This window comes from Akebia trifoliata, chromosome 3 (genome assembly GCF_017979445.1).
Source record: "Akebia trifoliata isolate Shusen 1 chromosome 3, ASM1797944v1, whole genome shotgun sequence".
NCBI lineage: Eukaryota > Viridiplantae > Streptophyta > Magnoliopsida > Ranunculales > Lardizabalaceae > Akebia > Akebia trifoliata.
In genome coordinates this window covers 42,764,786-42,874,783 of record NC_141377.1, presented here as the reverse complement: position 1 = coordinate 42,874,783, position 109,998 = coordinate 42,764,786, and the positions used below count along the sequence as shown (strand labels likewise).

The window sequence follows — 109,998 nt, the reverse complement described above, 5'->3', positions numbered from 1 at the left end:
AATACATACATTTTGAGTACTTAGTTAAGATCTATCCAATATCAAGATTGAAAAAAATCCAAATTACGTTTACAATGTTGAGTTCTCCACTTTTTATTATTGAGTTCAACAATTTTAGCATCAAGTTCAACGTTTTTTTTCTAGTATGGCGTTCAACACTTTTTATTGTCAAGTTCAAAGTTTTTTTAATTGTCAATATCAACATAGTGTCAAGTTCAACATTTTTTATTGTCAAAATCAACATTTTTATTATTAAGATAAACAATTTTTTATTATTGAGTTCAACAATTTTATCGTTGAACTCAACCTTTAAAAAAAATGCTTATCTCAACAATAAAAATGTTGATCTCGACGATAGAATTGTCTAGCTCTACAATAAAAGCGTTGAACTCGACAATAAAAAAAAGTGGTGAACTTGAGTACTCGACAATAAAAAGATGGTGAACATGACACTCTAAATGTTATTCAATTTTTTATTTTTATTTTTTTTGTTTAAATTTTTTTCAACTCCAATATTTGATAAATCTTCTCAAAATACCTAAAATACAAATATTATAATTGTGTAGTGATCCTCAAATCACAAGTTATGATGAAATCTTAAAAAAAAATTAGAATTCCAACTTTGTTTATCCTTTTGTTATAAATCGAAAGAATACATCTAAATGTTAAAAATTAGGAGTATGTCCTTTTCCACTTCGTCATTCATGATGAAAAATCATTGAAAATGATTATATTTTCTATTGAAAAACTTATAGGTATGTGAAGAAGATAAAAAAATCGTTTGAGTGCTCCAAAAATATTATAACGAGAGATGAGGTTGACTGACCTTTTAGATATAAAAAAAAATTATTAAATGGATTATCAAACTATCCTCCGAAAGTTAAGGACTACTTTGAAAGAAACTCCTTTCACAAGGTCTATTAAGTAATTTTTTCATTATAAAATGTGGGAAATTACAGTTTTTTTTTATTATTATTATTTTAATTTCCTCCCATCCCAATCATGACTAGGTGTGCAACTTGGTCCAATTCAAACCGAGAACCGAACCAAACTGATGGCTTTGTGTTGGTATGGTTCAACTCATTACAAGTTGCGGTTTGATTCTGGATTAAGAAAATGGAAAACCGATCAATTTTGTTTGATTCCCGATCCAAGACTTGTATAGAACCAAACCAAATCAAGAACCCAACTCATAATGACTTAATATATTTGTAATGATTATTTAGCACATAGATTTATGACTTTATTTTATGAATAAATGAATGACATCTTTTTATGAATCACTTAACGATTTCTTATATAAAATTTCATATTCATTATTATTATTATTTATTTTCACTGAAAGTATGTTGTTTTCAATTATATTATAAGACATTGGCAACCCATAGAATCGATCTAAACCAACCCAACCTTGGATTGTTTGGGTTGGTTCGATTCTATGGGTATTTGATTCGTTTCTAGTTCTTTTTTAGTGAAACCGACTTGTAATGGTTCGATTCCAATTTTACCACAAATCGAGCCAAGTTACACCCCTAGTCGTGACTATTTAGTGAGTCGTCCAAGATTAGAAAAATCCAAATAAAAGCATAAGGTAATATAATATTGATTGCATGTGGACCAATAGCAAGCAAACAAAGAGAATTCTTGTCTCATTGCTTGACACGTCATGTTTGAGAAAAATATATTTGCTGTGATGAGAGGATTTCTTAGAAATCGAGGAATACTTCTCATAACAACCGTTGGATCCTAGAAAGGAGTTTTTATTTTGCAGAATCTTCATTCAATCATAAAAAGGTGTTCACTCGACGACAAAGTCTAATCATCGTCTTTGTCCCGTTCTTCTATTTAATATCGCATAAAGTATATTTTATCAGAAATTTAACTTTAAACATGTTTTCTTTATCTTAGCCTCGTCTTCTCTCGAGTCTTTACTTGTTTATTTAGTAAATTGGCCTCCCAAATTTTTATGATTTTTAACTCAATTTCTTAATTTTCCCATGAGATCAATTTCGTTTGTACCTACGCGCTATATATTTATAATAAGAAAAAATTACTTAATACATCCAAGGAAGTGTTGGTTTATGACCTAACTTGAGTTTTTTAGATGTACTTGTAGTCGGGGGTGTGGGGGTGGACAGACCCTGATCGTCGATACAATTTTTAGGGGTATTTTCATAATTAATAATATATGTTTTGTCTTACGATGGTATATATATTCTAAGTTCAGAAACTCTAAAAATATTATATTTTCGTAGTTTTCATTAATAAGGAATTATCATCATCGCCTATGGATATAAGTAATTTTATCAAATCACGTAAATCTCTTGTGTTTTTTGTTTTCTCCGTTTTAATTTTCATAGTGTATCAATCTTGATTGGTCGTTGGAAGTTTTTCCGCAACAGGAAGAGTTTTCTTTCTAAATCCCCTAATTTGTTACTAATTACTTGATGGTCTCTTTAGTGAATTTTTTTTTCTTTCTTAATGCTTCTTGACCCCCCTATCAATCGATGATTCAAATTATCAAGGTCATTGAGATTGACCTCTGTTCCAATCATTGAGATAACCTTTTACAACCGTCCTGATTAAAAGATGGTAAATCATCGATCACAAGGATTGAACATGAATCATCAAGATCAATATTCAAATTGTTAGGAAGATAAAAGAAAACTAAAAGAACACCACAAGAACATGGATCAAAACCGTTGAGGTTAATTCTGAGGCACTCTCTTGGTTTGGTGAAAATTAGAGTGCCTCACCATGTCTTCAACCTGATGATATAACCATTGTCTTCAGTTTTAATTTCCTAAGAGACCAACTTACTCATGGAAAGGGAATTCATATGTTCACTCACAATTCTAATCATGTTAACACGGAATCTAATGATTGGGATAAGAGATGTATCCCAATAATACATCCCACGTTTCTAAGTTTAATTCCAGCATTGGATTTCATATTTACACAGTCAAGATTATAAGTGAACATATGAGTTTCCCAACCCAGCCCTATGTAGGTTAAAACCTATGGAACATCTTCATGCTTGTTATCTTCAACCTCTTGGCAAAATCAAATGATTTTTCTTTCCAAAAACCTATCGTCTTCAATTTCCTCTAAAACCTTATTTTGTTCTTAAGGAGAGAATGTTTCAGTTGAAGACAGTAATGGTTACCTCTAAGGTCCACCAAAATCTCGAGGTGTTCTTCAAAATTACGGAAATGTGGAGTTATAAAAATCTTAAACAATAACAATTTCCACTTATGACATGTTTCTATAATACAATGATGTGTAGTCATTATTATAAGTTCGGGTGTAGTCATATTATAATGGTGTGGTAGCATCACAGCCATTAAATGTTATATAACTATGTGTGGAGGAGTGTGCAGTGGGAGTTATTAGGGGTGCACATGGTTCGGATTGGTTCGGATTTTGACAAAATTGGAATCGAATCAAACATGATCGGTTCTACAAATTTGAAACCGAACCAATCCAATTACCCTATAGAACCGAACCAATCTAAACCAACCTTAATTCGGATCGGTTCTCGATTCTCATACTTTCAAAATAGAAAAATTAGTATTTTTTCTTTCAAAAGAAGAATCCTTTGGATCAGATCATAAATAATGTCTATTTTTAAAATGAAAATGATTTTATGATTAAATTCTGACTGAAATCAGTAAAAATTGAAAATTAGAGGAAGCTCAATGAGACTATAAAAAAATTATAATTTTAAAATTGGTATTTTGGATGAGTTAGTGAGGAAACTAATCCATAAATGGTAAATTAACGTATCCAAGCCTAAGTTCGTATAGTATATTTTATCTAACAAATACAGCATAAAGATTATCGTAAAAAAACAAGGAATTAAACTCTTTGAAAAAGTTTTTTCATAAATGGGTTGATTCATTTGAGAGTTGAGAAAAAGATTTGTGTACATTTTTTATGAGTTTTTATTAGAAAAAAATAGAGGAGATAAAGTTGAAGACTTTGATGAGTTTTTATTATAATATATATATATATATATATATATATATATATATATATTATAATAGATACTTCGGATTAGTTCGGTTCTATTATACCCCTAATCTGGAACCGAACAAAATCAATCGGATTTTTTAATATACAATCCGTACCCGAACCAAGCCATACTCAATCCGAACCAAGCCAATCCAAAAGCTTCAGATTGGTTCGGTTCTCGGATTTACCCAATCCAATGTGCACCCCAAGGAGTTATACATAGTTAAGCTGGGATCCGACCCACTTCATCAAGTTTATAATATTAAAGCAATGTCCAATTGAGCTATATCTTTTACTCACTAAACAGGTAAGTAGATGTTTTTGGGTTCCTCGAATTTTTTGCTAGGAAGGAGGTATACCAGTGAGCAGACATCCGAGGGTACCTCTTCCTACTCTTGTCTTTGAAATCGACTCCATAAAGACCATAATGAGAAGAGTAACCAGATGTCAACTCAAAACAGTCAACGAATGACCACACGAAGTAACCTTTGGCATTTGATCCTTTCCTGCACGTTAATGTCATTCACAAGTAAGGCTTGGTGTCTTAGACAGAATATAGGTGGGTGAGTTGGCCCCATTCACTGGGCCACCCATCCCAGAAAAAAAACAAGGGCTAGGGGGGCATAACATTGCACTTAAAAGTAGGGTCATGTTCATAATTCTCAAACCCATAAAACCTGGGCCGCTTTGGAGCTCGCATCTCTCCCAGGAAAAAATATAGAGCCTAAACTTTCTCCGTATGGCTTATAAATATCATGTTAGACAATTCCGTGTAGCTTATATATATCATGACAATCCAACAGTAAAATGAATTGCAAAAACTTGGAACCAATCTCACAAATTTCAATAAATTATAGAATTCATATTTATTTGAAGTTTAAAATCATAGAATTGCAAAAACTTCGGGTTAACTCTTTTTATAAAAAAATAATATAAGAACGGACTTATATTTTACTTTCAAACGATCATGGTAAGAATGTTTTAATGTAAACTTAGATTGTCCAAAATGTTTCAGAATGGCCCGCTAAGTTTATTTCAAGCTCTATATTGACATAGATCTGGGCTGTACCCACAGTTGACAAACTCAACGATGGCCATCGTGGAAACAAAAAATATAAGAAGAAAAATGAAAAACATCCATAGCACACAAGATTTATGTGATACGTTGATGATCTTCAATTATATAAGCAAAGATTACCATATGGGCAAAGATTTCAAAATGCAATAAACAACCCAGCTCCTACTAGCTCTCCCCCCCCCCCCCCCCCCTCCCTCCCTCCCTCCTCCTCTTCTTAAGAACCGCACGTGCAAGTTCCCCCACATGGCTCAAGTGGCGAAGGCCCTTTCCTTCGCGCTTGGTAAGTGCTTCGCTGTAGCCAAGCTTACTGCTAGCCTATCGGCTAGAGCCAAGCTTCAACCGCAACTGCTTCTCACTTCTGACCGCCTTATTCCGTCACCCGAGATCTAAGTCAGCACCAGCCTCAATTACATTGATCCTCGCGGCTGGTACGCCTTGGAAGCAAGCTACCGAAAGCTTCTGGTGACTCACTTCTACGCCTGGCCCGGCACCTATCCTATCAGCTTGGAAGCAAGCTACTTTTTGCCTATCTCACCCAGCAAACTACAGAGCAAATGTAGGCCCCCCCTGACTACATGCAACTACAATATAAAGAAGTAGGCCCCCCAATCAAGGGGCCGAAGCGCGTCAGGTTGTTGTGCGTAGAGGGGGCCTACTGATATCCCCGAAGATTAATAAGAATAGCAATAACTCTAGCTGTCTTAGGAGATTATTAGCAAAAGGGTGAGAGTACCTTATGGATAGAAACAAGCTTTTAATGTAACTCTGTAAATACTCTATTCTTCTAGTGTCATTGCGAGCAGTGCCATTGGCTGAGTCGTCAATAGTCGTCAAATATCCTGATTTCAAGCATCAGCCAATACATGTCAAACTATAATCTATAATCTAAATTGCTTATTTCATGATTTATGAAAACTAAAGATTTTTGGGGCAGCAGAAATTATTGTTATTTATTTTTTTCAACAAAAAAACAAAAAACACAACTCTAGGAGTACCATTTTCATGGATGAAAACTGCAGGATTTTGGTATTTTAGTTTGACATATTCCAGCAATCTTTGTAGTCCCCAAGGAATTATGAGCATCCCGTCAGTTTTCAGCCTAGTAAACTCCTGGCCAGGAGTCCAATTCTTGTGTTAGTAAATTCCACTACATTGTAACAAGTGCTCCATTTTAATAACTTACCATTGCATTCAGCTCCATTGGATCTGCACCAAAAGCATGAAAACCACCGTTGATAAGCCATAAAAAATAAATACAAGTAACACAAGCAAATTACAATCACCAGTTCGCTGGGCTCATTAGAAGCATTCCAACAAATGTGATCGAACAATGTTTACTAGGTTTGTTTAGTCGAAATGTATCATTTCTAGATTGCTTTTTGTGGCAATTTTGAAACAAAGCTGAGAATGTGAAGAATGTGAGAATATACATTCCAAGGATGCACCATATGGCATGAGCCCAGTCAAGAAAAAAAAATTGTGATTTTGTCCGGAAATCTTACACGTATCACCTCAAGATAAGTGTTATCTGATCGAATCCCAAGATCCCAAGAAGAAAGATAGTATGTGCACAACAAGACCCATTTTAGAAGTCCGGATACTTATGGAAAGATTGTCGATGGAAATGTTGAGCAATCCTAAGTGACAATTTCGTTACGGATATAGAAAGAGATCAAAGAGAATTCCTCATAGATCATGGAAAACAATGTGATTAAGCTCAGTTAAGGAAGAATCCTACAATAAGGAACCTAGGATAACAATTGTAGAAGTTTATATATAACAGGGTATCAAATTTGTGCAAGAGTGACTACTAAATTGCTCCCTAACTTCAGCAATGGAATGTTCCTGACACCCAACTGCAAGAACAAAGTCATTATAAAAAAAAAATTAAGAGAAAAAGGAAAGAAAAGAATAAAACCAAGTGCAAATAAATAATTGCAACCAGGTGAAAGAAGCTGGCAAGGATGTGGTAGTAGAAAACAGTGGTAGAAAAAACAAAGCAGTTTGGGACCCCAAGATCAAGAATCACTAGTTCCCCAAGGAGGCCTTCCTCTCAAATGTTGATTTTATTGAGTATAAGCTTTCTACATTCGGGGCTGAAGGGCATTATGTTCATTGATTACTTCAGGCTTTATTTAAAGAATGGAAAAATTAGCATTGTATCCTAAGCTGTCCTTGGCCATTGGCTCTCAATCTTAATTTGAGAAGAAGTACTCCTCTCAAATTTTATTATTATTTTTTTTTTTTTTGTTGAAAAAACCAGCAAATTAGCTTACCTACTTTTGCCGAGATATCTCCCATGAAGTCTCTGTCATACATATCCAAGGTTCTAGGGAAGTCTTGCACATTCATCACGGTATAATGATTAAGGCCAATAAAATCAAATGAGCCCTTCAATTGCTTCAATTCATTCTCGGTAAAAACTGGCAATCGAGATCCGACAATCTTCCTCATAGTAGCAGGGTAGTTCCCATATACAATGGGGTCCAAGTACCTGGTTCAATGAAAATAGAACCATCCAAAGGCATTGGTTGTTGAATGTAATATTTGTCTTAACTTAAGATACAAAAATTTTAAAGGTACAAAGGAAACCTAAGCTGCTTCAGGATCAACATGCGTACCAACCAAGGTGAAAATCAAGCACTCTTTGTGTTGCAGAGACATCCTGGGGTGAATCAGTCATGGGTTCCAACCAAAATGCTAGAAGTGTTATTCCTATCTGCCCTCTTTGCTTTTCCTACAAATGAAACCATTTGTATCAGCAGCCACATGAATCAAACATCGAGTCTATTAATCAGACACAAAATTTTAGAATAAAGTTGAAGAAGAGATGAAGGTTTAGTCTTTAAAAGAAATGCAGACAAAACCAAAATTGCGGGTCATCCCTTTCTCATCCTGTAATAATAGAAATTACATGCCTACAAAAGAATCACGTCTAAGGCCTTCAACCTATAATTCAGTTTGTTGACATATTGCAATGCAACTGTGGGGTCATGGGTTCAATTCCAGCTTACGCACACACACAAACACAAAGGTTCAGGAGGTGAAGAGTGACAATGATGGAACCTGGTACTTTGTTCTGTATAGATGAGATGCTGCTGCATGTGACAATAAGATATTGTGAGTGGCAAGGTATGGTTCTGTTGTTGAGTCCCCGCCATTTAAACAATTGACGCCGAACGGATAAGAGCAACGCTCTGGTGGAATGATGCCAACATCGTTACCCATGACTGTTTGTACATTGGGTTCACTGAAAGTGGTCCAGAATTTCACCCGGTCACCATATTCTTTGAAACAGACATCTGCATATGCGGTGAAATCCCCACTGCAACAGAAACTACGTCACATATGAATATTTTTTTCAACCACGCTCAGAACTCAAGCAAATGTGGTTTACTAGGTGAGTACTTGAATAAATAATTACATGAACTTTCGGCTTATGTATCCTGCATATTCATCTTGCAACGCCTGGGGAATATCGAACTGGTTGAGAGTAACGTGAGGCTCGATTCCTGTTTTGCAAAATTGGTCAGTTTTCCTTAGTACCAACACGTAAATCATTATCTTTTGTTGGAAATGTCTCAAATAAAAATTTGTTTATGTTTATGTTTACATATTATTTTGGTTAAAAACATTTATATGAACCACTTCTGGAAAGGTGATTCAGATTCCTCCTCGAATAAAGGAGGTTGTGGATTCAAACCTTGTTACACAATTATGTGTATGAAGATCTATGACTCTCATAAAGTTGTGAATTTGAGATCAATGATATGATCATCATCACTATTCACAATCAAATCTTATCAAATCATGATGTCAAATCCAATGGGTCTGGCGGATCCACTTGTCTGCAAAAATAAAAAATCCTTTTTTTTTTTTTGGCCTTCAATTAGGCCTTTCAGAAAATTTATTACTCTTAAGGTTTTGCCATTGTGGCCCAAAAGTTAAAAGTTTTGCAATTGTTCATACCTCTTAAGAAAAGTTCAAAACATATCAAAAAGACATCGTTTTTCTATATCTATAGAAAAAAATCCTCCATTTTTCATTGAAATTTTTTTACACCTCCTCTGTTATCTCAAAAACTCAAGTTTCCCTTTGTTCTATATTTTTAGTATTTTATTTGTGTGGACATTCAAAACACTAGGATTATGCATCTTACTTCTCAATTGGCTATGCAAACCAATAAAGGACAACAGAATGAAAATATAGGCCCAATTGAATTCAGAGTTAATGTCGCCATGGACACTTCTATAATAGGATGCCATCCACCATCTTCAAGAAGAGGTATTTGTCGTGTGTCTTTGAATCATTGAAATATGCATAATTATAGTTTGATAACTAATTTCCAACATCTTTTGGGGTAAATTCTCTGTTTCCCAATAAGAAAAACAAATTGAAGCAAAACTATTAATTTCCCAAGAAAAGCTAGTAAGTTTCTGGAATGTGATTCCGATAAGAAAATAAGAAACAGAGTGAATGATCAAAAACCAAATAAATTACCGTAGCTGAGAAGCTCATTGATGAGATTATTATAGTAATCCAAGCCTTTTGGGTTGACAGCTCCATGCCCATCTGTAAGCAACAATGGAAGAATAATTCAAGTTTCTGATTGGAACACTAATGTGGATTAATAAACAATCACTTAATTTCAGGATGGGAAGGTTTATATAAAGAGGCATACCAGGAATGAGTCTAGGCCAGGAGATGGAGAATTTGTATGCATCTAGACCCATCTCGTGCATCAGCTTCACATCTTCCTGTCATGGACGTACAGTTTATGTTCTTTAAAGTTTACAACAAAAAAATAATAACAGTAGAAATGTCCTAAAATCAAAAAGAATTAGTCTAGATTTGGCTGAGATTGGATGAGAGATATGGCTTTTCTAGGGAGTTGGTGAGGCAGAAATCCTAAGTTAAAGTTCATAAATTTATTATAGCATTTCTTGAGATTTAAAAAAAATAAAATAAAATAAGTCTGATTTAGGCTATGAAATCTAATAGAGATAAGTTATCGAGGATAGAGATAAAGTGTATGCATTAAAAATCATCATGAATCTTGAATATTTATATTTGCATCAATTATGGAATTGATTGATTGTCTTTTCGTATAAGTAGATTATTTTAAATCTATATAAATCTGAATGATGCAATCATCATCCAAGAACTATCAATAAAGTTGTATTCGTCAAAATCTAAAGGGCCCAACATGGTAATCCAATGAAACTTCATTCAACAAGTTAGTATCAAATCATCCAACATTTATCATGTATGTATGATCCTACTGAATCTACGTAAAATGAGTTGGTAGGTTCATATAGTGTCCCAATCAGTTGGTTCTTACTGAGTCCTTTCAGGTAGATTCAATAAGATTCTATCGAGTCTCAATGAAAATTTTCAGAATCTTCCCACCCAACAAAAAATTAATCTTTTCTTAAGTGGTTGTGGCGAGTAATTTCATTATTTATTAGAAACTAAGGTTGGAAGTGAGTGAGGTAGGAAATTAAATGGGTGCAAATAGTCTGCCCCAAAAGTATATGATTCATGTGCATTTCTAGAAGTTCTCTAGGGATTGGTTTTACAGGGAATCTTAAAAAACGAACAGCAGAGATGGAAAGAAAATTACAGGTTTTCTAATGGATCAATGTAGATTTCTTGGGAAGGACTCATGATATCAGCCGTTCATTGGAGACAAATATTCATTAGTACGAAATCTCTGATTTTTCATGGATAATAATAACTAGTGAAAGAGATGGATATAAACCTTGTATTTGTGATATTGATCTGATGCGATGTCTCCCGTACTCTTATCTGCAATCTTTCCTGCAGATATATAAGTTTTGATCGATTTTATCACAATCGATCGAGTCGGAAATCAGAAAGGGAAAGTGGATTTGTGGGTGACTCACCAGCATGAGCGTAAGTATCCCAAATGCTGGGTTTTCTTCCATCCTCTGCAGCTGCTCCTTCGACCTGCAGTGCTACCAACAAACACATCTCATCAACACTTCTCTACTTCTACCAAACATTCATGGATGGATGGATGGATGAATCAGAAAGAGACGAGACCTGATAAGCAGAGGAACCAGCACCAAAAGCGAAGCCTGGAGGAAAATCAAGTCGATTCATACCAGTATCGGCATCATCACGTACAGAAGTAGCATCAGCTATGATTATAATTACTAGTGATGATAGATGGAAGAAAATGGCGGTGAGACTTGATGATCTCATCTTCTCTGGCTTTCAAGCTCTACGGTGGTGGTGTGAATGAGTGAGAGCGAGCTCGCACGCTGATGACATTATAAGGAGCTGTCGCTATTGCAATTCATGCCCGGTCAACGGTAGGTGAGAAAATAGCAAATAAACTATCAAAGAGAAATGCTAAATGGACGCTGTTTTTTCTGTTTTTTTTTTTCAACGTCATGCCATATGACTAGTTGGCTCACAGCCCAATAATCGTTGGCCCACATTGACAACCCAAAGAGTTGAAAATAGGCAATAATTGAACACCCAACTTTAAAAATAAAATTTAATGTTAAAAAATAATAATAATAATAATAAATTTTTTTTTTTTTTTTTTTTTTTTTTTTTTTATTAAAGGTTCATATAATTTTTGTCTTCTACAATTCCATTACATGGGATCGTGTTTTTAAATGTTGCAAGGTAATCAAATCAGAAAATTTGCTTTTTTATTATTATGGATAAGAGAGAGACAGGGGCATTTCGAGCGTTGGTCAAAAACATCCTTTTAACATCACTCAATGTCAAAATTAATCTCTTTTGACACCTATTTTCAAGTCCAACAAACAACTTGAGATTTGAAAACTATATATTCCACATGTCCTTGGAAATTGTGTCAGAGAATAAGACGTATTGTAAAATTGTATCATGTTATAGTATCTCATCACAAATGGAACATATTCTATCTGCTTGATAATCCAATTAGTAAACTAGTTTGTACATAAACTATTCCTTAACCCCATCTCTCTTTATAATATTTTTCGAGTACCCACCTAGCCTACCATTTTCTCAACTTCTTCACATACCTAACTTTTTCAATGATGTGATTGTAATCATTTTCGATTATCATGAATGACGAATGGAGAATTATACACTCTTAATTTTAAATATTTAGATGTATTTATCGATGATTTATAACAATAAATGACAAAAGCAAACTCGAGATTCTAAAATTGTTGAAGATTTTGTCATAACTTTTGTTTTACGTGTTTGGTTCGCCCTATAATACATGCATGTTGAGTACTTAGTTAAGATCTATCCAATACCAAAATCAGAAAAAATTTGAATTACATTTACAACGTTGAGTTCACCTCTTTTTATTATTGAGTTCAACAATTTTAGCATCAAGTTCAACATTTTTTTCTATTATGGCCCTGAACACTTTTTATTGTCAAGTTCAATGTTTTTTTTTAATTGTCAATATCAACGTAATGTCTAGTTCAACATTTTTATTATTAAAATAAACATTTTTTTATTATTGAGTTCAACAACTTTATCGTTGAACTCAACCTTTTAAAAAAAATGCTTATCTCAACAGTAAAAATGTTGATCTCGACGATAGAATTGTCTAACTCTACAATAAAAGTATTGAACTCGATAATAAAAAAAAGTGGTGAACTTGAGTACTCAACAATAAAAGGGTAGTGAACTGGATACTCTAGATGTGATTCAATTTTTATTCTTTTTGTTTAAATTTTTTTCAACTTCGATATTTGATAGATCTTCTCAAAATACCTAAAACACATATATTATAATTGTGTAGTGGATCCTCAAATTAAAAGTTATGATGAAATCTTTAAAAAAAATTAGACTTCCAATTTCGTTTATCCTTTTGTTATAAATTGAAAAAATACATCTAAATGTTAAAAATTAGGAGTCCTTTTCCAATCCGTCATTCATGATGAAAAATCATCGAAAATGATTATATTTTCTATTGAAAAACTTATAGGTATTTGAAGAAGATAAAAAAAATGTTTGAGTACTCCAAAAATATTATTAGGAGAGATGAGGTTGACAAACCTTTTAGATATAAAAAAAAAAAAAATACTAAATGGATTATCAAGCTATCCTCCGAAAGTTAAGGACTACTTTGAAAGAAACTCCTTCCACAAGGTTTATTAAGTAATTTTTTTCATTATAAAATGTGGGAAATTACAGTTTTTTTTATTATTTTAATTTCCTTCCATCTTAGTCGTGACTAGGGGTGCAACTTGGTCCAATTCAAACCAAGAACCGAATCAAACCGATGGCTTTGGGTTGGTAAGGTTCGGTTCATGACAAGTTGCGGTTTAATTCTGGATTAAGAAAATGGAGAACCAATCAATTTGATTCAATTCTTGATCCAAGGCTTGTATAGAACCAAACCAAATCAAGAACGCAACTTATAATGACTTACTACCTTTTTAATGATTATTTAGCACATAAATTTATTACTTTATTTTATAGATAAATGAATGACATTTATTTAAGAATCACTTAATGACTTATTATATAAAATTTCATATTCATTATTATTATTTATTTATTTTCACTAAATATGTGTTGTTTTCAAGCAGAATTATAAGACATTCGCAACCCATAGAACCGATCCGAACCAACACAACCTTAGATTGTTTAGGTTGGTTCGATTCTATGGGTATTTGGTTCAGTTTTGGTTCTTATTTAGTAGAACCGACCTATATTGGTTTGATTCCAATTTTCCCACAAATCGAACCAAGTTACACCCCTAGTCGTGACTATTTCGTGAGCCGACCAAGATTAGAAAAATCTAAATAAAAGCATAATTAAGGTAATATAATATTGATTGCATGTGGACCAATACCAAGCAAAGTAAGAGAATTCATGTTTGAGAAAAATATATTTGCTGTAATGAGATGGGATTCCTTAGAAATCGAGGAATACTTCTCATAACAACCGTTGGATCCTAGAAAGGAGTTTTTAATTTGCAGAATCTACATTCAATCATAAAAAGGTGTTCACTCGACGACAAAGTCTTATCATCGTCTTTGTCCCGTTCTTTTATTTAATTTCATATAAAGTATATTTTATCAGAAATTTAACTTTGAACATGTTTTCTTTATCTTAGCTTCGTCTTTTCTCGAGTCATTACTTGTTTGTTTAGTAAATTGGCCCCGCAAATTTTTTATGATTTTTAACTCAATTTCTTAATGTTGCCAAGTGATCAATTTCGTTTGTACCTACGCGCTATGTATTTATAATAAGAAAAAAATTACTTAATGCATCCAAGGAAGTGTTGGTTTATGACCTAACTTGAGTGTTTTGGATGTGTCTTGTAGTGGTGCAACTTAATTCGGTTCAAACCGAGAATTGATCCAATTCGTGAATTTTGAATTGGATTGGTTCAATTTTAATTAAGGGCAATTTAATTTCGGATTAAAAAAAATAAGAACCGATGAATTCGATTCGATTTTCGATTCAGGATTTGTACATAACCGAACTAAGTTACTATTTATAAAAATAAAAATGTAAATTTTTTTTCAAATCTAACCCTCGTCTCGTCTCGTCTCGTCTCTACGGTTGTGCCACCGGCCGATTGATCTCTCTCTCGTCTCTGCGAGCTGCGCCACCAGCTCATCTCTCTCTCGTCTCTACGACTGCGCCATCGGCTCATCTCTTTCTTTGCAGTTGCGACCTCTGTCTGCAATCTGTGACCTCCGACTACAACATGCGATTTGCGACTACGACCGACTGGTTCATATTTCTTTCTTTCTCTCTCTCTCTCTCTCTTGCAAAACAAGCTAACAGATGAGGGAATTTCTGCTCTTGGCAACCCATGGAACCTCTCTTGCAAAACAAACTAACAGATGAAGGAATTTCTGCTCTTGGTAACCCATGGAACCGAACCAAATCAAATTGAATTAAGGTCGGTTTGGATTGGTTCAGTTCTAGACCAATTCGGTTCGGTTTTGATTCTCATAAGATGAAACCGATCTTGGTCGGTTCGATTCTGGTTTTGCTCTAAATCGAACCAACCCGAACCAAGTTGCACCCCTAGTATCTTGTAGTCGGGGGTGTGGTGGTGGACAAACCCCCAATCATCCGTTTTAAGTGGCATTTTCATAATTAATAATATATGTTTTGTTTTATGATGTTATATATATTTCAAGTTCATAAACTCTAAAAATATTATATTTTCGTAATTTTCATTAATAAAGAATTATCATCATAGCCTATAGACACGACTAATTTTATCAAATCACGTAAATCTCGTGTTCTTTGTTTTCTCCATTTTAATCTTCATAATGTATAAATCTTGATCGGTCATTAGAAGTTTTTCCACAACAGGAAGAGTTTTCTTTCTAAATCCCCTAATTTGCTACAATAATTACTTGATGATCTATTTAGCGAATTTTTTTTCTTTCTTAATGCTTCCAGACCCCCCCTATCCATTGATGATTCAAATTATCAAAATCAAGAATTCAAATCATTGAGATTGACCTCTGTTCTAATCATTAAGATAACCTTTTACAACCGTCCTGATCATCGATCACAATGATTGAACATGAATCATCAAGATCAATATTCAAATTGTTAGAAAGATAAAAGAAAACTAACAGTACACCACAAGAACATGGATCAAAACCTTCAAGGGTAATTCTGAGGCATTCTCTTGGTTTGGTGAAAATTAGAGTACCTCACCGTTTCTTCAACCTGATGACATAACCGTTGTCTTCAGTTTTAATTACCTAAGAGACCAACTTAAAATGGCCATAACTGGTGGACAGGGAACTCATATGTTCACTCACAATTCCACTCGTGCTAACACGAAATCCAATGATTGGGATAAGAGATGTATCCCAATAATACATCACATTTCTAAGTTTAATTCAATCATTGGATTTCATGTTTACACAGTCAAAATTATAAGTGAACGTACGAGTTTCCCAACCTGGCCCTATGTAGGTTAAAACCTATGGAACATCTTCATGCTTGTTATCTTCAACCTCTTGGCAAAAACAAATGATTTTTTCTTTCCAAAAACCTACTGACTTCAATCTCCTCCAAAACCTTATCTTGCTCTTAAGGAGAGAATCTTTCTGTTGAAGACAGTAATGGTTACCTCTAAGCTCCACCAAAATCTGGAGGTGTTCTTCAAAATTACCGAAATGTGGGGTTACAAAAATCTTAAACAATAACAATTTCTACTTATGACGTGTTTCTATAATACAATGATGTGTAGTCATTATTATAAGTTCGGGTGTAGTCATATTATAAAGGTGTGGTAGCATTACACCCATTAAAATGTTATATAACTATGTGTGGAGGAGTGTGCAGTGGAAGTTATACATAGTTACAGCTCTAACTCATGATAAGATAATTTACATGTTAGTTCAGAGTTTCACTTCCAACATCAGGAACATCAAGTAAATCAAGTTGTTTTCATAGAAGTTCTACTATAGCATTTTAGAAGAGCTGCTCTACATGCCGAGGAAACCATTTTAGCTGAGTTAAAATAAAGAAAATAAAACCAAAGCGAATATGGTGGATCAATATATATATATATATATATATATATATATATATATATGGGTAGTGTTCAAGGGCAAACTTTTTAGCAAACTTTTTGGCAAAACATTTTTCAAAACATGGGTTAGAGGTTTTGGAATGGGCTGATTTTTTGGTGAGGATGATCTCTACGGTGAGGAGATCATTCTCACCAAAAATCAGCCCATTCCAAAACTTCTAACCCCATCAAAAACAGTTTACAAAACATGGACGGTCCACGATGTTTCAGCTTGTAAACATGGGTTAGAAGTTTTAGAATGGGCTGATTTTTGGTGATGATGATCTCCTCACCATAGAGATCATCCTCACAAAAAATCAGCCCAATCCAAAACCTCTAACTCATGTTTTGAAAAATGTTTTGCCAAAAAGTTGGCCATTGAACGCCCCCCTATATATATATGGTAAGCTGGGATCCGACCCACTTCATCAAGTTTATAATATTAAAGCAATGTCCAATTGAGCAATATCTTTTACTCACTAAACAGGTAAGTAGATGTTTTTGGTTTCCTCGAATTTTTTGCTAGGAAGGAGGTATACCAGTGAGCAGACATCCGAGGGTACCTCTTCCTACTCTTGTCTTTGAAATCGATTCCATAAAGACCATAATGAGAAGTGTAACCAGATATCAACTCAAAACAGTCAACGAATGACCACACGAAGTAACCTTTGGCATTTGATCCTTTCCTGCACGTTAATGTCATTCAAGTAAGGCTTGGTGTCTTAGACAGAATATAGTTGGGTGAGTTGGCCCCATTCACCTGGGGCCACCCATCCCAGAAAAAAGACAAGGGCTAGGGGCAGGGGGGCATAACATTGCACTTAAAAGTAGGGTCATGTTCATAATTCTCAAACCCATAAAACCTGGGCCAGGCTAGGGCTTTGTAGCTCGCATCTCTCCCAGGAAAATATAGAGCCTAAACTTTCTCCGTATGGCTTATAAATATCATGTTAGACAATTCCGTGTAGCTTATATATATCATGACAATCCAACAATAAAATGAATTGCAAAAACTTGGAACCAATCTCACAAATTTCAATAAATTATAGAATTCATATTTATTTGAAGTTTAAAATTATAGAATTGCAAAAACTTTGGGTTAACACTTTTTATAAAAAAATAATATAAGAACGGACTTATATTTTACTTTCAAACGATCATGGTAAGAATGTTTTAACGTGCAAGTTCCCCCACATGGCTCAAGTGGCGAAAGCCCTTTCCTTCGTGCTTGGTAAGTGCTTCGCTGTAGCCAAGCTTACTGCTAGCCTATCGGCTAGAACCAAGCTTCAACCGCAACTGCTTGTCACTTCTGACCGCCTTATTCCATCACCCAAGATCTAAGTCAGCACCAGCCTCAATTACATTGATCCTCGCGGCCAGGCCACTTTGGAAGCAAGCTACTTTTCGCCTATCTCACCCAGCAAACTACGGAACAAATGTAGGCCCCCCCTGACTACACTGCAACTACACTATAAAGAAGTAGGCCCCCCAATCAGGGGGCCGAAGCGCATCAGGTTGTTGTGTGTAGAGGGGCCCTACTGATATCCCCGAAGATTAATAGAAAAAAGCAAATAACTCTAGCTGTCTTAGGAGATTATTAGCAAAAGGATGAGAGTACCTTATGGATAGAAGCAAGCTTTTAATGTAACTCTGTAAATACTCCATTCTTCTTGTGTCATTGCGAGCTGTGCCATTGGATGAGTCATCAATAGTCGTCAAATATCCTGATTTCAAGCATCAGCCAATACATATCAAACTATAATCTATAATCTAAATTGCTTATTTCATGATTTATGAAAACTAAAGATTTTTGGGGCAGCAGAAATTATTGTTATTTATTTTTTTCAACAAAAAAACAAAAAACACGACTCTAGGAGTACCATTTTCATGGATGAAAACTGCAGGATTTTGGTATTTTAGTTTGACATATTCCAGCAATCTTTGTAGTCCCCAAGGAATTATGAGCATCCCGTCAGTTTTCAGCCTAGTAAACTCCTGACCAGGAGTCCAATTCTTGTGTTAGTAAATTCCACTACATTGTAACAAGTGCTCCATTTTAATAACTTACCATTGTATTCAGCTCCATTGGATCTGCACCAAAAGCATGAAAACCACCGTTGATAAGCCATAAAAAATAAATACAAGTAACACAAGCAAATTACAATCACCAGTTTGCTGGGCTCATTAGAAGCATTCTAACAAATGTGATCGAACAATGTTTACTAGGTTCGTTTAGTCTTTCTAGATTGCTTTTTGTGGAAATTTTGAAACAAAGCTGAGAATGTGAAGAATGCGAGAATATACATTCCGAGGATGCACCATATGGCATGAGCCCAGTCGAGAAAAAAAAATTGTGATTTTGTCCGGAAATCTTACACGTGTCACCTCAAGATAAGTGTTATCTGATCGAATCCCAAGATCCGAAGAAGAAAGATAGTATGTGCACAACAAGACCCATTTTAGAAGTCCGGATACTTATGGAAAGATTGTCAATGGAAATGTTGAGCGATCCTAAGTGACAATTTAGTTACTGATATAGAAAGAGATCAAAGAGAATTCCTCATAGATCATGGAAAACAATGTGATTAAGCTCAATTAAGGAAGAATCCTACAATAAGGAACCTAGGATAACAATTGTAGAAGTTTATATATAACAGGGTATCAAATTTGTGCAAGAGCAAGATCAAGAATCACTAGTTCCCCAACGAGGCCTTCCTCTCAAATGTTGATTTTATTGAGTATAAGCTTTCTACATTCAGGGCTGATGGGTATTATGTTCATTGATTACTTCAGTTTTTATTTAAAGAATGGAAAAATTAGTATTGTATCCTAAGCCGTCCTTGGCTATTGGCTCTCAATCTTAATTTGAGAGGAAGTATTCTTCTCAAATGTTTTTTTTTTTTTTTTTTTGAGAAAAAACCAGCAAATTAGCTTACCTACTTTTGCTGAGATATCTACCATGAAGTCTCTGTCATACTTATCCAAGGTTCTAGGGAAGTCTTGCACATTCATCACGCTATAATGATTAAGGCCAATAAAATCTAATGAGCCCTTCAATAGCTTCAATTCATTCTCGGTAAAAACTGGCAATCGAGATCCGACAATCTTCCTCATAGTAGCAGGGTAGTTCCCATATACAATGGGGTCCAAGTACCTGGTTCAATGAAAATAGAACCATCCAAAGGCATTGGTTGTTGAATGCAATATTTATCTTAACTTAAGATACAAAATTTTTAAAGGTACAAAGGAAACCTAAGCTGCTTCAGGATCAACATGCGTACCAACCAAGGTGAAAATCAAGCACTCTTTGTGTTGCAGAGACATCCCGGGGTGAATCAGTCATGGGTTCCAACCAAAATGCTAGAAGTGTTATTCCTATCTGCCCTCTTTGCTTTTCCTACAAATGAAACCATTTGTATCAGCAGCCACATGAATCAAACATCGAGTCTATTAATCAGACACAAAATTTTAGAATAAAGTTGAAGAGGAGATGAAGGTTTAGTCTTTAAAAGAAATGCAGACAAAACCAAAATTGCGGGTCATCCCTTTCTCATCCTGTAATAATAGAAATTACATGCATACAAAAGAATCACGTCTAGGGGCTTCAACCTAGAATTCAGTTTGTTGACATATTGCAATGCAACTCTGTGGTCATGGGTTCAATTCCAGCTTACACACACACACAAACACAAAGGTTCAGGAGGTGAAGAGTGACAGTGATGGAACCTGGTACTTTGTTCTGTATAGATGAGATGCTGCTGCATGTGACAATAAGATATTGTGAGTGGCAAGGTATGGTTCTGTTGTTGAGTCCCCGCCATTTGAACAATTGACGCCGAACGGATAAGAGCAACGCTCTGGTGGAATGATGCCAACATCGTTACCCATGATTGTTTGTACATTGGGTTCACTGAAAGTGGTCCAGTATTTCACCCGGTCACCATATTCTTTGAAACAGACATCTGCATATGCAGTGAAATCCCCACTGCAACAGAAATTACGTCACATATGAATATTTTTTTCAACCATACTCAGAACTCAAGCAAATGTGGTTTACTAGGAGTACTTGAATAAATAATTACATGAACTTTCGGCTTATGTATCCTGCATATTCATCTTGCAAAGCCTGGGGAATATCGAACTGGTTGAGAGTAACATGAGGCTCGATTCCTGTTTTGCAAAATTGGTTAGTTTTCCTTAGTACCAACATGTAAATCATTATCTTTTGTTGGAAATGTTTCAAATAAAAATTTGTTTATGTTTATGTTTACATATTATTTTGGTTAAAAACATTTATATGAACCACTTCTGGAAAGATGATTCAGATTCCTCCTCGAATAAAGGAGGCTGTGGATTCAAACCTTGTTACACAATTATGTGTATTAAGATCTCTGACTCTCATAAAGTTGTGAATTTGTGATCAATGATATGATCATCATCACTATTCACAATCAAATCTTATCAAATCATGATGTCAAATCCAATGGGTCTGGCGGATCCACTTGTCTGCAAAAATAAAAAATCCTTTTTTTTTTGGGGGGGGGGGGCTTCAATTAGGCCTTTCTGAAAATTTATTACTGTTAAGGTTTTGCCATTGTGGCTCAAAAGTTGAAAGTTCTTAAGAAAAGTCTCAAAACATATCGAAAAGACATCGTTTTTCTATATCTATAGAAAAAAATCCTCCATTTTTCATTACAACACCTCCTCTGTTATCTCAAAAACTCAAGTTTCCCTTTGTTCTACATTTTTAGTACTTTATTTGTGTGGACATTCAAAACACTAGGATTATGCATCTTACTTCTCAATTGGCTATGCAAACCAATAAAGGACAACAGAATGAAAATATAGGCCCAATTGAATTCAGAGTTAATGTCGCCATGGACACTTCTATAATAGGATGCCATCCACCATCTTCGAGAAGACGTATTTGTCGTGCGTCTTTGAATCATTGAAATATGCATAATTATAGTCTGATAACTAATTTCTAACATCTTTTGTGGTAAATTCTCTGTTTCCCGATAAGAAAAACAAATTGAAGCAAAACTATTAATTTCCCAAGAAAAGCTAGTAAATTTCTGGAATGTGATTCCGATAAGAAAATAAGAAACAGAGTGAATGATCAAAAAGCTGAGAAGCTCATTGATGAGATTATTATAGTAATCCAAGCCTTTTGGGTTGACGTCTCCATGCCCATCTGTAAGCAACAATGGAAGAACAATTCAAGTTTCTGATTGGAACACTAATGTGGATTAATAAACAATCACTTAATTTCAGGATGGGAAGGTTTATATAAAGAGGCATACCAGGAATGAGTCTAGGCCAGGAGATGGAGAATTTGTATGCATCTAGACCCATCTCGTACATCAGCTTCACATCTTCCTATCATGGACATACAGTTTATGTTCTTTAAAGTTTACAACAAAAAAATAATAACAGTAGAAATGTCCTAAAATAAAAAAGAATTAGTCTAGATTTGGCTGAGATTGGATGAGAAATATGGCTTTTCTAAGGAGTAGGTGAGGCTGAAATCCTAAGTTAAAGTTCATAAATTTATTATAGCATTTCTTGGAATTTAAAAAAAAATAAAATAAAATAAGTCTGATTTAGGCTATGAAATCTAATAGAGATAAGTTATCGAGGATAGAGATAAAGTGTATGCATTATAATAACATGAATCTTGAATATTTATATTTGGAATTGATCGTATAAGTAGATTATTTTAAATCTATATAAATCTGAATGATGCAATCATCATCCAAGAACTATCAATAAAGTTGTATTCGTCAAAATCTAAAGGGCCCAACATGGTAATCCAATGAAACTTCATTCAACAAGTTAGTATCAAATCATCCAACATTTATCATGTATGTATGATCCTACTGAATCTACGTAAAATGAGTTGGTAGGTTCATATAGTGTCCCAATCAGTTGGTTCTTACTGAGTCCTTTCAGGTAGATTCAATAAGATTCTATCGAGTCTCAATGAAAATTTTCAGAATCTTCCCACCCAACAAAAAATTAATCTTTTCTTAAGTTGTTGTGGCGAGTAATTTCACTATTTCTTAGAAACTAAGGTTGGAAGTGAGTGAGGTAGGAAATTAAATGGGTGCAAATAGTCTGCCCCAAGAGTATATGATTCATGTGCATTTCTAGAAGTTCTCTAGGGATTGGTTTTACAGGGAATCTTAAAAAACGAACAGCAGAGATGGAAAGAAAATTACAGGTTTTCTAATGGATCAATGTAGATTTCTTGGGAGGGACTCATGATATCAGCCGTTCATTGGAGACAAATATTCATTAGTACGAAATCTCTGATTTTTCATGGATAATAATAACTAGTGAAAGAGATGGATATAAACCTTGTATTTGTGATATTGATCTGATGCGATGTCTCCCGTACTCTTATCTGCAATCTTTCCTGCAGATATATAAGTTTTGATCGATTTTATCACAATCGATCGAGTCCGAAATCAGAAGGAGAAAGTGGATTTGTGGGTGACTCACCAGCATGAGCGTAAGTATCCCAAATGCTGGGTTTTCTTCCATCCTCTGCAGCTGCTCCTTCGACCTGCAGTGCTACCCAACAAACACATCTCATCAACACTTCTCTACTTCTACCAAACATTCATGGATGGATGGATGGATGAATCAGAAAGAGACGAGACCTGATAAGCAGAGGAACCAGCACCAAAAGCGAAGCCTGGAGGAAAATCAAGTCGATTCATACCAGAATTGGCATCATCACGTGCAGAAGTAGCATCAGCTATGATTGTAATTACTAGTGATGATAGATGGAAGAAAATGGCGGTGAGACTTGATGATCTCATCTTCTCTGGCTTTCAAGCTCTACGGTGGTGGTGTGAATGAGTGAGAGCGAGATTGCACGCTGATGACATTATAAGGAGCTGTCGCTATTGTAATTTCATGCCCGTTCAACGGTACGTGAGAAAATAGCAAATAAAATATCAAAGAGAAATGCTAAATGGACGCCGTTTTCTTTTTATTCAACGCCATGACATATGACGTGTTGGCTCACAGCCCAATAATCGTTTGGCATGTGGCGCAATGACATCAGCATGAGGGAGTGAGAGAAAGAACTTCCCTCTCTTGCCGGCTGCTTGCATACGGCTATAATTTTTTAGATTGGATCGTTGGCCCACATTGACAACCCAACAACCCAAGTGGTTAGATTTTACGAATATATACATATATAATCAAAACAAAAAAAAAAAAAATTCTAACTTATCCAAAGAGTTGAAAATGGACCGTACTTGACCACCCAATTTTAATGTTAAAAAATAATTTTTTTTTTTATTTTTATTAAATTCATATAATTTTATCCTCTTCAACTCCATTACATTGGATCGTGTTTTTAAATGTTGCAAGATAATCAAATCAGAAAATTTTCTTTTTTATTATTATGGGTAAGAGAGAGACAAGGGCATCTCGAGCATTGGTCAAAAACATCCTTTTAACATCACTCAATGTCAAAATTAATCTCTTTTGACACGTATTTTCAAGTCCAACCAACAACTTCAAATTTGAAAACTAAATAAAGAGATTCCACATGTCCTTGGAAATTGTGTTAGAGAATAAGACGCATTGTATTAAATTGTATCATGTTACAGTATCTCATCACAAATGGAAGGTTGCGATGGAAGATATTCTATCTGAAATATATATTAATATTTAAAATATAGGAAAAATTATAAATAAATAAAAAATTTACAAAAAGATAACAATTTTGTGAAAATTAGCAAAATGAATCTATTTCGGCCTTTTAAGGGCCAAAATATTTTTTTATTAAAAAAATAAGTTAACAATTGCAACCATTGAATTTTTTATTTTTATTTTTATTTTTTATGACATATTTATGAATGATTTTCAACTATTCTTAATGCTCCAGAATATTTTTGTTTTAATTTTTACAAAACATTTTTTTTATTTTATGATTTCTCCTTTTTTTAACCACGTGTTTGACCCCACATGTAAACGACAAAATAATAGGATAAAATTTACATTTTAATCGTTGATCTCGACTACAAAACAGGCATCTTTTAAAGATAAGACAACACCATACAACGATCATAAACTTTGAAGATTCATCGGAGAAGATGATCGAAATTATTTATTTATTATAATACGCATTCCAAGGAATAGTTAATCATTCTTTATAATACTTATTTTGATGAAGATTTGGTTATCTATTGTAATACGCATCTTGAGGAGTGCGAGATCTAAAATATCCCCCACAGTTTTGATTAGCAAAAACTTGGCCAATAATTTCTTTTTAATGACTTAAATATAGGTGATCTATACAAAATAAGATCTATTACATAACTTAGCATTTACTAATAAAAATATAATTAAAATATTTAAACAGTTTGATTTATCTCAAGCTAGATGACTCAGACAAATCACACCTCAGTTGGATTTTAAAACTATAACCCATGATCCAATGCAATTCTATGTGAGAATAAGATGGTTCAATATATTATGATTTACCTTGATACATATAATTAGAACTTAAAATTTATTATTATTTTTATTTTTTCCAAATTTTGGGGCTATTTGGTCCCTACGAAATGTTTATTTATGAACTAGAGGTCTCGGTAATATAAGGTTTACATAGGAGATCTATTTTATTATTGGTCGATGAATTATGTGATAGAATGCCATTTATTATTGCTCACTAACTTTTTCCTTACAGTGTCACAGGCTCTCCACTGTGCGACACGTGCAGCCTAATGAATGTAGTTTTGTAAATTTGGAGATGCCTTTGTACACACGGGCTAATGTGATTGGCAGATGCCGGATCATGTGAACCCACGTAATCGAATGTACCTGTACTAAGAAAAAGTATAACAATTGTGGGCCTTAAGCTAGGTTTAGGCTTGATCTAAGCCCAACACATTTCTCCTCCATACACAAATGGATTTGCTATGTGGTTTTGAAACTCATGGATGGGTCGATCCCATTTTGAATTAGAACCCTCCATTTGACTCGGCGAAATTTCACCTCAAGGACAAGAACAACAATGATTTTATCCTACAGATTTGAAGTTTGCTAAACAAATTCTAGTCTTTTGTTCCACTTTGTTTAAAGTCAAGTATTTTGTTATTTTCAAGTGATTTCAAAAATAGTTCTCTGTAATTAGCAGGTGAAGGTGGATTTGAGCCATTGTCACCAAAGTCTTTGACTTTATGAAAAAATCGCGCTACTAAATTGAGACTTTAAAAAAAAAAAAAATTAATTACAAATTTTTAATAAGTCGCGACTTTTACAAATATCACAATTAAATCATGAATTTCAAGATTAAATTATGAACTTTGTGATTAAATAAAAAAAAATGAAAGATGACACTGATGCACTAGTGAGAGAATATGACTTTGATGAAGACAATGGTGATCATATTTTACCAGTAAAACATAAGGTAACAAGGATGTAAATGAGGATGACATTGACTTTGACAAGTTGATGAATCCTAACATAGACTTATGATTGTTATCTTTATATATATATATCGAACAATATAAATGTTAACTACACTTTAGACCTATTGTTACTTCTTGTGCATACATAGATGAAATCAATATGGGGTTTGGTAATTGATTATTATAGTTCAATATGAAATTTAATGATATAATTGGTATGAACAATTACATAATCCTTAACCCTAACTTAATTTTTTCCAAATTGTTTTTCAATTTTTTTCCCAATGTTATCAATTTTTTCACTTGTTGACTTATTCCTAAACTCCGACTTGGTAACTTTGATTTGAACCCTAGTTGTGGTTGCAACACTCATAGACCTTAACCAACTTAAAAAATTGACATCTTGAAAGTGAACTAATATATGTACTTTTACTATCTCCATTAGCGATCTTCTAATACTCTTTCTACTTGAGTTCGTATGTATTTTCATGCATCCTCTCACTATCTTTTTTTTTTAATGTGTGTTTACACGGGAAAGTTGGATTCTTAATCCCAAATCTTTGATACTATTGCACACAAACTTCACCTCTCAAAATGCAACATGTTCCATAAGACTGATCAAACTTTGGCTAAACCCTTTTCGGCTCCCACCTTGTATCCAAGTTTGATTGGTCCTTGTGCAAACGTCGACTCGACCAATTTGTATCCTACAACATCAATGATGGTTGTAAATTAGACGGTCAATAATTTTGTTATTTATCACATCCTTTGTAGTTGAGATCAACAATCGAAATGTAAATTTTATCCCGTCATTTTGACGTCTACATGTGGGATCAAACACGTGGTTAAACAAAGAGGAAATCATAAAATTAAAAAAAATAAAAACCTAATAAATTTATTTTTTTTTTTTTTTTCAAAAATTAAAACAAACATATTCTGGAGAATTAAGAACTGTTGAATACAGTTCCTAAACATGTCAGAAAAAAAAAAAAAAAAATTTAATGGCCATTATTGTTAACTTCTTTTTTTAATAAAAAAAAAATAGTTAAAAAAATATTTCGGCCCCTAAAGGGTTGCAAATTACAATTTTTAATTAAAAAAAAAAAAACGGCCCTTAAAGGGTCGAAATAGGTTCGTTTTGCTAATTTTCACAAAATTGTTATCTTTTTGTGATTTTTTTTTTTTAGGTTTTTTTTTTTTATAATTTTCCCTAGAATATATCAATTAGGATGTTCTAATATACTTATATTAGATAATTTTCATGTATCTTGGTTGATGTAGTGTCTATAAATATTCTATTAGGGCTTTTGTAATATTCATCCAAGAATGCTAGATAAAATTTTAGAATTCTACATGATTTCAGAGACTACGTTCTAGTGAGAACTTGATCTTGGTGTGTCTTTCTTCGACGATGACACCATCGACATTGTTGCATCATCGTTAGACCTAGATATCATTTATTTTATTATTTGCTATTATTTTAGATTTTTAGTTTTTCCAATAAAAATCACAACTCCTTTTGTATCTCTACAAATCTCTCAATTCCATACATTCATATTACACAATCACATTTTTTTCTATCTAAAATATCTCAAACGAGAGTTCTTTCATTTAAATTACACAATCGTACTTTTATGCTTATGGGAGAGATCATGACAAATCTGGTCTAATAAATCATCGGCTCCGATAGACTAAAAAATAGTGGGATGCAACAATGATGGACTTCATAGACAAAATGTGACCACCAAGAAGCACGATTGATACTTCGACGATCAATGAACATATCTGTTAATGAGATCAAATAATTATTCAACAAAATCAATTGCACACCTTTTTCAAAGGATCATGCAATTGTGGGAGGATGTTAGAGAATAAGATGCACAAGATACATTGTATCATTTTTAGTGTATCTCATTACAAATGAAGGTTGTGATGGAGGGTATTCTATAATATATATTGATATTTAGAATGTATCAATTATGATATTCTAGAATATTTATATTAGGTAGTTTTCATATGTCTTGGTTGATGCAATATCTATAAATACCCTATTGAATTTTTGAAATATCCATCTAAGAATTCCTAATAAATAAGATTTCTACAAACTCATCATTGGAATGGGTTTTTTTTTTTGAAGATAGAGATACTTGAAATGTGTGGTTTGCTTTTTGTAGAATCTTCATTGATGTTGAATGATAAAAGAGGATTGTTCAACTTGACAACAAAGTCAATAATCTCATTGTTGGAGTGAGATCATGTTTTTCTCTTTTATTTATTTTATATAAATTATATTTTATTATTGTATACACCTCAATTTGAATGGACCCAACTCGAAAAGAATTTAAAAAGACATGTTTTTGTAAAAAAATCAGCAACAGACCTAAGGATCCAAATATTCAAAATTCGACATTTCATTTTTAATATAACCTCAAGTCCAAGTTCTCATTAAATCCAATCTCAACCCAACCTCTAAGCCCATTGGACCTAAACCAATCATAAATGCAACCCAACCTAAAGAATTGCCCAATCCTAAGTCCAAGCCCCAACTCTAACTCAAACCCATAGTTATGTCTATGATCATAACCATTCAAAATTCATACAACCCTTGATTAACAAGGTAGACACATGTCACCTCCACAACCAACCTTCCAAAAGAAATCATTCTCATCACCCTATTACTATTTCCCACATCATATCACATGTCACTACCTAACCCCATCACATTTTCCTCAAAACACTCCACAAGTCATCTTCATAACCCCACACCCCTTATCTTTAATCAACTCACCTAATGCATACAATTCCATACCATTTTGTCATGTGTCATCATATTATTCACCCTTTCAATATCAAATTATCTATTTCCCTACATAACCATTATTTCAACCAACACCCATACCCAATTCATACGGGTTGAGAGATCAAATAATCCATTTCAACCCCTTTTTACCAAGGTTACCCTCCACTAACCACAGACTTCCTACTTCTCATTCAAAAACCTCAAAGTCATTTACCATCATTTTTTTATTTTCACTCCATTCTACTTCTAAAAAATTTATAAAAGCCCATTCCTCTCATAAACCTACTAATGCTTAAACCCCTTATCAAGCTTCAATACTCTTAACCTTCTTAAAACCAATTTAAAACCCATACTCAACTCTCAAAAAGTTTAACAAAGATACATCATTAAAGACAATTTCACCAATAACTTAAGAAGAATAATAATAAGTAAGAATACAAGCTTCAAAGTAGGATGGAGTAGGATCATGTAATTCCCTCCTCTCTCCCATCTTCATCTCATTCATTCATCTCTCCTCCCCACTTCTTTTTTTTTTTAGGGGGGGGGGGGTTTGAAAGTATATTTTCATTAAAAAGTAAGTCTTATAAGCATAGACATAATGACTCTCTCATAATGAGGTGACAGTCTTGATTTATGCTCAAAATAAAATCCCTCTAAGTTTAAGGGTACAAATGTTCTTATCTGTTGATTTTGTCTTTTAAAATTTATAAAATAAAAAATGACTATTTTTAAAAGTTACTACTTATGGTGGAAGGAATAAGGTGCCTAACACCTTCTATATCCCTTAACATGGACCCGTTTACCTATATTTTAGATAGATCAACACCCTTATTCAGTACGAGAGTCATTACAACAAAAATAAAATTTTAAAAACTATTTTTCGGATACCCATTTATACAATTTTCTAAAAAAGAATAGTGATGACTCCAAATCTAACTAGTAGAGATCTTTGGAAATGAAAATCCCAAGTCTACAATTATAAATTCAATTTTAATTTATCTTTTTATTTAGATTGTTGTTGAATTTTCAATCCATACGAAAAATTCATCTTGATTCTTCTTATTTTTATTTAGATTATCATATGCTAAGACTACTCTTTCATTTCTACGGACACATTCAAGTATAATTATATCCTAGTTTTTGTTTGTTTGTTTGTTTGTTTTTTGCTTGCTAGGTATGCAAGGGGTAGTGATTAATGATGGTGAAAATGGGTTCAAAGGGATTTGAACTTAGGGTCATGTGATCAACTCTCTTCGAGCCTTTACCACTTAGCTAATTGGTACCTTCAAAAACATAGTAAGCCTATCCTAAAATATTTATCTACTCGTGGATGGCACTTGTGCCAGTTGGCGTCACACGGGACATACCACTTAGCTAGTTCCCATGACCAATGGCATCCTGCCACCTGTCAAAAATACCAAAGACTGGGCAATGGCTTGTCAAGCCGATGAAGCTATGCAAGTTGGTGCCAAGTGTCATGCACGCCTTCAAAGGGTAATGGGATCTTGCCATCTGGCACTAAATGACGTGCACACCTAGAGTAACGTTTGTAGACAATCGACAGTGAAAGAATGACGTGGGCAGTCCTGATAGGGACACGTGCGAAAATGATGTTTGACATGGAGAAAATATGTGGGAGTCCCAGGAGGCCTAAAAATACCCCTCAGGGTAATAAGGAAGGGGCAGCCAGAAAGGATTAAAGACGTTATCTGTGTAATTGAAACTTATGTATTTTGACCCAATACACTAACTCATAATAGAATCTTCATCGTTGTCATACATATTATGAACATGTAATTGATCATTTTTCTCCTCTTTAACTCTATAAATTCTATTCATTCTCAATGAGGAAATGTTAGGTTGTGAAATTTTTTGTTGGAAATGCAAACAAAACATGTTAATGACTCGAGAAGTCATCTCCTTTTTTGCAGATGATAGTCCTTTAGGAGTTTACAGCGACATCTCACATATATCTCTATAAATAAAAGCTTCTTGGACGGGCAAGAAGCAACTTTGGGCCTATGGTTTCTTTGATTTCTTACACTTGTTTTTTCTCTAGGGAAGTAATTAGTTGAAGATGAGATTCGTTCCACAGACTATTTTAACAGTGGTTGAATCAGATCCATTAATGATTGCAAATGCGTTTAAAGGGGACAACTATTGTTGGTCAATAGCATTCTTGCTTGAAGGGGTAATTCAATGTCTCGAGGGATTTAATTTGGTAGTTAAATCACGTTTCAAGTAAGCCAATAGAATGCAGCCATGATGTGAAAAGGCCCAAGGCCGTCGATTTTTTCATTGTCAGATTTTTTTCCGACAGATCGAAACCATCAAATCAATGGAGGATGGAAGAAATTCGACGGCTCTAAGCCGTCGAATATTGGGAACTTAAAAAATCTCAACAGCCTCGGGCTGTCAAAATTCAGTTTCTAAAATTTGTGGAAGGCCTGTCAAATTTTCCAGTTTTCACATAGTGATGATTTTGGGCAAATTGGACTCCATTTATGGTGACCTTGAAATTTATTGGGACCTTTGCAAAACGTTTATATGCCAAAGAGCAGAGTTTGTCACTATTTCAAGAGGTAACTAATGGGTCTCCCTAACTTTTGTTTGCCTTGAATGTGAATTTTAGGTGGTATAAGCCCTTTAAATGTATGTTTTTATCTTATAATTTAATACCAAAAATGTTGCTCGCTTACTTTAAAATAAAATAAAATTATATGCATTACAAAATGAACATTTATTTTAACCATTCAATTTTATTTCCATGGACAACATCCCCACAATTTACTTCCCACTTCATTCGTTACTCACTTTTGAGCTCAGTAATATTTGGCCATCCATCAGTCATTAGTGTACTTGAACACTAAAAATGGAATGGTTATTGATTGGGTTGAATCTATATTGAAATATTAAGATGAGAAGGTCATTGTAAGATATGGCTCCTTCAAGGGGTTTTGAAAGTGAATCGTATTCCATAAATATGATACTTATCTAGTGTGATGTATGGAATATATGACATGACAAGGTGTAGTGTTGGAGTATTTCTATCTATCCATCATGTTATATAGACCGCATTGAGTAAAGATGCGATATTTAGTACTCGTGAGAATCTTATGAGTAATACGACTATACTACGAAGTCAATCAATTACCAAGTCATTTTAAACATTTGATTCCCTAAAAAAAAAAAAACATGAGGTGACTACTTCAATTTACGTCGGGTTTCATTAACTATAAACTAAGGGTATCTATCTTCATCATCTTAGGAGCCCTCTCCTATAATACATTGTAGTTCTTAGTCAATTAGGAAATGGTTTTGAATCTTAGATTCTTATTTACCACATCTCGTTTGCAAGTGATACCGAGATGACTTGAACAAGTCATCTCATTATCTCATGTGAGACATAATTTTTTTTCAAAAAACAGATGAACCAAAAAAGAAAGAGAAGAGGATGAAGCAGAAGAATATTTGAAACATCAAAAATAAAAAATACAGATAAGGGTGGGAATACTCATCTAGAGGGGTTGGCTCAATGGTAATTTCAAACTGATAAGCAGTTAATGCTCATAGGTCGTGAGTTCGATACCCAGTATAGGCATTAATTCCTCAGGGGCCACCTGTGAGGGCGCACCCTCAATTACCTAGTGCATGTGATGTGTGGGCATTGCACGTGTGCCATTCAAACATTACAACAATTTGGTTCAGTTATTATGTCAATAGTACAAAGCATTACAACAAATAACACACTAGCAGGTGGCATGTGCAAACGCACATGTATCGAAAGGTTTTATCTGTAAATTAGAAACATTGATCAAAGTTTTATTTATTTATTTTTTGAATATCATACAGTAAAAAATATGTTTTTATAATTTTGAAAACCAACCACCACAATTCTTGTGTCGTGGGCTACAATTTTCTTGGGTTACGTCAATATCACAAAGTATTATAACAATTAACACACTAAAAGGTGGTATGTACAAAAGCACATGTATCAAAAGGTTTTATCTGTAAATTAGAAACATTGATCAAATTTTATTTATTTTTTGATTAATATATGATAAAAAAGGTGTTTTTATAATTTTGAAAACTAACAACCACGATCTTGTGTCATGGGCTACAATTTCCTTGGGTTTTGACCAAAACATCCCTCGTTATATTAAGTTTGAATGTGATGGTGGGGGCATTTATGGGATCCAAAAATTGGTGCCAGACCACTTCTACTCCTCCTTCTCTTGTTATATTTTGTAATAATGAAGATTCAAACTTAGAGGGGCGCAGTTTGGTTTGGTTTGAGGCCAAATCACAACTGAATCAACATAGGTTCCAATAAATAAGAATCATAACCGAAATGCCAATGGAATCAAACCAAACCGAACTAATTAAAATCGATATAGTTAGGTTCGGTTATGTGGATTGCCAAGATATATCCTATAATCCTGCTCGAAAGCAACTCATTTTTAATAATAATAAATAAATAAATAATAAACATGAAATTTCATATAATCTATCACTAATCTATATATAAAAAGTTACTACTTTTTATCCAAAAAATATCATTAATGGACGTCCTAACTCCTAAAATAAATCATAATAAATTGATACATATATTTATTTATTTTGTAAGGATTCACTTCTTGATTTGGTTGAGTTCTATGCAAACCTTGAACCAAGAATGGGATCGAACCAATCAATTATCCATTTTCTTAACCTAAAACCAAATCGCAACTTATTCCAATCAAACCAAACCGATTCAAAGCTATCAATTTGGTTTGAACCGTTTCAAGTTGCACTCCTACAAACAATTTCAACAATTGTGAACAATTAGGATTATGCTCATGAAATCCTAAATTTAACAAATAGAACTCCATGGAGAGAGAGAGAGAGAGTTTCTATTGGCACACCAACCTTTACTTATTTTTAATTATTGACTTATTTACTTTTAAGAGGTTTTTCCCAAAATGTACACAGCTTTTACAAAAAATCCAATTTTGGTCCATTGTTCGTTTTAATTCCCAAAACATGTTTTAGAGCAAGTTTGCTAGTAGGTATTCTAATATATCATCATTGATAAAAAGTGTGAAACTCGTTGATAAATTTCAAGAATAGCTTATCCTTGATTATAAAGTGACGATATCGTTGATAAAAAAATGGTGGTTTCATTTATAAATTTATAGAAAAATATCCTTATTTTTTAAGGACGAGATCATTTTTAATTATCAGTGAGATATCGTCACTTTAAATCAAATTACCTACCTGTGAACTCGCCCTAAGACAAGTTTTTGGGAATTAAAACGAGCAGTGTTCCGAAATTGGAAATTTTGCAAAAGTTGCCCACGTTTTAGAAAAAATAAAATAAAAATCTAGATTTTTTTTATTACAATTTTTATTGAAGTGTAATAAGTAAGAGTTGAGGTGCCAAGAGCAGAACTCTTATTTCGTGAGGAGTTTCCGCTGGCGCGAAAACTGAATGCATTTCCCGCCAATGTAGAAGTATATCGACTACTACAGTGAGATCGATCCAAAGACGCCGCACAGAGAGATATATAGAGAGAGAGAGAGAGAGAGAGAGAGAGAGAGATGTCGGAGCCCACTGTCGCAGGAAGACGGAGGAACAACAAGGGAGCCGATGCGACTGCACGTGCCGATGCGTTGGAGCGTCTGAAAGCTCTCCGTCGCGGCGGTCGGCGTTCCGAAGGTGGGTTCCAGATAAAGATGGAAGATCCAATCTACGACACCGTTGAAGAAGATGATTACGCAGCACTCGTTGCCAAACGCAAAGAAGAAGCTCAAGGATTCATCGTAGACGACGATGGCCTCGGATACGGAGACGAAGGCCAAGAAGAAGATTGGTCTCGATCTGGCCTCCCTCCTTCATCCGAGGAATCCGAAGGAGAATCTGAGAGACCCAAGAAGAAGAAATCAGAGAAAAAAGAACCACCCCCGAAAAAGCCCTCTTCACTCTCTGCTGCAGCTGCTCTCATGGGTAAGCAACGGCTCTCTTCGATGTTTACTTCTTCAGTTTTTAAGAAGAATAGGGAAGATAAGGTCAAAGGGTTGTCGTCAGATAGCATTGTTGACGAGGTTATTACCGAGTTTGCCCCTGATGAAGCCGATAGGGAAAGGCGGCGAAGGGGGAAATTAGGCTCATTTTCGATCTCAAAAAGTTTCGCATCAATTGCCCCAGTTAAGAGCGAGAACGAGTCCGTTAAACCTGAATTGACCATGGTTACAAATAATGTACCCCAGATGGAAATTCAAGAAAATGATGGTTTGGTTTGTGACAGAGCCATGCCCGAGGACTTGAAAGACAATGAGATTTTATGTTCTGATGTGGGTTCTGCTCCATTGCCCCAAAAGCATGATTCTTTGAGTAATGGAGCATTTGTTGAGGAGGACGCTCCAAAAGGTAGTGAAGTGGAAGTTGAATCGGTGAAGAGAGATGGGGTAGTTTCTCTTAATGCGAAAATTAACGGGGAATCTGATGCTGCGTTGAGTGCAACTACTGGATGGCAGGCTTTATGGAGTGGAGATAACGGGAATGCTGGTTGTGATAGAGGGAAAGCCAATTTTAATCTTAACTGCGAAGAGAAGTCTGAGTTTGATTTGGATGCAGATGGGTCGTTACCTTTCTATATCATTGATGCGTATGAGGAGTTCTATGGTTCCAATTCGGGGACTGTCTATCTCTTTGGAAAGGTACTTGATCGCCTCTTTTTTTCTTAATGAGTGTTCTCAGTTTCCAAAATTTCATGGGACATAGGACATGAATGACACTAGATTATGAACTGATGCATACATGCATTAGGCATGGTTTGTGAGGCTATGGAGCTTTGGGTGGATGGCCATCTGAACAGAATCAACACACTTACATATGTAATTATGTAACATGCTACATCTTATTTGTGGGAATTATACTCTAGGATCACTCCCTCACTCTTGTTCCACCATCCCTAAGAGAGAAGCTTAGTTTGGTTGCAATGTAGTGTACTCTCATATAAGTGGCCAAGGATCGCACTTAGGTGATTTAAGGTTGTATACTTATCCTATTTCCGGTCTCTGTTTCGCAGTGTGTTGAAAATTATCCTAAATAGGTGGCATGTTAATGATGCTTCAATTGAAGGTATATGTGTCACACCCATGTCATGTTGGTCGACACTCCTGGCGTGTTCGGGATTTCTCTATACTGAATATTCCTTTTCTTATCATTGTTCATGCTGCTGGGCAGAATAATGTATTAAGTTTTGGGTTCTGAATTGTAGGACTAAAACACTGCAGGTGCCTAAGATAATAATGGAAAAACTATGGTAATACAAGTAGTGCTTTTTCCCATGTTTAAACCCAAGTCTCGAATGGATTTGTAATCGACTGAGTCAAGTTTTGATTTTGTCTACTAGTCAACTTGGTGGGTCATAAAATATCTAAATTGTTAATGTTGTTGAGTAATCTGATTATAAAATAGGCAAAATATGGGGAAAACGAGTCTTAAAACTAATGAGAAAATATTACTTTGTTTTAACCTTCAAACCAAGTTGCTCTGGCTGATACACCAACGGCAAGCCAAGTTGGTGGTCAAGTCTACCTGAAATACCGCCAGATGAAGGCAGCTTTGCTGATTTCCAAGCTGACTTGTTGAGTTTGACAATCGTTAATAAAATTAGCATTGGGCCGCTATCTAATTACTTTGTGACAAACACTATTATCATGGGTTCATTACCACATCAGCATATCAGAAAGCAAATGCTATTCTCAATTACAACATATTGAGAACGAAATCTAAAATAACATATGCTTTGAAAAAAGAAAGAGTTAGTGGTGCTTTGGAGAGGCTGAATGGTTTGAATATTAAACCAATAGGATGTTATTTTCCCCCCTTTTTTTCCTTTTTCTTGGTTTCATATTGGCATGTTGACCATTCATGTATATGGTCATCCTTTTAGATCCTTGGTTTATTTATTTGATGCATTCTTGATGCAATTTTGGACAGTGAAAAAACATTTGATGATTTGGTGTCTTTGTCAATGTGGAAGGTTAAAGCAGGAAGTACGTATGACAGCTGCTGTGTGGTTGTCAAGAACATGCAGAGATGTGTCTATGCTATCCCAAATGGTTCTGTATTGCAAAATGATGTAATCATGGAGCATGAGAGGGATGTTGCGGACTCCCGGATTTCATCAACAGTTTTCCGGACAAAACTGCAAGTAAATTTTACCTTTTCTTGATAAGCGTTTTTTCTTCATACTCCACACAATAAACAAATACATTTATATAAAAAAGGTGCCAACTTAGCTAAATGGATAAGGTTTGTGAGTTTTGATAAAAACGACCTGTGTCCAAATCACGTTGCCTTCACTCACTAATTGCTGACCACTGATGCACTAACCTGCTTGCCTAGCAAAAAAAAGGTACATTTATGTTTATTCGATAGTATAAATAAATTTTCTGTTTTGGTGCATGTATTGTCTTTGTTAGGAGATGGCATCTGGATTGAAGAGTGAAATAACAGAGAAATTATTAGATCTCAATGTGTCAGCTTTTAGAATGGCTCCGGTTAAGGTATGTGCTTCTATTCGTAATCAGGCTTGATTCTTATTTTCATCATATGTTAATGTCTTGTCAACTCTTAATGTTCCTTTGTTCTTTATTTTTGTTTGAGTTTACAAAAAAGTCATGTTACTTGTGCATTTTGTAGAGGGGCTATGCATTCGAGCGATCTGACGTACCTATCGGGGAGAGTTATGTTCTTAAAATCAATTACCCATTTAAGGTATCCTAACCAATTATTGAATCACATTCAAATTCAGGGAAGTATACCTGCACTATCAAAGAATTGTGCTTATGGCTCCTTAATTAAATGCCTACCATTTTTGCTAGCCATCACATGTTGAGATTGGGACATACTTTGAAAATTTTAGTGTTTTTGGAAAAGATTTACATGGAACTTGCAACTTCTTGTTTGTTGTTCTACCTAGGATTCAACGCTTTTTTGCATGTATGAAAATCTTCTTTAACTTTGGCAGTGCTTTGTCTAATTTATTGCTACTATACCAATGCAGGACCCACCACTTCCCTCTGATCTTAAAGGAAAACTTTTTTCTGCCTTGCTGGGAACTCATTGCAGGTATAAGTAGTCACAAGTGGTTCCATAGACAGAGAATTTCAGATTCTTTTGGAGCTTGAACATCTCTCATTTTGGATACATTCAATTACATTTGTTTATTAGGTTTCTTCATTATGTCCAAAATTACCTTGTCGAACCCTCATGTTCAAATAATATATGTTAAATTACTCAGGCTTTTTGGCCGTTATTTGTATTCCCTGTTGGTCATCTCAACCTCCTTTCTTAATTGGAGAAGGTTTTCACAGTCAAGTTGTCAATAGCTTGTTCTTGGCTTTCCAAAGGTTCTCCCTGGTCTTAATCCTTTTCACGATATCCCAGTTTATCTAGTCTACTGTTTTGGTGGAAGTGTTAACAATGGGAGATCTCATGGCCCTAGGATTACTTTTGTTAATTGTTGTTCTCTTTGCAAATTTTACTTTTCTTTTGATGCAAATCCTTTAAGGAGTTTAAGATTTTTAATTTTTTTTTCACTAAAGATTTAATATTTAGATGGGGGATGGGGTGGTATTAGAGTGTAGGGGTTATGTATTGTGCTTTAGTATCCTTTTTCATGTTTTTTGTTTTTGTCCTTCTCTTTTTTTCTTTGTTGTAGGCTGGTTGGTCATCTGAACTTCCTTTCTTCTCTTTCTAATGAAATTTATACCAATAAAAAATATTCTACGCTTCACATTTTTTTGGTACATGCAAAAGCAATCGATTGTCTTTAAGGGTGTTTTCTTTGAAAAAAAATCTTTTTGATTGGGAGAGGGTTTGTAATGAGAGATCTTAGCCTTGGACCTTGTGCTCTTTGTTTTGCTAGTATAATATTTATATTTATCAGAAAAAAGAGTATGACCTAGGTTTTGCAAGTACCTGGACTGTTTAATTGCAAAGCTTATAACATGATTTACAACATGCTTGTCTTAACACAAAGGAATTAATGAAGAGACAATAAACTTTATAAATGTTTCTGCCATGCTTGAAGATCTCATACTGTTTGAAACAATATAATTTTTTTTTTTGATAGACGAAGTGAACTATATTAAAAGAATAAAATAAAGCGGTTGAGATGACCGACTACTAAGGAACAAAGCAAAACACCCAATTAGACCCCAACTTACGAACCTGGAAGGTGACAAACCCAATCCCATCTATACAAGAAATACTTGAAGAAAACACCCCTAAACTTCTTAAAAACCTTAACTCCCAAAAAACACTATAGACATAATGTACAAACTCAACTCCTGCTGTCTCACTAGAATCTTCAAACACCCGGTTATTGTGGGACGTCCAAGAAGTGATCAGTATATTTATATATTATAACTGAAATTATAGTTGAGCCTTTTCTCCGTTAATATTATTGTTTTGTCGGCGAGTATTTGCTGTATCTTCATTTAAGACTAGAAAAATTTAAAGGGAAAATGACCAAGGTCATCCTTATGCAGTGCTCTGGAGCTATTTTTGATCAAAAGGAAAATAAAAGGACCCTCCTGGTTATCTATTTCTAAATTTTCCAGCTGTCCAGCCTCTCAGCGGGTGAGGCATTTCAACTTTAATGCTTGTCATACTGTTTAAGAAGTTCTTGCTTGGTCATTCTCTGTTTTCTGTTAAGCAATGCTAGAAAGAAACTCGTTGTAATGAGTTGAACCAAATCCTGGGATAGGTAAGCTGGAGTAAATTTGAGGTTTCTGTTGATTGTCCCAAAGATATTCGGATTCCAACTTCCTCAAAAGTCACACCGGAGATTCCTCCAGTAACTGTTTCGGCAATAAATCTGAAGACAGTCATCAATGAAAAGCAGAATATTAATGAAATTGTATCCGCATCGATCATTTGCTGTCGCATGGTTAAGGTATGTAGTAGGTGCCCCATTTGTAGTACTAGTTTTACTATGTCCTTGATGTTTCCATTTTAGGATTCTCCAACTTGTTTGTGTTAACTCTTAGTTATTATTGGGTTGTGGTGTGTGGGGGTCCTGCTTCTATCAAAGGTTTGGAAAATTTTATCACAAAATAAATTTTGAATGATCATCAAAGCTTGACTCAAGTGAGTCAATTTGTTGATTTGGGCAACTCATGAATTTTGATTTAACAGTTTTTATTTATATTTAAAGTCTATGACTTAGCACCATTGTGGTTCTAAATCGAAGTGATGATTGTTATTCTTTTCTGATCCCAGGTGAGTTTGGCAAGTCTAAATTTTTTATTAACTAATTAATAAATGCTATTTTAATTGAATGTTCTAAGATATTGGTTTCAATGAAAGTATAATAACTACTAAGGAATATCTGAGGATGTTTTTCAGGGCATTCATTTTGTAAGAAGAAATCTAATCATTTGGCTATGTAACTATTGACTTGAGTTAGTCTTGAAAGCGTAGAAAACTTGGCAGTTTTGGGGCATTTTGATTGGCTCGAGTACTTTTTCTCATGAAAAATAGGTTTTCTTGTTCAAGTGACAAGTCTACTTGATTGAGTTTTCTGGTCATGGTTTGTACTTACGTAGTTGATATTGGTTATTTTTCTCTTTTAGACTTCAATTCTTAATCAAAACATGCAAATACTTGATTATGATTCATCACTTGCATGGTAGTGATACTGGTGTTTGCTCCATATTTTCAGATTGACACTCCCATGTTGTCATCAGAATGGAAGAGACCTGGGGTACTTAGCCATTTTACCGTTGTGCGCAAGCTTGAAGGAGGCATATTTCCAATGGGTTTCACAAAAGATGTTTCTGATAGAAATACCAAGGCTGGGTCAAATATTCTTGGGGTCGAAAGCAGGTATGCTGTTATTGCAAATTATTATTATTATTTATTGGTGTCAACTCCTCCATTTCTATTATCTCCAACAAAGTAAATCTGTTTTGATGGCAGAACTGTTTCTTCCCAGTTCCACTCGTTCAAATTATTTGTTTCCTTTTTGTGTCCTTCCTTGCAGTGAAAGAGCCTTGTTAAATCGTTTGATGCTTGAACTACACAAATTGGATAGTGATGTCCTTGTTGGGCACAATATTTCTGGATTTGATCTCGATGTTCTTCTCCACAGAGCTCAGGTTATTTCTTTAATAAATTATATGAGCTGTAACACTTTTGACCAAAGAACAGCCTAGATGTACCTCAGACAGGTGCACTGTTTGAAATAAAGAGTAATTACTGAAGGCAAATAATGGCAGAATATGTGGATAACAATAATTTGTTATAATCAAAGTTGTATCCAAAATGTTTGTGTAGCAAAAAAGGAAATCTGGGTAGTTTTTCTTCGTTTTGTTTTTTAATAAGTAGGTGTTGGAGTTTTTGTGTGATAGGTACTTTGTTAATTATGCAGGCTTGCAAGGTTCCAAGCAGTATGTGGTCCAAAATTGGGCGTCTTAAGCGTTCTATGATGCCTAAACTTACAAAGGGAAGCACTATTTTTGGGTCCGGAGCAAGTCCAGGGATCATGTCTTGTATTGCAGGTCGGCTCTTATGTGATACCTATTTGTGCTCCCGTGACCTATTGAAGGAGGTGTGAAGCCACACGTTTATTTCTTTTCTAAGTTTACCACGATTTTCAGTTTCTAACACAGTTAAAAGGCTTCATATACTCTATTACCTGTATTTCTTCCAGGTAAGTTATTCTTTGACACAACTTGCAAAGACCCAGCTGAATAAAGACAGGAAGGAGATTGCTCCAAATTATATCCCCAACATGTTCCAAACATCTGGATCGCTTATGGAACTTGTAGGTTCTTATGCTGAACCCTTTGTTGTTTTTTTTAAGGATAGTTATGTTAGCAGCTTAGAAGAAACTAAACCCTTAAAAGTTAACTTAGTAAGTTGACTCGGTCTTGAATGTGTCTTGGATTTTCTTGGGATATTAAGAAATACGATTAAATGTTTCTAATATGTATTTATCTATGTAGTGTACCTTTACACATTGCCAATCCCAAGCCCGGATAATAAAGGGTTTTATCAGATTTACAGCTGGTGTGAAAATCCATCTCCTCCAAACATAAATCCTGAATTCCTGATTAGATTTGTCTCTGGACAAAATTGAACGGAGGAACAGGACTTGTTTAGTCGACCCCAAATCTTTGGGATGAGGTTTGATGATGATGATGTGTATATGCATAGCAAGTGATGTTATAACCATAATAAAGTGCCATGGCGAGGTCTGAACACTTGTTAGAGCTATTCGTGCTTTGGGTGACCTTACAGTGCCATTTTGAAGCTCAGGAAACTTATCTGAATTAGCAAATCCTTTAGCCTTGGACATCTATATTTTTCGAGTGACAACAAATAGTTCAACTTGACTAACTATGATTAGAAATATTTAGTGCCTTATAGTTGCATTGCCACATTATGGTTCTCATTTAAACATTTGCAATGGATCAGGTAGAGTATGGTGAGACTGATGCATGGTTATCCTTGGAACTGATGTTTCATTTGAGTGTTCTTCCCCTTACACGTCAGCTGACTAACATCAGTGGTAATCTCTGGGGAAAAACTCTCCAGGTGAGTTCTTGTTTACTTTGTTTTCTGAACATCTGTGAGACTTCCATCAAGAAATCACTTTCTCTCCAATTTGATCACCTGTTTTTTCAGGGTGCGAGGGCACAGAGGGTTGAATATCTTTTGTTGCATGCATTCCATGCAAAGAAGTATATTGCACCAGATAAGATATCTGCACGAGAGAAAGAAAAAAACTCAACAAAACGGAGAATGGATTATAGTGCTGAGGGTGAAGATTTGAACGGGCTTCCTATTGAGAATGACCTTCAGCATTTTGATTCTGGAAAAGGAAAAAAGGGTCCTGCCTACTCTGGTGGATTAGTTTTGGAGCCTAAAAGAGGTCTATATGACAAGTATATATTACTTTTGGACTTCAATAGTCTTTACCCTTCAATCATTCAGGTTATTTAACATTTTTCTTTTTGTTTCTTAATATATATCAGTTCACTCACAATTTGTTTTTCTATCTTGCCCAGATGATATCAGATATAAACTGTTAATGTTTTTCTTTCTTTATTATTTTATGTTATTGATCCTTAATTGCTCTATAGGAATACAATATCTGCTTCACAACAGTCGAAAGATCTGCTGATGGATCAATCCCTCGTTTACCATCTTCTAAAACAACTGGAGTTTTGCCTGAGGTATTATTCCTTCAGAGATAATGCATTGTTGGTATTTACTATAAAAATGATGCATTTATGACAAATTTTGAAAAACTCATTCATAAAACACATTTTTGTGTTTTCTTAAGTTAATATGTGCTCGAATTCATTAAAAGGTAAGGGCTCTTATACTTCAAAGGCATACGTGCAGAATATTTTTAGTTGTTTTGTTGGTGCTTTAAACTTCTTTCCAAATTGATTCTTTGTCGGATGTTAACTATGCTCATTAGTCTGGGGGGCTAAACTTTAGGAACATTGGGTGATTAGTAAAAAGTGTGTTCTTACACTCTATTTTGGGTTTGGCTGTAAGCATGTTCCTTGTCTAGAAAAACTTCACCCGTCTAAGTGAAGAAAAAGAAGCACAAGACTTGCCACTTTCTTTGATTCTTCAAGTGCTCCATCTATTTCTACTATCATTTTTGTGCATTCAAAGAAGGAAGAAATTAAAGGTATATGTGGCTGGAAAGAAGAAACAATAAGCAGAAAAAATGTAATAAATAGCAGAGATACATTAATAAACTGCATTCCCTCCAAAAGCCATACCAAATTTCTGTTCCATGATTCCTTTTGCAATGTGATTCACATATGAATCATATATGAATCATATGATTCATTACTAATTAAGAAACACGCATTTGATGCCATTTGCTTTCAGAATTGTTTGATTCGAATCTTAAATCCTACAATTTTAACAACCATGGGATTTGGTTTGTTTTTGGTACCATCATGATCCATGATGATTTTTTTAAGAACAATGGATATAAAAATAGGTCTTTGAGTTCAATGGCACTTATGGTGTGATGTTCGTGCTTTTTGTCTCCACTTCTCTAAAATGAGGTTTGAAAATTTGAGATTTACTGGGATTCAAACTGTTCGTGAGTCATATTGATTCAATCTGAGAAAAAGATTTGACTTAATTCTGTGGGTTTGGCTAAGCAAATTTTGGAGTCTTGGTTTGTTTCAAGATGGTTTGTGTCAAGTCTTACGTTAGTTTTTGAGAACCTTTAAACTAATCAATAGGGTTTCTGGAGCTTTTGAATTCTGAGTTTTACATCAAGCTCTCTTAGTTATTTGGAAGTCAAGTATTCGGAGGTGTATGCGTCAAGGATGAAACCTCTATTCATCACAGTTATTTAAAGTCTTTATTATATCTTTTGCTTTAATGAAGTGTTCAGTTGACTAAAACTTTCACTATACACACTTTTGTAGTTGCTGAGGAACTTGGTTGAGAGGAGGCGAATGGTTAAGTCATGGCTTAAGAGTGCATCTGGTCTAAAGTTTCAGCAGCTTGACATACAGCAGCAAGCACTAAAGCTCACTGCAAACAGGTTTGTGCTCATTGTTCGGTGCAGACATATTTTACTCTCCTCAGTACTTACTAGTATGTTAAGTACTGAGTTTCAACTTAATTTCACTTTCTATCAGTATGTATGGATGTTTGGGGTTTTCCAATTCAAGGTTCTATGCAAAGCCACTTGCAGAGCTTATAACACTACAAGTAAGAAGATTCTTTGTTGTTTAAATGTGTATTGCAAAAAATGTACTAGTGTTTTCATGTACACATTGCTGACTGAACTGATCATATTGATAGTTATTATTAACTTAAACCAATTAATTCTTCTGCAGGGGAGGGAGATCCTACAAAGTACTGTTGATCTTGTCCAGAATAACTTGAAATTGGAGGTCATTTTCTTGAACTTCTTGATTCATGACTCATGAAATTAATATTTTGATCTTTGTGTCATGAGTTTATTGATTGAGTGGTTTAAGTCATTTAGTTGATGAGTGACATGTTTTACATCAAACAGGTGATCTATGGTGATACAGATTCAATCATGATCTATAGTGGTCTTGATGATATTGCACAATCCAAAGCAATTGCGGGAAGAGTCATCCAAGAGGTGAGTTTTTTTTTTTCTTCTATAGTGAATGGATGTCACTGATTGATGTGGGGAACAGTCATCAAGTCGGGGTTTGGGAATAAGTTGGCAAGGGAAAAAGTAAAAAAAAATGAAAAAATCAGGAAAAAATCGAAATAGTATTAAGACAATGTATTTTTTTTTTTTACTTTGTGGTGTTATCATTTATATGATCACATCCTATTTTAAACTATAAGAATAGATTGGTCTTTGAAAAAACCCTTTTAAAATAGCTTGCTCAACAAAAAAGAAAAAAAAGAAAAAGAAAATCACAATTTTTTGTGTTTAAATTGCGACTTTTGTTTAAATTGTGATTTTTTTTTCAAAAAAGTCGTGATTTAATCGTCAGTCTTTAAAATCGCGATTTAAACACAATTTTTTGAAAAAGTCAGAGACTTTGGTGACTATGACGTGGGGTAGTGTCGAGAAGATGGGAATTCCCATCTTCAATATTTTTTGTGATCTATACATGCTGTATACAGAAGGGACCCACCGATATGTACCATTCAATGGGTCAGACCTTGGCGATCTTGCTGCTAAAAAATTCAACCCAATCAGTTCAACATCTCCAGGAAAAAAGTCTATAGGTCAAGATGGTTATGTAGATCCAATGAAATCCAAGTTGCTTTATCTGCATGTTTTACAAGGTTTTCCCATTTTTCTACTTTGAACTATGGCCTGTCCTTTCTACATTTAGGTCAACAAGAAGTATCGCTGTTTAGAAATTGATCTTGATGGCTTGTACAAAAGAATGCTGCTACTCAAGAAAAAGAAATATGCAGCTGTCAAAGTGCAGTTTAAGGATGGGATGCCATACGAGGTTGGAGTTGAAATACTTTTTTTTTTTTTTTGCTTAGAAATTGGTCCAAAATGTGCCCGCTTTGATGTATGACTGCTTTATTTAACTTGCATGGTGAAGGTCATTGAACGCAAGGGTCTCGACATGGTTCGACGTGACTGGAGTTTGTTATCAAAGGAATTAGGCGATTTCTGCCTGACCCAAATATTATCTGGCGGGTACACATTTATTTTAAATTTAAGTCCAATCAAAGAAAAACTTCAGTAATTCTCTGCTTGCATATAATCAACTGTATGGTTCTCATGCTCTCAGGTCTTGCGAGGATGTCGTTGAATCGATACATAGCTCTTTAATGAAGGTAACATCATGTTTTCGTGTGAATTACTTGAGCTTGGAAGAGGCTTTCTGATTGTGCTGGTTCTCAGTGCTACATAATGGCAGCCAATTGCTTCTTAGAATTTCTGTCAGCCTTAGACATGATCTTAAGCTTCCCAGACTATCCTTTTTGTCAGTGTGAAGACACCCTTATTTTTTAATTGTATAAGAGAACATGTTGAACCGAGTGATGCAACCATGCTTTGTCATCATTCATGTTTATAAGAGACATAGTGATAAGAGGATGAGTTTTCAAATATTTGTCTTCATCAAACAGGTACAAGAGGAGATGAGGAATGGAGAAGTAGCACTTGAGAAATACGTCATCACAAAGACATTGACAAAATCACCTGAAGCCTATGCAGACGCCAAAAACCAACCACATGTACAGGTGAGCCAGGCAACAACTCTTGATCCACAAAATTGATTTGTTGTAGAACTCGTCAAATTCATCATTTGTATCTCACTAATTTTACGTGTCCGGTAAACCTTTAACTAGGTTGCGCTTAGATTGAAGGAAACTGGCTATTCTACTGGGTGCTCTGCCGGTGATACTGTCCCTTATATTATTTGCTGTGAGCAGGTATTGTCTTTTGCAATCATATAACAATTTATGACTCGCATTTATGAATTCCCTTTACGTTTAACAATATAATTATAAATAAATATATTAATGTTACAATGGTGATTAAGAAGTACTAAATTTGTTTGCATTTGCCATGAATAGGGGACTAGTTCAGGCTCGTCTGCAGGAATTGCTCAGCGGGCTAGGCATCCTGATGAGCTAAAAAAGGACAACGGAAACTGGATAATAGACATTGACTACTATTTGGCCCAGCAGGTTTGCAACCTACTTGATTTGGATATTGTGTCAAATGTAGTGGAGTGTGTTTATTTGCTCAGTGTTGTTAATTGGTTTGTCCATGCAGATTCATCCTGTGGTATCACGTCTATGTGCTTCCATTCAGGGTACAAGCCCGGCACGTTTGGCTGATTGTCTGGGACTTGATTCATCGAAGGTAAGTTGTACAGTCTATCTAGTCAAACCAAACATTCATTGGGTGTGGATGTTTGTCATTGTGTATGCTATTAACACCATAAACAACGCCTTTTTTTTTTTTTTGCTTAGTTCCAAGCTAAAACAAGTGAAGCAATCAGCAACGACCCTACTACGTCATTCCTGTCTTCTGTAGATGACGATGAGATGTAAAAATTTTCTTTGATTTGAAAATGACGTAATTGCCACACATTAGCATTAGAGAAGTCGAAGGATTGACAGGTACCTTTGACGCACTGAAAATTGCAGATATCGTGGCTGTGAGCCTTTGCGATTGTCATGCCCCACATGCTTTTGCACTTTTGAGTGTCCCCCGGTGTCCAGTTTAATGTCAACATCAAATGTCAAAAGCCCCCAAAGCCCCCCAGAGTCGCAGGCAGAAAAGGAATCTAGCTATAATTTCTGGTACAGATTGCGTTGTTCAAAATGCCCAGATGAGGGCAATAGGATGTCTGCTGTCATTATAGCTAACCAGGTAGTGTTGCATTGCACAATTTTGCTTGATAAAATTTGCTTTTATTTATCTGCCAAGGATTAGTTTAAATGATTCCACATACACCTTTGTACAGGTCAAAAGACAAGCAGATGGGTTTATCTCCACGTATTACAAGGGCCTAATGATGGTAGATATCACTTCTTATTAATATCTAATGGTAATTTATCAGCCGTAGTACCACTGACAGTATTTACTCACTTCTCAGTGTGACGATGAAACTTGCAAGTTTACCACTTGTAGTCTGAACCTGCGGGTGATTGGTGATTCTGAGAGGGGAACGGTTTGTCCAAACTATCCTCGCTGTAATGGGCATCTTGTTAGAAAGGTGCTGATCTGATTGCACACTTGTGCATCCCAAATAAATTCCTTATTAGTTCACTGTTCCATGCTTGAACAATTGTATATACTAATATATTTGGGTGTAAAATGTTCCTGAGGCAGTATACAGAAGTGGATCTATACAAGCAGCTTACCTATTTCTGCCATGTGTTGGATGCAGTTCGGTTTGTCGAGAAGGTTGATTTACTGCACCAAGTCTTTGTTATTTTGATTACCCTGCAGTATGCATGTCTGGTGTAGCTTGTTTACAAACAAAGAACAAAGGGTAGTTTCTCATATTTGTTATTTGATGATTGCTGCAGTTGGATCTCAAGGTTAGAATTCCATTGGAGAAAGAGCTTGCCAGAATCTGGCCTGTGGTTGACTTGGCAGCATCAGTAGTACAGAAGATCCGAGATCGTTGTGCCTATGGGTGGGTCCAAATGAAGGACCTCACTATCACCATTTGATCAATCAAATGATGGAAATTCCGCTGTGATCAAAATCATGGCCGGCCTTTCATGTAATTTTTGTTTATGTAAATAATGGATTTACAATTAACCTTACAGGTGATTGCTTGGCGATAAAAAAAATCACAGGAATGTGTTAGTGTTTGAGTGAATCTTGATAAACTTTAATGGGTTTTTGATTCTGGGTTAATTACAATCCAATAAGGTTTTGATTCTGGGGATGCCTGGGTATCAATGAAGTGGATGTGGTGTGTGTGGTATGTTGAATCTTCATTCCATGTAAAAACATCAGCAGATTATAGGTTTTATAAGCTGAGTGCAAGCTGTACATTTGTGCTTTCTAGAAAAGCAAGATGAAAGAATTAGCAATACCATCGTAGTAATGATTATTGAGTAATTATAAAATAAATTAGATGTCATTCTAATGAAGTTGACTTAATGGACTCCAGTCTCGAAAGGATTATCATGTCAAAAGATTAGAAAAAAAATAAAATTAGGAGACTTGGCATGTCAAGTAATAGAGCAATGCAATCATGCAGTCAGCAGCTGAATTAATTGACTGGCAATCAAGATTAAAAAAAAAAAAAAAAAACATTTGGGGAGAAGACAACTAAATCACTTTTATTTAAATATGAATCATGAAGGTTCTATCTCTAGAAAGCTCTGTCATGCTTCACAAACATAACTCCACTCTTATTTGGTGATGCTTCATCCATCACTTAATCCATACATCGTTACTGCAACTCTCCAACAGGTGCCTCATTGAGCCACAGAAAATGAATGAAGTCGTACAACTTTGCACTCACACTGACCTGCTTGGAAAAGAAGTAAAACAAAAATATTAAGCACAAATGTGGAATTAAGCAAATGTCAGGTTTAGTTGTATGAAGGCAAAAAAAGTGACCAACCTTGTATGGTGTTGGATTCAACCTCCTCATGTGATCGGGCCGCATTTGAGCCAGCTGTTGCATGCAATGGTCCCTGATTGCCTTTAGAGGTGGCAACTTTTCTCTTGCTTTATCTTCAAGCAGCAAAAATCAAGTTTCAGTGTATAGTTAGTGATGTGAAAGTGTGCATTATACCAAAATTAATATATAATTATAAATGATGAAAAGGTTCCATAATAAAAACTGCATTTCCTAAGGTCGCCAAATTCAGATGTAATGTGTTTGAAATCGATCAGCTGATGTTAACCACTAGATGAATCAAAGAATATACTATATTGGTGGAAGAAAGGGGTTTACACTATCCAGAGAGCAACTTGGGTTGAATCAGGTTAGTCTAAGTTTATAATGAATGACTTAACAAAATTAATCCTACACTTTACCGAGGATCATTTATTTAGTAGCAATAATTACCAAGTGTGTCATCCAAACACAAGGACATCTAAAATGCAATTTGCTCTCATTCATAATGGTGTCAACTTTGTTTTGGGGTATTATGTTGGTATGGACCATTAAGTCATATGATATCATGTCCCTCCCCCAACTTTTTTTTTCTTCCCTGGTAAGCCTATTTTAAATGAGATAAATAGCTCGATGACAGTCGGACTTGAACCCAGGTCTATGGTATCATCACTCATAGATTTTAGCAACTAAGCTAGCTGGCACCTTCATTATTACGTACCATTGATGCAACAAGTTTTAAAACATTCAAGTCAAATACTGAATTCACACAAAAAAGATTGTAACCTGAATTTCCAGGCCAATAACAGATCAGGAGCTCCTCAACACGTTGGGGTACCACATATGCTCTCTTAGATTCATTGAAAGGGTGACGACACAGAATCCTTTCTGCCACCTGCACTTGAAAAATTGAATACAAAATTACAAACTATAACACTCATTGTCTTCTCTTGTACTGCATGAAGCAATTCATGTAGTATGCTCAATCCTAAACATACATTAATACAAGACAATAAACATTTTATAGTATGGGATCAGAATTTTAGAACAACATCCTTCCAACAAACTGTCTCAGCTCCTATTTGCGAGAATAATCAGTCAACAGAAAAGACCTGTAATTTTGTTTTTCAATGTATTGTAGTTCTATATTTTCCAATTTTTCGTTTCCTCCCAGTCCCAGTACTAGAATCAGAATACAATATAAAAGTCTGAAAATATTGTACCCTATCTGATGTTCTCCCTTCCTTTCCTTGTGATCTAAAATTAATTTATTGGTCCATCAACATTTACTTTTTACCGCCTTTGAGCAAACTAATGATCATAGCTTAACCTTGAAGCTTTATCCCTTTCTTGCAGTTGCTCTTCAAAACAGCCATGCAGTGAAAATTCATTCCATATAGAGATAGGATTGTATTAGCAGTTTAGTGTGAGAAAGGATATGAAGGGAAGAGATGAATCGGAAAAGAGGACGCAGGTCTTGCCACCAACATTGCAAGTTTCACATCTTAATAATAGCACATGTGGTAAAGTACAAGCATCACAAACCATATTATTTCTGTACAGCTATGTAATGTACAAGGACAACATTTTTAGGATTCTTGTCACATTGGACACTTATCAACACATGGATATACCCCTGACACACATACTAGCACATAATGTAGTGCTACCTTGCATATTAACAATTTTATATGAAAGAGGATTGGTGTATTCCAACCTCCCTAGACTTTAAAACATGGTTGTGTTTTACAACTTGATGAAAGTCCCAATAATTTTATCGTGGTATCATTAAAACACTGTACCGGTGTAGGCCATCAAAGCATGTGTCAGTGTCCATGTTACATAGCTGTGCAGCCAACTCAATTTGGACAACTCAGTATTTGATGAAATCTTTTCACTAATAAAACATCAGAATTATCTACAAGCCACATTTAAATCCAAGAAAAAAGGATTTGTCTGGTGACATTGGACAGTCACTGTTTTTTAGGGCATATGGAGAATTGTTCTTTGAGTAAGCAGTCAGAAGCAAAATTATCAAATGAACAAACAGATTTCACAACAAGGAAATGTATGAAAGTAGCTATTGATCATGGGGCACAGAAAACTTGTGCAATAATTAAAAAGGAGCATTGGAAATCCTCAAAACTTAATTTCTGTTCTGATACCCATACTTGACATATTGGATGAGGAAACTTAATCAAACTTTTCAACTATAGCTTATACAGTCAAGTAGAAATAACATGGATGAGAATGTAAAACATCTAGTTACCAAGGAATTGAAAAACCTAAAGATAAAGAAAGGCAGTAAAATGAAAATAGATGAAATACCTTCGGAGGTGATTCATTTTCCCCCGTCATTATGTCTACCAGGGGGTAACCTTCTCTCCCATACAATCTATAACACTGTTTTTTACATGGTATCGAGACCTAGAGCAAGAAAATAATGAATCTCTGGAGAAGAAATAGGGAATGCTACTGAGATTGTTTGACAGTAAGACCAAACCTTTGAAACATCTTCAGAGAGTTTGATGCGAGGCTGATTATTTATCTCAACCAATTTGAAAACACAACCTAAAGCTGCTTGAGCATAGCATGTAACCAGATAGGTGCCAATGCCAAATGCATCGACCTCATGGCCCTGCGTAAATAAAAGGTCATCCAGTTTAGATGCATAAATCCCAAAAAATGAAGAGTTGTGATAAAAAGGATTTGTGCACAGAACCATAGATTTTCCTTGAGGTACACAAGAAAAATCTACGGTACTGTGCACATTCCACACCAGTTGAGTATATTTGATTTTCTTTTTTGAGTCACTTTATCATTATTCAAAACTGAAAGGTGTCTTTTTATTTGTTTTTTCCTCCTTTCTGTATTAAAGAATCACAGACATTGAAGCACAGCTAAGCTCAGTAGATAGTGCTCCGGATAAATGATACATGCTTCAGATCTTCAAACACCCACATACTTTATCTTAATTGGTATGTCACTTTCCTGGTAAAAGCTGTCGAAGTAAAGAACCGGAAGTCATGTGTCGATAAGCGATACAATTTCGGAATTTCATACCATCATACAAATGTGTCAAATTTCCCTTTTCGGTGTCTACAATCAACCAATCTTCCAACTTCAGATACATGTCAGTGATAAGAAGATGATTTGGTGATTGCTATGTCAAGGAATTTCCACTTGAAGACATATTCAGGATATCAATTCCAAGGAGATGACAAAAGGGTTGTGTGTGTGTGTGTGTGTGGTGGGTGGGTGGGGGGGGGGGGGGGGTTTGGGGTTCACAATGAAGAGTTTAACTTGTCTCCTTAGGACTGATATTTTTATCTGGGAGTAGAAGTATACATTTCTTAGATTTCGTGATATATATTTTAATTTTTTTTTGTTGTACTTGTCCTATCAGCCAGATCCTTCATTTATTTTCTGTCCGTGATAATTTGTCCACTTAAATCCATCTTCACTTGAGAAGAGGCAAAGTAGGTCATCAATGTACAATTTATCATCGTACGCTACGGTATTAAGACTACTAGAGTAGGCAAGGAAAACCATAGTGACAAAGTATGGGTTCAGGAATAGTTCAGTAAGGGAACAATTCGGAAAAAGCCAGAAAAAGTTAGGAAATCTATATATATAAAAATTAAAGAGAATATAAAAATGTATTTTGCATATATTAAATATAATATTCAATAAAATATAAAATTTTATGAGTATGTATTTTTCATAATAAACATTATATTAAAAAATCATCTTAAAACCTAATATATATATATTTTTTTTCTAAACTTCAGGAATAACGGTCACCGATAAAAAAGAAGGAACAAGTTGGGATTAAATTACCAATTGAAAGAGTAGTGGATTAATCTTGTCTCTAGAAAAAAAACAGACATTTTTGTGACTATGAGGAGAACTACCAATTCATGGAGCCAGTCGTTTCTGGCCAATGGAAGTGTGATGATGTTATGGGTGGCCTGGGGGTACTATATGAAGGTAGATTTTGGCGAAGATATACTCCAGTTCTGGAAGCAATGCTCTTCTGATGCAGTATCCAAAATTTGCAACTTTTTGGAACCTTTTAGATCCTTACTTGGGAGTTCTGAATAAATCTTCTGATGCGATGGATATAACTATTGCAACATATAGCGCATCACATATTTAAGAATCATTGATAGCAATTCAGTATGGTTACCTGCTTGTTCAAAGCATCCAAAGTTTCCTCATTGAGGTCATTACTAGCAGTAATGTTCATCTTGCAAAAACCAGGCACTCCAAATTCCTTCTCAATAGCACAAAAGAACTTTCGGGCTTCAGCTGACAAATATGCTAGGTCACCAGAGTCCAATCTAATACCAACTGCTTTGTACCTGCACCATTTGATATCTTAACTCACCATTGGAAAAAGATAAAAGCAATATGTGAAAACTGTTCTGGTTTGTGAAGCCTGATGGTACTAGTCAATAGATGTACTGTTAATCAATCCACGTGTTTTGTTGCTTGAGCTCACTGGGAGGTCTTAGAGGGGCCAATGGTCCCCTTGCCCAAAAGGTGGGGGTTTGGGGGGCGGAACTCCTGAACCAAATTTTCTTTAGGGTATTTCTGTAATTTCACCGATTTTTATGTAAACCCTAATTTGTTAGAGGTATTTATACAAGTTTTCTATGAGAAAATATTTACTTCTTTTTGACCTTTGAGCATAGTGGAATCGGTGCAGCTCTGTGGATTTCCTTGCTTTAGGGTTTTTCCACGTAAATCTTGTGTTGTGATTGATTTTTCTTGTTCATTGCTTTATTGTTTGTTCTCTTCAATTATTTCGTATCCCAGGTTGAAGGTTGGAGTTTTTCCAACAAAAACTTGTAAGGATCGAGTGAGAGAGTTTTTAGGTAGTTTACACGAGAAAAAAAAATCGAGGCAAGAAAATATAATAGAAGCATATGAACTTAACAAAATGATGTTTTCCGGGAAAAGGACAGCCATCACCATCAATGCCTTATCCCAAATATTGGGTTTTTAAAATGAATAGTAATAAGCAATGGCAGCACATAGACAAAGTGAGTTGCAAATGAACAATCATTAATTTTACAACGCCATAAAAAACATTTTTTTTGCTGTGTAATGCATCAACATGGATATGCATGTTGACACATCCCAATACACATCTGGACAGGTCTTTGTTTTTTTTATAAAAAAAATAATTTCCACTATAGGACTGGACTGGTAAGGTTGATCCTCCATGCACTACTTAACAAAACTTCTGTTCTTTGACAGTCTTCCTTCTTATTAATCTACTGTGTCTATTAAGTTATTGGGTTCCATGGCTTGTGTTGAATTGAAACATTTTCTTTTACTTCTCATATGGCTTTGCGTGTAATGATGTATCTGCGTTTCAGGTTTTACAAAGGCTCTCTGCTAGAAACACTAGTATTATGTGTCGGATACCAACATGTCTTTTTATCGTTACATTGGCCAAACATAAAATGGTAAGCTTTGATCATAATTTGAATGGATTGAAGTATCGGTGATAATAAATAACTGAAATATCTAACAAGTCCTTTACAAAGTTCCGAAGGAATTTTGTTATTGGCAATTCTAAACATCATCTCTTTCTACCCATCCACTGGAAAGATCCTAAAAATGTGTACAACAATAAAGGGAAAATGTTCTGCCCAAACTAAATTTATTATGCAAAATGCAACAAGAACAAGGAACAACTAAAAAGCAAGAATAATAAAACAAAATGACAAAAGTTGGCAGTAAACCTAAGCTCACATGAAGAAAGCTAAGACATATGAAGAAAATATTCCTATCAAGAATCAAAACATACCCCAAATCTCTAAGAGCTAAAGCAACCGCACAAAAATTAGGAACTCCACTCCTCATAACCTGGTAAAAAGAATGTCAACATTCAGCTATTAAAATAAAGTTGTTATTGACATAATAAAATACGAGCCACAAAACAGTAGTCTTATTTTATCAGTACAGACATGATACACAATTATGACAACCAGCAGTTTTGTCACTGTTTTCTGATTATACTTCAAATATGCTCGAAAAATGAGCCATAGACATGTTTTTTCTAAAGGACATTATGTAGTCCAATACAAGTCAAACTTGATTTGACCTGTTATGAAATTGCCAGGCTTCACAGTATCATACAATCAAAAACCCTAAGTCCAGAAACATGCAATCCACGACGACCACAATGGGTTTTCTTTCTTCCAAAACCTTCTTATCTCTAAAAGATTAAACTGTGCATCCCTCACCAATAGATTCTCCCCCGTACACCCCTACCCTCCATTAAAAATCTCCGCCAAAAGTGCTCATCAAGTTTCCTAAGCACTGGTAAAATCCAACTACCATGTTACTTGGAAATGGTGAAGGCAGAGTTAAAAACCATCTGCAATTTCACAAAAAGACTGGAAAGGTTCCCCTAAATTTAGCCATGTAGAAAATGTTTCTAATAGACAGTGTTTTGAGATCTTGAAAGCCTTCTTCTAAATCTTTGCTAAACTCAACTAACAAAATATAACTACTGCAACGACCTAAGCTTATTAAGATTAAACCTCGCTAAAACAAGTATTAAATTAGAGACAAACTCTACTAAAACTCTAGATCTAATAAAATAAGGTGTTCTTAGTAAAAAATGTTCAGTCATTAGGGTATTTGATTCCATCTCCAGTTGCTAGAATGGCAATGTCACTGGGTATCTGCTTCAGAATTTTTATGACTGAAGATGGATGAAAACGCAAAATACATGAAATCTTAAATCTAGTAAATCTATACTCTGTAGTCCATAATGTAATGAATAGATCTTATACAAACAAGATGTTTGTTGATGGATTTTTTTCCCCACAATGGGTGAGAAGAGAACTAGTCGCTGCCATACCGTGTCCCCTGGTTGTTGATCTTGCTAGAAGGGGGAGAAGACTTTTGTGCTAACAGTCAGAAGGGAATGTAGTCAAGAAAGATGGGGTGAGAAGGGGAATGGCTGTGTTTGTTTTCCTGTTGGGGAGAAGGGGGGTGGCTCAGCAATTTTATAAGAAAATATTGGTCGTTGGTCATTTTCTATAACACATCTGAAAAAAAAACATTAATTGTAAAAAGAACCATGTCATGAAACTGTTAAGTTTCATTTTACTGGACTTGATGCATCAAATGTTAAACACAAACAAACATGCATTTAACTTTTATTTCAAAAAATAACCACTTTTCAGCAGGACAACAATTAAGAGTAGAATAAGGAAGAGACAGACATAAAGACAACCAAAACATATGATTTCAGCATTAATTATAAGGTAGATACTAGATAGTACATGTACTTACATCGTATGTGTCCACAAGGGCAAGAAAATTATTCGGGAATGCCAAAGCATATGAACTGAAAGCTGCCAACTCGCTTTGATTAGTCTCACCAAAAATGCCTTGCAATGAATTTGTCCACTGGAAAGCATGTACAAGTTAATCCAATTTGAAAGAACTTAAATGGAGGGTATGGAAAAAAGAAGAGACGGACTAAATTATAATCTTGGCATATTACTTTCAAGAAGGGGCAAATATCTTTATTCATAAAAGCTGTGATGCATAAAAAAAAATTGTAATGCTAAATTATTTTCAATGAATTTATTGTGCTTCACAACTTCCAAGGCCAAACAATGATCTTCAAAACCAAAAATTCTATAAACACTAGAGCAAAAATTATCAAGTATTAATCTTGTGAATGCTAACAGTGCATAGAAAGGGATTGAAGCATGCAGGCCTCCAAATGTGAGAGCCTGAATAGTAAGAAGGTGAACATGGGTAGGTATAAATGCCTGCAATCATATATGCATCCATGCATGAAGAAATGATTGCATGTCTAAGTCCATCTGGATGAATGTAACAAAGAGGAACGCAAAGGTCTTTCTAATAGTCAACAACCACCTGAAGTTTGCTCAGCCATGTCTGCACCAGACTAACAAAATCTTCACAAGTAGCCGAGCCATCACAACTTTGAAGTGATTTGTCAACAATTTCATCGGGGCTCTGAAGATAGATTAGAACAAAAATAACCAAGCTCACATATTAGTAATAATCAAAGAAACCATAATGTTGAGTACCTTGGCATAACAGTGAACCATTAATCAATTACAAATCATAGCACAATTACAGGAAGATTTAAGCAGTAGGTAATTTCAGTTTGCATCAAAAGATTACAGAACAGTAAAGAACACTGCCTATTTTACATACTGAGATCCCTTAGGAAGTGAATAATGCCCTATCCAAGCTATGTTCTTAAAGGAGATGGAAAGAATGTGTGCTACTGTTGAAAGAAAAAATTGATCTGAAGTCATCTCTAAGGGTTGTTTTAAAAAGGCTACAATATGCTACACCGGAGTTTGGTATTTAAAAAAGGGTTAAGCTGATTGCCAATTATTTGTGACGAGGGAGGAGGTTTTATAGTGCTCAGTGTCGTGGAGACATCATTGTTCTACACGGAGATGGAGTTCACATTTATGGACTACAATAAAAAAATGATCTGAGAAAAGCAAGGATTTTGACATGCTTAGTTGCTTCCTAGGACAGACAGAAAGAGGATGCATGCATTAAGCATTAAGGAAGAACTTTTGTTATGTCAACGGAATTGTGCAGTTGGTTTGTTGAAAAATAATACATATTGGTTAAAAACCTAGTGTGTATTATTGCAAACTATGTTCTATCTAGGAGAGCTGAAGTGATCCTATGCATTTGTGAGATGTGGAGAAAGTTAAACAAGTGGAAACCAGACACGAACTTGCCTACATACATGTAATAAGTTTTTTATGCATGAGCTACATGCACTCATCTGAAAACCTTGCATGTTACATGTTTTGTACTATGATGCTGAATTGGTTGTTGACGTGGTTCACCTGCTGACCAATGATAAACTATAAGATATTGTACATTTCTAGGTGGTTAGGTGGTCACATGGAAGAGAAAGAAGTAAGAGTTATTGCCAGGTCTGGTGGGAAAGCTGACTATTGAGAATAACGTACAGAACATGTAAATTGGTTTCGATGAATACTCATGCGGGAGGTATTGGATTGGTGATTCCCCTTCATTGAGAATATTGAATTACTACCAAGCTTCAACAATTTACATCTAATGTTGTATTCTATGAACAAATTAAAAATATGGAAAGTTTGGATTGTGTTTTGGAGACTCATGCAAGAGGTATTGGATTGGTGCTTCCCATCTATATAATAAAACACAAAGGTGGATGCCACTCCCTTTATCCCTTTACATAAAGAGGGGTAGAGATTCAATTCCACTACAAATCTCAACAATAACTGTTAACTTTATTGTCTTTCCTCTTCTCTTCCCTTCCAAAAATACCCTTCTAACTTTATTGCCTTTCTTGTTATACCCTTTTTCAATAATAACCCTCCAACTTTATTGTTTTCCTCTTCTCCCCTTTTTTCAATAATACCCCTCCAAGTTTATTGTTTTTTCTCTTTTACCCCTTAACTCCAAAGAGGATGTCCATGCCGTAGGCATGGGTAAACTCTAGTTCATCTTGAGTATTAAATTAATACCAAGCTTCAACAAGCCACATCAAACATTGAAGTCCATGACCACACTAAAATATTTAAGTTTGGATCTAATTTACCATAATTAGTAGGCCAGTGACTAATGGTTTCTTTCCCATAAATAGAGTAGGTGAACAAATAATTTTTCATCAGCAAACATAACTAAAAATCTAGTTCACTCTTAAAATTTCCTTCTTTTAAACATTTTTCTCCCACTACAGAACAAGCAAATAGAAAATTTATTTTGGAGATATTATGTATCAATGATGCCAACAAGTTTGTTGTGTCTGAATGACTCTCAAAATTTTCTTTTAATATTTTTTCCCACTACAAAAAAAGAAATAGAAAAATTTATATGGGATATCTTATGTGATAATGACGTGAATACGTTTATCGTGTCTGACTCCAACACATTAGGCAAGCTAAAATGTAGATTTCTCTCTGCAAATCTAATATAACAGTTTGGTTAAGTCACAAGGCTTTGGTAAAACAAAAATAAGAAAACATATATTTGTAAATTTTATATGTAAAGTAGATTTAAAAGAAAGTAGAATGTTTCCGAAACCATAAACATAAGTAGATTTATAAGAGGGAATATTATCAAACAATTACAATTTTGCTCCACAACTGGATATTGTATGGAGGATGAATACATACACCAACCAGCACTCTTTTAAATTTTTTTATTTATTTTATATATACAAATCATTTAACTATAGACATTCTTGTAAGTGTTAGGATGTATTGGGGTCTGTCAACACATACTCCAATGTTGATATGTGTGGCATGACAGAAAGCCCCAATACTATAGTTTTGCTCTTACATTCTATGGCAGAATGTTGTCATCCTATCTCAAACTACAGTTTTCATGTTCATTAACTTGAAACTGTACAAAATTTGAAGTAAATTATAGCATCATTTAAGAATTAGTAAGATTTTAGGAAAACAATGATTAATAGGCTTCTAACAAGAACAATCACAAAGTTTAAAAAAAAAAAGAAAAAAGAAAAAAGAAAAAAGAAAAATGAAAAAAGAAAAAAAAGTAGAGATACTGACCACAAAAAGACTACAAACACAGTTATGTTAGCATTTATGTGCATCTACTTAGAAAATATACTTCCACAGTGTTTGCACAACAATTTTCATCTCAACTACATACCATGAATGAGCTAACAAAGGCATGAGAATGTGTTCCACGCTGTGGTATCCCAAATAACTTCCCAGCTGCAACGTTACTGTCAACACAGGACACAAACCCAGATGTTAGACATATTAGAAGTTGAGTTTGATAAATAAAGAAAGCTGTTGGAGGAAAATCAGCAGTTGGAGTTTGATAAGCAAAGGATGTTTAAATGGTTCTTAAAAAGACTAAACAAATGAGCACAAGCTGAGCCTTGATAAGCTCCTTAGGAAGGGTAGGTCAAGTGTTCGAAACCCCAGGAAACAATGAATTCCTTGGGGAAACCCTCCAGGGTCCAGTAGACCCTTGACTCAACAAGTTGCACGTAGGACTTTCCAAGGGGGCAGTGCGTGTGACCGTGGGATTGGTCTCACCCGAAGGGTGGGGATACCCATGATAAGCAATGAAAAAAAGAGTACAAGCAAGCTTAAGTAATTTAACACCTGAGTTTCCTTGCATGGAGCAATGTGAACACCAAACCACTAAATAAGAATTGAACGTTGAAATAAAACTAAAAACTAAAATACGAAGCGGAAGTAGAACATATACAAAATTTGTTGCCTAAAAGGGCATTTTCCATTGTTTACTCTGTAACTACTCCACTCAACCATCTAGGAAAATGATTGACGCACTATTGAGATTCACATAGATAGGTTTCTGTTATTAGTAATATCCAGTTGTGTATCGAAACTAGGCGCTCAATGGGAAATCAACTTCCTAAGCATGTTTTGCATTCATCAGAACTAGCTAACATTTTATAGGTACTTGCCGCCAGACTATGCGCATAACATCATCAACCCAAAACAATCATCATCATTATCGAAGCATTGTCCCAAAAATTTGGGGTTGACTGATTCAACTTCTGAAGAAAGTTGATTCAATAAACAAACTACAATGCTACTATGCCACATTGTTAATTGTTTGGGGTTATGGCACTTTGACAGACATCTAACATGTAAGGTTAGTATTATTTTTAATTTAAATGGTTTTCTATTAAGAAAATGACTTCTAAAAGATGGTTGTAATCCATCCTCTATACTAATTCATTAAGTTGTTGATCAAAAGTTCAGAACCATGGTTGGAGATTATATTTATATTTTTATGAAGTTATGGTGTATATAAGTGTTTTTAATTTTTCTTTCCTTAATTCATTTTTGAAAATAAAGCTTATGAATCAGATATTATATTATGGTACTTGTGGACAGGTATGTTGGGTTTCACACAAAGGCACTGCTGTCTTACATAGTTTTGAACTCTAACACACTTGTCCGTGTCCTTGTTATATAATGGGATTCTTATATTACTTGAAAGTGACAAGCAGTTCTTGGGACCCTAATCAAGGAGATTTGTAATGCATCTTCAGTTTTGAACATCTCATTAGCTCACAATTGGACTTCCCACTATGATTTAGTAGACTCATTGGTAGAGGAAAAGGTCTCCATATACCATCTTATCATGGCATAGAGTTGCCTTATTATCATTTTAGGGCTTTGGCCTTTTTGGCATTCCTTTTTGTTTTTCTTTCTTGCATTTCCCTTTTCATCTTATTAGCTAGTTTTTACCAAAAATAAAAGCACATATTTGACAATACAGCACTCAAGACACTAAAAAAATGTCAAACTAGGCCTCTTCCAAATCAATAATTGCCTAGTTGTTACAAAAAATAATCGATCAATTGATTGAAGTTCTTTGTTAATTAAGAAACATAAAATACATGTGAGGGTAATAGAAGATATTTTTAGGGCTATGACATTACCACACCATTGTACCATGACTATACCCCAAATTTATAACATAATAACTTCTTCATCCTATTATAAAATCACACCATAAGTGGAATTATTATTTTCAAGGTTATATAACGCCATTTATTAAGGTTTGGTAATTTTGAAGAAGCCTCCCAATTATAGTGACAATTAGAGATAGACCCCTAGTTTTCAAACTGCCCCCATTGACTCCAGTCTTTCATGTGAGAATAACATAAACTGATCGAAATGCCCAAACGTTCAAACTTTGCCAGAAAAAAAAAAAAAACCTTGACTTTTTCCCGAAATCCCATTGTTTTCAACTTCTAAGGTAAAATATTTGACCCTCATCTTAAACCTAAAGATTCTCTGTCCTTCAAACATCAAACCTAAAGAACAATATAGGTTTTGTGGGAGGTTGAAGATGATAGGTTTTTTTTTGCTAAGAAGTTGAATATGATGGGGTGAAGACAGCTTGGAGAGGTTCAATATGTTAAAATAATTGCCTTAGAGATTGAAGACAATGGTTTGTTTGTTTGTTTTTTTTTTTGGTTGGGGGGGATCAAGAGTTTTATCAGTGGATGTTTTGGCCATTTAATGTTAGCCTCACATGCAAGACCAAAGGTCGAAGAGGTATGCCATCAGTTTGAAAACATATGGAGGTACTCTAATTTTCACAAAATCTGGAGGATTACCTCAACATTATTCTTTAAGATTCTGGTTCTGGAGGGTCTTTGCTCTAGTGGTGTGTTTTCAGTTTCCCCCCCTAAAAAACAATTTTTTTGAAGAGTTTTTTCTAGAATGGTGCATAGATGACGTATATTGGAGTAGTAATATGGGCTATCCCTATTTTTTAGGGCTGCAAATTGGGCAAGCCAAACCTGAACCCACTAGTTTGAACCCGAACTTGGGTCAGGTTTGGGCACAGTTAACTCATGTTTGGTCTCGGATTTGGGGAAAAAAAAAAGATATAATCAAATCGAGCTGGGTTTTGGCATAGCCATCGATTTGCCCAAACCTGAGCTTGCTATGGGTATAACTTAAAAGCATTTTATTATTTTATTATGCTTTTGTTTATCAATGAATCAAGCTTAATGTGTGATTATTTTAATTAAATAATCAATTTCTTTGTTGTTATTGCTTTTATTTCTGTTATTCTCTATTGCCATATAATATTATATGGGAGATTAGTTGGGGAAAGGCGTTTAAAGAGTTTAAGGGCCTCTTTTTTGAAGATTTTGTTGTTCGTTGGGATCTTGTTTGTAATTTGGGAGATTAGTTGTCGCTTTTGTGATTTTTCTTTTTTTGATAAGCTTTGTTCTCTTGGGACTTCTCGTTCCCTTTTCTAATGAAAATTTTAACTTATCAAAAAATAAAATTTAAATGTTTATCTTGTTAGAAGTTGAGATTAACAGTGAACATAAGTGGTTACTTTAGTTAATCATCATCTTCTTCTTTAACTTTGCTTATAATTTCATATATGTAAACTTTGAATCACTCTTTTAAGAAAATTGATGCAGGACGGTGAGGGGAGAAAAGAAAATACGAGGTATTAGAGAATTTGGTTTAGGATTTTGGTATGATAGGGTTATTTAATTATGATCTTGTGCAAGTATGACCACAATTCCAATGAAAATGGTTAAAGGTTTGTAGGGTAAGGAAAATATTAAAGGTTAAAGATTTCGTAAATAGATAAATTAAATAAGGGTCAAAGAAAATGGAGAAAGGATTAAAGTTAGAGGTTTGTAGGTTTCAAAAATCAAGAATCAAGAATCAAGAAAAACAAAAGAATAGAAAAGAAAAATAAAGATTAAAAGAAAAAAAGAGAACGGGATAGAAAGATAGAACCTTGAAATCGCACCAAGGATTTCTTGGAATCATACTAAGAATGGTGGAGAACTCATTTCACTCCATTAAAGAAACTCATTCTTTATTTATCAAAATCTTCATTCATTGTTTATTAATTAAAAAAATTCTAATAAATCAAGAATTCTAGTCAAACTAAAATACCAAATAAATAAACTTAATTTTCGTAACTTTCTCTCCCCTAATTTTCAAATCCTAATAAACTTAAATAAAAGAAAAAGTAAAATTACTAAACTGCCCCTAAATATTATACTAAGACCATGGGTCAATAAAATATGAAAATAAACCCAAAAAACATAAAATTAAAGTCCTAAAACAAAAATCTAAATAAAAACTAAAGTCTAGTATTAATGAGCCCTTGTCATTACTAAATTAACTAGTATTAATGAGAAATAAACTAACCTGGCCAACTCGACTTGGTTTGGGCTCGGGTTGTGAGCAGTTCATGCCTGAGGTTGGGTTGGGTGCGGGTGTAGGTTGGTGTTTGTCATGATTCTGGTTGGGTTTTTGGGTTGATCCCCAACCCGCCCTAGTTGCAACCCTATTATTTTTAGGTCTATTGGCATGGTATCTATTCTTGAGACATTAGAAAAAGAATTCCATGATGAATTGGTGGTCAATTGATGAATATGAGATTTGAATCTATGTATGTGGTATGACCACCAACACAACTTACCTATTTACAAAGATAGCATATTCTTTTAATCTGTCACATGTACGTTATGTTATAATTCACAAATAACTATGTTAAAATTTGAGGTCACTTAGCCAGCCCCAAATCTTTGGGATAATACTTTGAGGTATGATGAAAGTACATGTGATGGGGTTGGTTGAACGAATCTCTATCCTCCATTCCACTTTGTCTAGAGCCACTTGTTTTGTTATTGAAAATGTGTTCATACCATCTTTCACTATCTCCATTCACATTCTTTTGGGTCTTCCTCTCGCTCTTTTAGTTAGGCCAATAATTGGCTTTCGTTGAATGTGCACAAATGATCTCAATTGACTTTCACTTATTGGAGCTACTCCTAAATTTTCTTGAATGCAATCATTTTTAATTTTATCCTTCCTAGTTTTTCCATTCATCCATCTCAACATCTCCATCTTTGCTATGCTTGATTTATTAATACGATGCTTCTTGACTACCATACATTCAACTTCATAAAGCATAATTATTCTTATTGTTGTTTATAAAATTTTCCTTTCAATTTGATAGGTATACATCTATCACATAACATTCCAAAAGCGCACATCCACTTTAACCATTCAGCTCCAATTCTATGAGCAATATCTCCCTCAATCTCTCCATCTTTATGTATAATAGACCTGAGATAACCGAGTATTTGCTCTGAGGTATTTCTAGATCATCAATTTTTACTAGAAATTCATTCTCTTGGGTGTCAATACTAAATTTACACTTCACAAACTCAGTCTTGGTTCTATTTAGTTTAAAGTCTTTGGACTCCAACACCCCTCTCAATAATTCAAGTTTTTTGTTGACTTCCTCTTTAGTCTCATCAACTAATACTACATCATCCACAAATAACATAAACCAAGACATGCGTTCTTGGATATGGGCAGTTATTTCATCCATAAGTTGATCCCTTATGTAAAAAAATTGTAATTGGGAACTCATTCATCTCCTTTCCATTTTCTCTAACTAGTCACAACCTTCTTATAAATGCCTTTAATTATGTCAATGTATCAACTGGGAAATCCTGATACCCATCAAATTAGTTCTCAAGGTACTTCGTGTTTGTTTTCTTTGAGTCAATAGAAACTCTATGGAGATCTTTCCTCTTTTTCTTTATACTTCATTATCATTTTTCTAAGTAGAAAGATTGCCTCCATGGTAGAGGGTGGTGGATTTTTACACTGACTGCCAACTTGAAGCAAACCCTCCTCCTTTATCTAGATTTGGGACTGACAATAAAGTGTAAAGAAAAACACTCCACTGGTGGAGTTATGTGTACTAAATTATTAAAATTTCTAAATTTATTTTATATAATTGTTTAAACTACTCTAAAAATAATGTGGTCTACTTAAGTAAGTTTAATTTATTACGATTGAAAATGGGATTTTGATCATTACTATAATAGTAGAAGATGTTTTACTAAAATAGTGAAGTGCTGCTTATCTTCTTGTTCTTCTTCACACACCTAGAATAAGCCATCTTTCTTTGTTCAAAGAAACAGTTCAGTGCTATCTCAGTATGGTACTCGGTACACCACGCTGAGAATTTGACTACATTAGAGTTCAAATGTAGAAAGAGAAATCTAGACACACCACTTTTGGTGCATCAACTAGCTCGCTAGCCATCCCTAAGGGTCTGGGAAGAAAAGAAACAGCTCTCTAACAAGATCTTTAAGTATGGTAGATCAACATTAGCTAGCCGCCAAGGATAGTGTTTATTTTGTGACAAGGAGAGCTATGTTGTGGAGATTCAGTCAGACGCATAGCCAATCTATCAACCAAAATTGCAATTGCAAGGACCTAAACAATAATTAGTAAAATTATGAAAAATGACCTTGTTGCGTCAAAGCCACCAATGTAACAGTATTTTGATGCACTTATTCCACCATCAGGACCCTACATACAAAGAGGGAGGTAACTTCAGTGACAAGTAAATTAAGCAGTTGAAATCAAAGAAAAAAATTAACAACCTGTGCCCTTCGAAGCCCAAACTCAAGTAGAACTTTGGACTGTCCTGCAACAAATCGATGTCTTGCTGCATTTGTTGCAACTAAAGAAGCATAATTAATAAGATTCAAAAATGGAGTTTCCAGCAGTTGAACCACCTGAAACAAGATATAACAACATTCAGATGTTTTGTAGCTAAACCACCTCCGCCCCCCCCCCCCCCCCAACAAAAACTTGTAGAGAAAGAGTCGCTTAGAATGTACTCACAGCTATTGGTCCTTCAACTCTCAGTAAGGGTATCTTAGGAAAAACAACCGTCCCTTCAGAAATAGCATACACTTCAACATCGGAACAGTCAATACTCCGAAGATAATCAAAAAATCCATCCTATAGTAAAATAACACATGTAGATAGTTAACCACGCATTATGGAAAGTTGGATTAAACAGAAAGATAGAATGTCCCATATTATGAAGTTTGCAACTAGCATTTATAAAACCTAGAGAGCAGCTTTAAACATGAAAAACTTTTGGGTTTGGGGGGGGGGGGGGGCAATACTCTTGATCTTATTGACATGAGAATGGAATGAAATAACATGTTCCACAATAGTGAAATAGCATATACATTGACATATCATAGAAAGGTGAAAATCTTACTGGAGATACAATTTACATGCATGCATGAATGTATATCAGGTACTGGAATGAGTAGTGGGCATGGGTTCAAGAGTCAGACTGCTTGACACATATTCTGGGTATTTGAACATGACTACACAGATAATAAAATACCACTTTTCTATTATAGTAATAAAAAAAAAATTTCCTGAGATTCTAAAGCACTTTTATGAATTTCAAATTGTATTTAAACAATTAAATGTGCTGAGCCGTATCCGAAGTTGATCTCATACCCATGTCTTGTTGTTTCTGACATTATTATTATAGTGGTTTACACGGGTCTGGCTGGGCAGAATAGTCTTAAAGATACTTCCTATTAATAAGCTTTGATTTTCTGTCCTCTAATTTCATCACGAATCTACAGTCTCCTGCTTGAAGAAATAAACGAGATTGAAAATGCAACCAAGGTTCTCAACAAAATTACCTCACACGTAGAAGGCAAGGATGCACGGAGAAAGGAGATCTCATCCTCTGTAAGTTTGAAATTAGCGATGAACCGGATGCATTCTTCTAGACCAGCAAAGACAGTGTATTCACCACCAAAGGGATTCTTGCGGAAATATAAATCAAACCTGAAACATATCCATTAGGAAATACAAAACTAATTAGATAAATATGTAAAGACAAGTGAACCATTCATGAGGTAGCTTCACTATACAGAAATGACAGTGAACAGATCATGAACTACGGAAAGAAAATCTAAATGGTAAATTGCTGTCCATTGAGTACTATATCAAAAGGAAAGATAAACTTGGTGACATCTTAGAAAACTTCAGATCTCTCCACTTAAGGTAGATAGCTGCTGGCTGGGACCCCTCACCCTCCTCACCAACACCAACACCAACATCAACATTTGCGCATCATCCCAAATAGTAGGCAACATGAATCCTAGAATGCAATCAAAAGCTTGCAAATCTATAGATACTTGCCTAATTTAGCTGATGTGGGTGGTTGAGGACTGTGAAATGTCTTGTGGTCGTCCAACAATTGTATGCCTTGTGAAGGAATGGAAAAACTTTAAGAAGAATCGACTAACTGGCCCCAAATAGTTGGAATGTGCACAGATGCTGATAATGATGGTGATGGTCTTCACCAACAGAATTTAAAATTTTGGGATTACTGGTAAACAATGCACTAGTTGTGTTGCATGGGTGGAAATATGTAAAAGACAAGAAACGATATATCGTTCATTCTATTTATAGTTTTCTAGGGCATAAAATGGGTCGTATTTTATCCGAAATCTGAATTTAGTGGGTTTGGGTCCTTGGGGTAGACCTAGATAAAAATGGGTCGGATATGGTTTGATGTCTCATGATCCGGGTCAGAAACGGATCCATTCATATATCCAACTAGATACGAATTGTATATTGCTTTGAAAATTATATTTTTAGGTTTTCAAGATCTCCTTTTCTTGTATTTTAATATAACATAAATTCTTATAAACTTAGATGATTATAATTGTAAAATAGAAGAGTATAGTAATTAACAAACAATTATAGAAGAAAAAATGTTGAACTATTGGGAATTATCCGACCTGAATCAAGCAATTTGGTTGGGTTGGATCCAGATTAAGGGTATTCAAAATGGTTCGGATATGGTTTATCTAGTAGGATCCGAGTCGGGTTCGGATATGTATTTGGATCCATATAAAGAAATCCGGATATGGATATGGATATACTCAGATCCGAGCCGAATCTGACCCAATTTAAGCCATGTGGTTTTCTAGGTAGATATCCTTGTATTTTAGTGCAATGCATTGAATGAATTGTTCACTACCATTCCTTAAAAAAAATAACCAAACAATTCCACAATCATGATCAAAGCCATTCAAATATATGGGGTCCATTGAATGGATCCTCCTCCTGCATTCAATTCTACACAGAACCATCTTTTCCATTAACTTTAGAGTCTTCACATTTGTTCTCAACACCTCTTTACACATCCATTGTTGTGTTCCTCTATTCAATTCTACATGAAACTGTGTTTTCCATTAATTTTAGTGTCTTCGCATCTGTTCCCAATACCTCACTGCACAATCATTTTGCGCTTCCTCTCGTTCTTTCGGAAACTTCAGCCTGCATATTCCTTCTCACTTGTGGTGTTATCGGTCATTGTTGCACATGATCAAAGCATCTCAATTAGTTTTATCGATAGTAAGGTTACTCCTCCAATTTCATGAATGTGTTGTTAGCTTTTTTAGTCTTTTCACTCATCCATCTCTACATTATCAGCAGAGATGGATGAGTGTAAGACTAAGAAAGATAAAATTAGAATTCGAGAATATGTGAGTAGCTCCAATAAGTGATAAATTAAGAGAAAGTCAATTCAGACAGCTTGGGCACATTCAACAAAGAGTGAATACAACCCAGTTAGAAGGAATATGCAAGTTGAAAGTTTTAAAAGAACGCGAATTGAGGTAGTGAAAGGATATGAACACACTTTCAATAATAAAAGATGTGGTTCTGGATAAATTGAATGGAGGAACATGATTTCCTTAGAACGCCTCAAATATTTGGATAAGGCTTTTGATGTTGATGATTTATCGGGCATTTCTTATTCTTCAAAATTTATTATTGAAGAAATAAATTAGCTATGACAGCCTATCAGGAGAGAGAGAGAGAGAGAGAGAGAGAGAGAGAGAGAGAGAGAGAGAGAGAGAGAGAGAGAGAGAGTTAACTATGTCAATCTATTCCTTCCATGCATTTCCACATCTTGGAATACAATTTGGTCATAAAGTCATATATGTCTTCATATTTTCTAAAGTTGTTAAAACCTTTGATGCTTTAATCTACAAAAGAGTCACAACTATTGTCTCCAAGCATTTATCCAAGTCCTAATTTTTTTTTTTTTTTTTGTAGTTTTCACAATAAATTTCGATCATAACGTCATTGTTCCTTAATCACTTCATCTTTCATTAGAACTCTCTCTTGTTCACCCTTAATGCATCTAACATGATTTGGATCTTTAGTTTTTCTCTCTTATTTGTGCAAGTTTGAAAACATCTTTCTCAACCTCTAAGGTCCCCAACATATTGTTTAGGCCCCCTTTTTAGCTTCCCCAGCCACTTTATTTGTTTCTTTTTTCAGTATTTTTTATCTTTTTATAATTTCCCTGTTTTTAGTCATTTGTCAAGTCTTGTAATAAATCCTCATTTTTCTAATGACCTTTTGAAGCTTATTATTCACCACCATGTTTTCTTATGTGTCATTTTTCTGCTTAGAATTCCCAAGAAGTTCTCTTGCTACCATAGTCACCGATCTTTTCAAAAAGTCATGATTAAATAGCGATTTTAAAGACCGGTGATTAAATCACGACTTTTTGAAAAAGTCACGATTTAAACAAAACAAAACAAAAAAACATGATTTCTTCATCACTTTTTAAAGGGTTTTTTCTTAGACCATTTATTCTTATAGTTTAAAGTAGGATTTGTTTATATAAATGATAACACCACTTAGTAGAAAAAAACACATTATCCTAACACAATTTCGATTTTTTCCATTGCCGACTTATTCCCAAACCCCGACTTGGTGACTATGCTTGCTACTATTTTTATACATGTTGCTACTTCATCCCAACACTATATTATTGATCTCTAAGCTTGACATTTCTTCCTTTATCGATTTATATAATAGAAGACACAATTTTCTCCTTTTTTTTATTTATTTCACCAACTTATTATTTGGTATATTTTATTTTCACCTCTTCTATTCCATCTATAATGCAAATATGTTAAGCAGTAGCATATGTTGTCTGACTAAACTCTCTCATGGAATAACCTTATGATCTTTGCAATATTTATCGCTTCTTTCCCCTAACACCAAAAAAAAAAAAGTTTATTTGGCTCTTGTTCCATTCTTAAAAGAAGTATCTACGGGTTCATCTCTCTCTTAAATGCCCATGCATAGAGTACTTAGCCGCAGGGAACTTCACAACCTCCACTTAAGGGTGTTAGTCCAATTTGTAAGTTAGAATCTTCTAAAATGTTAAATGATGAAAAATTCATTCTATAAACAAAAAAGCAATATAGTTTTTCTTTACATTGACAACGTGCTAATTTAGTAAGAGTTTACAAATGCAGTAACAAATAAGTATGTTTAGTAGAACATAGCTTCACACTTTATCCAAGACACCAATTATTTCCTAAGCTCCCATTACATCAGCAATATTTCAAAAAAGATTGTGCTTCATTATTCTCTAAATAGTTCATCATCTCTGCCTTAATTCTTCGTTCCTCGATCCAAAAAAAGAAAAAAAATATTACAATCTAAATCTGTATATAAGTAACAAACCATCCAGAACACGTTCATGACTGTCCAATACAAATTCAGATGAACAGAACAACCTAAACCAATTCATTTTCCCCTAATCACTCTATCTAAAAACATATCTAGTATCGATCCAGTTTTCATCAAAACAAACAATCACAATTTCAAAGAACTGTTCCATCACAATTGAACATGAAACACAAACAACAAAACAAATGGATGAAAAACTTAAATCATATTTATGAAATTCTACTCACACAGATCGTTCGACATGCTTTCCAGCTTTCCAGTAAGCATAAGCCATGGTGAACTGGTAAAGATCCGTGAGGAGAGGTGTAACCATCGGATTCGTCGGTCCATCAAGCTTGACACGCTCGAGTTCTTCCTTCAATCCGTTCTCCTTCAAATCCATTGCTATATGTTCTCTCTTTGCAAAATTCTAGGGTTTCGATCTTCCTTGTTTCTCTGTTTGATTTTCGAAGAAGAGAAAATATGAGAGAGGTCACAAGGGAGCCTTTGGAGTTTACGGTTAGAGGTCGTTAACAACTGTTAAGGTGCTTAAAATATCTCATCTTAATTTATAGAGGAAGAGGGATTAGAATCAGATTCACTCATTTGAAACTTGAAAGAAAGATTAGTAGAATTCAAAGAACAAACGGGACATATTTTTCTTTGAGAAACCCGTTCCTTACTATGATAGCGAGAAAAAAAAAAGCGTTCCTAAGCCTCATCCACCGTAAAAAAAAACCTCGATATGTGTACAACAAGCACTCGAGATTCGTAAGGCCTTTTTCCTCACTAATATAGTAAGGCTAGTCAGACTCTTTTTTCTTTTGGGTTTGATTCTTTGGCACCGTCTCACACTCACTTCTTAGCATTCAAACAAAAATGGTCAATGTTGCGCACCGTGCACGTAGGGTTGTCAATGGGTCGGTTCGGTTTGGTTCCTACGAAAACTTATAACCATTACCATTATATTTATTGCGATTCTCGTTATTGTTGACTCCGGATTAGGTTTCAAAATAAAAAATTGGAACGGAAATCAAAAAAAAAAAAAAAAACAATAGTACCCATTAGTTCTGATACCCGAGATTCGAATGAAAAAAAAAGTATTTATGATAAAAATTTTATCATTTCAAAAAATTATCATATTATTTATAAAATTATTAACTTAATTATAATTTTTTATATTAAAGATATAAATTAATAATTTTTTTTCAAAAATAAAAATTCATCTTAGTTAAAAGTAAAAAAATAAAAATAAATTAGAAGAGAGAACTCGTTTTAAACTCCAATTGATAATCTATATGAAAAATTGAAGAATTTTATATAACATGCATTAATTTTGAAAAAAAAAAAAAAAAAAAAAAATCTTAAATTATCTATGGCATAAAAAGAAATGACAAAATAAATCGATTTGGAGGTACGCGTGGGTATCAATTGGATAGAACCTAATAATTTTAGTTCCTATCAGTTTGGTTCCATTTTAGACCCAACTCTAATCTGTTCCAATAAAAAGGGTCCCGATATTGGGTCGTGGTTTTCAATTTCGATTCTGGTTCAGTTTCGATTAAATGGGTACTCATTGACACCCTTCGTACATGTATTATTAACATTTTCACATTTTATAAAAAAAACAATTATTAGAATAAAAATTTGCAAAAACTAAGACAAAAAAAAAGTACATTTTTTAATACTCAAAACAGACCCATTTGCTAAGCCTCATCCATCGTCAAAAAAGACCTCGACATGCATAAGAAAAGCACTCGAGATTCGTAACACCTTTTTCGTCCCTCTATAGTAAGGCTACTCAGACTCTTTTTCTTTTGGGTTAGATTCTTTTGCACCGTCTCACACTCACCTTCTTAGCATTCAAACAGAAATGGTCAATGTTGTACACCGTACACGTAGGTGTGTCAATAGGTCGGTTTCGATTGGGTTTCTACGGAACTTATAACTATTACCATTATATTTATTACGGTTCGGTTCCGGATTAGGCTTTAAAATAAATGAAGTCAGAATTGAAATCACCAAAAAATACAGTTACCCATCAATTTTGATTCCTAATAATCAAATGAGAAAAAAAGTATATGAAATCATTGTAAAACTTTTATCATTTTAAAAAATTAACATATTTTTACAAAGTTATTAACTTAGTTATAATTTGTTATAGTAAAGATAGAAATTAATAATTTTTTTACAAAAATAAAAATTCATTTTAGATAAAAATAAAAATAAATAAATTAGAAGAGAGAACTCGTTTTAAACTCCAATCAATAATCTATATGAAAAATTGAAGAATTTTATATAACATGCATTAACTTTGAAATATAAAAAAATATTAAATCGTCTATAATATAAAAAGAAATGACAAAATAAATCGATTCGGGGGTACTTGTGGGTACTAATTGGATAGAACCCCTAACAATTTTGATTCCTATTAAATCGGTTCCATTTTGGACCCGACTCTAATGGTTCCGATAAAAAGGGTTCTGTAATCGGGTCAGGATTTTCAATTCTGACTCTGGTTCAATTTCAATTAAATGGGTACCCATTGACACCTTGGTACATGTATAATTAACATTTTCATTTTTTATAAAGAACAACTATTAGCATAAATATTTGCAAAAAAACAAGCAAAAAAAAAGTCCTTGTTTTTTTTTTTTTTTTTAAGTACTCAAAACATACCGATTTGCTATAGTAATTCATATTTGTGTGAAAAAAAACTCTCACTTAAATTTCTTTAGGAAACCTTATAAAATATGAGAGTTGCTATTGTCACACCAACTTTTACTAACGTCACACCAACTTTATGCAACGTGGTGATTTATAAAGGAATTGGTGTTGCATTAGTAAGAGTTGGTGTGGTAATAGTAGTTCCCTAAATTATTCATTGAAGTTGCAACATCATCCCTCCCAACCTTTCATGCCACATAAAAAAAGGAGAGATCTCTCCATTCTCTCTATTAAAACCCACCAAACAGTCATTGGAGTTCACGAATAAGTCTCTACATTGAGGAGTGATTGTGAATCTTGTAGATCTGTCCACTCTCGTGTTCGATCGACGATCCTTTGGAGCATTCTACCAACGGTTCTATCTCTTTTCTCTCATTCTTTCATAGGTTTTAAAATAGTTTATATAATCTAATCAACCTTGATATATTTCTCTTCTGAAGTTGTATAAATGAGAAATAGTAGCAAAAAACTCAATGATGCTAAAATTTTAAGGTATATACTTCCTAAAATTTACCTAGTGTCGAGACTCGACATTGGAATATATTATAACATAGAATCTCAACGTTACTTATCATCGAACCTCGACGATAACTATAACAAAATATTTTTGTAAGTGAAGATGGTCTACAATGTCGAATCTCAACGATTGTATATTAAGTAAAGGTTCGATGGAAGTTACTATAGAGGTTTAACGATCATTTGAAAACTAAAACTTTTTGTAAGTAAAATATAGGTTCCACGTCTTCGAATCTCGATGATAAATTGTAGAAGGTCAATGTTATTCTAATGGTGCGGTTCGACTTCCAGTTTAAATTATAAATATTTATTTTAATACGTTCATTCTTATTATTTTCATTTTTTGTAAGGTATTAAATTTTGATGTCGATGTCTAATCCAGACATCTTGGAAATGGATATATTTTGTGGAAACATTTCAACTAATGTAGAAATAAATACAATTTTAAGTTAATGATGGAAATATTATAAAACATACCTGAAAAAAAAAAATCATAAGTCATCAAACCATAATAAAAACGAGTCCAACCCCTAAAACAACTCTTTGCTTGTTGGAAATGAGAATAATAATACATAACTGCAAGTGCTGTAATATGTACCATTTTCTTTAAATGAACTAAGTGTATGTTATACATTATCAAATTATTTTAATTTATAAATTATACATTCTCACATTATCATATATAATTGCTTTTTTTTAATCTTTTGAGTGTCTATAAATAAGTTACTAATTAATTAAAACATGAATGATTGTGTACCCATACAAATATTTCGGTAAAATTTTACCATTCATTAAAATATCTATATCTCCACCGAAATCTTACATTTTACACTTAATATTTGATTATTTCAGTCGAAATTCAAATATTTCGCAAAATGAATAGTGATTTCCATCAAAATTTATGCATAAAGAAACTGTCTATAAATTTCATGTCGGAATGTTGAAAATAGGAATATTCGCTATATTTTGCAGAAATACATCAAAATTTAATACTATGATTTATTTGTTGTGAACAAGATGGATGCAGAGAAAATGTTCATGGTTTGTTTTTGTGGTGGATGGGTTATGAAAGGGATTGAATTAAATTATATTGGTGGTACAAGCAAGCTTATTAAAGTAGAAAGGTGTATAAAATTTTCATAGTTATGTTGCAAATTTCGGAGCGCATTTCATATACCTGAAATCATGCTATTTAAAGTCATGTGTGCATACCTCATGACTTCATGTAGATTTGTTCAAATTGATATAACAAACGATGATTTGGAATTTTATATCGACCAACATACATTACAACCTGAGGTTCTTGAGAACTACAGGTAATTATTTAGAATTCTCATTGATTTTTTATATAAATTTGTACAATTTTTTTCTGTTCACTAATGAAAGATTGAATTACTTATGAAGGATCTTCCATCGGAAGTACACAACACAATAACATCAATTCAAATGTTGCTAGGAACGATTTCTTCATGGAATCATTATTAATATAGAGCATTGTTTTAACTCTTTTAAAACAACCTTATGCATTAATGTTTATAAGTTATATTATTGTTAATATAGAGCACAATGCATGGAGCAAAATAAATTTGATATACTTGGAACTATTGAGGTTGGACATCTCTCTTCAAATGAAATTAATGGTAATATCTACACTTACGAAAAAAAAAAAAAAAACTTATATGTTCCTTATTGCATTAATGTACAATTATCATACCACATCTCACAGGAAATGCAATGCCAACAAGCTCGAGACTGTTGGAATTGAAGTTACAAGATTCAAAAATCACTAAATTGAAAATAGATTGAATATATAATATTGTCCCTTAGTTATTCATTATTTTACAATGTACATGATTACTCATGTTAATAATACATCAAGACCAATCAACCAAAGTCGATAGTGGGTGCTGCATTGGTGGTACATGACTTGACAACTGGAGGGGAGAATGGAATCATTTGTTTGCGTATCACATTGTTGTTTGAAGTGTAAGAAATTCAATCACAGCAGACGATGACGTAAGAATCTGCCATATGTTAGTCGTCCAGTACCCAACCAATGTTAAGGAGGTTATCATTTAGTGGATGTTTTCTCATTATACGCATATGAATCTTAAGTTATCATTTGTTTTCATAATATTATTAATACTGAATAATTGGCTCATATAAAACTCCGTCAATGTGAAATGCTGGTGTTGCAGCATGGGCCCATTGGGGATGGAGTGGCATGAACACATTGGATATCGAGTGTTTGAGAACTGTCATTCATATTTAGGTTCTTTATGTCCTATTTCTTGTTGTTGTAAGGAACAAATAACTAGTACTATGGTATTTTCATTTATGTACTTTATTAGACTATTTTCACGTGCAAAGATCATGATGGTTGCAATGTAGTATTTACTTCAGTTGGCATTACCATTATCTATTATGTCTATTATGTATTTTGTTGATGAGGGTAAACAAGGCACATTGTGGTGTCCAAATACCATAGATAGATTCCATCAATTGGCAGTTAAATTTTGCTCGGCTACTTTGTTCTGGTTGCCTGACTATAATGCCTTGTGTGTTTAGGTTTCCACCTGGCTTGCAAATAGCATCCATATTAGCAGCCCTATAGAACTGGATGCCATAATTGGACAACAGCATACCCTTCATTGCAATTGTAGGAAACATAGCTTGAGTTTGCACCTCAACATGTTTTTTGGGGTCTCACATTTTTACATGCTAATCTCTATATGTTCATGGATCAAATTTGTTTAATCAATGATCACCTGCTTGGATGCAACATGATTGATTGTTTCTATATGTTGAGCGATTCTTCTTCTTTTAGAATGTTAATCTTTTGGTGGTTGAGATTTTTATTTATTTATTTACATAAAGCCCATCCAACCTTTATAACCAATAGCTGGTTTTGCAAATTACAGAGCCTCTCATAGTTCAATCTACCTGTTTCACTTCCAAGTGCACGCTTACTTGGAAGTAGGGCGGGCAATGATCCGAAATATACCTGATGTTCAAATCGGTCCGAAAAAACAGAAAAAGGGGTAAATTCAATGCGACTCTTTTAAACACTACATGAAAAAATGGTTAAATTCGACAGGCCTTGGTGTCGAACTTATATCTTTTTTCACGTAATTATATATATATATATATATATATATTATATATATATAACCTTCTAATTGTAATTGTTGAATTATATATATGCACAATTAAATCAATTAGTGAATTGTAAATGTGGAATAAGGTTAGCTGGAGTCAAAGTTTTGAAGGCCATGAGGAGGGTGAAAGCTGTCGTTGGGACCTTCCCACAGGACACCATCATAGGCATATGGTGGTGAGTGTTTGGCTAACTTAATTATTTTGATGGATATGTCTTTGTTGGGACGTTTTTATCAAACCATGGGATTAACCAATTTAATTGTTTTAAAAGAATTTCTCGATTTGTAAAACCTCTAGTTTTATGCACCAATCTCTAGTTTTCTGCTTACATGCGTAAATACTTACTAATCATATCTATTCTTTAATATCCATGATGGACAGAGGTGTGAGAATATCTACAAGAATAGGGTAGCCGTCCCCCTCCAATGCATGTGTTATTGCTTCTATTATTTTGTTAATGAGCTAGGGATTGAGGTAGAGTTACCAGTCAGATCATCTCTTCAAATATATGTGAGATCTAAATTTAATTTCTCCATGATGATTATTCTTGTTATGATTGTGGATTATTGCCCAAGATTTGTTAAATGGTTGTAATAATCCAATAGTTCTAAAATCCATTTCAACCTCAAAAGTATATTTATCTTCATGTCCATGATCATGGCTTCCAATCGAGAGAGAGAGGCCTCATGTCTTCTCAACTCGCTTATGTCAACAAATTTTTATTAGGAAATACAGTTAGAGTTGAGGAAATACATCAATCCTTAGAAGGTTTATTGAAAGTTACATGGGCCTGAAGTTACAAGAGAAATCCTAGTCTTAGCTAATGAAATATTTTTAACCCAATATAGATCATTCCCCAACAAAAACAACTTTTCATAATTCAGCTGTGAAATACCAGGCAACATAATTCAATGTGTTCCTTATTAACCAATGTCGATCTAGATATAACAGTCTTATGCATTTAAACCAAGAAGTAACAATTTACTAATTAACGTTACGAATGTGATATTCCACGCAGTTTAGTAGCCTTCACTGAGTTCCTTATCTTCATGCTTTTCTTCTTCAGGAAATCAGAGAACCATAATGCAGATAACTTGGGTTTTCGTGGCAAATCGTTATCCTCAAAGTCCACATAAACAAGCCCATATCTTGTTTGGTACCCATGAAAAAACTCGAAAAGGTCCATGAATGCCCATACAAAGTATCCTCTTGCATTTGCACCAATCCTGCAAACAACCAACACAATAAACATTCTTAAGGAGTAACACCTACAATTCTAAGGCAATGGTGAGGAAACTAGATAAGCCTTACCTAATTGCATCAAGCATACTTCCCATGAACTCACTCAAGAAATCAATCCTAGCAGTGTCATTAAATGTCACGTTCTTTGGCGTCCCATAACCTGACAAGGTTACCAATTTGCTTTCAACATAATAGTCATACTGACGGATTGATGAAAACTTCGATTAAATATGTAACCTTTAGTTACAAATAGTTCAACTAAGATATAAGAGCATAATCATCCCAAACTTGTTTAAGATTTGGTAGAGAGATGAATGTACCATTTTCATGAATATAGACAGGAGGATTTCCATAATAGTTTTTGAAGTATTCAAGCAAACTTCGCATTCCAGATGGATTGTAGGGTACATCACTCGACAAGGTATGATCTGAGGGTTCTCCATTTTGATAAACTGTAAAATGGTTCCAAAACATGGGTTGAAGTTGCAAATCTTTTCTCAGTCGGATTCTTAAGAGAACAACTCTTAATGTAAGGGGAAAGAATACCTGAGAGTATAACACCCAAGTCCTGGTAGAAATTAGAAGGTTCAATCTTTGAAATATCAGGGTGATTTGCTACATAAAGTGTGTAGTAGTGATTTATGCCGATGAAGTCGAAAGACCTTTTTAGTAGTTCAGATTCATGTTTGGTGAAAGATGGGATCCTTGAGCCAACTTTCTCCTTCATGATCTCAGGGTAGTCTCCAAAAACAAGGGGATTGGCCATCCTGCAAATTTTTTGGTTCTAATCAAACTGAGCAATCTAATTTATGGTATATATCAAGATATAATTGTAGACCAAATTGAACAAACTAAAAAGATAAATATACATTGGTTCTACATATGAGTCGAGAGATGGTTTTGGTGAAGATGAGTTTCTCACCATGATCACCCTCCCAAAAAATCATCTCTTTAGTACATTTCTAAGCAAATTGAATTTGGGGTCCAATTTGCGAACCTCTTTTGATGATGATAAAAATGTTGTTATGCTGATTTTTTTTATCTTTTTAAATGATAAGGAGAAAGAAAAATATGCATATATAAGCATGTAATTTTGTGCACTATTCTCATATGGATCTATAGGACCACATGGAGATGATACTAGGAATGACTTTTGGTGAAGATGATCTAGAAATGTTTACTATAGTACCAGGACTTACTAAATAATACAATACAAATATACAATAGGTAGTACTAGTCTTCCTGATGTTTTTTTTTTATGTATATAAATACGAGTCGTGATTTTCTGACGGCCACTCTGGCACACAACCTCATATGCCACCTGACGTGGCATGATCTAGAACCATAGTTTTCCCTCGGGATACACAAATGTACATCCCCATAAATATGTGCAGTTGTGTATCCCGAGGAAAGAATCTATGATTCTAGCACATGCCACATCAGGGGGCATATGGAGTTGTGTCAGAAAATCATTATTCTATAAATACACTTAGGTCCATAGATTGGAAATCACTTACCAACCAGTGAGGAAATCATTAGCTCTTTGTGTTGCTTCAACATCTTCCCTTGAGTTTGTCATAGAGGTGCACCAAAAAACATAGATATTCAAGCCTATAAAACCATTCTGCCTGGCCTGCATGATATATTTTATTCATCACATCTTTTTTATTTTCCGTTGGAATGTCAAACCTCAGATAAAACCACAAAAGCAATAAAAATAAAAGAACAATACAAAACGTACACAAAATTTATATGGTTCGGCAGTGTACCTATGTCCACGGATGAGATGAGAGTGATTCATTAACTCTGCGAAAGAAATCATAGGTCTAGGTTTCTCCCTATCTATCTATTCGATTTCAATTTTCTAGACGAGTTATGTACATTATATATAACCCAAATCAAAATAAAAGAATTGCTCTTGGTTTTGACTTGAACCTCGTAAAGTCTACAATACTTTACTAGTGAACAGGACATCAATGTGATCAATCACCAACTAGGCTCAAGATATTCAAAATAATATAGTATATATGGTCAAGATCAAGAAGTGGGATATTACTTTTGACAAGATCTCCAAGGTGGGGGCCTATCAACTTTGCCCTAAATACAAGCCAAAGAACTCACTTGATATTTTTCTCTGTACACATTGGCAGCTGATGAGTGTGCTAGCAAACTATGATGCATTCCTATGTAGGGGTCCACAGAGTCATTGCCAGGCCTGCAGCCGAGATAGCCAGCCCGACGCGGGCAAATCGAAGGTGGAAATGTTGGGTCGCCAATGGTTGATAAAAACATAGCATTGGGCTCATTGATAGTGGTCCAGTGGGTGACCCTGTCACCAAACTCTCTAAAACACACATCTGCATATTCTGTAAAATCCCCACTGAACCAGAAAACAAACCCAACCCATGTCACATGAAATCTTATGTGCAAATAATAGAAGAGATGCTACAAAGGAAAGGGTGTAAAATTACATTATTTTGGGGCTCAGCCATCCTCCATATTCATCTTCAAGTATTTGAGGTAGGTCCAAGTGGAAGATAGTAACATGTGGTTCAACTCCTACAAGTTCCAATAAATTGAAAATGCAGCCAATAAGAAGCAAGGGGAATGAAGAAATAAATCTAAAATAGTAATAGTGTTTTATAAAGTTTTGATATCGATGACAAAAATTAATTTGTGCAATTTATTTTTTCAGACCGTGGGCTATCAATTCGTCGATGAGATTATTATAGTACTTGAGACCTTTAGGATTAACTGCTCCTCTCCCATCTAAAAATAAAAACAACAAGAATCAGAATCATATATCAGTTTTAACACTAGGATATACTTAATTAAGCAAATTTGGTTAAAGTGTTTGATCATACTAGGGAGAAGCCTTGACCAAGAAATGGAGAACCTGTAGGCTTCAAGACCTAAATCACTCATCAGCTGTACATCTTCCTGCATTTCTTGCAATGGAGAGATTTAGAAACTTATAAATGATCTCAAAATTTGGATGATTGCAATTGTACATGGGCTAGAATCATAGATTTTCCCTCAGGATACGCAATTGTCCATCCTCAAAAATATGTGCTGTTTAATATCCAGAGGAAAAGAATCTATGGTTCTAGCACATGCCATGTCAAGAGTCGTATGGTTCTAGCACATCATTATTCTTATACATAGGAATGCTAATGTCCAAATGGTTCATTAGGACATTATTAACCTCCAATACTTTGCATTTTCAATAATACCCCTTACATGGTTTATTTGTTAGTTAAAAAAATGAGAGTAAAGATATAAAGATTTTTTGAATATTAAATGACATATTGGTTTTTGGAAATGAAGTAGAGATTTTGCCTTGTATTTGTGGTATTGATCACAAGCTACATCTCCGGTGCTGTGGTCTGGCAGTGTCCCTATCAAACATTAACACACTTCGTTAGGATCCTCCAACCCTTCTAAGCAGCTCTTCTGTCATAAATTTCAAACTCAAATCACCAAAATTATTTAGGGTTTAGGGGCTGCAAGCCTGCAACCCCTTCACCTACAAAATTAGTGTCCCACTAATGGCCTAGTCATTGTGTCCTGACCCTATTGTAAAGTAAATGAGACCATAGGGAGAGTTGGATAGAAGACGATGTCGAATAAGAAAAATATTTTACCATAGAAGTGTGAAAATTTTAAAATAACGAAGATAACAAAAATCACACAAAAATAAGGATTTACGTGATTTGATAGTGTGCCTACGGCCACGAAACAAAATAATAAACAGTCACTATTTTTCTCTTAAGTTTTTCAACCCTTGAGATCTCTATTCATAAATTCGGGAGTTACCAAAATATGTAGATCTCCCCCAAAAATAAGAAAACCCTAAAGAAAATATTATACGAATGCCCTTTTCATATCAAAAAACAATTTTGATTTACACAACAAGAAGTTGAAGAGCTTGATGATCGAAGGATTTTGGGCCAGATGTTAGAGGTTCCAAACGAGGGTATTAGGTCAATATCATCAATCTTAGAGTGCCCGAGTGAAGGGCTATCGCAGTTTGAAAACACAGAGTCCGTTCCAAATAGGCACCAAAATAAGAGGATGCCTTATAAGACTTGGGCTAATGTTGGGCTGCAATCTGGGCTGGTTGGAGGGTAGACTCAGGCTCAACTCAAGTGAGAGAGCCCTTAATTCGAACTCAACTCAAGTTGAGCATTAAACCTTGAACCTGAGGTTGAATGGGCTCGGATTAGCTCGAATTAGGTAGTTTTGAATGGATTGTGCCCGTTGAGCAAACTTAAGGGTATGTTTGATTGTACATGGAAAATAGGGTAGAAAATTAATTTCTATGGAAAATAGCATTTTTCAAGTGTTTGATTGCACATGGAAATGGAAATTCATTTTCCACCCCATTCAAAAAGTCCACTAAATCATGGATTTCATTTTCCCACCCATATGGGTGGAAAAATGAAATCTACCCATATTTTCCATCCTCAATTCTTCCCTACCACCACCACTATCACCACCACCACCACCACCACTACCATTACACTAACCTCGCCGTAGCCGTCGTCACCATTGCTGTCACCGTCACCGTCGTCGTCGGCTCCGTCTCCGACCACCTTCTCTCTCTTTCTCTCTCTCTCTCTCTCTTCTTCTTCTTCTTCTCCTTCTCCATCCCTCACCTCCTCTGCCACCACCACCACCACCACGTTTTTCCCCCATCTTTCTCACTTACCTCCGTCGTCGCTGCCGCTGCCACCATCGTCACATCCTCCCCCTTTCCTCTTCCTCGTCATCTTCTACTTCCTCTCCCCCTCCTCTCATCTTCTTCCTCCTTCTCCTCTTCTTCTTTTTTCTCATATTTTTTCCATAATTTTATCCAAGTAAAATCAACAATGGAATTTGATTTTCCAACCCTACCTATTTTCCACTACTAATTTTCCATGGATTTCAAATTCCATGGAAAGTGACTTTCCATGCAATCAAACATACATAAGTTTATTTTGATCAGCAAATAAATTTTATATATTAAAAAAGAAGTATAATTATATAAATAAAAAGATTTATATCTTAAACAATAAATAATTAAAAAGTAATTTAAAAATATTCATAAATTATTATATGGCCTCAGGGTTCAAGTTGAGTTGGGTTGCCGTCCCTTAACTCAAACTCACCCCAAATCAAGATCAGGTTGAGTTATTCTAATACAGACTCACCTCATGTTCTACATAACTTGGCCCAGACTCGCCTATCAATCGAATAGAGCCGGGGATAAGCTCGAGTCAGCTGGTCCAAGTTGCAGCCCTAGGCTGAAGTTGCATTACGAAGGGGTCTACTTTTATTGGGCCAAATATTGGGTGAAAGTGCAGAGCACAGTTTTAGAACTTAAAACTTGGCTTGACTGTTCTTTTTCAAATGAAAAGTCGAGTGGGCTAAGCGGTCAATAATTAGTAGGTGAAGATGAGTTTTAAACACAAGTTGTATCATTAATAATCATAGACTTTAACCAACTTCCCAAGTTAGTACCTTCGACTCCACTCGTCTTACATCAAGTCAACTCGATGACTTGTGATTCTTTGAAACCACAACTCAACTTGGATCCATCAAATTATGTCGTCTTGATTGAGTCAATATAATATATAAGGAATTTATGCAGAAAAGTTTAATTACTATTAGTAAATCATCAAAACAGACTAAAAATAAAAATAATAGACCAAAATGAGCCATTTGCTACAATTAAACCTATCTTCAGACCAAAATACCCTAAAGTGCTTTCTTTGAAACCCCGACTCTAAACCATATTTTTTTCAACTTCCTCCCCTTCCCCATTTCCCAATTTTATTTTTTGACTTACCTAAATTTTGGAATGACGGTTGCAAGCCTCGATGATTTTGATTATTCAATTTTTAAAGCTAGACACTAGATAAATTTGTCCGAAATACAAAAAAGGCATACATTATAGTGGTGACACGGCCACTTGGACCAAACATCATGACTAACTCTTCAAAATGATAAGTACGTCATTATTTCTTTGTCATTCATTCTCACAAATAGTCAAAATAGATTTTTTTTTTTTTTTAAATTGTTAAATTTAAATCTTTGAAATTATGAGTTTGTCATTCTCATCATAGTTCGCCATTGTAAATCATTGGAGTAGATCACAGATGTCACTGAAAATCTTATAAGTTAAAAGAGGTGAGAAAAGGGGAGGGAGGAAGTTGAAAATTTTGTCTTTAATACCTCGTTCGGATTTTTGACAATTTATTTCTAATTTATTTATTTTCATGGATCCAAAGAAAAAAAAACGAAAAGAAATTTTATGGTTTCTATGGAAGCTTTCAATGAGAACACTTGATGGAGGGAATTTACTCTCATGTGGATCGTTCATGTCGCACCATTCAACATATATCCCAAGACATACACGTGACATTATCAAGATCAAATCTTATCTAGTTAAAAAATAATCTTAATAGGAAAAGATTCTTTCCTTGTGGATAGTTAAAATATTTGGATAAAGATGGATTAAACAACTACAATTAATCAGGATCTAGATTCGTTTTTGAGATAGGATTTTCTATTTATTTAAAGAGAAGATAATCTTTATAAAATTAAAAAATTAAAAAAAGAAAAAAAAAAAAAAAAAGGGATCTGGGAAGGGTACTAAGAGTGTTTGAAAACCACCACACCTGGAGTGGTGAAAGCTTCTCATATTTATTCTGTTACAGACTGTATATATAAATGGACATTACAAAATAAATGGAAAGAATCAGCAGAAAATTAGCTCCTGAGATTAGGGGTCAATGAATGCACATATGGAAGGCCTTTGATTTGCCTTTGATTAAGGTAGAGAATCCTCAACACCCCCTCGCAAGCTGAGCGTCGGATTTGAATAGACGTGGAGCTTGGATCGAAAAAATTGAAATAGGGGCCTAGGCACACTTTTGGTGAAGATATCGACAACCTGTAAGTGAGAAGGCACATACTGGATGCGGAGTTTGCCAACGACAACAAGTTTACGAAGAAAGTGATAATCTAACTCAACATGCTTGGCTCGCTTGTGAGACACTTGGTTAGAACTTAAAAAAATGGCACTTTTGTTGTCACATAAGAGAAGAGGCTGTTGTGGAAGAGAACCCCTGAGGTCATGAAGGAGATGCGTGAGCCAAAGAAGTTCGACGGTAGTGAAAGCTAGGGCACTATACTCAGACTCGCAACTAGAACGAGAAACAGTTGGTTCCTTCTTGGCACTCCAGGAAACTAAGTTGAATAAGAAAAGAGCTAAATCACTGAAACCAAGCACGAGGGGCCTGTTTGAGCCCATAAAGAGCTTTTTTCAACTGACAAACATGATTAGGGAAACGAGAATCAATATACCTAGGGGGTTGTTCCATATAGACTTGTTCAGTAAGATGACCATTGAGAAACGCATTCTTGACATCAAGTTGGCGGAGAGGCCATTTGTTGGTCACAGCAAGAGAGAGTACAACACGTAACCTTGATAACAAGGCTAAAAGTTTCAGTGTAATCGAGACCAGGTACTTGCGTATAGCCCTTGGCAACAAGGCGGGCTTTTAGACGCTCAATAGATCCATCGGGCAAGTATTTGGTCCTAAAAACCCATTTGGAACCCACAATGTTAGTATTAGCAGGTCGAGGGACTAAAATCTAGGTACGATTATTTTGCAAGGCTCGAACTTCTTCATCTATGGCAGCAAGCCAAGTAGGATTTTTAGCAGTAGATTTGAATCCTTTAGGCTCAGTGGATGTAAGGAGAGCAGAGAGAAGATCAGAAGATCTCAAGAGAGCAAGATTTATTGGGTGGCGAGGTTTGAAACTACCAGTTTTGGCTCGTGTAAGCATAGGATGAGAAACCATCGGAGTTGTCGCAACACGAGTACTGATAAGCGGCTCGGTGGGAAGCTTGAGAGAATATGGGTTGAGATCCAAATGCGACGGGGATGGACCTGCAGAGAATCATTTGCCTGCAAAGACTCATCCATTGGATCAGTACAAATACCATGCGGGTTAGATTCAGATTGTGCAATTTGTCTAGAATGGGATGTAGGGGAAGATGGGAGCATTTCTGTAGGGGTTAGACTAGGTTCCAAAAAATTTGAAAATTGAAGGGAGGATATGGGATGAGCTTGGGATGTATTTAGGAAGGGAAAGTGAGTCTCATCAAACTAAGCATGTCGGGTGAGATATATCCTAGAGTTGGTGGGGTCAAGACAACGGAACCCTTTGTAAGAGGAGCTGTACCAAAAAAAAATGCAAGGAATGCTACGGGGGGAAAATTTGTTAGGCATATAATCACGTAGACAAGGATAAACACGACAACCAAATGGATGAAAATTTTCATAATTTGGAGAGGAACCATATAGAAGCTCAAAGGGGGACTTACCTCCAAGAAGTGGGGTGGGCAATCAGTTGATGATGTAAGCTGCAGTGCTAAAGGCGTCAACCCAGAAGCGAAGAGAAGTGTGAGAATGGAAAAGCAAGGCTAAGCCAGTCTCAGTCACATGACGGTGTTTCCTTTCAGCGCGACCGTTTTGGGCAAGAGTATATGGACAACAAAGTTGATGATGAATACCAGAGGTATGAAGATGGGTTTTAAAACAGTTGCTACTAAATTCTGTACCACCATCACTTTGAAAATTTTTGATACGAGTAGAATGTTGATCCACAAATTTTTGAAATTGAATAAAGGTATCATAGAAGTCAGATTTTAATTTCAATGGATAAAGCCAAGTGAAACGAGAATAATCATTAATGAATAAAATATAGTAGGCAAAACCTAAATTGGATTTTACAGGTGAAGGGCCCCATATATCACAATGGATAAGATCTAACACATTAGACGACCTATGTTCATTACGTGAATAAGGTAAACGATGATTCTTTGCAAGTTGGCATGTATCACATAATTTAGGAGATGGTAATAAAGAGGTAAGATAAAGCTGTCCTTTTTTATTTAAGAAAGAGATAACAGAATGATTTACATGTCCAAGGCGAGCATGCCATAAATCATATGAGGCATGAAGAGATTTATCTTTAAGGACAAAAATAAAAGCGGAATTTCCGCGCTCTAGCACATATAAGCCTCCATCGCGTTTACCGGTTGCCACCACCCTTCCCGTTTGGTAATTCTGAATGGTGAAAAAATTATTAGTAAATGTAACAAATAAAGGAAAATCATGAGTTAATTTACTAATGGACAAAAGATTTTTAGTGAGGTGAGGGACAACCAAAACATCTAACAAATGAAGATATGGGGAAGGTGAAATTTTACCGGTGTGGGTAATAGGTAGGGATGCACCATTCCCTACAATCACACAATCCTTACCCGTGTAGTTTTTGGACTAGTCCAAAGTGGAGTGGGCTGGAGTCATGTGGGTTGAAGCCCCTGTGTCCAAGAACCAATCTGAGGCTTCATTTTCAGACAGGGAACATGAAGCGTTGAAGGCTTCTGCAAGTTGTGCAGATGGTTCATGCTGATGCTGATCATATCGTTGCTGGCACCGATCAACATAGTGTCCTTCCAAGCGGCAAATCTGGCATTGTAGTGGACAACGACCTTGAGTGGATTGGGTACGCCCTTGTTTGTGATTGGAGGTCTCACTGCGGGAGTCATTTGTGCGGCCACGACAATGGCAAGATAAGCCACCCCCGTGATGAGAAGAGGTCCGGTTAGTGGTGAACGCTGCAGTTGATGGCGCCGAAGTTTTTAGAGATTTTTGAAAGAGTTCAAAACTCTCAGCTTTGGATACAAGATCTGGGAAACAGGGGAGAGGCGTTTGTGCCATTTGGGCAGTAGAGAAACTGGAGAACTAGGGCCCTAAACCACGAACAAACCAGTGAACTTTGTCGGTTCCATCAATGGGACGACCAATGGCATGAAGTTGATCACATAGGGCCTTGAAGGCACAAGCATAGGCAGTGACTAGGCGGGTGCCACGCTTCATTAACTGAAGGTCATCTTTGAGACGAATTTCACAGGCTTTAGAGCGGAGGTTGAAAGTGTTTTCTAGGGCAATCCAGACCTCACGGGATGTGGAGAGGCCGACGACTTCAGCCATGGCTTCTTCTGTGAGAGAGGAGAGGAGAATACTAAGAAGGCACTGATCGGTTGCTTTCCATTCCAGGCGTTTGGGATTTGATGTCTGAGAGGTGGGAGGATCAAATGGAGGTAGAGGTACAAGGGTATCGTCCACATGACCCAACAGACCTTGGCTCTCAAGAAGTGGAAGAAGTTGGCTCTTCCATAAGAGATAGTTGGAGGATGAAAGTTTGATTGTAACCATGTGAATCATGGTGTTGAAGGGAAGGAGGGTGGGAGAAGAATTAGAGGCCATTGAGGATTAGTGCTCTGATACCATAAGAGTGTTTGAAAACCACCACACCTGGAGTGGTGAAAGCTTCTCATATTTATTCTGTTACAGACTGTATATATAAATGGACATTATAAAATAAATGGAAAGGATCAACAGAAAATTAGCTCCTAAGATTAGGGGTCAATGAATGCACATATGGAAGGCCTTTGATTTGCCTTTGATTAATGCAGAGAATCCTCAACAGGTACTCTCAAGAATCTAATGTAAAAGGAAGCGGATCCTCTGTAGCACACGGTTTATGTAGCACCCTGTAGCACAGATCCAACGGATGAGAGAGAGCTATCTTGGAAAAAAAAAATAGCATCTCAACCCCTTGTGATCATGACTTATATCTGATTAAAAAAAATCAAAAAAATCAAAAAAATCAAAAAAACAGTTTTTTTCCCTCCCGATTCATGTCTTTGAAAATGAACAGCTATTGAACACTCAATATTTTAAGTGTGGGATCTAACTATATGGTTGTTGTGGTGGTCTTTCAACCATTGGATCAGTGCTACAAGGTGCTTCAGGAACCGTGTGCTTAAGAGGATCCGTGTCCAATGTGTCCAATGTAAAAAGGATATTCATGTAACATATATATGGAATAGTAGCATGTCTCTTATGGATGCATATAGGCATCTTTGCCAAACCACATAAAATCATGTTCTTTTTTTGTCTTTTCCTTCTTTTTCTGTGAATTTTGTTATTTCTTACGAAAATCTTGAAGAACACGAGCCAGGGTGTCCCAACAAAGTTCTTGAACCTTGTGGTGGAGAGAGTTTTGGCTTCCACAATATATATTAGTAAAAAATTAGAAAATTCGAAGTCTAACTTTTTCTCTATGCTTAGGATAACAAAAGTTTAATTTGGTAGACTTCTCTCCACTCATTATAAAACCTTTATCCAAATATGAATGAGTGATGACGGATCTCTTAAATTAGGTTAATTTCTTAGAATCACATAAGATGATTATATAAAGATTTGCAAAAGCACTTCTCGAAATGCATGATTTTGCTGTGAAACAACTTTTTGGATCCAGTATCATATAGACCGATATTTTACCAGAAATACACACAAACAATCCATTTGATTGATGACTTCTAGTATCGGGTTCAACAGCTAAAGTGTTTTGTCTGATCTTCTATGAATAGATCGATCAATCTGTGATGTGCAAATCATTCATTTAATTCGAGCAAATAGAGAGGAAATGATTTAAAAAAATTCAGTTTCCATCGAACTAATGAGATAGGCAAATGTGTGAAAAGAATACTGATTTAGATAACCAGATATCTTCCATATTTCATTGTCTCTTTTGATCTTCTTGGACAACAACTCTGTAAAAGTTGCAGGTCAGTTGAAGAAGTCTTTGGTTGATGATACAATATAGATATGGGTTCGAGTCCCTTGACATTACCAACTCATTGATTTCGTTAAAAAGAGAGGAGTGCACAAGTCCACGTCAATACAATGTCGAATGCACTAGTGTAAGAGGTCACTCCAGCATTACTCTTTAAAAATTAACTAAGACAATATTATTATTATTATTATTATCCAATATTACAATAAGACCTTTCTGGAAAGGTCGACCATGAACACTGTACTGTTCCACGTTCACGGTCTTTCTCCCTAAAATTATTGAGAGACTTTTTATTTTTAGCTAGACTCCATCAAACGACATTTGAGGTAGTCTATCAAACTACGATGAAATGTAAATAAAGACGTAAGGGTGTGTTTGATAATACAGTAAATTCTGAAGCAAATGATTTGTCATGAAAAAAACAGTTTTTTTTCGGTGTTTGACAATGAAATAAATTTAAAATGGAGAAACGGATTTACCTCGCCCATCAGATTTGCCGTTCCAAGTGAAAAATCTTTTCTCACAATAAAATACATGACAACCACATATAAATGACGTATATTTGGGATGTCACGCTTCTTTGTCTCTATATATTTGGATGGTTTATGCTTCTTTGTAATATTGTCGTATGTTATTGAGAGTAAGTCTAGCCTTACACCTTTGTTTATAGTTGATGATATTAAGGTGGTTCAATTCACCTTCTGGCATCTAAAAACATGCCAAATCGCATAACGGACAAAATTCGTTGAACCACTCAGAAGTAAAAAATATTAGATTATTTTACGTTATTAAATCTTGGTTTTACATTGGGGAGTTTAACAACCGCCCATTTACAAAACCTTGGATCAACATAAAAAATTGTTTTATTTTTATTTTTATATGAGTTGTTGCATAAAATCTAGAGAGGTGTTGGATTGTCGTTTGATAATCCATGTGAGCTTAAGGATTCTTTAGTAAGATTTCAAATCTTACTAAATTAGTAAAGAAAGTGTTTTTCAATAAATAAATTGGCAATCCCTAACACCATATCCCTCTTGATTTCATGGAAAAACATATATGAAAAAAAAATATATATAGGCAGATTTATCAAAACATGCACAACATTTCGTATATTTATCAAAACGGTACATTGTAGCAATTAATTCTGAAAATGATAAATTTACCGTTTTCGGAATTAATTTTTTTTACCAAAACGGTAAAAACAGTAAAATATATATATTTTTTATACCGAAAATGCCCTTTTTTATTTTTTAACTGAAATTATGAATATAAAATTGATTTCGGTAAAAAAAAAATTGTAAATACATATGATTGTTGGATTACCGAAAGAGAGTGAATCTTTTTAGTTGGATTTTCATTTTTTTAAGGTTAAAATTGTAAATATATATGTAAAACAAAAAAAAGGGTATTTTCGGTAACAAAAAAAATATTTTACTGTTTTTACCGTTTTGGTAAAAATATTAATTCCGAAAACGGTAAATTTACCATTTTCGGAATTAATTGCTACACTGTACTATTTTGATAATTAATTTCGAAAACTCTACCGTTTTGATAAATTATTCATATATATATATATATAAAGTTAATTTTGAAAATGAATAGTTACTGAACTCAACATCAAAAGTAATTTATTTTAAAAAGAAATATGTTTTCAAGATTTTAAATATATTAACAAAATTCAATATGGTGAAAAAAACATCCCCACAGACATGTACATTTGTGTATCTTGAGGAATAAAATCTACGCTTGTGTCACACGCCACATCAGAATAGTAGAGAGGGAGTATGTCAGAGGGTAGAGAAAATCATTATTCGTATAGTTTATAAGTTCTTAGGCTGGCATATTATTTATATATTTATTTGTTTATAAGAAAACTAATTGAAGAGCACTAAACAAGTCCCGTATGGGGTGCTCAGGATAGAGACCAAGCACCAACCGTTCAAGTTAGACTCTCTCACTTTACACTAATAAAAGGAAAAGAAAATAATAATAATAAATAAAATAAAATAAAAACTGACCCTCATGAGCAGCAACATCCCAGATGGTGGGTGTTCTTCCATCCTCGGCCACTGCACCTTCTACCTACATACATATATTCCCATTAATGAAGATACCCATTTGTTTGTTTTTTTTTAATAGAACAAAAAAGTTTCTCTCTATATCTCTCTCTCTATTAGTGTAAATTTTTTTTTTTTAAAGGCTTTTTATGTAAGAGAGAGGAAATACTAGGTAGCTATAAAACAGTTTTAATTAAGGTAGATTTATCAAAACATGCACAACATTTCGTATATTTACCAAAACGATACACTGTAGCAATTAATTCTGAAAACAGTAAATTTATCATTTTTGGAATTAATTTTTTTTATCAAAATGGTAAAAACAGTAAAATATATATTTTTTTACCGAAAATACCCTTTTTTATTTTTTAACTGAAATTACGAAAATAAAATTGATTTCGTTAAAAAAAAAATTGTAAATACATATGATTGTTGGATTACCGAAAGAGAGTGAATCTTTTTAGTTGGATTTTCATTTTTTTAAGGTTAAAATTGTAAATATATATGTAAAAAAAAAAGGTATTTTCGGTATAAAAAAAAAATATTTTACTGTTTTTACCATTTTAGTAAAAAATATTAATTCCAAAAACGATAAATTTACCGTTTTCGGAATTAATTGCTACAGTGTACCGTTTTAATAATTAATTTCGAAAACTCTACCATTTTGATAAATTATTCTTTAATTAATTATATGGAAATAGAAACATACCTGATAAGCAGAGGTTCCAGCACCAAAGACAAAGTCAGATGGAAAATCATCTCTGGAGAAGTAATTAGATGGGTTTTGCTTTTGCCCCAACACCTGTACTACTACTTCTGCACTTAACAGAATAAGAAGAAGAAGAAGAAGGAGATCAATGAGAATCCGCATCAGCTCTGTATCTAATCGACTCTTGCCTCTTTTTTTTTTTTTTCTTAACCATATGGGCTTCCTCTATTCATTTATTTAAGGAGAGTAGATCTTAAACATATTTTTATAAACAGTTATTTTATTTTATGTTTTAAATTTATGTCTCGTTCTCGCGCTGCACGTGGGTCTATAATCTGGTGCTGGTGACATTTTTAATTGGTCATTATTTAGGCAACCTTAAAGATAACAAAAAAACCTCATCACTTTCTATTTAAAAAGAGTAGAATACTAGGTTAAAATGAATGCTGAGGTTGTGGGGAAGACGTTTTGGTGAATCTTTGACACACTTGACCTATCTCAATGTGTTTTGTGAATCATTGAGATACCCTATGCTTTGAATTTATGACGTTGTCCACTTGACTAATGTCTTCTCTCATTGGAGGGGTGATGATGTTACGTGGACTATATACACTGTTGGAAGTGGGGGCCACATTTATTTAATCTGGTCAAAGGAAAATAGTATAACGAACGGCTAAGATGAGAGGATATTTCTAGAGATTCTATTAAATATTGTATGCCTAGAAAAAAAAAACCTATACTACTTAAGTTTCTAAAAACCGGACCGACAGATGGATCTATCGGAATTTAAAAAAAAAACTGAGCGAGTAAGAACCGGTTCTTATTACTAAAAGAATTTAAGTAAGAAGTCGCTGTCAACACATGTGTGATATATATATATAGGGTCCCTATCCGTGGCCAACAGTTTGGCAAACATTTTGGCAAACACTTTTTCAAAACATGGGTTAGAGGTCTTGGAATGGGCTGATTTTTGGTGAGGATGATCTCTACGGTGAGGAGATCATCCTCACCAAAAATCAGCTCATTCCAAAACTTCTAGCCCCATTTTACAAGTTGAAAAATCGTGAACCGTCCTTTTTTGTAAACCATTTTTGATGAGGTTAGAAGTTTTAGAATGAGCTGATTTTTGGTGAGGATGATCTCCTCACCGTAGAGATCATCCTCACCAAAAATCAGCCCATTCCAAGACCTCTAACCCATGTTTTGAAAAATGTGTTTGCCAAAATGTTTGCCAAACTGTTGGCCATGGATCGCTACCCATATATATATAGGGTCTGTTCGGCACCCTAAGTTTTACACACACTTTAACAAATGCGTTTTGTCCTACATGGGTTAGAAGTTTCGGAATGGACTGATTTTTGGTGAGGATGATCTCTATGGTGAGGAGATCATCCTCACTAAAAATCAGCTCATTCCAAAACTTCTAACCCCATCAAAAATGATTTATAAAAAATGGACGGTCCACGATTTTTCAACTTGTAAACATGGGGCTAAACATTTCGGAATGGGCTGATTTTTGGGGAGGATGATCTTCTAATCATAGAGATCATCCTCACCAAAAATCAGCCCATTTCAAAACTTCTAACCCATGTAGGACAAAAAACGTTTGTTAAAGTGTGTGGTAAAACTTAGGGTGCTGAACATTTCCCATATATATATATATATATATATGTCCCGTTCAGCACCCTAAGTTTTACCACACACTTTAACAAACGTGTTTTGTCTTACATGGGTTAGAAGTTTTGGAATGGGCTGATTTTTGGTGAGGATGATCTCTATGGTGAGGAGATCATCCTCACCAAAAATCAGCTCATTCCAAAACTTCTAACCCCATCAAAAATAGTTTATAAAAAATGGACGGTCCATAATTTTTCAACGTGTAAGCATGGGGCTAAACATTTCGAAATTGGCTGATTTTTGAGGAGGATGATCTTCTAATCATAGAGATCATCCTCACCAAAAATTAGCCCATTCCAAAACTTCTAACCCATGTAGGACAAAAAACGTTTGTTAAAGTGTGTGGTAAAACTTAGGGTGTTGAACATTTCCCATATATATATAGGGGGGCGTTCAATGGCCAACTTTTTGGCAAAACATTTTTCAAAACATGAGTTAGAGGTTTTGGAATGGGCTGATTTTTGGTGAGGATGATCTCTACGGTGAGGAGATCATCCTCACCAAAAATCAGCCCATTCCAAAACTTCTAACCCATGTTTACAAGCTGAAAAATCATGGACCGTCCATTTTTTGTAAACCATTTTTGATGAGGTTAGAAGTTTTAGAATGAGCTGATTTTTGGTGAGGATGATCTCCTCACCGTAGAGATCATCCTCACCAAAAATCAGCCCATTCCAAGACCTCTAACCCATGTTTTGAAAAATGTGTTTGCCAAAATGTTTGCCAAACTGTTGGCCATGGATCGCTACCCATATATATATAGGGTCCTGTTCGGCACCCTAAGTTTTACCACACACTTTAACAAATGCGTTTTGTCCTACATGGGTTAGAAGTTTCGGAATGGACTGATTTTTGGTGAGGATGATCTCTATGGTGAGGAGATCATCCTCACTAAAAATCAGCTCATTCCAAAACTTCTAACCCCATCAAAAATGATTTATAAAAAATGGACGGTCCACGATTTTTCAACTTGTAAACATGGGGCTAAACATTTCGGAATGGGCTGATTTTTGGGGAGGATGATCTTCTAATCATAGAGATCATCCTCACCAAAAATCAGCCCATTTCAAAACTTCTAACCCATGTAGGACAAAAAACGTTTGTTAAAGTGTGTGGTAAAACTTAGGGTGCTGAACATTTCCCATATATATATATATATATATATGTCCCGTTCAGCACCCTAAGTTTTACCACACACTTTAACAAACGTGTTTTGTCTTACATGGGTTAGAAGTTTTGGAATGGGCTGATTTTTGGTGAGGATGATCTCTATGGTGAGGAGATCATCCTCACCAAAAATCAGCTCATTCCAAAACTTCTAACCCCATCAAAAATAGTTTATAAAAAATGGACGGTCCATAATTTTTCAACGTGTAAGCATGGGGCTAAACATTTCGAAATTGGCTGATTTTTGAGGAGGATGATCTCTAATCATAGAGATCATCCTCACCAAAAATTAGCCCATTCCAAAACTTCTAACCCATGTAGGACAAAAAACGTTTGTTAAAGTGTGTGTGGTAAAACTTAGGGTGTTGAACATTTCCCATATATATATAGGGGGGCGTTCAATGGCCAACTTTTTGGCAAAACATTTTTCAAAACATGAGTTAGAGGTTTTGGAATGGGCTGATTTTTGGTGAGGATGATCTCTACGGTGAGGAGATCATCCTCACCAAAAATCAGCCCATTCCAAAACTTCTAACCCATGTTTACAAGCTGAAAAATCATGGACCGTCCATTTTTTGTAAACTATTTTTGATGGGGTTAGAGGTTTTGGAATGGGCTGATTTTTTGTGAGGATGATCTCCTCACCGTAGAGATCATCCTCACCAAAAATCAGCCCATTCCAAAACCTCTAACTCATGTTTTGAAAAAAGTTTTGCCAAAAAGTTTGCTAAAAAGTTTGCCATTGAACGCTACCCATATATATATAGGGAGCGGTTCAGCAACCCAAAAGTTTGCCAAGTTTGGTGCCAAACATTTTTTGTAAATCACTTTTGATGGGGTTCTAAGTTTTGGAATAGGCTGATTTTTTGTGAGGATAATCTCTACGGTGAAGAGATCATCCTCATAAAAAATCACCTCATTTTGAAACTTCTAAGCCTAGTTTACAAGTTGAAGAATCGTGTATCGTCCAATTTTTGTAAATCACTTTTGATGGGATTAGAAGTTTTGGAATAGGCTGATTTTTGGTGAGGATGATCTCCTCATCATAGAGATCATCCTCACAAAAAATCAGCTCATTTCAAAGCTTGTAACCCATATTTTGAAAAATGTTTGGCACCAAACTTGGCAAACTTTAAGGCTGCTGAACCATCCCCATATATATATAATGTTTAGCAACAAACATTTTGGCAAAACATTTTTCAAAACATGGGTTAGAGGTTTTGGAATGGGCTGATTTTTGGTGAGGATGATCTCTACAGTGAGGAGATCATCCTCACCAAAAATCAGCCTATTCCAAAACTTCTAACCCCATAAAAAATGGTTTACAAAAAATGGACGGTCCACGATTTTTCAACTTGTAAACCAGGGTTAGAAGTTTTGGAATGGGCTGATTTTTGGTGAGGACGATTTCCTCACCGTAGAGATCATCCTCACTAAAAATCAGCCCATTCCAAAACCTCTAACCCATGTTTTGAAAAATGTTTTGCCAAAATGTTTGTTGCTGAACGGGACCCATCTATATATATATATATATATATGGGAAATGTTCAGCACCCTAAGTTTTACCACACACTTTAACAAACGTTTTTTGTCCTACATGGGTTAGAAGTTTTGGAATGAGCTGATTTTTGGTGAGGATGATCTCTATGATTAGAAGATCATCCTCCTCAAAAATCAGCCCATTCCGAAATGTTTAGCCCCATGTTTACACGTTGAAAAATCGTGGACCGTCCATTTTTTGTAAATCAATTTTGATGGGGTTAGAAGTTTTGGAATGAGCTGATTTTTGGTGAGGATGATCTCCTCACCATAGAGATCATCCTCACCAAAAATCAGCTCATTCCGAAACTTCTAACCCATGTAAGACAAAACGCGTTTGTTAAAGTGTGTGGTAAAACTAAGGGTGGCGAACGGGACCCTATATATATATATAGGGTTGGGTTCAAACGACAACCATTTCAACACACATTGCGACAACGTGTTTTGTCTTATATGGGCAAAAATGTTTGGAATGGACTGATTTTTTGTGAGGATGATCTCTATGGTGAGGAGATCATCCTTGCCAAAAATCAGCTCATTATGAAACTTCTAGACCGTCCAATTTTTGTTGAAAAATTATAGACCATCCAATATTTGTAAATCAATTTTGATGGGATTACAAGTTTTGGAATGAGATGATTTTTTGCCAGGATGATCCCCTCATCACAGAGATCATCCTCACAAAAAATCAGTCCATTCCAAACATTTTTGCCCCTATAAGACAAATACATTGTCGTAATGTGTGTCGCAATATGTGTCGCAGGAACCCCACCCATATATATATATATATATATATATATATATATATATATAGGGGGGCGTTCAAGTGCCAACTTTTTAGCAAACTTTTTGGCAAAACATTTTTCAAAACATGGGTTAGAGGTTTTGGAATGGGCTGATTTTTGGTGAGGATGATCTCTACGGTGAGGAGATCATCCTCACCAAAAATCAGCCCATTCCAAAACTTCTAACCCCAGTTTACAAGTTGAAAAATCGTGGACCGTCCATTTTTTGTAAATCATTTTTGATGGGGTTAGAAGTTTTGGAATGGACTGATTTTTTGTGATGATGATCTCCTCAATGTAGAGATCATCCTCACCAAAAATCAGCCCATTCCAAAACCTCTAACCCATGTTTTGAAAAATGTTTTGCCAAAAAGTTTGCTAAAAAGTTGGCCCTTGAACGCCTCCCATATATATATATATATATATATATTATATATATATATATGTATGGGTCGGGTTACTACGACCCCCATTACGACTCCCTTTGCGACACACCATTTTGTCTTATATGGGTAAAAATGTTTGGAATGGGCTGATTTTTTGTGAGAATGATCTCTATGGTGAGTAGATCATCCTTGCCAAAAATGAGGTCATTATGAAATTTCTAGCCCCATGTTTACAAGTTGAAAAATTTTAGACCGTCCAATTTTTGTAAATCAATTTTGATGGGTTTAGAAGTTTTGGAATGTGATGATTTTTTTGCCAGGATGATCCCCTCATCATAGAGATCATCCTCACAAAAAATCAGCCCATTCCAAACATTTTTGTCCATATAAGACATAATGGTGTGTCGCAAAGGGGTCGTAATAACGCCATCCTATATATATATATATATTTTAGAACTTTAAAGAAAACTTCTTAATTAAGGAATAAGAAAACGTGCAACTCTTTTAAAGACTTGCTATTGACACCTCAACTTTTACTTATTACACTTTATTTTCTTAAATTATTTATCACACCCCTGTTAAAGATTAAAACACTTTTTAAATATTACAAATTACAGAAGTGACTCAAATTATAACCTCAATATTATAAAACATTATAAAACTCGTTCAAACAATTTCAATAGTTATTTACAATTATGAATAGACTCGTATAAAATCCATAGATTGCAATACTATAAACTTTTTGATACTAGTCAAAGGTCTCCTTGGCATTTGAATGCCTGTGTCTCTGAAACAAAAAAATTGCTTTGTGATTTGTGTGGTAGGTCTTGCATTTATTGATCTTTTATTCATATTGAGCAGTTGCCTTTTGAAGTTAGAAATAGATTACATGGAAAGTGATTGGGCCATCTTATTCTGTGTATCACGTAATTGAAGGGTACGTCCCTTTTAATTCTATATTTCCTTTTTTTCTTTATAAAATTCTTGAGAAAATAATTTTCACAAAGTGTCTGTTAAATTTATTTAACATATTATAAGGGCTATTTTGTTCTTTAAAATAATGACTAAGGGAACTTTGAAGATAACATAATAAAAGTATTTTTAATTTTTTGTAAGTCCAGAAAATTGATATTAGGAGTTGTGTGATCGTAATTTTATTATTATTATTTTTAACGAAAATAATTTTGATAAAAATAAGGTTAAAATCAAGTGTCAGGGCATTTTTTGGCCTCCTGAATTGTAGTGTCCATCAAACCACTTTACTTTATCTTCTCTCATTATATAGTAGATATGTTATAAGAAAACATGCAACATGTATTTAAGTTCATTATATATTTGGTTTATGACCCTAGGCAAGTTGAGTCAAATAAATATATTAAGTAAATATTTGGCTATATTTTTTAATATTTTTAATCAAATTTAGATATTTTTCATTTTTCAAGATTTAAAAAAAATATAATTAAATAAGTTGGTCGAGTTTCTAATTTGAATTAGGAATGTTTGTAGTCGACCAATGCCATTTTAAACGAGTTTATGACCAAGTCAATTCAAAATTCATTCCAATAGGATCATCTTGATCAAGCTACAACTTGACCCAACGAGGTCGAAATCCTAGACATATCATGAGAGACTCTTCAAGTCGAGCATCCCTTCGAGGAATGCTTTTTGTATAGCATATGCATCGCATTCAACCATCTCATGTGTAACTTAAGATTGTTTTTGGAGTGACTAATGTAAATTCTTTAGTAGGGTCAAAGTCACTCTCTCTTTTCTTTTAAGGAATTTTTCAAAAGATTAATGTTGGAGTGACCTCAGTGAGGAGCACACGGAGGACATCTTGACGTGGTGGCGCGTGCATGCCCATAGATGCATTTATCCGAAATACGAGTAAAATACATCTATGGACATGTGCTCACTACCACGTCAAGGTGTCCTCCACTGAGGTCACTCTAGCACAACTCTCTTGAAAATCTTTAAATGAGATAGCCTAACTTATCTGGTGTATAAGAGTCGTGATAATCTTGCTTAGGCACGTGGCATACTCAATCGACTAATCTGATGCAACAGTCCTGAAAACCGTTGATCTAATATCCTTAGGATAGAGAACCACACCTTCTTATGGGGAATCACAATTTTGTATCCGGAGAAAAGTAGATCTACAATTTTAGAGCATGTCACGTCAAGTAAGTGGATTGAGTATGCCACGTGCCTAAATAGTAGTAGGTATGCATAAGACTTTTTTTTATTTTTTTGTATTCTAAGACAAATGATCTATGATGAGGGCGTAGGAGAGCGTATGTGAGGCTATTATGGGGAATCACAATTTTGTATCCGGAGAAAAGTAGATCTACAATTTTAGAGTATGTCACGTCAAGTAAGTGGATTGAGTATGCCACGTGCCTAAATAGTAGTAGGTATGCATAAAACTTTTTTTTTTTTTTTTTGTATTCTAAGACAAATGATCTATGATGAGGGCGTAGGAGAGCGTATGTGAGGCTATTATGGGGAATCACAATTTTGTATCCGGAAGAAAAGTAGATCTACAATTTTAGAGCATGTCACGTCAAGTAAGTGGATTGAGTATGCCACGTGCCTAAATAGTAGTAGGTATGCATAAAACTTTTTTTATTTATTTTTGTATTCTAAGACAAATGATCTATGATGAGGGCGTAGGAGAGCGTATGTGAGGCTATTGAGTGTCAGATTACACGATTCTACTGTAATTTCGGTTAATACTATAAAATAAATTTCCTAGAAATACTCACCAACCCTACCGTCCAAATATTCTGTGTCGTTTTTAAAATGGTAGCCCCACTTACCTAACTTGGTTTGACAAGTCATGACTCATGAGCAAATGTCTGTCACATTTTTCAGATTTCCAAATTACGGTTGTTGGGTTGGTGAGCTCTCGTTTTAAGAGAAGAGATTCTTTCTGTGATTAATTTTTTTAGAAAATATCGGCTTAATCATTTAGAGAGGCTTTCTTTATTAATCGTCTGATGTGACTATTGATCGTTCCATGGAATCTATAAAATTCACACACCTCGTGATTTGTGCAGTAAATAGTTTATCCTTTATTTTGTCTTATTTGGGCAATTAAGAAATTGTTGTCTTAGGAAACTTTGAGAAGCTCATGACTTCACGTGTTAGAAAATGACCACATGCTATCCATCATGATCGTGTCTTTATGTTGGCCTTGGGGTCGAACTTACATCTTTCTTCACACACACACATATATTATATTATATATTATATATATATATATATATAAAGGGGGCGATTCATGGGACGTCTTAGAAAATTATGCATGTCAACAGTTGGATCTAGCATCATTCAACAGTTAAATATTATTTTAGGAAGAAAATGCGGGTCAACTGGATTCCATTGTTGATTTAAAATTTTTTGAGGTATTTTTAAATACCTCCTTCTATTGCTTTTATTAAAATTAAAACCCTCTCTTTTTCTTATCAAATCTAACATACTTTTATCTTCTTTCTCAACAGTCTCTTCTCGCAATAGAAATCACGATTCAAAAAGCCTTCTCTCAAAAGTAATTTTTGAATGCTTTTAATGAAATTTTCTTACTATGAAAAAACAGACAGGTCTTGAGACTCCTTTGGACACCAAATTTGATTGAAAATAAATAAATTAGATGAAGGATTTTTTGGAATGCAATTTAGACGTAACATTGTGACTATTTTTGGGATTTTGATGAAATTTTAATGATTATAGGACTGAAAATGGGTGGCTAATTTTCCAGTTCTTATACTATGAACTGTTAGTGGAAAAAGAAGGAACAATAATAGGTTTGTATTTTTGTAACCGAAACATAGGGGAATGAAAGGGGATTTTAAACCTTGGGTGATTGATGACGGATTAATGAGAAGGTCTTACTTGGTAAAATTTGAAGTGTTTGTAAATTAAGATAAATTTCTAGAACTCAATGAAACAAGTTCTCGATGATTCTGTTTTATTCCCTATCCATGAATATACAGGTTTACATTATTATATGCTTGAGCTTGTATACAATAAGCACAAATTAAAACTATTTGGTATCCTGATATTTGCAATAAAAAACTTCTTCTCAATCTCTATTGCTCTTTTTCTTTTATAGTTATATAAATAAATTTAATGAATTCATAGCAAGTTATTGAATTTGTGATTTCTATGACTCTTGAGAGAGAAGAAAGAGTCTGTTAGAATTGATAGAGAAGAAAGAGGGTTTTAATTTTATTAAAAGCAATGGAAGGAGGTATTTGTAAATACCTCAAAAATTTTAAAATCAACAATGGGATTCAACTGTCCCGCATTTTCTCATTAAAATAAGATCTAACCGTTGAATGACGCTAGATCCAACGGCTGATATGCATAGTTTTCTAAGACATATATATATATGGATAGCGTTCAATGGCAAACTTTTGGCAAATCATTTTTCAAAATATGAGTTCGAAGTTTTGGAATGGGCTGATTTTTTGCGAGGATGATCTCTACGGTGAGGAGATCATCCTCACCAAAAATCAGCCCATTCCAAAACAATGTAACATTAATAAAATTTTAAAATATGGGTTCTAAATTTTGGATTGAGTTGATTTTTTGTGAGGATGATTTCTATGATGGGAAAATCATCCGAAAAAAAAAAAATCAGTCCAATATGAAACTTCTAACCCCATTAAAAGTGATTTAGAATGTGGACCATCAATTTTTTGCCAATTTTTGTCAATAATTTGTAAATCACTTTTGATGGATTTAGAAGTTTTTGATTGAGCTGATTTTTTGCGAGAATGATCTTCTCATCATAGTGACCATCCTTACAAAAAAAAAAAATTAGCTCAATCCAAAACCTCTAACCCATATTTTGAAAAACCATTGTTTTTTCATATGTTTTTACATATGGCCCTTGAACCGCCCCCATATATATATATGGGTCCCGTTCAACACCCTACGCTTTACCCTACACTTTACCCTACGTGTTTTGTCCTACATGGGTTAGAAGTTTTGGAATAGACTGATTTTTGGTGAGGATGATCTCTACGGTGAGGAGATCATCCTCACAAAAAATCAGCCCATTCCAAAACTTCTAACCCCATAAAAAATGATTTACAAAAAATGGACGGTCCACAATTTTTCAACTTGTAAACATTGGGCTAGAAATTTCGGAATGAGCTGATTTTTGGTGAGGAGGATCTTCTAACCGTAGAGATTATCCTCACAAAAAATCAGCCTATTCTAAAACTTCTAACCTATGTACTACAAAACACGTTTGGTAAAGCATAAGGTAAAGTGTAGGGTGTTGAACATTTCCATATATATATATATATGGGAAATGTTCGGCACCAAACATTTTGGCAAACATTTTGCCCAACCATTTTTGTCCTACATGGGTTAGAAATTGAGGAGATCATCCTCACTAAAAATCAGCCCATTCCAAAACTTCTAACCCCATCACAAAAGGTTTACAAAAAATGGATGATCCACGATTTTTCAATTTATAAATATGGGGTTAGAAATTTCGGAATAAGTTGATTTTTGGTGAGGAGGATCTTCTAACCGTAGAGATCATCCTCGCCAAATATCAACCCATTCCAAAAATTTTAACCAATGTAGGACAAAACACGTAAGGTAAAGCATAGGGTGTCAAACATTTCCCTATATATATAGGATTAGGATTCGTATACACATAAAGCTACAACATGTTTTGTCTTATATGGGCAAAAATGTTTGGAATGAGCTGAGTTTTTGTGAGGATGATCTCTACGGTGAGAAGATCATCCTTGCCAAAAATCAGCCCATTATGAAACTTCTAGCCCTATGTTTACAAGTTGATAAATTTTAGATCGTCCAATTTTTATAACTCACTTTTGATGGGGTTAGAAGTTTTGGAATGGAATGATTTTTTGCAAGGATGATCCCCTCACCACAGAGATCATCCTTTCAAAAAATCAGCTAATTCCGTACCTTTTTAATCATATAAGACAAAAACGTTATAGCTTTATGAGTAGCTTTATGTGTTTATGGAACCTTTTTATATATATATATATATATAGAGAGAGAGAGAGAGAGAGTAGTTCAGCAACCCTAAAGTTTGCCAATTTTTTTCAAAACATGGGTTAGAAGTTTTGGAATAAGCTGATTTTTTGTGAGGATGATCTCTATGATGAGGAGATCATCATCTCTAAAAATCAGTTCATTTTGAAATTTCTACCTCTAGTTTACAAATTGAAGAATTGTGGACCGTCCAATTTTTGTAAATCACTTTTGATGGGGTTAGAAGTTTTGGATTAGGCTAATTTTTGGTGAGGATGATCTCCTCATCATAGAAATCATCCTCACAAAAAATCAGCTCATTCCAAAACTTCTAACCCATGTTTTGAAAAATGTTTGACACAATGTTTGGTAAAGTTTAGGGCTGCTGAACCGCCCCCATATATATATATATAGGGAAATGTTCAGCACCCTAAGTTTTACCACACACTTTAACAAACGTTTTTTGTCCTACATAGGTTAGAAGTTTTGGAATGGCCTGATTTTTGGTGAGGATGATCTCTATGATTAGAAGATCATCCTCCCCGAAAATCAGCCCATTCCGAAATGTTTAGCCCCATGTTTACAAGTTGAAAAATCGTGGACCGTCCATTTTTTATAAATCAATTTTGATGGGGTTAGAAGTTTTGGAATAAGCTGATTTTTGGTGAGGATGATCTCCTCACCATAGAGATCATCCTCACCAAAAATCAGCCAATTCCGAAACTTCTAACCCATGTAGGACAAAACGCGTTTGTTAAAGTGTGTGGTAAAACTGAGGGTGCCGAACGGGACCCATATATATATATATATATATATATATATATATTATATATATATATATATATATATATTATATATATATATATGGATCATGATCAAAGGACATATGTAAAAACAATGTAACATTAATAAATTTTCAAAATATGGGTCAGAAGTATAGGATTGAGCTGATTTTTTGTGAGGATGATCTCTATGATGGGAAAATCATCCGGAAAAAAATCAGTCCAATCTGAAACTTCTAACCTCATTAAAAGTGGTTTAGAATGTGGACCATCGATTTTTACCAATTTTTGTCAATAATTTATAAATCACTTTTGATGGATTTATAAGTTTCAGATTGAATTGATTTTTTGTGAGGATGATCTTCTCGTCATAGTGACCATCCTCGCAAAAAATCAGCTCAATCCAAAACCTCTAACCCATATTTTGAAAAACCATTGTTTTTTCATATGTTTTTACATATGGCCCTCGAACCGCCTCTCTCTCTCTCTCTCTCTCTCTATATATATATATATATATATATATATATACAACCCCTATTACGACTCATATTGCGACACACCATTTTGTCTTATATGGGCAAAAATGTTTGGAATGGGCTGATTTTTTGTGAGGATGATCTCTGTGATGAGAGGATCATCCTGGCAAAAAATCATCCAATTCCAAAACTTCTAACCCCATCAAAATTGATTTACAAAAATTGGACAGTCTAGAAGTTTCATAATGAGCTGATTTTTGGCAAGGATGATCTCCTCACCATAGAGATCATCCTCACAAACAATCAGCCCATTCCAAGCATTTTTGCCCATATAAGACAAAATGGTGTGTCGCAATATGAGTCGTAATAGGGGTCGTAAGAACCCGACCCTATATATATATATATATATATATATAGGGTCCCGTTCGCCACCCTTAGTTTTACCACACACTTTAACAACGCGTTTTGTCTTACATGGGTTAGAAGTTTCGGAATAAGCTGATTTTTGGTGAGGATGATCTCTATGGTGAGGAGATCATCCTCACCAAAAATCAGCTCATTCCAAAACTTCTAACCCCATCAAAATTGATTTACAAAAAATGGACGGTCCACGATTTTTCAACGTGTAAACATGGGGCTAAACATTTCGGAATGGGCTGATTTTTGGGGAGGATGATCTTCTAATCATAGAGATCATCCTCACCAAAAATCAGCTCATTCCAAAACTTCTAACCCATGTAGGACAAAAAACGTTTGTTAAAGTGTGTGGTAAAACTTAGGGTGCTGAACATTTCCCATATATATATATATATATATATTTGGGGGGCGTTCAATGGCAAACTTTTTGGCAAAACATTTTTCAAAACATGAGTTAGAGGTTTTGGAATGGGCTGATTTTTGGTGAGGATGATCTCTACGGTGAGGAGATCATCATCACCAAAAATCAGCTCATTCCAAAACTTTTAATCCCATCAAAAATAGTTTACTAAAAATGGACGGTCCACGATTTTTCAACTTGTAAACATGGGTTAGAAGTTTTGGAATGGGCTGATTTTTGGTGAGGATGATCTCCTCACCGTAGAGATCATCCTCACCAAAAATCAGCTCATTCCAAAACTTCTAACTCATGTTTTGAAAAATGTTTTGCCAAAAAGTTTGTCATTGAACGCTACCCTATATATATATATATATGGGTCATATATATATATATATATATATATATATATATATATATATATATATATATATATATATATATATATATATATATGGGTCCCGTTCGGCACCCTAAGTTTTACCACACACTTTAACAAACGTGTTTTGTCCTACATGGGTTAGAAGTTCTGAATGGGCTGATTTTTGGTGAGGATGATCTCTATGGTGGGAGATCATCCTCACCAAAAATCAGCTCATTCCAAAACTTCTAACCCCATAAAAAATGATTTACAAAAAATGGACGGTCCACATTTTTCAACGTGTAAACATGGGGCTAAACATTTCGGAATGGGCTGATTTTTGGGGAGGATGATCTTCTAATCATAGAGATCATCCTCACCAAAAATCAGCCCATTCCAAAACTTCTAACCCATGTAGGACAAAAAACGTTTGTTAAAGTGTGTGGTAAAACTTAGGGTGCTGAACATTTCCCTATATATATATATATATGGGAAATGTTCAACACCCTAAGCTTTACCCTACACTTTAACAAATGTGTTTTGTCTTACATGGGTTAGAAGTTTTGGAATGAGTTGATTTTTGGTGAGGATGATCTCTATAATTAAAAGATCATTCTCACAAAAAATCATCCCATTCTGAGATTTTTAGTCCCATGTTTACAAGTTGAAAAATCGTGGACCGTCCTTTTTTGTAAACCATTTTTGATGGAGTTAGAAGTTTTGGAATGGGCTGATTTTTGGAGAGGATGATCTTCTCATCATAGAGATCATCCTCACCAAAAATCAGCCTATTCCAAAACTTCTAACCCATGTAGGACAAAACACGTTTGTTAAAGTGTAGGGTAAAGCTTAGGGTGGGGAACATGACCCTATACATATATCAAGGGACATATGAAAAAACATATGTAAAAACAATGTAACATTAATAAATTTTGAAAATATGGGTTAGAAGTTTGTGATTGAGCTGATTTTTTGTGAGGATGATCTCTATGATGGGAAGATCATCCGAAAATAAATCAGTCTAATCTGAAAATTCTAACCCCAATAAGAATGTGGATCGTCGATTTTTTGCCAATAATTTATAAATCACTTTGGATAGATTTAGTAATTTCAGATTGAGCTAATTTTTTGTGAGGATGATCTTCTTGTCATAGTGACCATCCTCACAAAAAATCAGCTCAATCCAAAACCTCTAACCCATATTTTGAAAAACCATTGTTTTTACATATGTCTCTTGAACTGCCCCTATATATATAGGGTCCCGTTTGGCACCCAACCATTTACCCAACAATTTGCCCAACATGTTTTGTCCTACATGGGTTAGAAGTTTTGGAATAGACTGATTTTTGGTGAGGATGATCTCTATGATGAGGAGATCATCCTCACCAAAAATCAGCCCATTCCAAAACTTCTAATCCCATGTTTACAAGTTGAAAAATCGTGGACCGTCCATTTTTTGTAAACCATTTGTGATAGGGTTAGAAGTTTTAAAATGGACTGATTTTTGGTGAGGATGATCTCCTCACCATAGAAATCATCCTAACCAAAAATCAGTTCATTCCAAAACTTTTAACCCACGTAGAACAAAACATGTTGGGCAAATGGTTGGGTGCTGAACATTTCCCATATATATAAACATATGTAAAAACAATGGTTTTTCAAAATATGGGTTAGAGGTTTTGAATTGAGCTGATTTTTTTGGGAGGATGGTCACTATGATGAGAAGATCCTCTTCACAAAAAATCAGCTCAATTTGAAACTTCTAAATTTATCAAAAGTGATTTACAATTTATTGGTAAAAATTGACGGTCCACATTTTAAATCATTTTTAATGGGGTTAGAAGTTTCAGATTGGACTGATTTTTTTTTTCGGATGATCTTCCCATCATAGAGATCATCCTCACAAAAAATCAGCTCAATCTGAAACTTCTAACCCATATTTTGAAAATTTATTAATGTTACATTGTTTTTACATATGTCCCTTGACCTGTTCGCTATATAGATAACCTTATAATTGTAATGGTTGAATTATATATACGCACAATTAAATCAAATTAGTGAATTGTAAATGCGGAATAAATTAAGTTAGCTGGAGTCAAAGTTTTGAAGGCCACGAGGAGGGTGAAAGCTGTCGTTGGGAGTGTTTGGCTAACTTAATTATTTTGATGGATGTGTCTTTGTTGGGATGTTTTTATCAAACTATGGGATTAACGAATTTAATTGTTTTAAAAGAATTTCTTGATTTGTAAAACCTCTAGTTTTATGCACCAATCTCTAGTTTTCTGCTTACATGCGTAAATACTTACTAATCATATCTATTCTTTAATGTCCATGACGGACAGAGGTGTGAGAATATCTATAAGAATGGGTAGCCGTCCCCATCCAATGCACGTGTTATCGCTCCAATTATTTTTGTTAATGCGCTAGGGATTGAGGTAGAGTTAATACATGAGTATGTGAGATCTAAATTTAATTTCTCCACGATTAT

At 34.6% G+C, this 109,998-nt stretch overlaps 5 protein-coding genes and 1 long non-coding RNA gene across 12 annotated transcripts; 2 read left to right on the top strand and 4 right to left on the bottom strand.

Annotated features, from left to right (window-relative positions):
• Positions 1-4,136: 4,136 nt before the first annotated feature.
• On the bottom strand, positions 4,137-11,444 carry LOC147407128 (beta-glucosidase 31-like). 5 transcript variants are annotated; one of them, XM_086435526.1, is made up of 13 exons: positions 11,159-11,443; positions 10,999-11,062; positions 10,854-10,912; positions 9,774-9,849; positions 9,593-9,664; positions 8,517-8,604; positions 8,159-8,417; positions 7,714-7,829; positions 7,369-7,586; positions 6,276-6,298; positions 6,088-6,202; positions 5,826-5,931; positions 4,138-4,520 (listed from the first exon to the last, which is right to left on the bottom strand). In XM_086435526.1, exons 1-13 carry the CDS (start codon positions 11,318-11,320, stop codon positions 4,307-4,309), a joined length of 1,572 nt encoding a protein of 523 aa, XP_086291652.1. In that variant the 5' UTR covers positions 11,321-11,443; the 3' UTR covers positions 4,138-4,306. The 5 variants fall into 5 exon arrangements, with proteins under 5 accessions (XP_086291656.1, XP_086291652.1, XP_086291654.1 ...); XM_086435528.1 differs by lacking the exon at positions 4,138-4,520 and adding an exon at positions 5,303-5,744 and having other exon boundaries at positions 11,159-11,444; XM_086435529.1 differs by lacking the exon at positions 4,138-4,520 and adding an exon at positions 5,303-5,673 and having other exon boundaries at positions 11,159-11,444.
• A 5,565-nt stretch (positions 11,445-17,009) lies between these two features.
• Positions 17,010-23,530, bottom strand: LOC147407127 (beta-glucosidase 31-like). Its single transcript, XM_086435539.1, has 13 exons — positions 23,300-23,530; positions 23,139-23,202; positions 22,994-23,052; positions 21,938-22,013; positions 21,760-21,828; positions 20,717-20,807; positions 20,361-20,619; positions 19,916-20,031; positions 19,571-19,788; positions 18,703-18,725; positions 18,515-18,629; positions 18,253-18,358; positions 17,010-17,320 (listed from the first exon to the last, which is right to left on the bottom strand). Exons 1-13 carry the CDS (start codon positions 23,459-23,461, stop codon positions 17,107-17,109), a joined length of 1,572 nt encoding a protein of 523 aa, XP_086291665.1. The 5' UTR covers positions 23,462-23,530; the 3' UTR covers positions 17,010-17,106.
• A 10,864-nt stretch (positions 23,531-34,394) lies between these two features.
• Positions 34,395-48,705, top strand: ICU2 (DNA-directed DNA polymerase). Its single transcript, XM_086435522.1, has 31 exons — positions 34,395-35,567; positions 36,899-37,069; positions 37,341-37,424; positions 37,561-37,635; positions 37,925-37,989; positions 39,414-39,504; positions 39,632-39,820; positions 40,589-40,752; positions 40,910-41,024; positions 41,297-41,476; positions 41,579-41,696; positions 42,350-42,465; positions 42,556-42,864; positions 43,014-43,106; positions 44,337-44,455; positions 44,553-44,625; positions 44,754-44,810; positions 44,936-45,028; positions 45,744-45,866; positions 45,966-46,063; positions 46,158-46,203; positions 46,498-46,611; positions 46,720-46,803; positions 46,948-47,061; positions 47,150-47,239; positions 47,350-47,426; positions 47,527-47,752; positions 47,847-47,900; positions 47,979-48,098; positions 48,215-48,289; positions 48,415-48,705. The coding sequence occupies exons 1-31, from the start codon at positions 34,449-34,451 to the stop codon at positions 48,559-48,561; spliced, it is 4,599 nt and encodes a 1,532-aa protein (XP_086291648.1). The 5' UTR covers positions 34,395-34,448; the 3' UTR covers positions 48,562-48,705.
• Positions 48,706-49,163: 458 nt separating this feature from the next.
• On the bottom strand, positions 49,164-72,044 carry LOC147407125 (nicotinate phosphoribosyltransferase 2-like). 2 transcript variants are annotated; one of them, XM_086435524.1, is made up of 15 exons: positions 71,635-72,044; positions 67,537-67,684; positions 66,707-66,826; positions 66,463-66,597; positions 66,327-66,388; positions 60,168-60,243; positions 57,384-57,485; positions 56,787-56,903; positions 55,288-55,346; positions 53,656-53,830; positions 51,970-52,104; positions 51,795-51,869; positions 50,253-50,361; positions 49,470-49,582; positions 49,164-49,373 (listed from the first exon to the last, which is right to left on the bottom strand). In XM_086435524.1, the coding sequence occupies exons 1-15, from the start codon at positions 71,787-71,789 to the stop codon at positions 49,296-49,298; spliced, it is 1,659 nt and encodes a 552-aa protein (XP_086291650.1). In that variant the 5' UTR covers positions 71,790-72,044; the 3' UTR covers positions 49,164-49,295. The 2 variants fall into 2 exon arrangements, with proteins under 2 accessions (XP_086291650.1, XP_086291649.1); XM_086435523.1 differs by having other exon boundaries at positions 51,795-51,893; positions 71,635-72,042.
• A 2,272-nt stretch (positions 72,045-74,316) lies between these two features.
• Positions 74,317-78,402, top strand: LOC147407124 (uncharacterized). Of its 2 annotated transcripts, XR_015176707.1 has the most exons (4): positions 74,317-74,468; positions 77,551-77,670; positions 77,874-77,963; positions 78,170-78,402. It is a non-coding gene; the product is annotated as an uncharacterized LOC147407124 (long non-coding RNA). The 2 variants fall into 2 exon arrangements; XR_015176706.1 differs by lacking the exon at positions 78,170-78,402 and having other exon boundaries at positions 77,874-78,150.
• A 183-nt stretch (positions 78,403-78,585) lies between these two features.
• Positions 78,586-93,738, bottom strand: LOC147407123 (cyanidin 3-O-glucoside 7-O-glucosyltransferase (acyl-glucose)-like). Its single transcript, XM_086435521.1, has 12 exons — positions 93,500-93,738; positions 92,752-92,815; positions 82,370-82,428; positions 81,895-81,970; positions 81,728-81,799; positions 81,502-81,589; positions 81,152-81,410; positions 80,548-80,663; positions 79,577-79,797; positions 79,351-79,482; positions 79,100-79,190; positions 78,586-79,014 (listed from the first exon to the last, which is right to left on the bottom strand). Exons 1-12 carry the CDS (start codon positions 93,659-93,661, stop codon positions 78,783-78,785), a joined length of 1,572 nt encoding a protein of 523 aa, XP_086291647.1. The 5' UTR covers positions 93,662-93,738; the 3' UTR covers positions 78,586-78,782.
• Positions 93,739-109,998: the final 16,260 nt, after the last annotated feature.

What these genes read in the sequence shown, in the direction of transcription:
- LOC147407128 (XM_086435526.1), bottom strand. Translation starts at nt 11,320, where the DNA reads ATGAGATCATCAAGTCTCACCGCCATTTTCTTCCATCTATCATCACTA. An exon ending in CTTGATTTTCACCTTGGTTG is followed by an intron (nt 7,587 to 7,713) that starts GTACGCATGTTG and finishes TCATTGAACCAG; the next exon opens with GTACTTGGACCCCATTGTAT. An exon ending in CAATGGAGCTGAATGCAATG is followed by an intron (nt 6,203 to 6,275) that starts GTAAGTTATTAA and finishes ACTCCTGGCCAG; the next exon opens with GAGTTTACTAGGCTGAAAAC.
- LOC147407127 (XM_086435539.1), bottom strand. Translation starts at nt 23,461, where the DNA reads ATGAGATCATCAAGTCTCACCGCCATTTTCTTCCATCTATCATCACTA. An exon ending in TACATAAGCCGAAAGTTCAT is followed by an intron (nt 20,620 to 20,716) that starts GTAATTATTTAT and finishes TTTCTGTTGCAG; the next exon opens with TGGGGATTTCACTGCATATG. An exon ending in AGTTTTCATCCATGAAAATG is followed by an intron (nt 18,359 to 18,514) that starts GTACTCCTAGAG and finishes GCTTGAAATCAG; the next exon opens with GATATTTGACGACTATTGAT.
- ICU2 (XM_086435522.1), top strand. Translation starts at nt 34,449, where the DNA reads ATGTCGGAGCCCACTGTCGCAGGAAGACGGAGGAACAACAAGGGAGCC. An exon ending in ATCGCTTATGGAACTTGTAG is followed by an intron (nt 41,697 to 42,349) that starts GTTCTTATGCTG and finishes TGGATCAGGTAG; the next exon opens with AGTATGGTGAGACTGATGCA. An exon ending in CTAAAGCTCACTGCAAACAG is followed by an intron (nt 44,456 to 44,552) that starts GTTTGTGCTCAT and finishes ACTTTCTATCAG; the next exon opens with TATGTATGGATGTTTGGGGT.
- LOC147407125 (XM_086435523.1), bottom strand. Translation starts at nt 71,789, where the DNA reads ATGGATTTGAAGGAGAACGGATTGAAGGAAGAACTCGAGCGTGTCAAG. An exon ending in GGTGGCTTTGACGCAACAAG is followed by an intron (nt 60,244 to 66,326) that starts GTCATTTTTCAT and finishes CTGTGTTGACAG; the next exon opens with TAACGTTGCAGCTGGGAAGT. An exon ending in TGGATGCTTTGAACAAGCAG is followed by an intron (nt 52,105 to 53,655) that starts GTAACCATACTG and finishes TTATTTACGCAG; the next exon opens with GGCCATGAGGTCGATGCATT.
- LOC147407123 (XM_086435521.1), bottom strand. Translation starts at nt 93,661, where the DNA reads ATGCGGATTCTCATTGATCTCCTTCTTCTTCTTCTTCTTATTCTGTTA. An exon ending in CTGGAACCTCTGCTTATCAG is followed by an intron (nt 92,816 to 93,499) that starts GTATGTTTCTAT and finishes ATATGTATGTAG; the next exon opens with GTAGAAGGTGCAGTGGCCGA. An exon ending in GGATGTTGCTGCTCATGAGG is followed by an intron (nt 82,429 to 92,751) that starts GTCAGTTTTTAT and finishes AATGTTTGATAG; the next exon opens with GGACACTGCCAGACCACAGC.